This window comes from Macrotis lagotis, chromosome 5 (genome assembly GCF_037893015.1).
Source record: "Macrotis lagotis isolate mMagLag1 chromosome 5, bilby.v1.9.chrom.fasta, whole genome shotgun sequence".
Taxonomy (NCBI): domain Eukaryota; kingdom Metazoa; phylum Chordata; class Mammalia; order Peramelemorphia; family Peramelidae; genus Macrotis; species Macrotis lagotis.
The window spans coordinates 91,768,483-91,912,661 of record NC_133662.1 but is presented as its reverse complement, the minus strand read 5'-3'; the positions used below and the strand labels follow the sequence as shown (position 1 = coordinate 91,912,661).

The following is a 144,179-nucleotide window of genomic DNA, read 5'->3' as shown; positions in this document are numbered from 1 at the left end:
ATCATGAGAATTTTGACTTACTGTATGTCTGACCTAAACTTATTTTCTGCTCTTTAGGCAAACCTGGGGAACCTTTGCTTCTGGGAATGCATCTTATTAATATTATACTTAGGATAGATACCCAATCAGCATAGTGAAATTCAGCACTCCTGTACTCAAGAGATTTACAAGTCTTACCCTTCCTGCTAGCTGAGATTTCAGGAACTCTCCACCATGTTCAGCATCAGGAGTATTTATGACAACTAAAATAGGGTTCTCATTTAGTTTAAAATGTAGCATTTGAGACTTCTATACATCTATGTAAGTTTGCAGGAGACTGAAATTAAGATACCCATGGGTTCACAAGAGACAAAAGTAAAGAAAAGAGCCAATAATAAAATCCCTGAGCTCATTTATCTATACCCAAATAACCAATCAAAAAAACTAGAAATTTTAAAAGAAGGGGGGCAAATTTGGTCTTAGAGTTATCACTGAGATTAGTGAGGTGATTCTTCAAATATGGCTCTTGATGGGCATAATTTATTTTTAAAATGAGATAGATAAAAAAACTAGAGTTGAGACAGCATTGTGAATTAATAAATTATATTCTTTTATAGAAATCCAGGAACCAGAAGAATAAGAATTGGAAGAGAGCTTTTGGATGAAGGTCAATAGAAGGAGGGAAAATCATTACATCACTGAAGTATACTATAGACCATCTAGAGAAAAAGAGGAAATAGATGAGGAAATTGGGGGAAAGATTACAAGTCTGATAAAGAAGCATAATACAATATTGGTGAAAGAATCACTGCCTAAAGCAGAGTAGCAAATATCTATTTGACTTTCCTTAATGAGTTCAATATTTAAAAATGCGGAGGAACAAAGAAGGGGAAATTCAATTTTCAATCTGATTGCCATTAGCTCAAAGGAACTGGTGGCTGTATTTCAACTGGATACTTTAGGAGGCAAGAAACTGCCATGGTGCTACATATACCTTGAGAACTGTAATGAAGATTTCAAGAGGTTAAGATGAAGAAGCTTGATCCATTAGACTAAAATTCTGCCAGGAAAGTCAGTCCCAAAATAATAGGGAGGTTTAAGAATGAGATTCTAAAGACACAAAGGGAAACAACCTCATTGAAGAGGGGAAAGTGAGAAGACTCTGAAGAAATATTTGTGTTTGCTGAGGGAATCACAAATCAACCTGTTCTCAAAAGGAAATGTGCAGAAAATTTAATAAGACAATAAAGGTGAATAAAAATGAGGAACATTTCTGTAAAATTATAACAGAAGTACTAAAAGTAGAGTGAATTGAGACTGATGAACGAAGGCAATGCCATCAGTGTCTTTAAATATAATTGGAGGAAAAGGAAGATCAGAGGAGCATGGTACTCCTACTTGATATGAAAAATAATTGAAAATATAGTAAAAGCCAAATAGTAATTGATCATATAGGAATAGAATTGGTTACCTATCAAAAATAAGAATTAATCACATGTGCAAAATTCTAATTTTGTTTTTTTCCCCTCTGCCAAGGAATTACTTTTGCATTGAAAAGAAGAAAATCCATGAGTAACAGAGAATTGGTATCAAAAGTAAGGATAGAAGGATGGAACATTTAGATGCCCTTAATGAAGTCAATGTATCTGGAATAGAAAGATTATTTCCTTGGGAAAAAGAATTTGTTTATATGATTTCTGAAACATGATCAGTAATATTGAAAAAGAATGGAAAATTGAAGAGGTACCAAAAGTTTGGAAAATAGTGTATGTCATCATAGTTTCTGTTTTAAAAGGAAAGAGAACATAGCAGCAATGAATTTTGACTTCAATTTCTGAGAAAATTTAAGAATATATAGAGGGATGTTTAGCATACATCTTAAAAAAGGCACAGTTTTATCAAGAACAGACTATGACTTTATTTCTCTTTTTTGTCAGATACCAAATTGATAGACTAGAGGATGAGTGTACTTAGATTTAATAAAGCATTTGACAAAGTATCTCATGAATCTTACAGAAAAGATGATTGTTCATTCTTCATTTTCAGAGAAGACTATTGATACCATGAGAGTGATGTCTTGACTTGTGAAAATTAGATTCAAATGAGACCGAGTTGCACAGCCTAATTCTCTCTTCTAGTCATCAAAGTCCAGTGTGGTAGGACAAAAGCAAAGATTGCTGGTGATAGCCCAAGACAACCTTGCCATCTTTGATATATATGACAAAGCTCTGTGAGTACTCCACTGTACCTGCTTCAGCTGCCATCAGAATACATTGTTCTCATCTGTCAGTTCTATTGGAAGAAGCCTTCACATACTTGGAATAGTTATCCTCAACTCACTGTTGGATTTGAGGTTTGATGGTTACTCTCAGCTTAGTCTGCTGAAAAAATTTGTGGCCATTGTGAATGCTAGTTTCTTGGAGTCACAGATGAGAGTTGAGTGAAAGTTGAATGAAAGCCCTCAATCCAGTGGTGCTAGATCTCTCTCAACATTCCCTCACATACATCCCTACATAGAAGATAGACAAGTATCACACAATAACATAGATGGATTAAAACTGATTGAATGAAAAGAATAAAAAAGCAGCTTCTAATGGTTTAGTGCCATCATGACAAAAGTTCTCTAGGGGAGAAACCCCAGGGACTTATGATTGACCATATAATAATGAATATTTATATCATTGATTTGGATAAAGGCATAGATGAGCTACTCATCATATTTGAAGATGACACTAAATTGTAAAGAATATCTAATGTTCTGGAAGACAGAATCAAAATTCAAAAAGATCTTAATAAGTTGAACTTTGGGCTGAATACAATAAGAATAAAGGGTAGTTAGGTTGTGCAGTGGATAGAGGACAGGAGTTCAAATCCAAACTCAGTCACTTGATTCTTTCTAGCTGTGTGACCTTGGGCAAGACACACATCCAAGGTCATCTCCAATTATCCTGATTCATATCTAGCCACTGGACCCAGACGGCTCTGAAAGAGAAAGTAATCTGGTGCCTTTGCACAGCATCCCCCTTACTCAAATACAATTCACATGCTTGTTATGTCATCACTTCCCTAATGCTGTTGTCTTTGAAAATGAAGGACAAATGTAATTTTATAATAAAAATCAATTCAAAAAGGATAATTAAAATTCTTAAAAACCCTTAAAAATCAACTTCACAAATACAAGAAGAGAGAATCATCGGGTTTTTTTCTGTTTTTATGAAAAAGAAGTAAGAAGTTTTCTTGTGCTGCATATTTGCTAAGCAATGTGATATGGAAACCAAAAAAAAGCTAATGCCAGTTTGAATATCATTGAAAGAGGAATAGTTTCTAGGAATAAACAGGTGTTCCATCTGTATTCTTTACTGATTCGACTGCTTATGGAGTATTATGTTCAGTTCAGGGTGTCATATTTAGGATGAACATTGATAAGCTGGAGGGCATTCATTGGAGGGAGACCAGTATGGTAAAGGTCTTTGAGATCATTCCATATGATGAATGCTTGAAGAAATTGTACATTTAATATGAAGATCAGAAGACTTAGAGAGGATATGATTGCTCTTTTGAAGTATTTTAAGGGCTGTCACATTGAAGAAGAATTAGATTTGTCCTATTTGGCCCTAGAGAATAGAGCCATAAATGATAGGTGGAAATTAAAAAGAGGAAAATTTAGACTTGATATCAAGAAAAGCTTTCTGACCATTGGAGCTTGTTCAGTTGTACAATGGGCTATTTGAGAGGTGGCAGACTCCCTCCCATTCCAGGTAACTAAGCAGAGAGTAGATGACCACTTGTCATCCATGTTATAATGCAGATTCCTTTTTAGTATTAGTTGGACTTGGACTTGATAACTGCTGAGGCCCTTTTCAAATCTCCAATTTTATGATTTGGAACTAAGAATAGTGCATCTTTATTTTCAAATACTTGTTAGTTTATTTACTATAATAAAGGTCACTTACATATGCAGCAGAAAATAGATACTCTCTTTGGTTTGTTCAGTCTGTCCTAGTGGTAAATATTCATTAATTTCAGATTTTCTATGCTCCAATAGAATGCAAACTTCTCAAGGATAGTAACTATTTTGCTTAGGTTCTTATAGGTCTGATACCTACTATAGTGCTTGGCATATCTTAAGTACTTAATAAAATTATTTTGAATTGAATATTCAAAAATTAACCTCACCTGAAATAAGAGTATGTTGTATTGAAAATACCACAGCTTAGTCAGAAAATAAAAGTATGGTAGTACTGAGGAAATACATCAACAACATGTACTCCTAAATATTCATGAACCAAGAAAGTCAATGTATTGCATTCCAAACTTCCAGCAAAGGCACCCATTCCATTATGAGGAGGGTAGCAATATGTTGGGAGCCAGGGTCTCTAAGCAGTTTGACACAGTTGGGGCAAGAAGACTCAAGGCGGTCACACTGCCTGATGGAACAACATTTCCTTCTTCAATACATACATATATATATATATATATATATATATATATATATATATATGTATATGTATATGGATTCCCTGTATACCAATATTTGTAGGTCTAATATTTATTGCAGAACTTACTCATCCTAATGGTGGAATGAGTATAAAGGAAGGATTCCAGAGAAATTCCTTGAATAAAACAGATTGTGAACTCTGTCCAAATTTAACAGGATTGTCTCTCCCTGAGGCATACAAAAGGCTTCAACATTATGAAATCTTTGGAAAATACAGCACTGGGAGTTCCAGGGAGACATCAGAATATATACAGGGAACACAGATACAAGATGGGTTAGGTAGAATTCCAGGGAAATTAACAGTTTTGCCCCCCCTTACCACACACAGGAATATATGATAAAGATGGTGAAAGAATAGTTAGTATAGGTGACCAATATGTGAACTCTAACAGCCTTAGTTTATTGGGAAAGAATAAAAAGTCATAGAAACCATGGCATCTACCAACAAGGCCTGAAAGGAAAATTGGTTATTGAAGAAGTCAGCGGAAGGGTGGACAAACATAACTTCCCTCACTATAGGTTGGCAAGGGAGTGTATCGATAAACATTACATACGCAGCACAAAAACATAAAAGGATTCCATTAAATGAATTATATCAAAGATTATTATCAGGAAACTTCTGCTTAATTAATAACTTCACTATGCAGCAACAAACTAAGCAACAGACAGGTTGAGGTCATCATGGTCTGAGCAAGAACAAGAAAATTAACTACATCATTGATAATCAAACTTGTAACCACATGAATTATATGATCGATAATGAAAATTGTAAACTTTTGTAACCAAGAAGATAATTTTGGCTTACTTGCTTGATGCTTAAAATAAATCTGAGCAGCAGAGAGTTAGTCAACCTGCTCCTGCCTTTAACCCCTGTGTTGACTCAATCCATTTCACCAACTCTATCCCTCCTGTCAGGTTCCAAGGACCCCGCTGAAGGCTTGACTCCCACATCAATAGAGTTGGGAAAGATGTAGGGTTATGAAATATATTTTCATGAACATTTAGGAACAAATTCATACAAACTGAAAGTAAATTTGAAGGACACTGCCATCAAAAAAATATTTTGCATAAAAATCCTCTTGAAATGCTCCTAATCTGAAGGAGAACCAAGTTTACTGGAAGCACTTTTGATAGTGTAGAGAATTTCTTGAAATTATCTAACCAGTTCTTTTTCCTCAGCAAGAACCTTGGCATCTAAATGGAGAAGGACCAGCTGTTGGGAATATTTTTATAAATCTCAGGAAAGTCACTCTCATCCTTCACAGAATCAAATGTGTTCCTTTGGCAAATTTGAGATGCCACTACAGTGAATATGGGATCTCAAACTGTGAAAATGGCTCATGACTTTGTGAAGATTATGTGACTATAGTCACTTATTTCTTTTATTCTTTCTTTTTTCTTTTTTTAAATTTTTAATTAATTAATTAATTTGTCTTCATCCATATGCACATGTATATTATTAAGTCACAAAATTTCTTTCCACCATCCCTTCTCACCCCGCTCTGCTCAGCAGTGAACAGTCAGGTTAGCAATGTAAAGCATATTTTTTGGATAAATGTGTTTACATATTAGTCATTTTTGATATGGGGAATTAGGATTAAGGGAAAGAGATATATGAGATAATTTTTATAAAATGTTCATTGGATTCTGAAGGATTTTTTGTTTTGTTTTGTTTTTGTTTTGTTTGTTTTTCTTCCTCTGGATGGAGATTACATTGTCCATAGTTGGTCTAATATGGTATCCTAGCTCTCTGAATTGCTGAGAGGAGGTCATTTACTTCTTTGTTTCAGTAAGGTGATAGGCTGGAGTTACTTTTGATTTTCTCCAGTCAAATACAAAAATGACACAGTAAAGTAACTCTCTAAAAGGGAAATCCATTATTATTGAGACAGAGAATTTAAATTTTCTAAGATGAAGACTGCTTCTTTTTAGTCTTTCTATCCTCAGGGCCATACATCTATTGTTGCTGTTACTGTTCAGTCATTTCAGATTGTATGTGACCTCATCTGGAATTTTCTTGGCAAAAATATGAGAGTGGTTTGCCATGTCAGTCCCCAATTCATTTTACAAATGAGGAACTGAAGCAAACAAGGTTCTGTGACTTGTCTACACTAGTAAGGGTCTGTGTCTAGATTTGAACTCAGGAAGACGAGTCTTCTTGAACTCTATCAACTGTGCCACCTACCTGCCATAGGTAGTCAGTATAATACACATAAGTTGAATGTAATAGAATTGGTTGCAAGACACATAGTATATACAAGAGAGGAGTGATAGCTTCTAAATTCAATGCTATAGATTCCTATGAAGCTTGGCTAATGTGTTAGTTCCTGTACAATATCCAATACCCGAGTGGCTCTCTGAGAGAGATATTCAAGCTGTACTGAGAGGGAGTTACTTTAAAACAAGCAAGCAAGGCTTTGAGCTTCATGCTGTTTCTTTATAGCTGTGGCTATGCATGCTAGCACTGGAAGGCTGAAGCTAAGGTTTTTACCCCATTGGGCACAGATGTGTAAATGAGGGGATTGTTTGCTTATCTGCAGCTTGTGTGCTTTCAGTCCCTGGATAACATGCTTTCTGCACCCTGGCGATTCAGCACCACAGACAGTGTTTGGCAGCTGGCTGCAAATACCATACAGCTTTAGTGATTCATTTTTGCAGCAAGCCTAAGCAGTGACAGATAGTGGTTATTCTTTCCCAGGGATACATTCTCCAAAACAGCAACCTATGGTTTTGGCTAAGGAAGATAGATCCCACACTTGATGTGCAAAAAGATATGCCTATGAGGTAATGATTCTAATTTATTTAACTAACAAAATAAAAAGCCTATGTATTCGCTTTGTCTTGGTCATGGTCTACACCTTTGAGTATAATTGATCAACCTGATATAGGTGGTTTAAGTAAATGATACTTTTAATAAAAAACATCTGTTAACCCCCACATAAAAGTAAAAGGCAATCCATAAAGTGATTTTAAAAAATAAGAAGCTTGGGAAAAAAGTAAAAGAAGATAAAATTTACCTTCAGAGAAATTAAAAAACATTTGGCAAAGGGAAAGCCCTTGTTCAGGAACTCTTCTAACAAAATCGTAAAACTAGGGTTTTTTTCATATATTCTTCTTTCCCAAAGGGTCTATATCTGCATGCCAAATCAGTCACCTCAGTGCAAAGGTTTCCTCCATAGTTGTTTTTTTTTTTTTTTTGGTCCTGGTAGTCCCAGTTAGTGTTATGGGAATTTGAGAGGTTAACTCAATCTCCCCAATTCCACCAGTATTCTGACTCAACCTTATTTCTTTTGGCATTCATAATCATTCAGGTTACTGACAAGGAGCTACATTAAGAAAATCAGCAAGACTTTGAGCTCCTTGTAATTTCTTTGGCAGCCAGGGTCATAAAGCATCAACTTCATGGCACAATCTCACCTATTCCGTACACAATTAGTTAAGGCTCACCCAGAGTTGCTTCTAGTTCAAATAGTGCAGATAATCCTCATCTGTCTCTAAGCCTGCCTAGAGCTGACTGCTTCCCACACTTCTGTCCAGTCAGATGATTAAGCTCTATAAACTATGGTTCTACTTCCCCTTCCATGATTTCACTGATGAGTTAAGATATGATGCCTCTGACTATCCCTTGCTAGAACTGCTTTCCCCATCATCCTGCTATTGCCAATGCTATCCAAACTACATTTTTTTGGATAAATGTCACTGACCTTTTCAACACCTGGGCTCCAGACTGAGGACAGGACACCAATATTCCTTTACTGTCTACATTTTATTCAAAGAAAGGCACTTTCACCATGTCTCATTGTTTTCCCCATTTTCCCTTATTTGTGATGTCACATCTGTTCACTTAAAAGACAAAGGATTCAAATAAATGATCCCTTTAACAAAAACATCCAGCAAACTCCAGGTAATAGGTAATCAGTCATAAGGTGGTTAAAATTAAGCTTAGGAAAAAACAAAAGCAGGTAGAAGCTGCTAGTAATTGGCAAAGGAGTTCCCCGGGGTATCAGTGATTCTTCTACTAAAGTCCAGAAGTTGTGCATATTCTTCTTTGCCCAAAGTGCATTAAGTTGAGTACCATAGCAAATCACTGTGGGGGGGTGGAGGTAGGGGGTCAAAGTTAACTTAAACTGCCCCATATCTGCTCTATAGTTTCTTTTCTCACAATAGCTAAGGTTGTTTCAACATTACACAGTAGGGAATAACAAGTAACACAAAGTACAGTACATAATTTGGAGCCACTATACTTTATTGACCAGTGAAGTGACATGATCAGATCTATAAATTAAGAATATCAATTTGGTAGCCATTTGGAAGATGGATTGGAGTAGCAAAACACTTGAGCAAAGGTATGAGTTGGATTACCCAGGAAAGAGGTAATGAAGTCCTGAACTACAGTGGTAGTTTTGTGAGAGGACGGAAGAGATTAGATATGAGGTGTTGTTGAGGTAATCATATTCATCTTAAGATATATTGATCCACAAGGCACATTGGATAATAAAGAAATAATATTATTTAATATATGACTCATGAATTCATAGAAACAATTAAAAACATTTTGATATTTACTCTTGTTCTGTTTTAATATCTGTGCTATAGTTAATAAAATACTTAGGAGAAAAAGCCCAAGAATTATGCAAATAAGAAAGTACCTACTTCAGTTTTATTCAAATGAGTAACCAAACTTTTATTATTCTGTAACAAGTTTATGTTCTAAATTTTCCCCAAATTTGATATTTACTGTGTTAAAAAAAATGACCTTATGCTCTTAACCTTCTAAAATAAAACCTGAACTTTGTTATTATTGCTTAACAAAATTCCAGTCAGAAAAAAACTAAAAAATGATAGTTGTGCCAGTAGTTAAATAGTTATTTCTTCTGCAACATCTTTGACAAAGTGTTGATCCAGCTCCTCTTAAATGTTCAGGGCCTGGGAAGTAGCTACTTTATGGGATACTTCCCTCTTTATTACTCAGAAGACATGATGGAAATTGTCATGGAATCTGGGGAAATGGGGAGACAAAGAAAGAGAGGGAGTAAATGAAGGCAGTTTACAAAGCATTTTAGATAAATGATTTTATTTGAGTCTTTAAATTATTCTTTTCCCTAAGTAATGTGAAAAGTATGCATAATGTTATTTGGGCTTAGTTACTTAATTAACACTTTTTGATTAACAACTGATTGAGTAGTGGCAAAAGAAACAGATATGGAATAAGATGTCTTGCCTCCATAGATTAAGCACATAGCTTAACATTTTTTCTAAAAAATCATTCATTCATGGCTTTGAATTCTAGTTTTTCTTTACTTATTAGCTGGTGACTTTGGTAATAATTTAATCTTCTATCATAATTCCCCCATCTTTAAAATAAGGGGGTTAGATTAGATTATCTCTAAGGTCCTTTCCAATTAAAACTGAAGCATTAATATCCCTATTTTTATAGTTGGGGAAACTAAGGCTCAAGATTAATGAGATTAAATGATTCATTTCAAGTCCCATGATTAGCAAATGGCATAAGCAGCTATTAAGTCCACATATTCTGACTATGAATCTAATTTCTTTCCACTAATAATAAGAATTACTCTTCAAGTAAAGTTGAAAAGTTGTTTGATTTTAAAATAAAGTACTTTATCCCCCACCTCCACCCCCCCAGTATATCAACTTCTGGAAGTGAGTAAAGTAAGCCTTTTTTGGAAACATCATTGAGTCTTTTAGGTCACTAACATGCTGCATTAATCATTTAACAAAAAGTACCCTAGTGGGCTGGAAATGTTAATATATCTTTCTCAGAGCAGTAGCCTACCTCTAAGAGTGTTGCTGTGAAAGAATCTGACAGTCCTCATTGTAGAAGTAACCTTTCTGCACAGGGGATTGAGTGAATTTGAGCACTCTTAGAAGCTATAAATTTTGATCTAACCTCTAAATATCATGTGCCTCCTAACTTAAGAAAGCTTACGGTGAAAATTTATGCTGTCATTATGGACAAATAGAATCATGGACTGGGACAGTTGGGAAGATATTTTAGGGATCATCTTGTTCCAGGGTCTGTGAACAATATATATATATGTATGTGGACATATACATATATATTGTATGTATACATGGACAAAAATATATTCCTCTCTGATTTTTTTAAATTTTTTCTATCTCTGACTGCTTTTGAGTGAGCTTTTGTTCAAATGATAATAGTTATATAATGTATATATATTATAAATAATTTTATTATATACATTTATAAACACTTTATTATTAGTTTCCTTTGAAATCCTATTTATTTTTCTTTGTGCTTTTAAAAACATTATTCATAGACTTCACCAGGTTACCAGAATTGTCCATGATAGACAAGGTGAAAAACCATGATCTGATTCAAGCTTCTCATTTTATAGAGGGGGAAAACTAAAATCTGGGTTAGTGAAATAATTTGTCTCCAATCATATGGATGGTTTATGGTCAAGTAGAATTCTCTTGGATTTTAAGTTGTTGATCTTTCAATGTTCTCAGCTTTATTTCACCTTTCTTTTTTTGTAAAAAAAAACACAACAAAACAAACACAAAAATATTTTATCTTATATCACCTTTATTTCTAAATATATATCTTTATCCTCCCTTACCAAATGAATTATCACTTCTAACAGAATAATAAAAAGTGAACATCAGCTTATCAAAATAAACTAACACATCAAACAAATTTCTCAGTAAGTGCAATGTTTCATATCCCGTCACAGTGTTACAAAGTCCCTCACCTTTTCAAAGAAGAAAAAGATCAGCTTATTCCATAATTGCACTTGAGTGTTATAATTTTTGTTGTTCAGTCATTTTCAGTCACGTCCAACTTTTCATGATCCCAATGATGTCATTTTCCCCCAAAATCATTTTACAGATGAAGAAACTAAGACAAACAAGATTAAATGACTTGCTCAGGGTCACATAGCTAATAAGTCTCTGAGACCAGTTTTAAACCTCAGGAAAAAGAATTTAAGTGACTCCAGACCCAGAACTCTATCCACTACTCCTCCTGACTACCCTGGTGATATAGTATTGAATAGCAAAGATGGATTGAAGTGAAAGAGAATAGCTCAATGAATATTAATTCATTAATCCTTGCCTTTTCTATTTTTGGTGGAGTTGATGTTTTTAGGGAATATATTCTTCAGGTTGACTTCAGCTAAATCTCAGAAATTTTTATATGTGGTTTTGCAGTATCAGTTTTCCAAATAATTATTTTTCTATGATTTTGGCACATTATTTAGAATTGAGTATTTTTAAATACATTTCTATTTATTAAAAGTATCCATGTATTTTTCTTCCTTCCAGAGAGCCATCCAAATAAAACAAAATTAAAAAAGAAAGAAAAAAGAAATCATCAAAATTTATCATTTGAGGGGGCAGCTAGATGGAGCAGTGGATAAGAGCACTGGCCCTGGAGTCAGGAGTACCTGAGTTCAAGTCCGGCCTCAGACACTTAATAATTACCTAGCTGTGTGGCCTTGGCCAAGCCACTTAACCCCATTGCCTTGAAAAACTAAAAAAAAATTTATCAATTGCATAAAAATACCATAAAATATATGAAGAATTTTATACCCATGGACATCCCACATTTGCATTTGTTTTGGGAGGGGTTCTCATATTTCTTCATCAAGGCTATGCTTATTCTTTTGCAACAGATCAATATCTCTCCTCATCCTTCTTTTTAAAACCAGTACTAAGTAATTTTTGTTATTTTATTTTTTCCAATTGCATGCAAAAATAGTTTTTAACATTCATATTTTTGAATGTCTTTGAATTGCACATTTTTCTACCACCTTCCCTTTCCTCCTCCTTGTCCATGACAGTGAGCAGTCTGATAGAGGTTATACATACATAATTGTGTTTTAACATATTGCTATATTAGTCATGTTATGAAATAAGAATTAAAGATAAAAGAAAAAACTATGAGAAAGAAAAATAATGAAATACATTTTAATAGAAATTTTATTTAATTTTTTTCCAATTACATGAAAAGATGGTTTTCAACATCCAACCATTTGCAAATTTATGAGTTCCACAATTTTTTACTAATCTTTCTTCTCTCCCCCTCCCCCATGGTGGCAAACAATCTGGTAAAAGTTATTATATATGTATAATTGTGTTCAATTCCATTTGAGTCATGTTGCAAAAGAGAAATCAGGACTAAGGGAGGGAAAAAACCATAATAAAGATGGGAGAAAACATAAAAAAAAGTTTGTAAAAAGTGAATATGCTTTGCCCTGTATTCAGACTTCATAGTTTTGTTTTGTTTCCCACCCCATCCCCAATGTGGATGCCATTTTCCTTAACAGATCTCTCAGGCTTGTCCCTGATCACTGAACTACTGAGAAAAGCTTCATCAATCATAGTTGATCATCTCACACTGTTTCAGTTAATGTGAATAATGTTCTCTTGGTTCTGTTCACTTCACTCAGCATCAGCTCATGCAAGTCTTTGCATGCTTCTTAAAGTCCAGCTGCTCATGATTTCTTACAGAACAATAATACTCCATAACATTCATATAACATAACTTGTTCAGTCATTCCCTAATTGAAGAACATCTCAATTTCTAATTCTCTGCCACTACAAAAAAAGAGCTACTATAAATAATTTTGAATATATAAGACTTTTCCCATTTTTAAGGCTCTCTTTAGGATATAGATCAAGTAGTGGTATTGTTGGATCAAAAGATATGCACAATTTTATTGCTCTTTGGGCATGTTCCAAATTGCTCTCCAGATGACTGGATAAGTTCACAATTTCATCAACATGGATTAGTGTCCCAATTTTCCCACATCCTCTCCAACATTGATCATTTTCTTTATTCTGTCATCTTAGCCAATCTCAAAAATGTTAAGTGGTACCTCAGTGTTGTTATAGTTTATACTTCTCTAATCAATGATGATTTGGAGCACTTTTTTCAGATGACTATAAATAGTTTTAATTTATTCATCTGAAAATTGCTTGTTTATATCTTTTGATCATTGAGGAATGATTCAGTTATCTTATATATTTTAGAAATTAGTCCTTTATCAGAAACATTAGCTGTGAAAATTGTTTCCCAGCTTTCTGCATTACTTCCAGTCTTGGCTGCATTGGCTTTATTTGTGTGAAACCTTTTTAATTTAATGAGGTCAAAATAATCTATTTCAAGGGTGGCTAGGTGGCGTAGTGGATAGAGCACTGGCCTTGGAGTCAGGAGTACCTGGGTTCAAATCCGGTCTCAGATACTTAATAATTACCTAACTGTGTGGCCTTGGGCAAGCCACTTAACCCCATTTGCCTTGCAAAAAGCCTTAAAAAATCTATTTCACAATTTATAATGTTCTCTGTCTCTTGTTTGATGATAAATTTCTCCCTTCATCATAGATCTGATAGAGTATTTCTTTTTCTCTTAATTTGTCTATGGTATCACTCTTTATGTGTAAATTGTGTTCACATCTTAACCTTATTTCAGTATAATATATGATATGTGAATCTTTGCCTAGTTTCTGCCACACTATTTTTCGGAAGTTTTGGTCCAATATTGAGTTTTTACCCCAGAAGCTGGATTTATCAAACACTTGATTACTGTAGGTGTTTACTACTGTTTCTTTTGTACCTAATTTAATTCACTGATCAATTTCTCTGTTTCTTAGACAATACCAGACAGTTTTGATAACTGCCATTTTATATTATAGTTTAAGATCTGGTATTGCTAGGCCATCTATCTATGCATTTTTTGTCATAAATTCCCATTGACTTTTGTTACTCCAGATGAATTTTGTTACCATTTTTCTGAGTTCTGAAAATAATTTTTGGTAGTTTGATTGAATATTGGGTAGAATTGTCAGTTTTATTATATTGGCCTGACTGAACCATGAGCAATTTTCCATTTATTTAATCTGATTTTATTGGTGTGAAAAGTATTTTGTAATTGTGTACATATACTTTTTAAGTTTTCCTTGGAAGGTAGATTTTCAAGTATTTTATGTAGTCTATAGTTACTTGAAGTGGAATTTCTCTTTCTATTTCTTGCTCTTGAGATTTATTGATCTTATATAGAAATGCTGATGATTTATATGGGTTTATTTTATAGCCTACTTTTTTAAGGTTAATTGTTTCAAGTAGCTTTTTGGTTGATTTTCTAAGGCTCTCTAATATTTTCATCATATTTGCAAAAGAATGAAAGTTTTGCTCCCTCATTGCCTATTCTAATTCCTTCAATTTCTTTTTCTTCTCTTGTTGCTAAAGCTAACATTTCTAATACAATATTGACTGGTAGTGGTGATAAGGGACATATTTCTTTCATCCCTGATCTTATTTGAATTGCTGCTAGTTTATACTCACTACATATAATGCTTGCTGATGGTTTGAGATACATACAGCTCATTATTTTAAAGAAAACTCCATTTATCCCTACCCTCTCTACTGTTTTAAATAGAAATGGGTGTTGTATTTTGTCAAAGGCATGTTTAGCATTTACTGATAATCATATGATTTCTATTAATTTTTTACTGATATAGTCAATTATATTATTTTCCTAATATTGAACCATCCCTGCCTATCTGATAAAAATCCTAATGCTGTATTATCTTAGTAATAACTTCATATAATCTCTGATAAAATTTTATTTATTTATTTTTTGCATTAACATCATTAGGGAGATTGATCTATACATTCCTTTGTCTGATTTGACTCTTCCTGGTTCAGGTATCAGCACCATATTGGTGACATAGAAGGAATTTGTCAGAACTCCTATTCCTCAAAACAGTTCTATATAGAATTGGAATAAATTGTTCCTTAAATGTTGGTAGAATTCACTTGCAAATCCAGCTGGACCTGGAGATTTTTTCTTAGGGAGTTTATTGATAGTTTCTGTGATTTCTTTTTTGAAATGGGGTTATTTAAGTATTTTATTTTCTATTCTGTTAATCTAGTAGCTTATATTTTTTTATAAATATTTATACATTTCATTTAGATTGTCAAATTTATTGGTATACAGTTGGTCAAAATAGCTCTAAATTATCACTTTAATTTTCTCCTCACTGGTGGTGAATTCATCCTTTACATTTTTGATACTGGTAATTTGATTTTCTTCTTTCTATTTTTAAACCGATGAACTAAAGGTTTATATATTTTATTCCTTTTTTTCATAAAACAAACTCTTATTTTGATTTATTACTTCAATGATTTTCTTACTTTTAATTTTGTTGATTTTTCTTTGATTTTTAGAATTTCTAATTTAGTATTTAATTGGGAATTTTTAAGTTGTTATTTTTTCTGTTTTTTTTAAGTTACATGTCCAGTTTATTGAATTGTTCTTTCTCCATTTTAGTAATATAAGCATTTAGAGATATAAAATTTCTCCTAAAAACTGTTTTGGATCTATCACACATGTTTTGGTATGATATCTCATCATTGATTATTTCTATGATTTGTGATTTGATCCACTCATTCATTAAAATTGGGTTACTTAATTTTTAGTTTATCTTTCCATAGCTCCTTATTATATGTAATTCTTTTTGCATTATGATCTTAAAAGGATGAATTTAATATTTCTGCCTTTGTAATTTTGATTGTAGATTTTATATGTTGTAAAATGTGGTCAATTTTTATGCAGGTGCCATGTATTGATGAGAAAAGGTCTGTTCCTTGCTATTCCCTTTCAATTTTCTCCAGAGATCTATCATATCTTACTTTTCAAAATTTCTATTTATTTTCTTAGCTTTCTCTTTGTTTATTTTGTGGTTATATTTACCTAATTCTGAGAGGAGGTAGGGGTTCCCAGTTAGTATAGTTTTGCTGTCTGTGTCTCTCTATAATTAATTTAGCTTCTTCTCTAAGAATTTGGATGCTACAACACTAGGTACATAGTTATTTAATCATGATATTACTTAATTGCCTTATGGTACCTTTTTAAAAAATTAATATTTTATTTTTACAAATATGTGGTTTTTTCACCATCTATCCACATGCATATGTATAATTTTAAGTGACAAAATTTGCTTTCTCCCTGCCTTTCCACCCCCTTTCCCACAGTGGCAAACAGTCAGGTGAATATTTTACATATACATTTGTGTTGAACATGTTTACAGATTAATCATTTTCAGTGTGAGGCACTAGGATTAAGGGAAAGAAATACATAAGAGAAACTTTTTAAAAAGAAAAATTAGTGTTCATCAGATTCTGAAGGGGTTTTTTTTGGCTTTGTTTTTATTTTTGTTTTTATTTTTCCAGATAAGGATAGCATTGTTCATACCCAGTCTAATAGGATTGTCCTAGCTCTCTGAACTGCTGAGAGGAGTTGTATCCAATCCTGGATGATCAACTCACACTGTTGTTGTTAATGTGTAGAATGTCCTCTTGGTTCTGCTCCCCTCTCTAGGCATCAGATCCCGTAATTCAATCCATATTTCTCTAGAGTCCAACCATTTATGATTCTTATACAACAATAGTATTCCATAACATTCATATATCATAACTTGTTCAACCATTCCCCATTTGATGGGCATCTCCTCAATTTCTAAATTCTTTGCCACTACAAAAAGAGTTGTTATGAATATTTTGGAACATGTGGAACTTTTTCCATTTTTAATTATTTCTTCTGGCTATAGACCTAGTATCGGAATTGCTAGGTCAAAGGATATGAATAGTTTTATTGCTCTTTGGGCATAGTTCCACATTGCTCTCCAGAATGGCTGGATCAGTTCACAACTCCACCAGTAATGCATTGAAATATCAACCCTAGAGGCAGCAGTGAATAGAGCACCAGAGCACCGGCCCTGGAGTCAGGAGTACCTGAGTTCAAATCTGGCCTCAGACACTTAATAATTACCTATCTATGTGGCCTTGGGCAAGCCACTTAACCCCATTGCCTGGCAAAAAAATAGTACCAACCCTTCCACAATCTCCCCATTATTTTCCCTATTTTGTCATCTTTGTTAAATTGATAGGTGTAAGGTGATACCTCCTAGTTGTTTTAATTTGCATTTTTCTAATCAGTAATGATTTGGAGCATTTTTTCCATATGGTTTTACATATATATATATGTATATATATACATATATATATATATATATATATAGCTTAGTTTCTTTATTTGAAAAATGTCTATTCATACTCTTTGACCATCTATCTATTGGGGAATGACATAACCATATTAATTTGACACAATTTTTAATATATTTTAGAAGTGAGACCTTTATCACAACTCCTAGCTGTGAAAAATGTTTCCCAGCTTTCTATTTTCCTTCTAATTTTAGCAGCATTGATTTGATTAGTTCAAAAACTTTTTAATTTAATATTGTCAAAATCATCCATTTTGCAATTTACAATAAACTCTATTTTTTGCTTGGTCATAAATTCCTCCACTTTCCATAGATCTGATAGAGTATTTCTTGGTTTATTAATTTATCTATGGTGTCATAATACATATATATATATACATATACATATATATATATATATATATATATATATTACCTTTTTTGACCTTATTTTGGCATGGGGTGTGAGAATGTGAGAAGTAGGTCTATACCTAGTATTTTGCAAATATTTTCCAGTGTTCCAAATAATTTTTGTCAAATAATGAGTTCTTATGCCAGCAGCCAATGTCTTTGGGTTTGTCAAACAGAAGATTTCTATAGTCATTGACTACTGCTTCTTTTGAGCCTGTCCTAATCCACTGATCCATTACTCTATTTCTTTACAAGAACCAAGCAGTTTTGATGACTGCTACTTTATAGTATAGTTTTAGATTTGGTAAAGCTAGGTCACCTTCCTTTATATTTTTTTTTCCTATCAGTTCCATTGCTATTCTTGAACTTTTGTTGCTCCAGATGAGTTACTATTTTTCCCAGCTTGATAAAATAATTATTTGGTAGTTTGATTAACATGGCCCTGAATAAGTAATTTAATTTGGGTAGAATTGTCATGGTTAGTTCAATCTAACCATGAGCAATTGACATTTTTCCAATTGTTTGGATCTCACTTTATTTGGGTGAGAAATATTTTGTAATTGTGGTCATACAATTTCTGGATTTGCCTTGTGAGGTAGATTCCCAAGTATTTAATGTTGTCTACAGTTACTTTAAGTGGAATTTTCTTTCTGTCTCTTGCTTTTGGGTTTTGTTGTTTTATAAAGAAATACTGATGATTTGTGTGGGTTTATTTTGTATCCTGCTACTTTGCTGAATTTGTCAATAGTTTCAAGAGTTTTTAGATGATTTTCTTGGATTCTTTAAGTATACAATCATATCATCTTCAAAGAGTGAAAGTTATGCTTCTTCATTTCCAGTTCTGATTCCCTCAGAATTTTTCTTCTCATTGCTAAAGTTAACATCTCTAATATTGTATTGAATTGTAATGGTGATATTTGGCATCCTTGTATCATGCTGATATTGGAAATGCCCTTAGTTTATCCCAGTTACATATAATGTTTGTTCATTATTTTAGATACTGCTTATTATTTTAAGGAAAACTGAATTTAGTCTCATACTTTCTAATATTTTAATAGGAATGGATGTTGTATTTTATCAAAGGCTTTTTCAGCATCTATTGAGATAATCATAAGATTTCTGTTGGTTTTGCTATTTATATGTTCAATCATTTTGAATATTTTTTAATATTAAACCATCCCTACCAATCTGGAATAAATCCTACCTGATTATGGTGTATTATCCTAATAATAACTTGCTTTAATCCTCGTGTAAAAATTTTATTTAAGATTTTTGCATCAGTGTTCATTAGGGAAATTGGTCTATAATTTCCTTTGTTTGTTTTGGTTCTTCTTGGTTTAGATGTCAGCACCTATTAGCATCATAAAAGGAATTTGGCAGAACTCTGTCTTCTCCTGTTTTTAATAGTTCATGTAGAATGATTGCTCCTTAAGTGTTGGTAGAATTCACTTGTAAATCCATCTGGACTTGAAAACTTTTTCTTGGAGAAATTATTAATAGCATCTTCGATTTCTTTTTCTGAAATGGGATTATTTAAGTACTGCATATTTTCTTCTGTTAGTCTAGACAGTTTGTATTTTTGTAAATATTCATCCATTTCACTCAGGTTATCAAATTTATCAGCATACAGTTGGCCAAAATTGCTCTAACGTATTGCTAAAATTTCTTCCTCCTTGATGGTTAATTCACTCTTTTCATTTTTAATACTGGTAATTTAGTTTCATCTTTCCTTTTTTAAAATCAGATTAACCAAAGTTTTGTCTATTTTATTGGTTTTTTCATAGAACCAATTCTTTGTTTAATTAGATCAATGGTTTTCTTGCTATCAAGTTTAATCATCTCTCCCTTGATTTTCAGAATTTTTAATTTTCTATATAATTGTGAATTTAATTTGTTCTTTTTCTAGTTTCTTCAGTTGTATACCCAATTCATTGATTTCTTCTTTCCCCTTTTTATTCATATAAGCATTTAGAGATATAAAATTTACCTTCAAAATTGCCTTGTCTTGGGGGGTGGCTAGGTGGCACAGTGGATAGAGCATTGGCCTTGGAGTCAGGAGTACCTGAGTTCAAATCTGGCCTCAGACACTTAATAATTACCTAGCCATGTGGCCTTGGGCAAGCCACTTAACCCCATTGCCTTGAAAAAAAATCTAAAAAGAAGAACAAACAAAAAAAACTTGCATCCCATAAATTTTGAGGTCTCATTATCATTTTCTTGGATATAATTATTGATAATTTCTATGATTTACTGTTTGATCCACTCATTTAAAATTAAATTATTATGTTTCCAATTAATTTTTCGTTTATCTTTCTATGACCTTTATTAGAAGTATTTTTTTATTACATCATGATTTGAGCAGTATGCATTTATTATTTCTGCCTTTCTGCATTTGATTTTTTTTATGCCCTACTACATGGTCAGTTTTAGTATAGGTGTCATGTACTGCCAAGAAAAAGATATATTCTTTTCTACCCCCATTAAGTCTTCTCCAAAGGTCAGCCATAGCTATCATATTTTGCCATGTATAGTCTCTCTCACATATAAAATACACCTTAATTTGGGGGCATGAAATTTGAAAAAAAACTATTACATAAAATTATTGAACTCGTTTTATTCATCTTAAAATTCATACAAATTCTCATCATTGACAAAATTCCCATCCATTAGCTTATCCTTATCTGAGTTTAATGATGAATGTCTTAGGAGAGGCTCTGACTGTACTCTGGTCTGTGGTTGACCACAAGCACTCCCTGGGCAAGTCTGATACATGGTTCCGTGCTTAGTCCATTCCATTTCATGAAACTGAACCAATTGTGTACTCCTTTGAAATCATTAACTTCATTTTCATCAGCAATTTGTCTTGCCTCTTGCTGAATCATCTTTGTGGATAAAGGAATTCCAATTGCCCTTTGCTCTTCAATCTATATCTTCAATTCCCTCTCTAAATCAGGCCATATGGCTGACTTACTTGTCATGGCCTTCTGCTGTGGCATTATCAGTAGGGTTCCTTCTTCCTGTAGCCAGTCTCAGATTGTTTTCCTAGTTGGAGGAGGACCAAACTTACGTTCAGCAGCATAATTTCCATTCACTTTTGCAAACTGGATCACTTTTAATTTGAATTCAGCACTGTATGAAAATTTTTTCTAAGCCATTCCTGGGAAGAACATGGCAAAATGTAACCTAATTTACTGATAAAAAAATGCAAAACAATGAGTGCAAAGACAAGTATGAAAAAGCAGGAAATGCAAGTTAAAAAAAATCTACAACAATGAGCACAAAAACAAGCATGAAAAAAATGGGAAAAGAAAGTTAAAAAATCTACATGCATTGTATAAGACACTCCCAGTTTTTAGAACCCAAATTTCTCAAAAGAAAATGCATCTTATACATGGGGAAATATGATAAGTTTTCTAAGATTTTATTCACCTTCTAAACTTCTCTCTTGTTTATTTTGTGGTTAGATTTTTCTAGTTCTGAGAGGGAAGTTGAGATCCCCCATTATTAAAGGTTTGCTGTCAATGTCTCCTTTTAATTCACTCAGGTTTTCCTCTAGGAATTCGGCTGCTATACCTTTAGGTGCATACATATTTAAAATGATAGAGCTTCATTACCTATGTTGTTTTTTCAGATTTAGTTTTCTTCTTTATTCTTTTTTATGAGGTCATTTTTTTACTTTTGATTATCTGAGATTAGGATCACTTCCCCTGATTTTTTTTTACTTCATCTGAAGCATAATATAATTTGTTCCGTGCTTTTACTTTTATATTGTGTGTATCTCTCTGCTTATTGTTGGATTCTAGTTTTTAATCCATTCTGCTATCCACTTTTGTTTTATGGGAGAGTTCATCTCATTCACATTTACAGTTAAGGTTACTAATTCTTTGTTTCACTCTATGCTATCTTTCCTTGTTTATATTTTTCTCTTTCCTTGCTGCTTATTCCTTCTCACCAAAATTTTACTCCCTTTCCCCTTTAACTTATAAATTTAACCCTCAGTTTATTTTCATTTATAGTTTTGTGTTCCCATTTATCAGGCCCTTCTTTCCTTTTCTTTCATCCCCCCTTCCCTGTAGAGAAAGATAGATTTTTTTAAAACCCAAGTGGGAATGTATTTTATTCCTTCTCTGGATTAAATCTATTGAATAGAATGTAGTCAGTGTTCACACTCTCCCTTCTTTCCCTCTAAAATAATAGATCTTTGTGCCTATTACCTGTTGTTATTTATCAATCAAGTACTATTAATCAGATATCAATAATAGCTTGATTAATTGATTGCTTGATAAGCTCAAAGTGCTATCGATCAAAGTGCAATCACAGATTGATTGTTTGATAAGGAGCATTACCTCAAAGTCAGTAAGTAGCCTCCTCTCTTCTGTCTCATTAGAAATACTCTTTTCAAGATTCTTGAATTACATCAAATTGTAATCATTTTTTTTACCTTATCCCATTTTCAAGTATCCTCCAAGGATACATAATCCTCATGAGTCTAAGTATCATTCAAAGCCAAATCATTTCATGAACATTTGTACCCTCACACTTTCTCCCTTTAGCTCCTCAACTGTTTAATTCCTTGTTAACTAAAGTATGGATTAAATCCAATCCTTCTAGGTAGGTTCTCACCCTCTGCTCCTAAAATCATTTCTAATTTAGTTAAAAATTGAATCTCAAAGTGCTCTAAGTATTGGGATATTCTGAAGGTCTCTCTTAAGAACATTATAATTGATTATAAGGTATGAGAGACATTGCCTCAGGATCACCCAGCATATGATCCCCTCATCAGAGAAAGTACTAAGCTTTGTGAGAAAAACTGAAATAAAGTAAATCAAAGGAAACTGAGACACTTAAGTTTAGAGTAAACACCCTTGCTTTTCATAAGAGTTTTTTGTCTCAAAGATAGTGACATCATCTTGGTCCTCTTCAATGGAGAGAGACAAGTACCAATCATACTCTAAGTCCAATCTCTTCAATTAAAGTCAACCCATTAACTATCCTAAGAGAAATACAATTCTCAAGTGTTATATCTTCCCTTATAGGGTTGTATAAAATTTGATGGTCTTCACTAAAATTTGTTTTGTTTTATTTTTTCTTTCCTTTTCATTTACCTTTTCATGCATCTCTTGAGTAGTTTATTTGGTGACTGAATTTTCTGTTGAGTCCTGGTCTTTTTATCATGAAATATTGGAAGTCCTCTATGAACATCCATCTTTTCCCCTGACAGTATATGCTGAATTTTTCAGGATAGTAAATTCTTGGATGTAATCAAAGGCCCTTTGCCTTCCAATATTTGGTATTCCAGGTCCTTCAATGTCAAGACAGGTAAGTCCTGTGTAAGTCTGATTGTGCTTCCTTTGTATTTAAATTGCTTCCTTTTTACTGCTTGCTGCTTCTCCTTTATTTGAGAATTCTGGAATTTGGCTGTAAAAGTCCTTGGAATTTTTATCCTGGGATATCTTTCTGGAGGAACTCTATGCATTCTTTCAATGGCTATTTTTCTTCTTGTTCTGGCAGATTTGGGCAGTTTTCCCTGAAAACTGGAAGCTGTTTTCCAGGTTCTTTTTGTTGTTGTTGTTGTTGTTATTCTAGGCTTTCTGGTAGTCTGCTAATTCAAAAATTTTCTCTCCTGGATCTTTTTTCCAGGTTGTTTGTTTTTCCTAAATGGTACTTTACATTTTCTTCATTTTTTTTCAGTCTTTTTATTTTGTTTGATGGAATCTTGTAGTCTTGTAGATTCATTAGTTTCTATTTCTTCAATTCTAGTTCTTTTAGGGTTTTCTTTTCTTCAATTAACATTTGTGCTGATTTTTCCAGTTGGTCATTAAGAGTTACATTGTTCTTTCAGTTGGTTATTTTTACTTTTAAAGGAGTTAATTTCTTTGGTCAATTGTTCATAATTTTTCTTCATGACTCTCATTTCTTTTTCCCCTGTTTCTCTTCTTCCTTTCTTCTTTTGTTTCTAAATTCTTTTTTAAGCATTTTGATGAGCTTTTGGATTTGAGTCCAATTTATAGATTCCTTTGAGACTACCCCTATTGGTAATTACCCCTATGGGTAATTTTTTTGCTGTTTTCTTCTTCAGAGGTAGCATTGTTATCATCTTTGTCTGCATAATAACTTTAGATAGAGTGCTCCTTTAACTTTTTTGTTCATCTTGAAATGTCTGAGCTCTAATCCTGGGATATAGGGAGTATAGACCCAAGCTTTTTCTTCTGGATCTGGGATCTGCTCCCTGACTTATTAGATAAGATGTTGCCTAAACAGTCTAGGCCTTGCCTTTGCAGAGTTTATTTCTTCCTTCATGTCAGGTTCTGACTGTGTGGTGGATTGTTCCCAATCCAGACCTATCTTTTGCTCCAGTCTTCCCAGGGTTCAGACTTTGTTTTTGATTGGAACTCTTCCTGCTGGCTCCCTATTAAGCTTCTGGGACCTTTGCTGTTGTCAACTGTCAGGATCTGGAATGCACTGAGGCTAAAATACTCCCACTTCCCTGGGCTTTAATTTTCTAATCCCCCAATGAGACAAACCTTCACTGAGGATCCTCTACAATGTCAATCATTGAAAACTTCTTTGGATCTAATCTTTTTCTTGGTGGGATCCACAGCTTTATGTTTGTGTAGAGGCTTCATTTAGCTTTGTGCAGGGGGAAAAGCTCTAGGAGGATGTTAGTTTCACTGGGACATCTTGGCTTCACTGCAGAAGTCATTAACTTTTAAGAAGATATGGTTCCCTTTCTTATCCTTTTTAATGAGATCTATTTTTGCTTTTGCTTTGTCTGAGATCAGAATTCCTGTCCCTGCTTTTTCTTAACTTCTGCTGAAGCATAATGTAGTCTGCTCCAGCCCTTTACCTCTACCCTGTGTGCATTTCTATGCTTCATATATGTTTCTTGTAAAGTAAATGTTGTAGGATTCTGGTTTTTAATTCATTTAACTATCTGCTTCTATTTTATGGGACAGTTTATCACATTAATATTTACAGTTATGATTATAAATCTGTAGTTCTCTCCTTGCTATCTTCCCCCATTTATACTTTTTCCCCCTTTTCTCTTATATATACTCACCAGTGTTTTGCTTCTGACTGCTGCCTCTGGATCAGCCCTTTTTTTCTGCCAACCCTTTTCCTTTTCTTCTCCCTTTCCTCTTTAAATTTACTTTTTCTTTTACTTTCACTCTCCCTTTTATCCTTTTCTTTCCCCTTCTCCTCCTACTTCCCTTTAGGGTAGGATACATTTTTAAGCCCAATTGGGAATGCATAGTATACCCTCTTTATCCTAAATCTGTTGAGAGTAAGATTTACTCAGTGCTTTTACACTCCCTTTTTTCCATCTACTATAATAGGTATGCCAAAATATATTCCTTATATCTGTCCTGAGAGAAGTACAATTCTCCAGCAGTAATTATTTGATTTATTGACTTATTGATCAATTCATAAGTAATATTACCTCATAGTCAGTTCATAACCACAGTCTCTGTCCAAGTACATTCTCATTTGTCCTATTAGAAATATCCTTCTTAAGAGTCATAAACAACATCAAAATACAGTCAATTTATAATACCCCTTCTTTCCAAATGCTCTGTTTAGAAATAAAATCCTCATAGACTAAAATATCACATAAAACAAAATAAATCCTGATCTATTTATTCCTCTAAGTGTAGTCCCTTTAATTGTAGTTAAAATGTCAAGTAAAGCAAACTTCATGATCTCTTTATGTCCAGACCCTTCAAGTACACTCCCTCCCTCTATCCCAAATAGAAATACAATCCTGTAAGCAAGTCACTTCACAATCCATTGATTCCCACATCTTCTAAGTACAATCCCTCCAACTATATTCAACCCCCACACCCCATGAGCTAAAGTATCAGTTAAAGCAACATCACTTTCATGGTAAATCTATACCCACAACCTCTCTCTATGTTTTTTTTTTTTACCTAAGAGAAATACTATTCTCCAGAGTTAAAAGTATTGTCTAGCTGTGTAAGTATGTATCCTGGCTAATATTAACTAATCTCTTGAGTCTTATATTTGAAGATCAAATTTTATCTTCACTTCTGGTCTTTTTATCAGAAAATCTTGAAATTCTTATATTTCATTGAAAGTCCATCTTTTCCCCTGAGAAAATATGATGAATTTTGTAGGGTAGTTGTTCTTGGTTGTAATCCAAAGTCCTTAGCTTTCTAGAATGTCATATTCCAGAATCTCCTTTAATGTTGAAGCAAATAAGTCCTATATAATCCTGAGTGAGTTTCATTGGTATTTAAATAGCTTCTTTTTTGGATGCTTATAATATTTTCTATAACTCAGTATTCTGAAATTTGGCTACAATATTCATTGAAGATTTTATTCTGAGATCTCTTTCTGGAGGTTATTGATGGATTCTTTCTAGTTCTATTTTCTCTTCTTCTAGTATATTAATATATAATATAATAATATAATATAATAAAATGTTCCATCATAAATTTCCCGGGAGATATTTTCTAGGTTTTTTTCAGGGAGACAAATAATTCATAAATTATCTCTTTTTGATCAATATTCCAGGTTGATTGTTTTCCCTGAGATACATTTCATTTTCTTCTTACTTTTTCAGTCATTTGATTTTGTCTGATGGGATCTTGATGTCTCACAGAATCACTAGTTTTCATATATCCAATTCTAATTTTTCAGGTTTTATTTTTCTGTTAGGTTTTATGGCTCTTTTTCTACTTGGACAGTTTTACTTTTTGATGAGTTAATTCTTTTTCCAGTTTTTACTTTTTTTAAAGGTTTTTTTTACAAGGCAATGGGGTTAAATGGCTTGTCCAAGGTCACATAGCTAGGTAATTATTAAGTGTCTGTGACTGGATTTGAACTTAGATACTCTTGACTCCAGAGCTGGTGGTCTATCCACTGTACCACCTAGCTGCCTCCAGTTTTTACTTTCAAAGGAGTTAATTTCTTCAGTCAATTTTTCATAATTCCCCTGCATGGGTTCTCATTTTTTTATCTATTTTTCTTCTTCCTCTATTCTTTAGTTTTTAAAATTCTTTTAGAGCTCTTCCAAGAAGTATTTCTGAATTTGATACCAATTCATAATCTCCTTTGAGGTTTCATATATAGGCATTTTGTCACTGCTTTCCTCTTCTGAGATGGCATTTTCATTGTCCCTTTCAGAATAGTAGTTTTCTATGGTTAGGGGTTTTTTTTTGCTCATTTTGATATTTGAGCTCTACTTCTGAGGTACAGGGTTTAAGTCCCAAGCTTTTTGTTCTGGGGCAAGTTTCTAATCTCTGGTTTATTTCTTGAAAAGGTATTGCCTTTATTCTAAGGTATTGCCCACAAAGCTGTTTTCCACCTTGGGTTAACCCAATTCAGTCCCATCTGTTGTCTCAGAGTTTGAACTTTGTCTTCTGATCTGGGGTTGGGACCCTCACTACTGGCTGCTGCCATGTTGAGTTTTTGAGCCTTGACTTGAGCTATGCTATGGTCACAAGTCTCCCGCTGACTTCCCAGCTCTCCCACCTATGTGGGGCTATACTTCTCTTTAACCATAAGAGACAGACCTTTACTGAAATTACTCCATGATATCCTGAGTTGAGAACTTGACTCTCTTTTTGTTGTTGTTGTTGGTGGTGGTTCTGTAGCTTTAAGGTCTGTGTAGAAACTTCATTTAAAGTTGTTTCCGGAGTTTCCTAGATCTTTGTCACTCTTGACTTCAGTCTGAAGTCCAAAAGAAGTTGTAAAAAGTGAACATAGTATGATTTGCTCTGTATTCAGACTCCATAATTTTTTTCTTTGGATGTGAATGGCAATTTCCATCACAAGTCTTTTAGAATTGCCCTTGATCACTGAACTGCTGAGTTGATCACAGTTGGCCATTTCACAAAATTGCTGTTCTCCTAGTTTTGTTCTCTGCACTTAGCATCAGCTCATGCATATCTTTCCAGGCTATAATGAAGTCTGCCTGCTCTTTATTAAAGTAGTACTTTATCACATTTATATAGTATAGTTTGTTTAATCATTCCCCCATTGATGAGCATCCCCTCAATTTCTAATTCTTTGTCACTTCAAAAAGAGCTGTTATAAGTATTTTTTAAAATGTGGGTCTTTTCCCCTTTTTTATGCTGTCTTTGGGATATAGACCTAGCATTATAGTGATGGATCAAATTGTAGGCACAGTTTTTTGCCCTTTGGACATAGTTCCAAATTGATCAGGTAATTTTCCTTCTTTTGTCCTTTTAGCCAGTTCTATGAATTTTAATTTTATTATGTTTTAATTTGCACTTCATTTATATCATTTTTCATGACTATAGAAAGCTTTAATTTCTTCATCTGAAAACTGCTTTTTTTTAATCCTTTTATCATTTATCAATTGCAGAATGGCTTGTAATCTTATAAATTTGGTTTAGTTCTCTCTATATTTTTAGAAATGTGTCCTTTATCAGAAATACCAGCTATGAAAATTGTTTACCATCATTCTGTATTTTTTTTAATCTTGCTTGTACTGGTTTTATTTGTGCAAAGCCTTTTTAATTTAATGTAATAAAAAATTAACCATTTTTGAAATATATAATGTTCCATATCTCTAGCTTGGCCCCATTTCCTCTACTTTCCATTGATCTGATAAATAAATTATTCCTTGCTCTCCTAATTAACTTATGGTATCATGCTTTATGTCTAGATCCTGTATCCATTTTGACATTATCTTGGTTTCAGGTGTGAAATGTTTGTCTATGCCTAGTTTCTTAAATAATATTTTCTAGTTTTCATAGCAGTTTTTGTCCAATAGTGAGTTTTTAACAAATAATACCTCACTGAATATTTTTATTACTGTATATTTTGCACCTAATCTATTCCACTGATTCATTATTCTATTTCTTAGTCAGTACCAGACAGTTTTGATGACTGCCACTCTATAATATAATTTAGATCTGGTAAGGCTAGGCATTTATCTTTGCATTGTTTTTTCATTAATTCCCTTGATATTCTTGACATTTGATTCTTCCAGATGAATTTTGTTACTATTTTTCTAGTTCTGTAAAATAACTTTTCAGTAATTTGATTGATATGGCATTTAATAAGTAGCTTAATTTAGATAAAATTGTCATTTTTATTGTATTAGCTTGGCCTATGGATGAGCAATTGACATTTCCCAATTTTTTGGATATGACTATTTGTGTGAAGTATTCCTATAGATTTTGGATTTGGCTTGGGAGGTAGATTCCCAAGTATTTTGAAGTAGTTGTTTGGTTTATTTTCTAGGATTCTCTAAGTATATCATCTTATCATCTGCATCACCATCTTTCTCAATCTACCCTTCCATCAACCTCCATTTCTTTTCTTTTTCCTTTCCTCTTCCCTTCTTTGTGCCTTTCCTTCCCCTTCCCTCCTGCCCCCATATCCCCTATTATGGGAGGCTAAGTTTCTAAACCCAATTGGGAATGCATGTTATTCCCTTCTTTGAACTAGATTGTTTGGAGTAAGATTTATTCAAACCCTAACTCCTCCCTTTTCCCCCTCTATTATAATGTGTTATTATTCCCTCTTTATTCATGTTATTTATCCTCTTCTGTCCTAATAGTCTCCTACTAGAATAATCCTTTTTTTCATATCTTAATTACTTTTTACCTGTCTTATACCCATATGTTCTGTCTAATTATACTCCTTTCAACTTTTCTAATAGAAATATAATTCTTGAATTACAAGTATCATCACATAATAATGAACTTATACCTGCACCCTCAATCTAAATATACTCCTTTCCACTGTCCTACTAGAAATACAATTCTCAGTAGTATAAGCATCATCACATCCTAATCTATACCCACACGCTCTTAGTATATTTCTTCCAACTATCCTAAAAGAAATTAGGTTTTCAAGTGTTACAAGTATTATCTTCCTGAATAGGAATATAAACAGTTTAGTCTTAGTTAACTTTTTTAAATTTCCAATTACTTTTATGCATTTCTTAAGTCATGTATTTCAAGATCAAATTTTTAGTTCATTTCAGGTCTTTTTATCAGGTAAATTTGAAAGTCCTCTATATTGTTGACTATTCATCTTTTTCCTCTGAAAAAAATATGCTAAATCAGGGTAATTGATTCTTGGTCATAATGTAAGGTCCTTTGTTCTCTGAAATATCATATTCCATGCTCTCTGATCCTTTAAGCTAATAAATCCTACATAATCCTGAGTGTGCTTCCTTGGCATTTAAATTGATTCTCTTTAGCCCTTGCAGTATTTTCTCCTTTAGCTCAGAATTCTCGAATTTGGCTACAATATTCCTTAGAGTTTTTATTTTGGGAATCTCTTTTTGAGGGGATCAGTGACTTCTTTCAAGGACTACTTTGTCTTCTTCTTCTAAGATATTAGGACAGTTTTCCTTCATAATTTCCTGAAAGATATTGTCCAGATCGAAGATATCTCTCTTAGATTTATTTTACAGGTTGGTCATTTTCCCAAGAAGTATTTTACATTTTCTTCTATTTTTCCAGTCTTTTGGTTTTGCTTGATGAATTCTTGATGTTGCATAGAACCATTAGTTTTCACTTGTCAAATTTTATTTTTAAGGCTTTGTTTTCTTCAGTTAACTCTTGTATCTCTTTTTCCAGGTGGTTAATTGTACTTTTTTTATTTGGTTTTTGCTAGGTAATGGGGTTAAGTGACTTGCTCAAGGTCACACAATGGAGTAAGTAGTAAATGTCTGAGACCGTATTTGAACTCAGGTCCTCCTGACTCCAGGACCAGTGCTCCACCCCTGTACCACATAGCTGCCTGGTCAATTTTTTTTAAAGGTTTTTGTTTTCTTCAGTCATTTTTTCATAAGTTTCTTTTCTTTTTTTCAATTTTTCTTTTTCTTCTCTTCTTTGGTTTTTGAAATCCTTTTTGAGCTGTTCAAAGAAGACTTTTTGGATGAGATAAAATCATAATCCCCTTTGAGGCTTCACAGGGAGGCACTTTGTCCCTTCTTTCCTCTTCTAATATGGTGTTTTCATCTTCCCTGACAGTATAGTAACTTTCTTTGATTAGGGTGCTTTTTGTTTTTGTGCTCATTTTGAAAGTTGAGCTCTACTCCTGGGACTCAGGAGGTATAATTGCAAGCTTTTTATGCTGGGGTCTTGGGAGTTTTCCATACTGGGGTCTCAGGTCCTTATGGTTTGCTCAGTTTAAGAATAGCCCAACCCAGGCCTGCCTATTGCACCAGAATTTGGGGCCTCTAAATTTACCTTCTGCACTGACTTGGGGCTTTCACTGCTGTCTTGCTGTTCTGTTGTTCTGATGATCCAGGACCTATATGTTTTAGATTGTGAGCTGTGCTATGGCAAATAATTTTTTGCAGGTTTTTCAATTCCCTGAAATTCCTCCAAGATGTCTTCAGCTGAAAAATGTTTTTTTCATTCTGACATTTTGTGGGTTTTATCACTTTATGATCTGTTTGGAGGTATCATTTAAAGTATTTTCAGGAAAAACTGAGAGTTTTGTAGCTTCTCCCCTTGGCACTGCCCAAGAATAGTAGCAAATATAGTTTTAATAATACCTGCTTTTGTAATGCAGTTTGAGATCTGATACTTTTAGAGTTCTACCATTCCCTCTTTTTTTTCAATATTGGCCTTAAAAATTCTTGAACTTTTGCTTCTAGGTCAATTTTTGACTTATTTTATTCAACCTTTTGGCAGTTTGATAGAGCACTGAATAATTAATTTAGGGAAAATTGACATTTCTGTTATATTGTATATTGATGTACCTATGGCAGCTAATGTTTTTCCAATGATTTAGATGCTTTTATTTCTGCAAAGTACATTATAATTAGATTAATATAGTCTTGTTTAAGCATGGTACATATCCTCCCATGTGTCTATAATTATTTGGAATGGAATTCCTCTATCTCTAACCTTTTGGATTTTGTTGGTTATGTATAGAAGCACTGCAATTTATAGGAATTTATCTTATACTCTGCAATTCTATTGAATAATTTCAATTAATTTTAACTGATTCTAGTTGTATCATTTGCTAAAAAGTTATTGTATTCTCTTTGCCTATGCTTATTCCATTAATTTCTTTTCCTTTCTTTAAATTCAGTCTAATTGCTATAGCTAGCATTTCTACAATATTAAACTGTGATAATGGTGAACTTTACCACTGATCTTATTAGACATACCTCTATTTTTTCTCATTATATAATGTTTGCTCATGGATTTAGATACTTCATATATATATATATATATATATATATATATATATATATATATATAGTGTGTGTGTTTATAAATTGCATAAGTTATGATATCCATGATTTTTAGTTTTAAGGGACATGAATGGTGACTTGTCAAGTACTTTTGGCATCTATTGCTATAACATTATGATTTTTATGATTTATATTATAGATAAGGTTTAGATGTTGCTTGCTAGTAACAGATTGTGGGATTTTCTTTGCTTATACAATTTGACATTCACTTTTATTTTATTGTATTGTCTAATCCTTTTACATTTAAAGTTTTTGAATAAGGTTCATATTTTCTTTCCAATGTGTTAACCTGTGTGTTTTCCCAAAATTTTTTGGTTCTTCTTTCTCTTTTAAGGCAATATGCTGGCCCTATAATCATTTTTTTAATCTATCTTAAAGAAAATCTTTTCCTATAGCTTCTTTTTCCCCTTACCTTTAGTCACTTTCCCCCACTTTTATCTCTTCAGGATCTAGTTTGGAGTATTACATTCAACAGCTTTTCTTTCTTCCTTTTATGTAACTATTCAATCCCTCCCTTCTTTTTCTCAGTTAATGAACAGCTCCCTCCCCAACCTTTAACCTTTCAACACAAGATTTTTTTCAAATTTTCTGCATTTTATATATACATATATATTAGATATATTAGATATATAAATATGTGTGTTATATATATATATTTGCCTTTTTGTCATTCTTTTACCTTTCTGCCTAAATATATTCTTTGATTTATACTCTTTATATTTATATATTTTTCAGTTTGGTTGTGCTCCTCCCTCATGTAATGAAAGCTTCTAAAATAACAATTTTGAATTCTATCTTCTAAACAATTTCTGTCTTATTGCCTTCTAAATCTTGATTCCCTTTCCTTTTCTTGTTCTTAATTCTTTGAAACATCAATTACTGAATGTAGCACGTAGTACAGACTCTCCTTGGTAATATTTTGGTATTTAGTAAAATATTCCCATGCATCCTTGTCTATACATTACAATTCTACCCCATGTCTTTTCCATGATCATTTCCTTTTTCCACGTCATGAAGTTTCCTCTTTGGTTCTATACCCTTTCACCTTTCTATATACCAGTTGTCCAAGGATCTCTGACCTGCCTTCTGAGGCAGACTATATTTATTGATGGAGGCACAATAATCTCAAAAGAACTGATACTCCTAGGCATGAAATGTGTGACTCAGACCTCTTATAAGGTTTCCATCTCATATTATATAATATCTTTTCACCTGCCACATGGGAATATTCTTCAGTGAGACTCCTTCCAACTACTGAATATAAGTTGTTTCCTTTTTAATCTGGTTTGCATCACTCCTATTTGTCACCCCTCTCATTCTTTTGTAGTCTCTTCTTGCTGAGGGATTGTCAAGTTATTTTTCTTTTATGGTTGACCATTGATTAGGGTGGATCACAAATTTCCTCTTTTTATCTCTTTCCCCTTTTATGTGTCTTTCTAATCTTTAGTCCCACAAAAATAAAGATAACAATGATATAAATATTTGGTAGTCTGTTGTAAGATTTATAATCTATGGTCTTTCAGGCCTGTTTCTCTACCACAACTTCCAGTTAAGTTTTATTTTTACCTTCTTTTTCTTGGAGACTGTAAGGAAAAAAATCGCATAATGGTACTTGTGTTATTTTGGTTGTTATTGTGGGATGCATATATACATATATATATATATATATATATATATATATATATATATATATATATATATGAGTTTGCTTTGGAAAGAAGCAGGGCATTTTCTTCATATGAGATGGGATATAGAAAATGGATGAAAGCAACTGAATGATTTCAAGTGAGAAGAGAGAACTCTTGGTAATTATTCTATTTGTTTTGGTGGGGTTTTTTAATTTCTTTTTTGTACAGAAAACTATCAGGCAAGATTCTCATCTGAAAGAGTGAAGACAGGAGAAATAGGAGGAAATGATTTGGGATGAGTTAGTGAATCAATTACAGAACTCTAAAAAGGACTGACATGCCAGTGAGGCACAATTAATGTTACACAATTTTATGGTGGATTATGTAGGGTTTCATGATTTTCTCTAACATTATTTGACAGCCACGAGTAACAATGAAGGCAGCAGGTGGTGTGAATAATCCAAGGTTGGAGCAAGATAGGTAATAGGGTAAAGGAGCAGAAGAGATAGAGAACAGGGTAGACTTAATTTGCTATAACAGGAATCAAGAAAGGGAATGAAGGAGGTACAGAAGGAAGGAAGTACAGAGATGACAGCCTGAGAAAGAACTGAGAGATCCAAAGATTGGAGATCATGGTGAAGCCAAAGAACAGGACGTGGAGAGTAGGAAAGATGACAGACTATGATCAATACAGGAATTCTGGGATTCATGAACTTAGAAGTGGTAATGTATTTGTGTGTAATGGTAAAGTCAGGGGGAGGGCCTCTGGGTATAACTGAGATGAGGTGGAGTAGTTCATGGGGAATGAGGAAATTGAAGAATTGAGTTTTTTTGAGAGTATCATTATGTATACTAAAGTTCTTAGGAAAGATTGCAAGCCAGAGTGGAACTCATTGTAAAAGGAAGGAGAGTGTTCTGGAGGTTTATAGCTAAAAGTCACCAGAACCTAGATTAGGAGATAAATATGGATTGAATGACCTCAAAAAAAAAAGGCCAAATTACAGATTGATAATAGCAGAAATCTGAAGTGGCAAAAATAAGGACTATTCCAATTGTACCACTGACTAGTAAGTTAGGAGGTAGGATATGAATTGAAGTACAACCAGTATTGAAAAGAGATAAATATATGTATGTATGTAAGTTGTTTTTCCTTTATCTTTTGGTATGCAAAAGGGAAATTTTTAAAGATTTGTCTGGAAAAAGGAATAGAGAAGGAACATTTGATCTAAATTTCAATTAACTTTTTCACTGAGTTCTTTGTAATGGGATGAACAGCAGATGAGAACTGGATCTAGATTTAGGAAAGGTTAGTTCAAGCACTGGACTGGCTCTGTCATTTTTTCCTCTGTGACTAGAAGGCCTTCCTGCACTCTAGTTTTGTTTTATAAAATTGAAATGAAACTGGTACTGCCCACTTTTGTTAGGAGACTAAAATGAGATAATAGACATGAAAAAATTTGGAAGTTATTAAGCACTACATAAATGTAAGATGGCAGCATTCTAATTCCTTAATAATAGGTTATAAATACGAAAGATTGTCCTTCCTGGAGGCAACAAAACTGAACCCAGGTGTTAAATCATTTCCAATTTATTTTTTTTCAGATTGAAAAATATCAAGGGAAAGAGATGTAGTAAGAATGATTCATGTAAACACATGACTTCATGATAAGTATAGAACACTAATACAGTAGTATTAGTATAATGTAGCAGGCTGTGAGTGCAGTTATTTCTTGTTCATATGTAACAGTAGTTTTCAATTCAATATTTACTTTCCAAGAATGAAAAAAAACTCCAAGGCATAATTTTCAAAGCAAATTTTATAAATAAAAAATTTAGGTAAAAAATGTTATTTATGGTTGACTTGAGACTTTAAAGTCTAATATTATTATGTCCCCTCTCCTTTTTTAATAAGATTGCTACTCTACCGTATACCTGAGTTTTGTTGGGTTAAATGAGATTTATAGAATGATTGATAATGTTTGACCAAATGATGGTTCTTTATTTTCTAGTTTAATAAAAGAAAAGTACTCTTCTATTTTAGTTCAATTACCTTCAAACTATATTTTGACATGAAATCAGTCTTAGACTGACCCAAAATAATGAAAATACATTTAAAAGTACTGATATGAGGTAAGCTTAATTTATGACTAAAAAAGATAAATTCCTTTTTAAGGGGCGGATAGGTGGTGCAGTGGAAAAAGCACCGGCCCTGGAATCAGGAGTACCTGGGTTCAAATCCGGTCTCAGACACTTAATAATTGCCTAGCTGTGTGGCCTTGGGCAAGCAACTTAACCCCGTTTGCCTTGCAATAACCTAAAAAAAAATCATTTTTAAATGAACATTGTTAAAATGTCGATTTATTGTTTTTTACATTTTTGATCAGGCCAAGGCTTCCTGCTCAGATGAGCTGGAGAAAAGGGTATAGAGTCTTCACTTTAAATTTCAGATGAATGGCAGATGGCTGATCTGAGACTGCTCAGGACTCTTCCTTTAGGAGTGGGAGCCCCAGACATTGCATTCCAAAGCAACCACCTGTGCAGAATTTCCTTCCTTGCCTGGTACAAATAGGGTCCCAAGTGCCTTAGGTTCTTACTGCTGATGGGATTAAACACCCAAGATTGTCTTTTCCCTTCTAAATGTTCCCTTCTTTTGCTTATATTTTACATAATGGAGAACAATCATCAAGATAACATCAATAATTTCTACATTAATGAGAAAGTCACCTTCAAAATTAATTATCCTGTCATAATCAACTGACAATTTCAAACTTTATTTAAAAAAAAGACACATTGGACTGCTACCTGCCAGGTCCCAAGATGACAAACACTCACCCCCCCATCCCCATAAAAATATGCTTCCTTAGGTTTGAAACCTTAAAAGAAATGAAACATTTTCTTTGACATTCTTTACAGTACAATTTCCCTGGGGAAAAGGGAAATTTCAGCTGAGTGCTCTCAGAGAAATCTGGTTTCATAAAATCCAGCCACAAGCAACAATTTAATGAAGAGATCTCTTTTATTTAGCATAGGCAGCCATAAATAAAGAACAAAATTCCACTTGCTCAGTAATTACATAACAAATAAAATATATTGGAAAATATTCTTCATCTTGCAGTTTCAACTCCAGGGTTTATTTTTATTTTTTCTTTTTTGCATTTTCTGAGACATGCATTATATAACATGGCCTTAAAATAAATTCTTAAATATATGAATATTCCATATTATGAACATCATTTTATTTTAGTTGTAGGGTGAAACGCAACGATTTATGCTTTCAGGAATGTAATTGCATTAATGACAATATTATTCCATCTGGATTGCACTGGATACCTCAAAAATATTAAGAAAAATTTTATTGGACACAATAGTTCATTCAACATACCCAGAAATTTAACTGTGAAATATTACATGTTTTCACATATGGGGATTGATTGTGTTTTGAATTTAACAGGCAGTGTAAAAAGTAGTCTATTTGGAGTCAGAAAAACCTGGGTTCATTTAACCTCAATTTCTCATCTTCCGCATTCCTATATGAATTCTGAGGTCCTTTCCAACTCTAAATCTATTTTCTACTTATTTTGAAGACCACATTTTTCCTGTTTTCTAACCTCTGGAAATTTTGAAGTGGTCTTTAACTTAAAGCAACAGTGTTCTAATCCATTCTTCCTTACAGAAGGAAAAAAAACCCAACACATCAAGTAACAAACATATATATCATAATTCTAAGAGAATTTCCCTCCTTATTTTGACAATGGCACATCTTATGCAGTCTAATGATAAAAAATATTTCAGTGTGATCACTTCTCAATGGGCCTTGACTTTTAATTTACACAGAGAAGAATAAGATATATAATATAGTTTTAAAAATAAAATTGGATCATTCAAAGTACGAATAAACCAATTTTATTTGATTTCTGTAAGCCGGGCTACAAAAACTATCTGATTTTTAATCCTTAAAAATATATCGGTCATCAATGTCCTAATTTCAAATAACACTGATAAAAATGTGAATAAATAGGGGCAGCTAGGTGGTGCAGTGAATAGAGCATAGGCCCTGGAGTCAAGAGGACCTGAGTTCAAATCTGACCTCAGACACTTAACCCCACTGCCTTGCAAAAAAACAAAACAAAAAATTAGAATAAATAATAAATTATTACTGTTTTTAATCATGGGCCCTAATAAGCACTCTTCTTTACAAACTAGAGTATAAAATAATCAATAGCACTATTAGATTCCTTTGTCTTTAAGGAAAATAATTCACCTAAGCAATTAAAACAAAGTCAAACCTAGAACTGCAAGGACATTAACTTAAGTTTAAACTCCATAAAATTTAGATGAAATCACTGATATATATATAACAAGATGTATATTACCTTATTTTCTTTTGATATATATATATATATATATGTGTGTGTGTGTATGTGTATATACATATATATATGTATATATATGTATATATATATATATATATATATATATATATGCATGCAGTTGCTGATACCTTTAGTTAAGTTTATCAATTTAGTATTATAACTGCTGGGAAATATGACCCAAAGGTGATGGTTTAAGTTGACATATTATTCTTCTAATATGAGGTACCCTTTAATCTGAATTGGGATCATCAAAGTGGAATCATCAGTACAGGAATGAGTTTTATAGGTTGTAGAGGAATAAGGACCAGTTTGTAGACTTAGTAAATTGGACCAGACTTGTAAAGAAAGGACATGGTAAAGGATTTGCAAGGCATTTAATATGGTTTATTATAAGTCAGTTTGTCAGATCTAACGGACTGATAAAGCTTATCAACAGAGATTAAAAATCAAAGGTTCCAGTTACTAAAAATATATATTTTCTAAATGATCAATATGATAAAATAATTGTGCACACTTATTATGCCTGTCAATATTTGCATATTTAGGTAAGAAGAATACATTAAAAAATACCTGCTGTGACTCCTTAGTTATTAATCACAAATCAAAAGTAAAACTGTATATTAAAAATAGCATCCCATATCTCTTAAGTATAATAACACTTATGCCCTGCATTGTTAGTAGGATAAAAATAAATTCATATAATAAATTAGTTTATCTATACATTGAAATTCATATTACATAAACAAACTAAATCTTTTTAAAGCATCTAAGACATAAGTGGTTCCAATAGATTTCAAAGTTATTTTAAAGGGACTAGTAAACATTGTCTGCTTATACCAGAAAATTATCTATAGTAGAAAAGTCCATGTGTTAATATAAAGTTACTACCATTAGTGCTATTATAGTCCATACTTTAGACTTATTATGCTAATTTACTATTTTTTATTAAAAGCTAATCTAATGAGTTTAAATTAATGAAGTAAATTTCTTTATCCTATTTATGTATCTTAAAAAATCATAAACTATATTGTCTGAAAAGTATGCTGCAGAAAGTACCTGAGAAATGGTTTACAAACTTTCATAAGAATCAAAGAAACATCACTTGGGACAAAATGCTCTCTAAAACTTCTAAGAAGGAAGAATATGTTGAATTCAAGAGAAATTTCAATTTAAAATTGGAACCAATTCAGAGTGCTATTGTTGGTTCTTTTGAAGAATAATTTTCACTAAAGCTCAGAGCATTTCATAAAATAATTATCTGTCAGAGTTCCAATGGTTATTTCAACAATGATCAATATTGGGAGCAGCTATTTTAATAAATCCAATTAAAGATTGATAGATATTACCATATAACATTTGGCAGACAGACATTATCACCTTCTCTTCTGCTCCCATAGCACTTTGTAATTCTCTTATGTTCTGACATTGGTACTACAGTAATGATTTATTATATGTATCTCACAAAGCATCTAGCACAGGACCTCTCACATAGTAGGAGTTGGAAAAATGTTCACCGATTGAAGAAATAAAAGTAACAGCTATATGACTGGAGGATCAACTGCCTATCATGGTTCATCTGCTGATTTGATAGGTGATAGTGATACAATAGAAAAAACTCTGCATATGAAGTAAGAGGACCTGGATTCAAATCATATTTGTCACTTATTACCTGCTGTGTGACCTTGGACAAATCATTTATTCTTTCCTGGCCTCAAGTTTCCTCATCCATAAAATGAGGAGTTAGCCTAGATAATCTCGAATATTCCTTGTAGCTCTAAATTCATCATCTTATGATTTAAGAATTTTATATTTTGGGAAGAAAATAATGAAATCATTTGCTTACCTTAATCACTTGAGGGTATTTTGTCACACCAAATCATCAACATCATAACTGAGAACAGTAACAATTTGGTGCGGGCCTAATTATCTTTAGGGAAATGACAAATTCTCAAACTACAAATGAGTTTATGTAAAAAATAATCTGACACAGTTTCAAGGTTATGAAACCTATGTATTGTTTTATTTTAGTGTATTGTTTAAAAATGAAATCCACTTTTGTTATTTAATGAAAGAGAATCTTTCCCCTAAAAGGTGCTATATTCTCTGAAAAGCCTCTAAGTGGACAATTTCTTTTTAGGAGAAACCTAAAATTCTGGTCACCTTAAGATATATTATTTACTTAATCCTGTTTCTGAGCCCAAACCCTTATCAGATGAAATCTTTTGTGATTTCAAAATAAAACATTGCTTTGGTTTATTTTCTGAACAGTTCTAATTATTTGTAAAAAATAAAAATATGTATTTAGAATTATTTTAGGTAAATGGCTTAGTAGAAAAATATTCTTGTTCATTTCTCATTAACTTATCATTAAAAATCCTAGAGAAGACTAAGAAAATAGATAGAGGTAGCCTTAATCTAAGTGTTACATGCTTTGAAAACCAAACCCCAGTAAAAATGAAAGATACTCAGAGAACAGATAGGATGAAAATGTGTTAATTAAAATGAATTTCATGGATTCTTAATAAGAATTTTAAAAACTGTAGTGACACTGTGGGAAAAAACACTGAATTAAAGAATTAGAAAACTTCCATCTAATATAGGTTTTGCTACTAACTACCTACATTACCTTGAATAAGACACAGTCAGTGTTTCATCATCTGTAAAATGAGGGGAATGGACTAGGTAGTTTCAAAGGTCCCTTTAAAAACTTAAATTCTATGACTCATTTTAGCATAATTCTAAAAGTCAGAACATGGCTGCAGCTCAGGATTTTTCAAACTAAGTTACAAACAAACAAACAAGGACTTATCTAATGGAAACAAAAGACTAAAGAATCTAAAAAAGTGCTCTACCTTGTGCTTTACACAAGTTAGCATAAGGCAAAAGTGATACTAAGTTTTAGGGTTTTTTTTCTTTCCCTGCTCTTACTTTGAGAAAGGTTATGATTTTTGTATGGGGGGGGTCCCCCCCGCTTCCTTTGCTTTAAATAACAGTATAGTGCTCTTATTCACAAGTGAAACTAAGAATTACACCAGAAAGTGAAGGGGATACTAGGTACTGTGTATAATTCATTAATTTGTGTTACTATGACCCATATAAGGTACAGAAAAAGACAGAAAATCTACAATATCCCTACAATCTCTGTTTTTAGACCTATTTCATAAATATTTATTAGTTTATAATGATTCTTCTGTGGAAAGTTGAGTATTATTTAATCATAAATCTTGTATTATTTTTACCATTAAAACTTCACCTCTTTAACAAGGTTTTAAAAATTCTTTTCATATGAATATAAAATCCTATTCACTCCCATGCCTTGTCATGGTTTGAAGATTTTATCACTGAAGCACAAAGTGTGGTGGGTCTTTCCAAACCAGCAGGGTTTCTAGTATAGAAGGTTTTCATCTGGTTGGTCATAGGGTAATTTGATTTTCAATCATCATATCTCTTTAAGACTACGTAACTTCTGAATTTTACAATAGGATTATGATTTGTATGATAATAGAATATGCCAATGACAAAGTTATACATATGTAGAAATACTGGAGTAAAAAACAAATGTTTCATAATTTCAAAAAAGTGTGAAAACTCCTATGCTAGTTGCTATGATATTTTAGAAACCTAATTGAAATGCCACAAAGTGCTACATAGAAGATGGTACAATATGGAAGAGTTAAGGCTTCTTCCAAATATGAAATGCATTTATACATATACACATATGCATACACACACACATATTTATTATACATAGGACCAATAGCAAATATTATTTTCTAGAAAGGGAAAACAATAGTAGGGTTAAAAATAGAGAACTTTAGATCTGCAACTAGATCACAGAGTTGAAGTCCTTTTTGTAGACAGGTAAACAGGTCAGACAATTAAGTGAGACTTGACTGATGTCAAAGTCAATGGAAGTACAAGGACCTAGAACCATTATCTTCAGTCTCTCTATTACTACCTCTCTTTAGCTGACACTTTATTTCCTATTTCCAAGTGTGCTATACTGGCTGCACTGAATTTTTAAAATGTCATTGAAATAAGATTTCTAAAAAATAAATAAATATGCTTACTTAATAATTTAAATTTAATTTAATAATTTTAACAAAAAATCTCAATTTAATAATAATTTATAAATGGAAATGCTGGTGGGAAGTTCTACTTAATTTCTTTTGAAACTCCTTTTTTGTTTGAACCATGATAATCAAAAACTTAAAAAAAATCATTCCTTTGTTAAGCAAAATAAAGCAAATATTCTTGAAACCCTCTTTGTTGATTGAGAAACCTGCCCTGATTCAAGATTATACAGTCAATTTTCAACATTCATGGGCTTAACTTTCATGATTTCAAAATTTCTATGATTCTATTGGTAACCTGATTTTCACTTTTGGTAACCACACACATTCACAGTTTTGTGCAGAGAACAATATGAGAGGCATAGAGTATGCAGGTTTGTGGAGTGGCTGGTATCCTGGTAGGAGCTTCACTGGTGTTGTTCATGCTACTGATATTAAGAACTCCCCTTAATTTTGTGCATATTTTCATTATTTGTTTTTAAAATTTAAGTTTTATATTGCTATTTTGCCCCCAAAGTGTAGAGGCAGGTCCATTGAGCTCTAAAGTCCAAGTGTTAGTCAGTGATGTGTCTTAGCAGAAAAAATAAAAATGTTAGATAAACTTTGTTCCAGAATGTTGAGTTTGGTGTTAATGAATCAAAGAACCATTTATATCTGCAAAAAAGAGAAACACCATCTGACACAGTAGAAAGTTAAGGTTTAATTTCAAAAATGTTTTAGTTTTAAGAACTGTGTTTACCATACATATTTACAGTACTGTAGAATTCATGTGCTTTGAGAAGTGAATATTGTAAGAAATAAATTTTTTAAAATTAAAATGTTATTGCAAAAAAGATCATAAAATTCTAAAGAATTACTACTGAGAAAAATGTTTTCCATATTATGAATTTTATTTTGTATACCTCATTTTTGGCATTATTTCAAGTTTACTGTGGTAGGAAAAAAGCACATCTTATAGGAATGAATGCTTGTTATAAATTGTTGAATGCAGAAAAACATATTTTCAACAACATCTAGTTTTGGTGGTTGTGGCAAACTAATACCCTATTTTCCATAGTTCAATGGATAGACATTTGTGTTTTTGACTTTCATTTTGTTTTCTAGGAATGTCACGCCTGTGAAAGTTGAGAATTGACTGTATCATTTTGAACATATATATATATATATATATATATGTATATGAAGAGTGTACAGCTTTGCAGAATATAAGGATAAATTAAACTTATATTGATAATCTTAAAGTAAATTTTGAAAATTAATACACAATTTCAATTTGGGTATGGCTTTTTTGAGGAGAGGGATCAAAGTGATTTCTTTCTCCTAAAGATGGAATTCATAAAGCAATTTCATTTAATTGACAGTTATGGTTAATTAGGAGATACAGTGGTACTTTAAAACTATGAACTATAAAAGTGGATAACAACACTTATATTACCTACTTCACAGGACTTTGTGAGGATAAAATGAATAAATTATGTAAAGCACTTTGCAAATGAAAAAGAATTAGAAAAATATTGGTTATCATCATTATTATTGCTACCATTACTATGTCCTTGCAATTTATATATAATTTAGTATTTTTTCTGGAGTGATGAAGGCACTAGATATATCCCTTTATAAGGAACATGTACAAATGATTAAACTAGACTACAGTCTCATTGATTTTTCAATTATTTGTGATAACCTCCCTAATATTACTACCGCTCTACAAAACCTGAAAAATCAAGGTCAAGCTATAATGAGGGTCATGGTGTGTTTGCCTTTGCATCAGAATGTGCACTTCTAACTTCTTTTCAATGACAAATATTGATACTCTGGATTGTTTTATTTGATTCTCAACTCTTCTCCCCTAATGACACTCCATATTTAACTATAACTACATTACTATAACAGCGGATTCCATACCTTTTGTCGAATGGGGTTTATAAGTATATCATTTAAAAACTACTTAAAGTTGCCTTGTTATGATGAGTTGTGGTATATAATAAAAGGGTGATAAGGTGAAAGATTAATTTCTTAAATAGCAAATATCTACTATTAAACACCATTAATCTCCATATTTAAGTGTTTTAACTACACTATGAAAGTGCCAAATACTAAATTATAGATATATTTCTATATAGTGAAAGAATTAACATTATAATTGTTTTCATCATAATAAAACAAAACTTGGGCAAAAGTAAAGTTGTCAAAATAAAATTAAGCCAAATTCTTCATTCATGTTTTTAAATAATGTTATACAGCATGGGACATTTATACAATGGGGCATTTCCTAAAAACAAATTAAAAATTAGAAATAAAATAAAATTTTATATAGATATATATGTACATAAACAATAACTACAGGTAGTACTCAAGTTTTCATGAAGTAGATGTGGAAAAAAAAGAAATCTTACATTCAAATTAATTTAAAATTTCATTGCTGAATTCAATTCAATGATAATTGGTTCTTTGAAAAACCTAAGGAAAAGGAATAATAAAACATGAAATATACCACAGTCTATGAAAAAATGACTTTTTGCACTGAATAGTTTTAAAAATCATATCTCTCTCTCTCTCCCTCTCTCTCTCTCTCTCTCTCTCTCTATATATATATATATACAAATGCACATATATAAATTTACACATATGATAGAGATGAACTTGTATATTTTATATAACTAATCATTTTATCTCTAAAATTCAGGATATTAAGGAGCTCAAACAAAGCCTTTTGTGGAAAAGAAAAGGCATTTATAACTTGCAGAGCATACAGCATAGCATAGGTGCTTAGAAAATAGCGAAATGATTACATACATTGAGCTCTGCAGAAAGGGTCCTTTATCTTTAACAATGATTTAGCAATACTAACTTAAGGCATAGTTCATGCATATGTTATGTCTTACTGAGATTTTTTGCTGTTTTTGATTCCAGGAACCAATAGCATCAATTCTTATGAAAGCATGAAGTTATCTAGGTGAATCACTGGAGGGAAAAGGCTTTCAAAACTGAAGAAGGAAAACACATATTTTAGCAATCTTTCTATAGTACCTTGCTTTTCTAACACAGTGGTTTCTGCTATAGACAAACCAAAACTAGTTCCTGTGTCCAGGAAGCAAGTAGCTAGATGATAATTACTTTCTGCACAATGACCTATACAATAAAAAAATTAAACTGTCATAAAAGCTGAATTTCAATTCCAGTCTTAAATGATAAAAACTATGCTAATACTGTACATAAGTATTGAACAAATTTTCTTAGAGGTTAGTTAAATCTCATTTACAGAATACAAAAATGTGCACAGCTTACTTCAAATACTTTCAAATTACAACCTACAAAAGGTTGACAATAACAATATTGCTATTTCAACCCTTTATAAAAGACTGTATTCATTCTAATAAACATATAAGAATAATACATGTTGACTTAAAAAATTTTTCTGTACACCAGACAAAATACAATTATATATATTGGACTGTTTTGATGATGGGTACATTTTGGAGTAAATATATTAAAATGAACATTGGATTCACTTCACACAAGTCACTGTTCCTTTCCCTTCTTGTATTTTTCAGACCATTTCCGAGTGATTTCCAGATAAATACCTGGTTTGTGAGGCTGGTAATCAAGGTAAGCTGTGTGCTCAGTTCTCTTGGGAATTGCTTTTTCAATCTGAGTCCCTTCATGCCACTCGTTAAAGGAAGTGATGGAAATAGCATCAGGTTGCACCTGAAGCGCTGCACTGAAAGCAGTTTCAAAGTACTTTCCATTGACTCGGTTTCTTGTGTTGTGGTTATTCCAGGGTCGGATGTTGGTATCTATGTATCCTGGTCCCACACTGGGGATAAACAGCAAGCTGTTACTATCACAAAAGGCTTTTAGGCCTGCCCAGTTGTGATGAGATGAGCCATAAGAAAAGCCATTTGTGGCAAAATACGTGTAAATTCCATCAAAACCACTTCTTTGGATATCTTGTTTGTGTCTTTCTTCTACAAGAAGAGCAATAAACAATCCATCATAAGGAGTATTACGAATACTCAGGGGCCCTGAAGCAGTTAAAAGATTGGCCCAGGTTTCTGGTTTTGTGAAATAGGAATCATACACATAAAACACGGGCAAGACTCTGCCAGTCTTGGTCTTATACTTATAAAAAGCTGGATGGCTTCCATATCTAGAAAACAAACACAGACAGTACTAATGTAAATAGTCAGAAATAGAAAAGTATTTTTTTTGTTTCAACCTTAAGATTATCAGTGCATTTTAAAGACAATATTCACATCTTTCAGTAAAAAGCTGTTACGCTATTGTATTCCAAATTTTTCACAAAGTGAAAATAAGATCTCACATATATCAATAAACAACAAATTATACATAAACAATCATTAGGAAAATATGGAAACAAAATTGTTCATATTATTAAATACTCTACTAGGTGATTAGGTTCTTTGTAAGAGCATGATGATGAATCTCTTATATTTTCTTATAATTTGAGCAGAAATAAAAATCTCCTTTCAACTACACTTTGAGTGATTTCAAATGACTTTACTATAAATTCTTCAACTTGAACTATAACAGGCATCATACCATATGGTGATGCACTTTTAAAAAAGGTAGAATTGTTAATAATACAATAATCTGAAGACAAAAATGTTAAAAATGTTCTTCCAAAAGGAGAAATCTAAATAAGTTGTTAAATAAATTAAATAATAAAGACACCTGTGGTTTTCTTGCATTCTGTTTTTGTTGTCATTCAGTTGTTTCAGTCATGTCCAACTCCAATTGGGATTTTCTTGGTAGTTATTCAGATTTTTTAATATCTCCTTCTCTAGCTCATCTTCCAGATGAGAAACTGAGACAAACAAGATTAAACGACCTGCCTAGGATCACATAGCTTCTAACTATGTGAGACTAGATCTGACTTCAGATCCAGAACTCTATATCCACTTGTGCTACCTTGCTGTTCTATTCCTTGCATTTATGCTGTAATTGAATGTTTTGGTCCTTCTGAAATGTTTCACTTTGTTATTTGTAAAATGGTTCACAAATTAAATGAATAGTCATCTAAATAGCAAATAATTTTGCTGTAGACTGTAACTTCAAATACTACCTTGTTATAGTATAGAGAAGATAAAAGAGCAAACAATAGCAATAATTTTGAAGAAACTCACTTGTCTATAATATACTTGATATTTTTGTGCATACTGTGATCATCTCTATTCTTATATGGTTCAATGTGGAAAGTAACCTGAAATAAAAGAATTAGAATATTAGGGAGGGAAAATGAAATTTTACAATTAAGTCCAGATTAACTCAAAGTCTATCTGGTATCAAGTATAAACTAATTTTTTAGTCATAGCTTTCGATGAACTATTATTGAACATGATGAATGTCAAATACATCATTAACTACATGAATTACAGCATTATATTAGCAGAAGGTTAACTTTGTTATGCTAATACATAAAATCTGGATCTTTATAGGGGAAATTTGTTCTACTTTGAAAAGTTTCAATTACAGAAACCTTCCACAGAAAGTTTATTTCCTACATTGAAAACAAGAAACAAGACCAACATAAAAAATATGTAGGCCTACAACTTAAGCTAAAGTGCCATGGTTAGACTATCAATTGTATAACGTAAGGTATACCAATACATAAAGTATTTTCCTAGTTCCGAAGTTTCCAATATCACTACATTTTAAATGTCTAAATTATATTAGGAAAAATTCTGTGAGGCAGTTTTCAGTAACCTGAGGCTACTGTAAATAATACAGCATGAAAAGAAACTGGAAACAAAAAAAATTGCTCTATACAGCGACTTTTAGATTATTTAAATAAACAAAAGTTTTTTTTTCATTTACCTCCCAATAAAAACTGATTTCAGCTGGGAAAACTTTTCATATTCCATTTCTGTCTAACAAGCAAAAGTAAATGCTTTCTGAGATATTTCTCTGAAGAGAAATCAAGTCATGAAAATAGAATGCAAAGATGTTTACTTTCATTTAAAATTTTATAGATACATCACTAATAATAAAAATACTTAAGTCAATCTAATATACTATATTTCACCATTTTGAATTTTAGGTCTCAGGCTCTATGAAAAAATGTCTCCTGTAAATTTCAGATCATTCTAATGTAAAACTTTTCTATTTTCAATTGCCCAATTAAAGTAAACAATGTTTTACATTAGTCAGTACTACTAGTTTTCACAGAAATAATTTTAAAGTTATATAGCATTTAATGAAAATAACATGGCACACAGTTTATGAATGAAACATAGTTAAATTATAAAACAAAGAATTCTTTTTTTGCTCATCATGAACCAAGGTCAGATGGCACTAGCTAGGACTGTTAAGTTCCCCAGTTGCTATATTTTTTTAACTTTAACAAAGAGGTAGATTATATTTGACAAGGGGGACAGCTAAAAACCTTAAATTTTTTCCATCAGAATTAATTCAATATTTTTTGTGTATGATGATATTAATAGTAAAAAATAGCAAAATTAATTGTATTTACATTGAGCTTTATTTCAAGACTCTATAACTTGCAAGGGACCTTAGAAATGATACAGTCCATGAAGTTATTCTTTTGGGAAAAAAAATAAAAATGCTTAACAAAGCACCAGCTTGCAAGCTGTGAATCTAGGGGCATGAGTGATAGGGGAGAAAGAATCTAAATTTTTCCCACTACCTTGGACTGGGAGAGGGGGCACTTCTATAATCCAATCTAGGACTGTGGGAAGAGGTGGAAAATAGGTAGTCCTTTCTAAAGCAGTTTAAGGAGACAAGGCCTGAATCCGACTCTATCCATATTACAATATTGAAAAAAAAAGAATGTGAAAATTCAATGATCTAACAGGAAATAAGACAAATATAAAGACTAAAATATTAGTGCATGTGAGAGAACTTCAAAAAATTACCCAAAGCAAAACGAATTAACTTTCCCACCAAACTCTCCCCCTTCTTATCTTTCCTATTACTGTCACCTAGGTTCTTAATCACAGATTTAAGTTCCTAAAATTCTTTCTAATACCTTCCTGTATGAAGTTATTTGCATCTAATCTCTTCATTAGACTTATCATTTCCTGGAAAGCAGGAACTGTTTATTTTGTTTCTTTGAATCTCTGGTGCCCACAACATAATAGGTAATTGTTAGTAGTTTACTTCTTAACTTAACCAGTTGTATTCTTTTAAAGTTTTGTGTTTATGTGTGTGTGGGGGGGGGATTAAAAAAAGATAGCTTGGAATTTCAATGATGCTCTATTTCATTTTCTTTCTTTTTTGTTATTCATATATTATATAGAAACAGAAGTAAAAGGCAGGTCCATCTCCCCTCAAACCCTCAATCAACCTTACCATTCATTTCATATACTCCTAATCATAAACTGCTAAATGTTACTTTAAAACAACCCAAAAACCCAATCAATAACTTATTCTGAGCAGAAGTTTAGGCTATCATACTTTCCATGACAGCATTCTTACAAATGCATAAAAATTACTCTATACATCTCTTGCCTGGTACCAAGCCCCTTCTCTCTCCTCAGTCCCCAATTCTAGCTCATTCTTAGCTCCTACTTCAATGAGCATGTTAAGGTCATCCAACTTGTCAAAGAACAGTGAATTTAGAGGTAGAAAATCTGGCTAAATTCTAAATTGATTATTTACCAATTGTTTATCCTCTGGAAAATTTCACTTAAATTTTCTAGGTCTCAGTTTCTTCATTTCATTTTTTTTTTCATTTCTTCATTTTGAGATGATAAACTCCCAAGTTTCTTTCTAAATCCTTGAATGGACTTATCTTCTTAATGAACTCAATTTCTTCTCTTTCCCTCCAAATTCAGAGGAAGAGATTACTATCTATTTGGTAAAGTTGAACCAGAAATCAAATTAATATCTGCCATCATTCATTCTCCTCTGTTTCTCATGTTCTTGGAAGTTAAGAGTATTATCTTCCTATGTAGGAATGTAAATAATTTAACTTGTTGAGTCTCTTAGGACTTCTCTTTTATGTTTAACTTTTTATGCTTCTCTTGAATCTTGTGTTTGAAAGTCAAATTTTCTATTGCAGTTCTTATCCTTTCATCAGGAAGATTTGAATGTTTTCTATTTCAATAAGTCACCTCCTCTCCCCTCCCCACCCATTCCCAACCCCACTGAACCATGATCACTTTTGCTGTGTAGGTTATTTTTGGTTGCAATCATAGCTCCTTAGCCAAAATAATCATATTCCAAGCTCTATCTGTGGAAGCTGCTAAATCTTATGAGATCCTGACTGTGACTCCATGTTATCTTAATTATTTCTTTGATTCCTTGCTACATTTTTCTCCTTGACCTGGGAGCTCTTGAATTTGCCTAAAATATTTCTGAGAATTTTCATTTTGGAATTTCTTTCAGAAAGTGATTAGTGGATCCTTTCAATAGCTATTTTATCCTCAAGATCTAAAAATAAGGCAATATTCCATTATAATTTCTCAGAATATGATTTTGAGGCATTTTTCAAAATTGTGGCTTTCAGATAGTCTAACAATTCTTTAATGATATCTCCTTGATCATTTTTCAGTTCAGTTGTTTTTCTGGTGAAATATTTCACATTGCTTTTTATTTTTTTCATTCTTTTGATTTTTTTTCTTGCTTCTTAGTGTCTTATGGAGTCAATAGCTTCTACTTCATCCATTCTAATTTTTAAGGAATTAGATTCCTCAGTGAGTTCCTGTATCTTTTTTTTTCCCATTTAGGCAATCCTGCTTTTTAAGTAGTTCTTTTCTTCAGTGAATTTTTGAGTCTCTTTTGTCATTATGCCAATTCGGATTTTTCTTTCTTTAAGGTGCTAGTTTCAATTTTTTTTGGTGGTTTTTTTTTTTTTTAGGTTTTTGGCAAGGCAAATAGGGTTAAGTGGCTTGCCCAAGGGCACACAGCTAGGTATTTATTAAGTGTCTGAGACCGGATTTAAACCCAGGTACTACTGACTCCAAGGCCAGTGCTTTATCCACTACGCCACCTAGCCACCCCTTTTTGTGCTTTTTAAAAATCAAACTCAATTCTTTTTTCATTCATTTTCTTATAAAGCTCTCATTTATTTTCCCATTTTTTTTCTACTTTTCTTTCTTTCTTTTAAATCTTCCAGAAATTCTTTTTGGGCTTAGGTTGGATCAGATTTTTTTTTTTTCTGAGGTTTTGCTTATGGTTATTTTCAAACTGTCTTCTTCGGAGTTTGAATCTTGGTATTTTTTACCACCATGGTAGCTTGTTTTTTCTTATTTAATATTTTATTTTTTCCAAATTATATGTTTACAAAATCAATTTTAGCAATCTTTTTTCTCTTCAAATTTTGAGTTCCAAATTGTCTCCCTGACCCCCCCCTTCTTCCCTTATTGATAAGGCAAGTAATTTAACATAGGTTATACATTGTCATGAAAAACATATTTCCATATAAGTCATTCTATGAAAGAAAACACTGATTAAAAAAACACACAAGAAAAATAAAGAAAAAGTATCTTTGAACTTCATTCAGACTCTACTAGTGCTTTGTCTGGATATGGATAGCATCTTTCATTATAAATACTATAGAATTGTCTGGGATCATTATATTCCTGAAAATAGCTAAATTATTCATGATATATAATACAATATTGCTATTAGTGTATATTATATTCTCCCGATTCTGCTCGTTTCACTTTGAATCCAGTTCAAGAATGAATGTTTTTTGTGGCCAATTTTTTTTTCTGTTCTTGCTTACTCATTTCTCCTGTCTAGTTTTTGTCATAAAAACTTCTCATTTTATTTTTTATGATCCACCTCTATCCCCTGTATCCCTTTCTCTGGCCATAATTATACAAAATATGTCCTGTTCCCTTTTTTTTTTCAAAACGGTCTTTCATACTTAAGTCTAGGTATATATTTAAAGTTGATAGTAGTAGTTGGAATAACACATTAAAATAAAATCTAATTTCTGAGAAACACTAAATTTCCTAGAATGTTTTTGTTAAAGCAGTAATTCCTTACTCCAGAAGAAATTGTTTTTGTAGCTCCTAGGAGGTGCGATGGATAGTGTGCTAGATAAAATCAGAAAGATGTGAATTTATATCCTACCTCAGGCATCTAACTAGATGTGCAATTCCAAGAAAGTCATTTAATCCATGAACCTCAGTTTTCTCATTTATAAAAAAAAAAGGGTTGAACATGATAGCCTTTAAGGTTCCTTCTAGACTATTATTCTTGCTGCTCTGAGTTCCTGATAAGCTAATATATTCCATTGTTTTATATTTTATTTTGAGGTCTTGTGATAACATTCTCCCATCACCCTCATTAGAGCTTTTTCTATTATTCACTTTGAGATTCTTAATGTTTTGTGACTCCAAGAGAAAACTTGAATTTTGACAGTTTTTTCTTTTTTTAATAAACTCTTGGATGAAAAATACCATAAGATATTTTAATTTGGATACTGATTTCTTTATGGATATGGTATAACCAGGAATGCTAAATATGATTAAAATTCTTTATCTTTATTTCTTTAAAAGAATATATAGCATCATTCATAGATATTCAAAGTATGTCTTGAAAAGCTGAATCCTATATATGTCATGCTTTTATATATCTTATTTTGCTAAGCTTTCTTAGAAATACTATTGTATAATAGTTGCTAAGTTTTAGTAATACTATAGTATAATAGTAATATAATAGTAAAAGAAAGACTGCCAATATTTATGGGTTTATTTAAAAGTGTACATTGGGGGAAAAGCAGGGTCTAGTCCTATGATTTCATCAGTAATAGGAAATACCAAATGAGAATACCACTTACACCATGGCAAATCAGCAACTATTCTGCAAATTCTAGACACATATCTTACCAGGATCAAAGCTGTATTAGAGCCAGATCAACCTGGTTTCTGAGATTGTTAAATGAAATCATACTGACATGTGAGTTTTTATACTTCAGAAGTAAGCTCTATAAATCAAGACTTAACCCTTATGATGTTGAAAGAAATAATGCAGATTAAATGTAAAAGAGTTTCAAGTGCATTTGTTTTTTAAAACCTCAGAAGAGCCTGTGGTTAAACATTTACCAGTACTTCCCTGCCTGGAAAACTGAAAGATTACTGATTAACTCTGGTAGTATGTGTTTAGTAGAGGTAGCTAGTGAACTCTGGTCCTCCTGACTTTGAGGCTAGCTATCAATCCACTATATCATGCTACCTCTATAGCTAATATCCTACTATACCATTTCAATTTTTTTCCAGGCTGAATTGCAAGCTAAATAACCAGTCATATCATCTATAAATAGATTCATTATGTCTTCTCTTTGCTTGTTTATTCCCATAAATTTTTTATGTTATCATATTAGTACATTGCTCCCTTTGAAAACTACATTAAAGGGCCAGCTAGGTGGCACAGTGGATAGAGCACTGGTCTTGGAGTCAGGAGTACCTGAGTTCAAATCCAGCCTCAGACACTTAACAATTACCTAGCTGTGTGGCCTTAGGCAAGCCACTTAATCCCATTTGCCTTGCCAAAAAAAAACAAAAAACAAAAAACAAAAAGAAAAACTACATTAAAAACATTTCTTAAATATATCAAATAGTCATGATGACAATGAAAATCCTTACTTCTGGTCCTTTTGATAAAAACTTACAGTTTTCAATGAGTATAAATAATGGTAACTTTTGATTTTAGCCACTATTAATAACCAGTATTTATATAAGACTGTTAAGTTTTGAAAAGGCAATCTAGAGACAGCTAGGTAGTAAAATGGATACATAGCTGGGCCAGGAATCAGGAAGAATGAATTCAAAATCCATTGTGTGTCCCTGACTAAGAGTTACTTAATCTTTGCCTAAGTTTCCTCAACTATGAAAAATAAGAATAATAATAGCACCTACCTCACTGGGCTGTTACAAAGATCAAATGAAATATCTGCAAAGCACTTAGAATATTTGGCACACAGTAGGAGCATAATACTTGCTTCTTTCTTCACTTACAAATATTATTTCATTTATCCTCACAAAAACCTGGGGTGAGAGATACTATTATTCTCATTTTAGGGATGAAGAAACTGAGGCAGTTAAAGGTTAATGACTTGTCTGGAGTTACACATCTAGTAAATATCTGGGCAAGATTTAAAAGTCAGCTCTTCCTAACTTCAGGTCCAATGCTCTGGGTCACCAGCCGGATACTATTTTTCTTAATGTGGAAACATTATCCATTAATTCCTGTACTTTTTTCATATATTTAACATGAACAGAGCTGTTTTTCTTAAAGGCTATTTCTTAGTTAGCAATAGTCATTTGAATTCTACTTTTTTTATGAATATGGTTCATAATTATCATGAATTTGGGGCTAGAAGGATCATCTGAGCTCATTTAGATGATCCTTTGAGGTCATTTCCTCCTCAGCTGAAGAAATCTGAGACAAGAGAAGTGAAGTGATTAGTCCTATAATAAGTAGCAAACTATAAAACTGAACTTTGAACCCCATCCTCATTTTAAAAAAAACCTCAAACAAAAAGTGTTCTTTTCAATACATGAAACTAGTTTACACAATGTTGAATTGCTCCAACATGAGTAATATAAATCCAACTTGTTTTTCTGATACACTAATATAAAATAATGAAAATAGTAAAGAATAATCTTCATCAAAGATACTGGTCTACAGTTTTCTTTCTCCACTTTCTCTTCATTTAGGTATCAGGATCACATTTGTTCCATAAAAGGGATTTGTTAAAGCACATTCAATCTCTATTTCTGAAAATAAAGCATGTGATATTGTTAATTGTTTTTGATATAGGATAGAATTCACTTATAAATCCATATAGGCCTGAGTTTTAGTTTTAGTTTTTCACTTTTGTAGTTCATTTATTGTATATTTAATCTATTTCTCAGATTCAATTGCTTAAACTTTTTTTCTGATTCTGTTAAATATGGATATTTTGCAATTCTGTAATTATTTATCCTTCTCATTTAATTCTATAGGATTTATAATTGAGTACCATATCCCACTTTTATAAGTCTATTTAAGTCTATAACTTCTTTTCTACAAAGATAAATGTCTTGAGATTATGATCTCCATTCATGCTTCTTTGGATTCTGCTAAGACATTTTTGATTCTATTCTAACTTCAAATTTACTGTGTTAATCTCTTATCCATTATTTTATATTTTTCAAGTCATTCTTTGTTAGGCTTTTTTTTTCTCTTTCCCTCAAATCCTATTCTAATGTTTATTCTCTTTGTCTCCCTGAACATCCATCATATTCTTTATGAGGAAAAAGAACTGGGACAAAGAAAGGGAATGATTTCAATACTAACACTTCAACAATACTAACACTTCAACAAGTAACTTACTCAAATAATTCAATGCTCAATGTCTGATCTTAATCCTAAAATCTTGCACTCTTCACAGATACCAATATTAGATCATTGATTATTGTATTTTCCTCTTCTTCCTTTTAACTGATCTTTGTAATCATTAATACCCTGGTAATTATTTTTTCTTTCTTATTCTTATGATTATCATTTGTTCACTTCTATAATCACTCTTAAACCCCTCTCATTCCACAACCACTTTGCTGTTCATTATATTTCTAAACTATTTTTTGTTTTGCTTATAATCTTTCATGTTTCCTCTCCTCTCCTAAAACAGTAAGTTCCTGAGTCTTCCTCCTTATTCCTTTTTCCTAGTGTTTTCCTTCACACCCTATTTTCTGTTTTTAAAATACACATACGAGCCCAAAATTTGTCTTTCTTTCTTCTGCTATTGCCTCTTGAAAATGACCTAAGAGATTTAAGCACTTGATTATCACTTAGCCCTTTCAAGTTGTTCAAACATATTTACCTTTCTAGACTTTCCCTTGCATGTGTTTCTGTTTTAAAGAGTCTCCTCAACTGTGTTTTCCTAAGAGAAATATATGGGAGTCAGTAATTTGAATAAAAGTTCCTTTTAGTCTCTGGAATTATGCTTATTTTGCTTATTAAATTATTTTTGGTAATAGTCTTTCTCTTTAGACACTGGCATTACAATTTTTTCTTACCTTTCTTTTATTTGCTGCATTTTCCCGACTGAGTTTCTCTTTACTTTGGGCTCTGTTTTTTCCTGGCTACTTCCAATACTTTGAAATTTGCTTTGGAAGCTCTGTAATTTTGGAATGAAATTTCTTGGTGTGTTACTTTTGAATTCTTTCAAAGGGTAACCTGGGAATTATGTTTGTTATTACTTTACCCTTCAGATACACACTCTGCCCTATAGCCCAGTATGTAGCAAATATGTTAGTTTCTCAAGGTTCAACAAGGGACTAAAGCTTACTGTTCAAATCTGAAATCTTCACTTTAGTTACTAGTTGTATTGCTATTCTGTAAAAGATTTATGGAATGTCAGACTTTAAGATCAAATTGAATGATCTTTTCTCAAATCTTAACCCTTCTCTGTATCACTTTTCATTGATGATCACCGACTCTTTATTAGAAACTTGCAATTTTGGATTTTCACAATTTAGATAATGCTCTCTCTGGATTCTCCCATCTCTTTGTCCATTCCTTTGTAACCTGTTTGTTCGATGTCACATCCATTAACCATGGATGGTCCTCTAAAAGCTGTCCTTGGATATCTTTTTTTTTTTACACTATACCATTTCATTTTATGATCTCATCAGCACTCATGGATTTAAATTATCTGAAGATGATCCCCAAATTTATACATTCAACCCTAGTCTTACTACTGATCTAGAATTCAATCACCAATAGGTTCTTGGACATCTTGAACTGGATATTAATTCGAAGTGTTCAAAACTAAACTTTTTCCCAAAACTATTATCTTGTTGGAACTGTTGAGGGTATGGTCATCCTTTCAGTTATCCAAGATCTTAAACTGGGTTTCATACTTGACTCCTTACTCTCATTAACCCCATAAATTCAATTTATTCTCAAATCTTCTCTTTCTTTATAATCACAATTCTAGTTCAAGACCCTCATCCCCTTCTCACCATATCTTATTCAAAAGGTCATTTTATAACTGGTATCCTTGCCTCAAAGCCTTACTCTAACTCTTCTTCTACTGCCAAGGGGATTTTTCTAAAGTATAGATGTAACCATGTTATCCCCTTCATCAATGGGCTCCTATTATCTTCTTTGTTAAATAAAACCTCCTTTGCTTGATATTTAACATTTTTCAAGACTTTTTTTTACATTTAATACTGCTCAATGTACTCTTGGATTTATTTACTACTTACAGCTCCTTGACCATAATATTAGATCTTCTGCCTCCGTACCTTTATATTAAATGTATTACATGATTGAAATGAGGGCAAAGGCCTTCAGTCCTTGGTTCAAGTCTTATCTTCTACAGGAGGCTTCTCCATTCCCTCCAATTTTTTGGCTCTGAACCATTTAGAGACACTGGTGTATGGAGACCAAGACAGAGAATATGATCTGGAATGGGATGAATAAATCTAGGATCCTATTCTTTCAAGTCCTTACCTAATGCTCCAAAATCCTATTTGGGTCAGCTAAGTTGGAATCTGTTGTTCTCACAGATCATCTCCTCAACAAATGAGAAGCAACACCATACTAAACATGATCCCCCATTTCAGTCTGTAAATACTATGCAAGGTCATACCAAAGTACTAGACTGGGATGCTGAAGAAGCTCCTTCTCACTGGTAGTCTCTTCTTCTTTAACCTTTCCCCACTTCTAACAGAAAATCCTTTCCTTCAAAGTTATTTGATTATTTATTCTCCCCTTCCATCTCAACTGTAAATTCCATAAAAGCAAGACTTGTATCACATCTATGCTTACATATCTGATCTTTCATATGGAATGGCTTATTATTTACTGAAAATGAATTTGTGCTCAAAGGTTTAAAGTAACATCCATTTACATGTCCAAGAAAAACTATACTTAGGCTATCAGAGGCATTCAAAAATGAGAAACTGGGTAAGTGGCTCAGCAATGAAGAGATTATGGGGTCTCCAAATGAACTAGGTTAAATAAATGGAAGTGGACCCCAAAAAGCTGCTAAAACTATCAGTGGAAAAGTATCTAAAGAAATTACCAATACTTTTCCCTTCCCCTTTTCGTTCTCCAGTACTGCAATTGTAAATTGAACTTAGAAAGAAGGGAGAAGCCAAGTTTATGAGTTTGGAAAGGATAAGAGCAGGCAGCAACAAAGAGAGATCTACCAGCCTTTCCAGACAGCCATATAAGCATAAATAGGAACAGATTTAGTGAAAGCTATATTATAGCAAGGTTGTAAAGTTTATGTAAATATCATAGCACAAAGCTAATCCATTTATGCTAACAACTCCAGAGTCCAAATATCTATTTAATGTTTTCAGCAACCTGGCAATATGATTATTATGTAGTCATTTTAACTAACCAATGACAACTTACAAAATAAAAGAGAAAAAATTATTTTAAAAATTCATATGTCATTTTTCCATACCACATTTAACGTTAAATCAGAACTAACACTTTATATGTATCTTCTAAGTTAAATTTTTTAAAACTGAATTTTGGAGTAAACTTTAAGCATATCTGGTCCTAAACATCCATTTATATTCTTGATGTTAGAGAAAAATGTTACAGCATATAGGACCAAATATCAATGACATATGTGGACATGGTTAAGGAAAATAGGGAGAAATAATAATTTTAAGGGATCCAGACTTTTTTCAACCTGGCCACAAGACTAGTATAGCTAAATACCTGGCAAAGAATTCTCTGTCCTAGGAGCAAGGGTTCTTAAGTTTATTTGTGTCATTTTCCTTTCTATCATTTACTTTGGGGAAGCCTACGAACTTCTTAGAATGTTTTAAACACATAAAATATTATATATATATAGAGAGAGAGCTATAGATATAGATATATAGATAGATATATAGATATAAATAATTACAAAGAAAATTAACTAAGGAACTGTAGTTACATATTTATATACATGTTTAAAATTAACACATGCTCCAATACATATACACATGTGTTTATATAAATGTATGTGTGTGGTGTGTGTGTGTACATATGTGTGTGTGTGTGTGTGTGTGTGTGTGTGTGTGTGTATATATATATAATGTAGATTATGTGTGTGTGTATGTGTATGTACACATAAATTGTAACTTAAGAATCTCTATCCTAGAGCAACTTCTGGACTTTCAAATATTAGTAATGTGTGTGTATAACTCATCAAGTTAGTTATATATACATCATCTGAGTCAAAATGATCCAAACTAGAAATATAATTTTCCCCCATTCCTTATAAGAGTTATTTTTCTTTTGATTCTTAAAGGTCACAAAATCTTAAGGAACTCACAAACACGATTTTGATGGTTCAAAGAGAAAAATAAGAACAAAACATTTAAGATCAATTACTTTCTGCTTCTGATTCCCCTAAGTTTAGTGGTTTCAGTACTGTCCAACTCTTTGTGACCACATTTGGGCTTTTCTTGTCAAAGATACTAGCATAATTTTCCAGTTCCTTCTCCAAGTTATGTTATAGATAAGGAACTGAGACCAATAGAGTGAAGTAACTTGCCTAGTGTCTGAGGCCAGATTTGATCTCGCAAAGATGAGTTTAGCTGACTCCAGATCTGGCATTCTATCCACTGGTTTTATTTAGCTACCCTTCAATCCCCATAACAAAACTAAATTTTCCTTATACATTCATTATTCATTTTATTGTTAAAATGTTTGGGATTATTCAGAAGGACATAAAAATGTTAAATTTATTTGAAAAATATTAATAATATCAAATACATGTTAAAAACCCCCAAGAGATGTGAAATTCTTATATTTGCATCAAAAAGATATTAAGTCACATATTAAGAATCTAATTGAAATGACTACATAATTTAGCTATTTCATTGACTATAATTATCATTTTGTTTACTTAAAATAATTATTTATCTAAATCTTGGTGAAAATACCTTTAGACTATATTTATGAGCATTATCCAAAAGAGCTGGCACCAATTCATCCGTAGATTCCCCATTATTATCAGCTAAACCACGTGGGTACCAAGATAGGGCTACCACACCTAAGAGATAAAGGAAAAAAAAAAGACAGAGAAAAAGATGACTGTAGGTAGTACATAAATTGAAAGTGGTCATTCCTTTTAATACTTTAATAATAAACATTCAAGAAGAAATTTTGAAAGCAGTATTAGAAGATCAGTTTTCACCTAGAATATGACTGTATTAGAAGGTGGTGTTATAGATCTACATATTAAACCTCATTTATTAAAATTTAATTAGCTATAAATGTAGGTTGAATTACTTACTATATTTAAAACTTTCGTATAATCAAGCCTCACTCTCTTTTCAACAACATTTAGTGAATACACTTTAGATAAAAAGACTTTTTAAAAAACATGGTAAGACCCCAAAAGAGACAGAAGCAATTCCTTTCCCTGAAGGAATCTGTCATACAAAGGAAAAAAAGAACAAACACAAGTTACAGAAATGTTAAATTTCTTCAAGAATTAACTCCATTTTTCCAAGAGCCTAAACTTGGCAGACTAATTTTTTCCCCAAAAAGATCTTTACAGATGTATACTAAGTATATTTATTTTTACTTTGAATTCCTTCAATTTTCATTAAGCAAGTCTATAGAACATGAAAATAATAATGATAACAATAGCTAACATTTATATAGCACTTCTGGGCCAGAAGGTATACTAAGAATTTTACAACTATTATCTCATTTGATCATTACAATAACCTTGGGAGATAGGTATCATTGTTATCATCCCCATTGTACAAATAAGGAAACTGAGGCAAACAGATCAAGTGATTTACCAATGGCCATATAGTATGAGGTGATATTTGAACTTAGGTGTGTTTGACTCCAAGTTCAATTCTCTCTACCACACCACTCAGCTGCCCACCAGATGAATGCCTGCACATATGAGCTTATCCATTTTCAAGGGTCAACTGGCATTCAATAAGGGCTCATCTTCTGAGAAGCACTGTCCTCAGCACTGAAGAAACAAAGACAGGTAAAAACACTGTCCCTACCCTCAGGGACAAGACTATAAAGAGTAACTTGGAAGGCAACGTCAGAAAGAGGGCCCAGGGGTGAGGTTGAAGAAGGGTTTGGGGGTGGAAAACAGGAGAAGGCTTCCAAAAAAGGTGGGATCTGAGTTGAGTCCTGAAGGAAATCAGGAAAGACTAGCATATTTGAAAGACTGAATAAAAAGTAGGAAGTTATAAAGTTATAAAGAAAAGGACAACAAGCATATGCTGGATCCTATTGTACATGGAGAGGAGTAAAACATGAGAAGACTGAAAAGGTAGGAAACAGTCAAGTTGTAAATGTCTTTAAATACCAATCAGTGGATTTTCATATTTTAACCTGGAACTAATAGGGAATCATTGGGTTTATTGAAAATGGGTAGAAGTAGATGATAGACCTGTATTTCAGGAAAATCACTTGTCAGCTGAGTGAGGGATGGGTATCAATGTGGAGAAACCTGAGGCAGAGTGATCAATGAGAAGATTATTAGAATAGCATAGGTAAGAGGGATTGAAGGCATATCCCAGGGTTTGTGAATGGTGAGAAAAGGCTCATTGTGCAGAGTCAAGGATGATATTAAAGTTAATGGCCTGGGTTGAATGACTAGGAATAGTAAAATTAGGATAGGATATTTAGATCTGGAATATCTTCTGTATAGAGATGATAACTAAAGTCTTCAGAGCTGATGAAATCATTGAGATAGTACAGAGTGAAAAGAGAAGGTAAGGCACAAGAAAGACCTTCAGGGAGTACTAATTCTTTGTGGATGTGGCTTGGATAAATATCCAACAAAGAACACTGATAATGAACTATCAGACAAGTTGTAAGTAGGAAGATCCTGGGAGACTCAAGAGAACAGTGTCAAGAAAACCTAGAGAGGAGAAAGAATCTAGGAGAAGATGGTGATTGCCATGGTCAAGACTACATAGAAGTAAGGACAAAAAATAAAAACTGAGAAAAGATCATAAGAAGCTCAGCTTAGTCTGAAATAAGATACTATCTCTCTGACCTAATAGGTATCACAATAGATGTCCTCTTATGACTCCATTCAGACTAGAAAAGTAATTAGCCAAAAATTGTATATAAAAACAAAATAAATAAACGATCTGCTTCACAAGTCGGTAATCTCTGCCTGAATAGTTACCAGATATAATTGTTATATAATTCCAGAATTATATAATTTTTTAAAAAAAATAACATTTAAGTCCAGTGGGTGATCCTGTGTATGTAAGAACTAATTATTGAGTTGGTTCCTAAGGAATTCAATATCATTCATCACTCTGGGCCTAGTTAAGTGAGGTTTCTACTCAGATCAAACTCATGCTGTTAGGAGTCCATCATATATAGCCAGTACTAGGGGCCTTCCCTTGCTGAAAGTAGCACAAACTCAACCCATCTGGTTTTTCTGTTGCTTCACTAACATACTTTTTATTTGTAGGCTATGGTTTTTATTATCACCATGGTGTTCCCAATCCCCAGAATTTAGACCTTCCAGAGTTTACAATTAACTATTTTATTGTTTCAATGCTAATTTACCATCAATTTCAGGAAAACATGTTTATCTTTCTTTATGGATTTTAAAGCTTAATTTGGGAAAAAAAAGTTCATCTTCCATTATTTTTTAGGGGATGGGACATATGTAAACAATGATCTGGATGTTATTAATCTACTCTGGATCCCAAAGGATTATCTATAAATATGCCTAATGGAAAAATTGCTTTGATATTCAAAAGTTATTTAGAAATACAAGTTTATCTTCATTTAGTTAAAGATGTAGAGTATATTCCTTGGAGATCTATAAGTAAATATATTTTTGTGAACAACTGGTAAATGATTAGATTTATTTGGTACCCCAAAGTACATGTAACTATACATTTAAAACTGGCATTATTATTATTATTACTCTTAATATTATGATTATTTTAAAGAATATATTATAATATATGATATAATATTATGATTGTTTTAAATAAAATATTTTATTTTGGCTTTCTTGGTATAATATACAATTGCAAAATAAGGAAACCAAAATCCTTCAAGAAATTGACAAGGAATATTTCTTCCTAGATGCATACTCTGAATGAACTATTCTTGCCAGATGTCAAGTAAAATGGAAATCTTTTCTGGCAGCAATGCTGTCAAGGTTTACTTGTGTTGCTAAAATATCATAGCACACAATCCCAAGAGACTTGGGAATGAGAACTAGGATTTGAATCTTCCATTTCAGCAGCTTAAACTTCCTAAACACTGTTTTCTGAAGTATAAATAATAGCCCAATGATAGTAGAACAAGGTACAGTAAGAAGAGAAAGTTTTCTAGATTTTTTATGGGAACCCAGAAAAGTATGGCTAGAGAAAATAATAGATGATTATGTAAGAAGTGAGAAAAGGGGAGGCGGAGCCAAGATGATGATATGAAGGGATCAAGTCTTAGGAGCTCTCTGATAAAAACTCATAAGCTAAGGACTCTAACTAAACGTTCAAGGGACAGAACCCACAAAGGGACCCAGAGAGGCAATTCTCCTACTCAAGGTAACCTGGAAAAGAGCAGAAAGGCTCTGCTCCCCGGGGTCAGAGGGGCGGCCCGCCAGAGGGGTGGCCTGCCAGAACCAAAGAACTTCAGCCTCCCGGAGGCAGCCCCAGGCCGCTGGGAGCCGGGCTCACAGCAGCGGGGGAGTCTCCTGAGCTGCACCCCAGGGAGCACCGGCACAAAGTAGGGGAACAGCGGGGACCTCTGCCAGAGCCAGCACATAGAGCCCAGCCCTCAGGGCACACAGGGAGCAGCTTGATCTTTCTGCAGCCAGACCCAGAAACTGAAGCAGGCGGAGCTGTTAAGCAGGAGCCCCCAGGGCATGAGCCCATGGAGCTGAGGGAGGGGAGTGAAGAGAGACTTCAGAGCTTTGTCCTCTGCCCCTGGAACAGGACTCTGGGGCTCTTACCATATTAAGATCCTGATCTCAGTCGAGGCCCCCCCATAGAACAGCAGCCCCCCCACCTCAGCCCCGTGGCATAGGGTGGGGCGCTTATGGTCATTCACAGACCAGGAGGGAGGACAGAGCCTCACACACTGAGACCCTTGAAGGAGTGTCCCAAAAGCTCAGGAAGCACCCCCCAAAAACAGGCTTAGGCTGGGAAAATGAGCAAGCAAAGAAACAAGAGGAAGACCATTGAGAAATATTTTGCAAATGAGCCCAAGAAGGATCAAAATACTCAGTCTGAAGATGAGGAAGCACAAGCTCCTGCATCTAAAGACTCCAAGAAAAACAGAAATTAGGCTCAGGCTATGATAGAGCTCAAAAAAGACTTTGAAAATCAAATGAGAGAGTTGGAAGAAAAACTGGGAAAAAAAGGAGAGAGATGCAGGAAAAACATGAAAATGAAGTCAGCAGCTTAGCTAAGGAAATCCAAAAAAATGCTGAAGAAAATAGCATGCTAAAAACCAGATTAGGTCAAATGGATAAAACAGGTCAAAAAGTTATTGAGGAGAAAAATGCTTTAAAAAGCAAAACTGGCCAGATAGAAAAAGAGATAAGAAAACTCTCTGAGGAGAACAAATCCTTCAGACAAAGAATAGAATTCAGGGAGATTGATGAATTTACCAGAAATCAGGAATCAATACTTCAAAACCATAAACATGAAAAATCAGAAGAAAATGTGAAATATCTCATTGAAAAAACAACTGATATGGAAAACAGACTTAGGAAAGATAATTTGAAAATTATTGCAATACCTAAAAGTCATGATCAGGAAAAAGAGCCTTGACATCATTTTCAAAGAATTACTACAGGAAAATTGCCCTGATATTCTAGAAGCAGAGGGAAAAATAGAAATGGAGAGAATCCACCGATCCCCCTGAGAAAGAGATCCCAAAAAACCAACCCCTAGGAATATTATAGCCAAGTTCCAGAACTCCCAAGTCAAAGAGAAAATATTACAAGCAGCCAGAAGGACACAATTCAAATATCGTGGAGCTGCAGTCAGGATCACACAGGACTTAGCAGCAACTACATTGGAATCTCGTAGGGCTTGGAATACAATATACCGTAAGGCAAAAGAGCTTAGAATGCAGCCAAGAATGAACTACCCAGCAAGGCTGAATGTCCTCTTCCAGGGAAAAAGATGGACTTTCAATGAACCAGGGGAATTTCAAATGTTCCTTTTGGAATGGCCAGAGCTGAACAGAAGGTTTGATCTTCAGATACAGGACTCAGGTGAAGCATGGAGATTGGAGGAGAGGGGGGAAATATGAGGGACTTAATGAGGATGAACTGCATGTATAGAAAAATGATACTGATAATATTCATATGAACCTTCTCAGTTAATAGAGCAGGTATAGGGAGCTTTGACAGTTGAAGCACAGGAGAAAGCTGAATTCGAAGATAAAATATGGTGTAAAAATGGAGTCAATAGAAAAAAAGGGAAATGTAATGGGAGAAAGAAAAAGGAGAGGGGGAATAGTCCAAGATATTTCACATAATAACATTTTTTTTATTACAATGAGCTATTGCAATGATATGGAAGGGGGGAGGCAAGGGGGAATGAGGGAACCTTTGCTCTCATCAGAGATAGCTAGGAAAGGAAACAGTAAATATACTCAATGGGGTATAGGCATCTGGATTAAGAAGGAGGGGGGAGCAGGGGGAAGGGGTGGGGATGTGAATAAAGGAGGAGAGGATGGACCATGGGGGAGAGCGGTCAGATATAACACATTTTCTTTTTTACTTCTTGCAAGGGGCTGGGATTGGAAGGCCTGCCCAGGACCATAGGGCCAGGTGGATTCTGGGCCTAAGGGGTGGTATGGGGGCTCAGGGCTTCTTGGCCCCAGGACCAGGGATCTGTCTGCTGCGCCACTCAGAGACCCTACAGCAGAGTCACAGTGAAAGAAGAGAGAAAATATAGTACATGGTAGTGGAGAAATAAGAAAGGAGGGAGTTGCGATCAGCAAGTAACTTTTGTGATGGACTTATCATAAAGAATGAGATCCACCCATGACAGAGTTATTGGTGTTGGAACAAAGACTCAAGCACATTTTTTGTTATTATTATTTGGGGGAGGGTGTGGGGCAAGTGGGGCTGGGTGGCCTGCCTGGGGCCACATAGCAGGGTGATCTTTGGGTGTCTGGGGCCGGATTCGGACCCAGGTGCTCCTGGCTCAAGGGCCAATACTCTGTCTGCCACCCAGCCACCTCTACTATTATTACTATTTTATTTTATTTTGGGTCTTTTTTTTTCTTCTTTTTGGTTTTTGCAGGGCAGTGGGAATCGGGTGGCTTGCAAGTCACATGGCTGGGTGAATATTGGGTTTATGAAGTTGGATATGAACTCGGGTGCTTGTGGCTTCAGGGCTGGTGCTTCGTCCATTGCGCCACCTGGCCATACCTACAATTATTACTATTTTTTTTATTTTAATTTTTTTTCTCTCCCCTTTACTTTTTTCGCCCAAGCAAGTCTATATTCATGGGGGGGAGGGGTATTTTGTTTACTTGTAAACAAGAATATTTTATTAATGTAAAAAACATTTGTACAAAATGAGAATAAAAAATAAATTAAAAAAAATAGAAGTGAGAAAAGGACAGTGGACAGTTTCATAGAAATTTGGGAAGACTTGTGTGAACTGATGAAGGATAAAGTAAGCAGAACCAGGAGAACAATTTATACAATAACCACATTTGTAAAGAAATGAACTTTGAAAGACAAGAATAGCAAATGATGTGAACACAAAGATTTCAAAGGAAAAAAAACATAAGCTATCTACAAACTTAGGGAATTATTAACAGTTAGAGAAATGAAAATTTACTAAATTACTAACAAAGAAATGAAAATTAAAGCAACTCTGAGATTCCATCTGACATATGAGATCAACAAAAGATGGCAAGATGAGAAATGACAAATGTTGGAGTCATAGTAAATCAGATACACTAGTGCACTATTTGTGGAGTTGTCAACTTGTTCAGTTATTCTGGAAAGCAATGTGAAATGGTGTCCCAAAGTTATTAAACAATGCGTTCTCTTGGATCCACTACAGCATCTACCACTATTGATCTATATTCCAAAGAAATTAAAGAAAAAAGAAACAAAACTATTTGTACAAATATATAATAGCTTTTTGTTGAAGTCAAAGATTAGCAATAAATGGAGTGCCTGGGGATGGCTAAACAAATTGATATTTATATATGAATCTAATTGGATATTACTGTGCCATATATGATACGAACAGTTTCATAGGAAATTGGCAAGGCCAATCAACTGATCGATATTAAAACAAGCAGAACCAGAATATCATTTCATAAATAACATCATAAAGAGAAATAATCCTGAAAGGCTTTAGAACTTCAGTCAATGCCTTGATAAAAGTATATAAAAGAATGAAGCTGAAACACACTATTCTCTACCATTCAGAGAGGCGATAAATATAAAATGCAGAATCATTCATTTCTGGACTTGGGAAATTGTTTTGCTAGTCTATGAACACACATATTTTTCATCCCTTCTCTCCCTTCAAATAGAGAGCGGGGATGGTAGGAGGGGTCAAACTAATAAAAGCAAAAATAGTGAGGGTTTGAGTTAGAGAGACTAGTAGATAATGATAAACTTTTCTCCAAAAAGAGAAGAAATGAAATAAATAAGCATCAATAAAATATTTAAATATACACAGAAGAAAACCAAAAGATGTTCAAAATAGGACAAAAACATGATTTATGTAATTTTATATATATATATAATCCTCTTTTCTGTTCTTTTTTGCATATTATATAATTTTTTTGATGTTTATTAACTTCAAAATAAAATTCATATCAATCAGTTATTTTTAAAAAGACTTAAGAACTGTGATCAGTGTAAATGATAACTACAAAGACTCAATGAAGAAAAAACATGGTACCTATTACTCCTTACAGAGAGGTGATGGGAGTCAAGATTCAAAATAAAATATTTATTTTTAGGCATGGCCAATGTGAGATTTTATTTTGCTTCATTAAGCATAATTTGTTAACAATTTTAGGGTTTTTCCCCCAATGGGGAGGGGAGACTAAAGGGAAACAGTGGAAAGAAAAAAGTACACAATAGAAGGTCAGAAGAATCATAGATTAACAAACCTATTTGGAAAATTACATACTTAATTTTAAGAAGTGGATCCATTTTAAAAGATAAACAAAACCTTTTCTTGATCACTGAAAAATTATACACACTCACATGTAGTGTGTGACTATACTATCAAGCTTTCCCTTGCTATAAATGTTTATGTTAGTAACTTTAATATCCTAAAGGTGTCCATGGCTTCAAATCATATTATATTGCTACCTAGTAAGAATCTGAATTGCAAGCCTGGAAGGGTGAATTGGGAGATGTCTGAGTAAAAATGAATAGGTTGCAACATTTTCAATTAGTTACATAAAAGGAAGTAGTTTAAAGAATGTTCTCAGAAAGACAGGTGGCTAGTATCAATTTTTAATCAATCTATCCATCTTTCTATCTCTTTAACCGATGCATACATGATTATAAGAGAAAGCAACCTTATAATCATGAGACTTTAATGTTCATCTTACAAAGCAGGACAAAAAGACAGATAAACAAAAATGGAAATATTGAATTGAACCACCTGTTGGAGATATAGAGCTGAAGTACTTAAGTCATTTTCTGATTAGGAATATTAAAGACTACATATACATTTCCTTTATTTAAAAAAAGTAATATAAATGAAATGAAAGTGCTTGAGAGGAAAGAAGTGGAAAGGAAATGAAAACAATGGAGGAAAGATTTGAAGAGAATCATAGTTTAGCACAAAAGATACAAAACTTTTTCCTAGCAACAGATTCTCTAAATATTAGAATGGACCAAATAGAAACTAATGACTCCATGAAATTATAAGAAATATTAAAACAGGGGCAGTTAGGTGGTGCAGATTGGGGCTGCTAGGTGGCTCAGATTACCTAGCTGTGTGGCCTTGGGCAAGTCACTTAACCCCATTGCCTTGCAAAAACTAAATATATATATATATATATATATATATATGTATATATATATATATATATACATACACACATATATATATATATTAAAATAAAGTCAAAAGATTGAAAAAAGCATAATAAAATGTAAGGCATGTCATATAAAAAACAACTAAGAAAAGTGATCAAGAAGAGATCATTTAAGAATCATTACACTATCTGAAAATTATGATTTAAAAAAAGTTTGACTTGCATATTACAAGAAATCATGAAAGAAAACTTTATATATATATATATATATATACGTATAAATATATATATTAGAATAAGGTGACAAATTGTAAATATATTATAAATATAAAGAATTCACTGTTTACCTTCTAGAACAGAGGTTGCAAACTATGAGGGACCAAGGCTAACCTAATGCATATTTTGTACAGTCCAAGAGTTAAGAATTTTTTTTTGTTTTTAAATACAACTAAACTTGATTTTAAAGTGTAAAAACAATTCTCAAATTTTGGACTGTACAAAAACAGAACCAGGCACAGGGCCAGATTTGGCTTGTAGGATGCAGTTTGCTCACTGTCAAGTGCATGACAAATACAATAGTATAACCAAGGAGAAGAGTTAAGGAGTAAATACTCAGGGAAATTGAAACATAATGATGTGAATGACAATAGGGCATCATTATAAAATTTCTGAGATGTAGCTAAAGTAGCACTCTTAAGAAACAGTGATAGAAACATATACTAAAAGTAAAAAGAGGGATTATTAAGAATATGCAATTAAGAACAACAGAAATCAACACATATACCCAAAATAGGAATAGAGAAGAAATTTAGATTAAAAGACTATACAGAATTGTTCAATAAAATTGAGAGCTAATTCTTTGGAAAGATTAGAGGGAAAAAACCAACCCAAACATGAATTAAAAAAAAAACTTAAAGGAAAAATAAGTACTCTACAGAATATATTTAAAAATTGAGAAAGAAAACCCTTAGCAAACTTCTCTTTTATGGGATAAGTATAGATCAATAGCTAAACCAGGGAAGGAACACACAAAAAACAGAACTATAGATCAATATTTCTAATGAATATTGAAGAAAAAATTTCAGATGAAATCCTAAGATTTCTGAAATATAGCTAAAATATTCATTATAATAAATCTGAATTTTTACTAGGATACAAGAAAGGTTCAAAATGAGAAAAACAATTAAGATAGTAAATCTATTAAGAAAAAATGCCTAGAACCGCATTATTATATAAAAAAATGCAGAAAAAAGTATTTTAAAGGAAAACACAGCTTTATTCTTAAAAAACACTTTAAAAAAGAATATTTAGGGGTGGCTAGGTGGCATAGTGGATAAAGCACCAGTCTTGGAGTCAGGAGCACCTGGGTTCAAATCCGGTCTCAGACACTTAATAATTACCTAGCTGTGTGGCCTTGGGCAAGCCACTTAACCCCATTATCTTGCACAGTCCTAAAAAAAAAAAGTATATTTAGAGAACCATTTTTGATGTTAAGAAGCATACTATCTGAGGCCCCAAACCAGCATTATTTTAAATGGAGGAAACACCATTAGCTTCATTTCCCTACCAGTATTTGATAGAGTTCTAGAAATTTTAGTGATAGCAAAATAACAAGAGAAATCAAAGCATGAACAGAGATAAACAGATGATGAAATTATTACTTTTTGCATATTTTATAGTTTACTTAAAAAGTCCTAGAAAAATCATAAAAAAAATTCATATATATTCATATATATATATATATATAATTACAAACCTTTTTTTTAAAGAAATGAAGATAAATCTTTGGAAGAGAAGTCATTGCTCAAGATTGGGAAATATAAAAAATGACAATACTATCTAAATTAAATTATAGATTTAGTGTTCTGCAAATCAAATGAGAAAAGGGAATACTTTAAAGAGTTAAAATATAATAACAAAATTCAGTTGAAGCTAAAAAAAATGAGAGGAAATAAGAATTAGAAAGATGGAAGAATAGTATTACCAAAGTTGCAAAATATAAAATAAACCCATTTTAATACATCTTCAGCATTTCAATATATTACCAATAATATTCAGTAGAAAGTAATATAGAAAAATTCCATTTAAAATAACTGCTAATAATATAAAATATTTGGGAGTATACCTGTGCCAAGACAAACTCAGGAACTGTACAAACAATTACAAAACCTTTTCATACAAATAAAGTCTGACCTAAGCAACTGGAAAAATATTGAATGCTCATGAGTAGACTAAGTCTACATAATAAAAATGAAAATTCTACATAAATTACTTTCTTCATCTGAAGAAAAAATCAATAAGAACAAGGGAATAAAAGAATAAAAATGTAAAGGAAGGTAGCTTACCATGACTTACCAGATCTCATACTGTATTACAAAGAGATAATTTTCAAAACAAACTGTTATTAGCTAAGAAATAGTGTGATGGCTCTGTTGGGAAAGATTAGGTACACATTAGACAATCCAAAGATCCAAACTTTGAGGACAAATATTATTTGACAAAAACTGTTGGGAAAACTGGAAAGCAATTTGGTATAGACAAACATCTCATCCTATTCACCAAGGTCAAATAGGTACAGATTATAAGTAAATTAAGGAAGCATAGAAAAATTTACTAGTAGGATATAGGGAAAAGTGAAGGATCTGTGACCAAAATAAGAAATAGAGAGGATTATAGGATATAAAATGGATAAAGGACTATAATATTATGCATAATTTACCAAGCTACTAGAGTCTGTATTCCAAAGAGATGAAAGAAAAAGTAAAAAGATGTATATGTACAAGAATATTTATAGCAACTTATCTTTGTGGTAGCAGAGAATCTAAATTGAGGGGATGCCTATCAATAGGAAATGGCTGAACAAGTTGAGTTATATGATTGTGATGGCATACTATTATGCTATAACTATAATAAGTGAGCAAAATGGGTTTCAGAAAAACACGGGAGGACTTATGTGAACTGATGTAAAGTGAAGAGAGAAGATCATGAAGAACAGTGTATACATTAATAGAAGTATCATAAGATGATCAACTATGAATTATTTCACTATTCTGATTAAGACAAAGATCCAAAATAATTCTGATGGGCTTATGATGAAAAATGCTCTCTAATCCCGGAATCTGAATGTAAAATGAAGCATAAATTTTTATTTTAATTTTCTTGTTTTTTAACAATATAGCTAATATTGTTAAATATGTTTTAAATGATTTTGCCTGCATAACTGATATTACTTTTTTCCTTCCCAATGAAAGTAGAAAGAGTAGAGAAGAGGGAAAGAATTTGGAGTTCAAAATTTAACAACAAAGAAGGTTAACAATAAATACATACTTTTAAAGTAAAGGGGGGGGGGGAGTAATGATCTGGGAGAAAATATTAAAAGATAAACAGGCAAAGACCAGTTAAAATCTGCATTTTTAGAGAAATTGCCCACATCAAAAAGAGAACTTGTTCATTGCTTTTATATGGACATTTAGAAAAGCAATGATCACTAAGAAAAGTCAGTAAGATTTTATTAAGAATACATGTGATCAGGGGTGGCTAGGTGGCGCAGTGGATAGAGCACTGCCCTGGAGTCAGAAGTACCTGAGTTCAAATCCGGCCTCAGGCACTTAATAATTACCTAGCTGTGTGGCCTTGAGCAAGCCACTTAACCCCATTTACTCTGCAAAAACCTTAAAAAAAAAATAGATGTGATCAAAGGGAAGCAAAATTCCTTGGGTCTGACTCTTCTGGCCTATAAAACAAGGAGGTTGAATTAAATTACCTTTAAATTCTCTTTCAACTCTAGTTCTAGGATTCCCAAATAGTTGCATGTTAAAATTTGAGATTCCTACATTCTTCATCTCTCTCTCTCTCTGTTCCTCTGGTTTTATTATGAATTGGTGACTGAAAACTAAGATTTTATTTCTAGATAACTGCATAAGGGTATGCATGAACTATGGTACCATTTTTATCCCACCCAGTGATAGCATATATTCAGCCTCTTTCTTGAATTCTTATACTGTATGATTAACTACTTGTTGAACCAGTCCTGGATTCCCTATATTAGCATCTCATCTCAACAGTTAAAATCAGAACTAATCTTCTCCCCTAAATTTGTCCCTCCTTTAAATTTGACAGCACCACCAGATCCCCCCCCCCCATTTCTTTGCACCATTTCACCACCCATAGCCAATCAGTAACCAAGATTTACGCATTCACTTTCCACAGTATCCTGAACATCCATCCCCTTCTCATTTCTCAGGTACCAACCTACTTCATGACTTTACCACATCTTTTGAAAACAGTAGCAATCTTATAAAGGATATCCGTTCTTCCTCTACACTAGGAGCATCCCTCTGTAAATCATTTCCTGTTAATCCTGTTTGCTTATAGTGTATTTATCATTTGTATATAGTTGTTTGACAAAGCATTAGACTCTTGAGTTCCTCGAGAGCAAGGTCTGGTTTTCTAGGGAGTCTTTTTGGCTTTATTGATTTATGCCAATCCCCTGATAAGAAACCTTCAACCACCTAGGAGACAAGAAGGGATGAAAGGATGGGCCTGGAATCAGGAGGCCCTGAATAGAATGTGGTCCTAATAAGCAAGCCACCTCACCTCTATTTACCTCAGTTTGCTCAACTCTAAAATAAGAATCAACAGTAAGGAACCTGTAGGACTGTTGTAAGCATCACGAGATCTGTAAAGCACTTAGCCCAGCACCTGCTCTGGACATATTTATGTTTCCCTTTCTCCTCTCCTCAATGACACCAGAAAAAGATACCAAGTCACAGGAGTCTTATAGAAGGAATATCAGAGGCTCTCTTGCCCAATTCATTCTTTTTTATAAATGAGAACGAAGGCCAAGGAAGGTCTGGTGACTTGCCTAAGGTTCCACAGGTAATGGGGAGGAGGGATTTGAACTCAAGTCTTTCTAACTTTCAGACCAAATGTGATTTCCACATTCAGACTAGCGTTTAACCTGGCTCTAAGAAGTGGAAGGTTGTGACTGGCATCATTAGAAACTACTCTTCATCTCAAGGCCACTTAAATTATCAAAGTTGTTGATTTCTTTTTGGTTATTTTTTGTGAGTAAAATACACTTCACTGGCTTTTCAATTTTTTCCCAGGGTCTTTCTAATTGAGATGTTTTCAAAATTTACCTCTGAGTCCATTCATAACTTTTTCCAGTACAGATTTCTTTCTCCTGACTTCCTTATGACATATTAAATGCCATTGCCACATCTTCACATGGCACATCAGGAATTAAAACACAGAAAGTTCAAATGTAGTTCCACTATTATTAGTACTCCAAGTATAATAACTTAATGCTTATTGATCAATTGATTTCTAATTTTATTTTACATCAATCATTTTTACATAAGTTATACTCTGGATGAAATGGACTCCTATTAATAATAGCTTAGTAGGGAGCAGCTAGGTGGCATCCCTGGAGTCAGGAGGATCGGAGTTCAAATCCAAGCTCAGACACTTAATAATTGCTTAGCTGTGTGACCTTGGGCAAGTCACTTAACCCCATTGCCTTAAATTAATAAAAAATATTTTTTTAAAATAATAATAACTTAGTAGCTATTACCTATACTTATTCCCATGTCTTAGAATCCTTACTTTCACTCCAGGATCAATTATGTTGTTAACTCCATTGTGAATCATTTTAAGATACTTTTTGTTATTAATTTTTCCCTCTCATTATATTTATGTATGTATATATTTTATCTTGCCAATAGAATATAAAATCCTTAAAATCAGGGTATGTATTGGATTTTTTTTTAATCTCCAGGGTCTAGCACATGTGTCTTGCACTTTTATGGAGGGATTGGAGAGGGAAGAGAAGTATTATCCTAGTCCTAATATATATGGAACTCCTAATATGGAAATTTCCTCCACTAATGCAGATTGACCAGTGATTTGAAATTTACAGTTTTAAAAGAGTAAGACCATGTGACTCATTCATTATCACCCAGTTAGCCTTAAGATTTGGACCTAGATTTTCCTGATGCTAAAGTTGGCCCTCTATATTACTATTTTGTTGCCTCCAACGTTATACTTAGTAGATGCATAATAAATATTTGTTTAATGGAATTTAATAGCAGGCTTTAAATAATGAATAAATCTCTGAATAGTCTACTATGTATGAAAAAATATGTAGCTATAATGGGGGCATACTTCATTTATTTTAAGCATTGACTTTACCATAGAAATTATCTCTTTTAATTTCCCACACAATAGTAGCCCAATCCAGTCACAAAAATTAATGGCAATCAGGCTATAGAATAGATGCCAGAGTAAGAGCACAGCTAAAGTCCTATGTTCAGTTCTGGTTTTCACATTTACAGAAGATGACAACAGTGGTGTGCTCAGCAGGACAGTAAGGAGAATGATAGTGGGACTAGAAACAATGTCATTAGAAGGTTCAGTTGAAAGAACTGGGGATATTTATCTGGAGAAGACAAAACTTAGTGGGGACATACTTTCTTCAAGTATTTCAAAGGTTATAAGGTCATATGCCATATGGAAGTTAGGATTAGATTTGTTAAACTTCAATCCAAAGTTTAGAAAAAGGAGAGAAGATGCAGAAGCAGAGATTTTGATTAACTTTCTTAACAATAAAGCCTGGTTCAGGAAACAGTCCTATCACTGGAGTTTAAGCATAGGTTTAATGACCATTTGTTGGGCATATTGTAAAACTTACATTTGCCAGTAAATTAAAGAACCTTTAAAATACCTAGCCAACTCTGAGAAACTATGACTCAGCAACATCCCTGATGTCTTTTCTTTAATATGACCTCTTCCTGAATTATTTCCTACTACCTTTTGTCACACATGTCATTCTCAAAATTGAAATCTTATCACCTCTATTCTCCCCGGATTGTTCTACTTCTTTCGCCTTTGTTCATTTTCTTCCATAGATTGAAATGTACTGTGCTTTTCCTTTTTTCTACTTTTTTCCCTTCCTTCCCTTGCACCGATAGTGAAATCCTTTTTATTCCTGAAGGTCCAATTCAAATAATTTCTTCATGAGGCTTTTTCTGATCATACAGTAAAGAGCACTGACTGATGTCAAAGGACCTAGGTTAATATTGCCTCTGATCCTTATTGCCAGCGTGACTCTGGAAAAGCTCAGTTTCCTCATCTCTAAAATGAGGGAGCTAGATTAGACATTGAAGTGCTTTCTAGTTATAAATCTATGTTATATTTATCTACAATACTATAATTCATTCCTTCCTCCCTTCTCAAACCTCACATAGTATTTGGGTTACTCTTTTTATTATGCATTTATAAAAATAATCTTAATACAAATGATGCCTATTAAGTGCCCCTACAAGGCTATCAACTTTCTGAAGAATTCCTCTCCTCTAAAACTCTGTATACAGTAGGCACTTCACAGATATTTAATCCAAAGTTACAAATTCTAATACTAAGGAAGTTCTCCACTCCAAAAAAAAAAAATCAATGAAAACAAGTGGAGTTCTCAATTTGAATATTCAGTAGTTTTTGTGTAGATATACTAGTGCTCTAAGATGCTGCTAAAAGAAATACCACCTCTTTAAAAACAAAAACAAATATAGATATCAAAAATCTAAAAAAAATATATATTCACAAAGGAATTCAAAGAAAATCATTCTAAATATAATACAAGATCACATAACATTATAAGTCTGAATTATAGATGGAAGATAACTAAGAGGCCATTCTAATCAGCTACATCTATGAATATGAAACTTCCCTTTGACATTCCCTGAGGATTATCCAGAGTGGACTTATATACCACCTCCTTTTAGATATATTAGTTAGAAGGCTTGTTTCACATTCAGAGCTGAAATATGCCTCTGCAAATCCTACCCATTATTTTTAGTTCTGCATTCTAAAACCAACTGTCTGTATGACAATCCTTTGTCATTAAGTGTTTCTTAAGCCTTATCTTTTCCAGGTCCAACATCCTTAGACCGTCAACAAATCCTGATATACCAAAGTGGATTGTTCTCCCTTGGACATCCTCACATCTATCAATGATGGGAAAAATAAGCATTTCTTCAGTTCCTTTTTTATAATAGCCTATTTAATGTTTTTACAATGTTCAAAATTTTTCACTAAAATGAATAAATTCTTATGAAATCTGTAATTATTCTGTCTATATTCCTATAAAACTTTTATTTGGTCTGAGACAGAGAAATGGCTTTTTCTAGACCTTACACAATCTATTTTAATTGTATTCACTTGCTAATTAGCTCCCTTGGCTACTTTACAATTCTACTGAAATTTACTGATTTGCTATTGTACTCAAGTGCTGTAAAATTTTCTTAGATCACAGGAGTTAGAACAACTGCCTGGCATAAAATTTCTAGGGGAAAAATAGAAGGGAGTTTTAGGGCTAAGGTAACATATTCCTAGCTTCTCTAATTTTAATATAATTAGAGATTGGAGATATATAACAATACTCTATAGTATTATAGGATTACACACTTAGGAGTCAATTTAGCCCTAGAGGTCATTTTATCCTTCTTCCCAAGGAGGTTAAACTTTACTAATGAAAAACAACGTTGACTATGTTTTTATCACTTCTTAACCAACAAATCAGTCAAATATTTACTGAATGCAATTAACTATGCTAGGTGATCTGAAAGACAGGGGAAAAAACCCATTAATCATACTGCTTACTATCAAAGGGTTTATACTGCTGTTGAAGGTTGAAATTTATCTATTCAAAAGTTAACAAATATTTAAATGCCTATTATGTTCAAGATTCTGTTCTAAGCTCTGGAGATACAGACTTAAAAAGAAGCAATCAATCTCTTTCTACTCTAGAAATTTTAGTTCCACTGGGAGATGGAATATTTATACATATAAATAAATGTATAGCAATTAGAAGAAGGAATATTAATAACTGGGGACATCAAGTAAATTTTCACACAGGAGGAGGATGGGGTGGCAGGACCACTGAAATCAGAGAAAAGAACAAAGGATGACTTTTTTAGAAGACTGTAGAAAGGAAGAATTTAGAAAGAAATATGGCCATGGAAGGAATGTTGTTTTGAATCTCTTACCCCTGGCATGTAGTAGATATATAATAAATATTTATGGATTGTCAGCTTGATTTATAGAAACCTTAAAGACCATCAGACCTATAAAGGGAAACTAGGCTGCTCAAAGATTCACTGGTAGTAATAGAACTAGGATTCAAACTCAAGTCCTTTGATACCAAGTCAAATTCTATACAAGTCTACCTTAGTATTTTTTAGACAATTTTGATATAGTGCTCTGGGGCCTATGGTACCCTTCTGGATATGATCTACTTCTTACTAGTTCATTTCATTGATGACAATTCCTCCAATGTGTGACTCAACAAAAATCCCTTGAATATTAACCTTTTTTCTAAACCACAGAATGTTTTAAAATTAGGAGATTGGCTTAAGATAATTAAAATCTGGAGTTAGAATTTAAGGTCATTAAGTCTAAGAGCACTTTTTTCCTTTGGTATCTCAGTCTTTGTGAAGGAAACTATGGGTTTTGTGAAAATTTCATGGAGTTGATAATGATCCATAAAAGCAGGCACAATAAATCTAAAGTTGGCCACGGGCTGTTAAGCCTCTCTTCTTACTTCCTTTTCTCTCTTCTTCATCTTTCCCAACTCACCTAATCAATTACAATGCTCAAAGATTTCAAAAAAGCAATTCTTGGAGCAGAAGAAAAAATTTACTAAACAATTACTGACTGAGAAGTCCTGGGAAACATGAAATACTAGAAAAGTGTCCTTGATACACACAAGAGACGGGGCCCATTATTCCAAGAAAGCAAATATATACCTAAACAGCTACTCGAGGACAATCTCAAATGGCAGACTTGAACACTTAAAACATCCCCATCTCCAGTCCCTCAAAAGATATAAAGAAGAATCTTAAATATATGCTTGAATATGTAAATTTTTACATGGGCTTTCTTTTCTCTTCTTGATATAAACAATGATTAACAACAAAATCACTATTTAGACAAGTGTTTGCTGTTAAATGGTACGAAGTAAAATGAGTAGAAGAAATTGGGCAATATTTATTTTTGTTTACCCTATGAACTAAAATAATATGAATTAGGGTAACAATGTGGCATCTAAGCAAAGCTCTCCAGGAATTTAAGGCCAAAATCAGAACTGTAAATATAAATTTGTGAGTCATCTAGAGATGATCATCTAGGATAGAAGGTTGGGAATGCCTATGCTTAGCAGGCTGACAACAAATGATCAAATAGCAAAGAAAAATAAGACGTGTTCATAAATTCAGGAGGACAATAGGGAGAGAGGGCAAAATAAAAGTTTCCAAGAAGCATAAGGAATGAAAAATAATTGGATTTACTAATTAAGAAATCTGTTAAAAAAAAAAGAAAGAAAAAGAAAAGAAATCTGTAGCAGGAGAGAACAGATTCATTAGAATAAAAGTTGTAAGCAGATAGTCAGGGACGAAGAAATAAGTGAGGAGAAAGAAAGTAGAAATAGGGAGAATATAATTGAATTAGTATATGACAATGAAAAGGAAGAAAGATCCCAAATAATACAGCTTGAGGGGATAGCTAAACAATTACTCCAAAGACTTTCATTATGTGGTAGAAATGTTAATATATGTTTTTAATGAGACTAGGAAGCTTTGCAAAGCTTAAAGAACTCAATGATCTCCCAAATTCCACCAGGGAGATATAAATCTTTATAGAATAAAAAAAACCTCACACTCTTAGGAAATGTAATGTAAATGATAAATTTAAAGGGGCAATAGTTAATAGGCCCAGTGGAGTATAAGCTAAAGATGGCCAAAAAAAATGAATCAATATTATTCAGTTTATTCTCTCTCTCCCTCTCCATAAAGTCATTATACTACAAAGGTCATAGAACAATGAAAAAATATTAATCTCAGAGTTTACCTAATCCAGCAGGGAAACTGCCCCACTGCCCAACTTGAGCAAATACAGTCACTGCTTGAAGACCTCTAAAAACAATGAGTAATTCCATTTGTAATTATTTCTAATAATTTTAAAGCATTTCCTCATACCAAATTAAAATCTACCTTTTTGCAATATCTATCCATTGTCCCCAGCTCTATTTTCTGTCACAAAATAAAATAAGCCTAATTCCTTTCCAAAATGGAAGCCTCTCAGATAACTGAAGACAGCTACCATACTCTTAATTCTACCCAATCATCCCCACAAGACTCATTTGCTCCAGGTTAAAGGATCTTATTCCTTCAACCGACAATTATTTCAAGTGGTTTTGAATTTTTTCTGCACCATACCTCATCTGATATAGAAATTGTACAATATAAAGTAATGCCAGATATTTCAAATGGTAGGATTATGACTGTCAAATACATAAAATAAGGGATGTTAATTGAGAGAAAGGGAATATCATTGTGGGTTGGAAAGGCATTCACAGAGCTGAGGGATGAGCTGGGCTCTAGAGATGGCTAAAATGATAAAGAAAAAGAGAAAAGGCATATGGAGATAAAGCATGTAACTCTGCTATAGTAGTAGAAGCAACAGGGTAGTAGAGAGAAAGAAGATTGATTCTGAAATGAGAAGATACAAGATGAAGATGTGGCTTGGACCATTCCCCAATTGACAAATGGTCAAAGTATTTGCAAAGACAAATTTATAGATGAGGAAATCAAAGCAATCCATAGTCATATGAAAAATTGCTCTAAATCACTACTTATTAGAGAAATCCAAATTAAAGCATCTCTGAGGTACCACCCCACACCTCTCAGACTGGCCATTATGACCAGAAAGGACAATGATCAATGTTGGAAGGGATGTGGGAAATATAGGACATTAATACATTGTTGGTGAAGCTGTGAACTCATCCAACCTTTCTGTAGAACAATTTGGAATTATGCCCAAAGGGCAACAAAAACGTGCATACCCTTTGATCCAGCAATACCACTACTGGGTCTATACCCTGAAGAGATTATGAAAAAGATAAAAACATCATTTGTACAAAAATATTCATAGCAGCCCAGTTTGTGGTGACAAACAGTTGGAAATTAAGTAAATGTCCATCAATTAGGGAATGGCTTAATAAACTGTGGTATATGTATGTGATGGAATATTATTATTCTATTAGAAACCAGGAGGGACAGGAATTCGGGGAAGCCTTGAAGGATTTGCATGAACTGATGCTGAGTGAGATGAGCAGAACCAGAAGAACATTGTATACCCTAACAGCAACATGGGGGTGAAGACCAACTTTGATGGAATTTCTCATTCCATTAGTACAACAATCAGGCACAATTTGGGGGTATCTGTGATGGAGAATACTATCTGTATCCAGAGAAAGAATTGTGGAGTTTGAACAAAGACCAAAGACTATTACCTTTAATATAAAAACAAAAGTTATCATCTTATGTAATTTTGCTATCTCTTACATTTTATTTTTCTTCCTTAAGGATATGATTTCTCTCTCATCACATTCAAATTATTTCAGTGTACACCATGGAAACAATGTAGAGACTAACAGACTGTCTTCTGTGAGGGGTGGGGGAAGGAATCAAGACTGGAGAAAAATTGTAAAATTCAAAATAAATAAAATCTTTCTTTTATTAAAAAAAAGATGTGGCTTAGAACTATACAATTAGTATGGTCTTCAGCAAATCATATCAATTCTCTGGGTGATGGTGATGGTGATGATGATGATGATGATATTTATACAGTGCTTACTTTGTGCCAGGCATTGTGCTAAGCACTTTATAATTATCATCTCATTTAATCTTCACAATAATCCTGTGAGGTAGATGCTATTCACATTTTAATTTTACAGATTAGAAAACTAAAGCAAATAGAGATTAAGTCACACAGCTAGTAAATGATTGGGGTCACATGTGAAAGCAGCTCATTCTGACTTCAGACCCAGTGTTCTTTCTATCTTTCCAGTCTTGTATCACACTCACCCTTCACAGAGTTGTTTTGTGATGAAAGCAGTTTTCAAACCTTCATGCATTATATAAATGTGAATTAGCAGTAAGGGACCTGAAATATACACAAATGGATACAATGAAAATTCATGACATTTTAATCTATAAATCTATATTATAATCTATAAATCAGCCTCCTCTGAGTTTGATTTACATGAGAAAATCTTTTCTGAAAATTTGCAAGAGGACTTCACCCTGGATTTGTGATGACCCCACCAAATAAAAGGACCTAGGCTAACCAACCAATCACAAATATCTAAGTTGCAAAGTCACTGATTCCCTTTGGCTATTTTCATTTCTCTCCAATTATTCTCTCCTTTACCTACCCCATATTATTCTCCAAGACTTAGTCTCCTTCTCTACCTTCTTTTACTAATATATATATTAATATTATAGGCTCTACCCACCTACCCCCCATACACTGTAGACTTAGTACTGTCCCAATCCTGTTTAAGCCTGGGTAAATTTTTCACTAGTAGTAGTAGAAATAGAGCTAATGGCTTATGCAAGGCTAATGAAATCAACTACTAAGTATCCATGAAATGACATTTTCACATTTTTATGACTTGCTGGTGTCACTGAGTAGGAAGTGTATCTAACCTATATTTCTATACAATGTTTCATTAATATTCAATAAATAATAGTAATGATATATAATATATGTATATATATATATATATATATATATATATGTTGATATAACATTCTTATTCTTCTATGGGTCTCATAGTGTATAACGGTAAAGATGAGAAAAAGAATGATAGTCCACTTTTTTTACTCCCAAGTAATATTTATGAGAATGATAATTAGGCTGATGATAATTATAAAGATATTAAAGACCCACAGATTTAGATTTTCCAAGAAAAGAATTTTCCTCAGTTTACCTGATTATACTTACCCAATTCACATACTAAATAAAAATATCAAAGTTAATCTAAATACTTTTATATTTCAAAAGGTGGAAGAAACTGCTAATTTGGACCTAATTCTGACTAGTAACAAAATCCTTGGGAGGAAATGGATTTCACTTTCTTAAGAATGTATAATGGTTAAAATGAGGAGAGGCAGTAATAATAGGACAGACACCTTCTCTTTTGAGAAAGCAAATGTCAGAATTCAGAGAAAGGATGTGCCCTCAAACAGGCTCACAAGAACAGTTCAAGAGGAATGGGATTCCTTTTAGAACGATATCCTGATTATGATATGGATGGAAAAGATTCTGACAAAGAAAAATGGGGACTAAATAAAATTATACAGATAGAAAGAATCCATCAACCAGCTCAGATTTAAAAAACAAAAGATGCTTACAAAGGTAAGCAAAGAAGATAGAAAAGAATGATATGCTTCTGTAAAAATGTCTGGACAACCAAAGCTCAGGCTTATAATGAAAAGATCAAAAAGTCTTTTAAAAGCTAGATTAGGTTGAAGAGAAAGATCACAAGGATAAGATAATGGTTTGGCACTGAGAGAGATAGTGTTAATCAAGGACAAAGAGAAAATACAATTATTCAACTTTGTGTCTTCAATTCAATTTAACAAACAGTGAGAATATACTCTGTACAAAGTACTATACTAAGCTGTCAAGTGCTGAGGATATAAAAATAGATGACATGGCTTATTCTGAAAAAGAATTTATAGGGGTGGCTAGGTGGTGTACTGGATAAAGCACCGGCCTTGGAGTCAGGAGTACCTGGGTTCAAATCTGGTCTCAGACACTTAATAATTACCTTAGCTGTGTGGCCTTGGGCAAGCCACTTAACCCCATTTGCCTTGCAAAAAACCTAAAAAAAAAAAATTTATAATCTAATGAAGGAAAGGACAATTGTACAAAACAGTACAAATGAAAAATTTTCCCTGACAAGAAGAATGATATGCAGATAGCAATACAGGTAATAAAGATGGTAACAGGGAATTAAAGGGGCAGCTAGGTGGTACAGTAGATAGAGCATGGGCCCTGGAGTCAGGAGTATTTGAGTTCAAATCTGGCCTCAGACACTTAATAATGACCTAGCTGTGTGGTCTTGGGCAAGCCACTTAACCCCATTGCCTTGCAAAAAAAAAAAACCTGAAAAAGAAAAAGAAAAACAGGGAATTAAAACCTAAGATAAGAAGAGTGGATTCCCAAGGACAGAAGAATGAGTGTATAGTGAGGAAGTTGAAGCAGTAATTGCAAATGAGTTTAGCAGTAAAAGACAGAATAAATATAGTAGTTTAAGGGATTATCAGGGACAAATGAAAGCCAGTGTTAGGCCTTTTTAAAGCTAGGGAATATCTGAGTATAATATATGAAAGCAGAGGTAATGAGATAAAAGAAAGAATATGAATGATTGGACAAGTTTATAGAAAATAAATGATGGGATAATAAGAGTCAAATGTAGAAAATCAAAGGTCATGAGAAAAAGCAAGATATAAACAAAAATATGGAGAGGTTTTAAGATACAAGGTACAAAAAATGAAGAAGCTTATGACAGGTGCCCTCAACTTTCTCAGTAAAAGCAGATGAGGTAATCTGTACGGGATGATAGAATGATGTTGGAAGCCTGATGTGAAGAAAATCACTGTAATAAATATTGAAACCAAAGAAAAAGAGACTATCATTTCAAAAGAGAGGGCACAGTTGATGTTAGGATGTCCCACTGGACATACCTGGAAAATTTGAATCCGTGACGTGGATTTTAAAAAAAAGATGCATATGAAGGTAAGCAAAGATATCCACTTGAATCCCAAGGAACTGAAGATATTTATCTTTAAGAATGTGACATGGGAGGAGCAGATAGGTGGCACAGTGGATAGAGCACCTACCATGGAGTCAGGAGGAACTGAGTTCAAATCCGACCTCAGATGCTTAATAATTACTTAGCTGTGTGACCTTGGGCAAGTCACTTAACACCATTTGCCTTGCCAAAGGTGGGGGGGTGAAGAATATGATATGGGGTAGGTATGATCATCACTGTTCTCAAGTATTTGAAAGATTGTCATATGAAAGAAAAACCAGACATCTTATATTTGCTTCTGAGCAATACATAAATTTGATAGAGAAAGATTTGGGGGAGTATTAGGAAAATCCCCATATCCATTAGTTTACTCCAGAAATGGACTGAATTATCTTGGAAAGTTTTAAGTTCCTTATCTCTGGGAGCCTTTATTAAGTGAAGGCAAGATGACTACATCTAGGTTTTATAAAGAGATGGTTGTTCAGACATAGCTTGGACTATAGCCCACTGTTATCTTTCAACTCTGAGCTTCTTACTTCCATTTTTAATTCTCACATTCTGCCTAGAATTGTAGTTTCCCTAAGTTTTATATCTTCTGTTTGACTATAATCTCCTTAGAGGCCATATTTTATTTATCTTTTTATCTCACTCACCACATTGCTCTTATAGATAGATATTCAAGAAGCATATGCTGCATGAATGAATGGAGAAAATTAATCAAAAAATTATTCACAAGTGAATGCAAAAGAAATCCCTGTGTGGCATTTAAAACCCCTCACAACAGGATCATGCTGGGTATGAGAAATAGAAGGACAAAGAATAAGATAATCCCTATTCATTATGAGTTTACATTCTAATGAGGTAGACAACAAGTCTAAATTATACACAGCCTTATACAGAAGAAATATAAAAAATATTAAACATAAGGTAGTTAGAGAGGGAAGTAACAGTTTGGGGAAATAGGAAAGTTTTGATGCAGAGGATAGGGTCAACATGTACCTTCAAAGGAAGAGATGGGCCCATTTTATGAAGAAGAGGTATGGAAGGAATATGAAACAGCCTGAATCAAAAATACAGAGACGGAAGATGGCGTGTAAGTGAGGAAAAAGAAAAAGGTCAGTTTGACTAGACATTAAAGAGCAAGAGTAACTGAGCAATGCCTTTAAAAAAGGAGTATTGAAAGAGGAGTACATGTTTTATCCGAGAAGCAATAGGAAGCCAGAGTTGAGCAAGTAGACGAATTATATAGTCAGATAAGTACTTAAGGAAAATTATTTTGGCAGCAGTCTGTAGGATGGACTGGAGAGGACAGAGACCTCAGGAAGTTCAATTGCAATATCATATTATATAGACCTTTAAAGGCCTGAACCAAGGTGACAGCTATATGAGTAGACTGATCTGAAAGATGGTATAGAAAATAAGATTTAGAAACTGACTGTTCTTTAGTCTCACTATGTGCTTCCTATGCTCTGGCCCAGTCAGTTTAGTCCTTTTACTATTTTAAACAGTACTCTTTTTTCTTTTCCATTTCTCATTGTACTGCTATGCCCCATCATGCCTGAAATGTACTTCCTACCACATCTCTTGAAATGCCTTAATTCCTACATAGTTCAACTTGTGTTACCCTCCAATATGAACCTGATCTATTCCTCATCTCATTATCATCTTGTATCTATTCTGCATATCTATTATATATGCAAATATATATGTATATGTGTATGGATATGTATACTTACACACACACACATACACCTTCTAATATGCTAAAAGTTCCCCAGAGGAGCTCTTAATACTTGATTAGGCAACCGAATGTATGACTACACTGGACTAGGAGATAGGTGAATATTTTAAAGTTGTTTGCAAAGCAGCAATGAGACATTTAGCTATAAAATTCCCCATTCCCAAGTAATATTTCTCTCAGAAATTCTTTCTGAAAAGCTGGAGAATTTAGCCCTATCAACGCCTAGCACACAAAATTTTGGATGAAAAGCTCCTGGAAGGAATAGCTTCAAATGCATTCTCCTGATGCTGAAAGAAATATCAACATCCAAAGGAGGATAGAAGAGCCTCAGGCTCTTCTGCCAGCTCCTTGGGAAACCCCAGTTGATGCTGCCTTCTATCATACACTAACCTGGGGCACCTCAGGAAATTTAAAACAAGAAGACCAAGAGCCAGAAAGAAAGCACAAGTAACAAAATGGAAAGGGTTTTACACTAAACTGAGAGGCAGAAGTGTATCTCACCCAAGGAATACATAAATAAATATAAGCTTATTATAAATGCAATTATTCCACAGGAGAACTTTAAGGACAGCATCAAATTAGGTGACATTTAATAAGTGACATTTAAACTTGAAAATGTAGTTCATCTAATTATATTTTCCATTTCTACCACTTCATTTCATGGTTTTCAAAGTCACCAGGTCTAGAAATTAGAATTCTGACCTTTTGAAAGAAGGGATATGATGATTTTAGCAAGTAATACAAAGCTGATTTCTAGTTCAAGTTTTTGAAAGTAGTAACTACGATGGGCAAAAGAAATGAAGAGGAAAAGTTAAAATAATTTTAATTGTAGAGTAGAAATATTAAAATATTTCTAATTAAATAGAAAATCATATCTTACTGATAACCCTAAAATAATAACATGACACAACAGATGTAATATATGTTTCTCTCTCCATGATAATTAAGGGACCTCAAAATTACTGTCTAATAGCAAGGCTACAATACAAAGGTTAGCAAATTAGACTTGTAGCAAGGAAAAGTAGAGGTAAAATTCTACTTCTAACACCTATATTACCTGTGTGGCTATGAGCAAGTCATTTCAGGTAAGCCTCAGTCTCCTAATAGAGGAAGTTGGAATTAATAACCTGAAAAGTCTAATTCAAAACATATAAGAAAGAAATAATTAAGACACTAGGAGTGGAAAGAATCTGCAGGGATTATTTTAGCCCTTAACAGTCAAGCAGATAAAATATAACCTTCATCTTAAAGATGAGGCATGTTACACCTCCATATTAAAGAGAGGTTAAAGGGCTTGCTCAGGGTCACATTAAGTGGTAGAACGAGCTAGGAAAGAGCTATTATTTTGGTAAGACAATTATTGAATTTAAAGTCACTGCAATTTTAAATGATTTATTTTAAGCAAGTTCAATGTAACATTTATGTATATTTTATTCACCAAACTTTGGCTAGAAATATACCTGATTATGAAATGAAATGAACACACAGAGTTCCCAAGTTTGAAAGCAAGAAATTAAAAGATGCTCTTTGAAATGAAAGCTGTGGCAAATCTGAATAGCAGACTAAAAACACAGACATCATCTTGCTAATAAAGGTCTTTATAGTCAAAACTTTAGTATGTCCAGTAGCAATGTATGACTTTGTAAGTTGGACTATTAGCAAGGCTGAGTGTTGCAGAATCAAAACTTGTGCTGGAAAAGACTTGTGAGAGTCTCTTGGACTGCACATAAGTCAAATCAGTCAATATTTAAATTAATTCAGGCTACTCATTTAGAAGATCAGTATTAAAGCTGAAGCTTTAATACTGTTGGCCATATAACTGAGAAGATGAGACTCATTGGCAAAGACTCTGATGTTGGAAGGCAAAAGGAAAACAGGGCAGTAGAAGATGAGATAGACAGATAATATTATGGACACAATGAACATGAACCTGCACAGATTTTGCTATGATGGGTAGGACAGCAGGGTTTGACATGGTATAGTTCAGGGGGTAATGGACACATTTGAATAATAATAGCCACCACCATTTGGATCTTGGTGACTTCATAGCTCTCCATTTTACTGTAGCAAGGCAGGTTCCAATGGCTTAGAATGATGTGGCCTTGGTTTAGAGAAGTAAGGGAAAACAGCAGCAGTAGAAAAATTCCTCCAAGGTAGGTAGGGTCTAGAAATATCTGGCTGAAAATGAAATAAATTAAAATAAAAAGCAAGGTATTTAAGCAAGATTAGTCAAAGAGCTGAAAGGAATGGTATTGGGACTGAAAATAGTCAATCTCAGAAGTTGAATAAAAACCAAGATCTAGGGTCAAGCTTAAAGGTTCAAAATCCAGTTAGACTACATAGATCAATTGACAGTAAATCGTCAAAACATTTTAGATGCTTGGAATGTCGTTTTTTTTCTTTTTTTTTAATGTGGTCCCAGAGTGGACAGACCCATCCTTTGTCTTTCTCTAAATTAAATTCTGTTAGTTAGATTTCACAGTCCTTGCTACTGCTATCACTGCTGCCCATAATCATATGAGTAAGAAACAGGATTTCTATTAGAATATATTAGAATAAATATAACCATGGAAAGCAGTAGCAACAGACAAGCTGGTAAAAAATCTTGAGCCCCTGGGAAAGGAAAAGAGGCATTATAAAGATTATATAGTTTCAGGTATCTTTAAAGACCTAATTTAAACTACTATAACCTCATATTTGATCTGCTAGAAATCCCCCATTCATAATTCATGAACTAATTAACCATTTTTAATGTTTCTTTTTCATGAAACCAATTAATATTAGGTGAGGTACACTTGCATTTTGACAGTACTTCTAAATGATTTAGTGGAGAAAGCCAATCAGCATATAACATCAAAGCAAATAAATAAGATATATTATATCAAATCAAATCAAATCCTAATCAGCATAACAATTATGTTGGAGATAAATCATGAGGGACTAGGAAATGGTTAAGATAGAAACAACTGTGCTGTAGATGAAATTTGAGTATACTATGTTCATATGCTTTGAAAAAAATTCAGCTGTCAATTATCATTATTTAAAAGCAAGAGATCTGGCCCAATGAATATATAAAAATCTAAATTTTCCACATCCAAAATATCAAAATATAAGATTATCCTTCTAGAAAAAATGCACAATCTAGTTGTATAGAGAAGCAAGTATAGACCAGGAGTTTTCTGAATCATTTTCTCAACAGTGTTCACAGTCACAAGATTGGTTAGGTTTTTTTAAAAAGATTCTCCTCCATAAATTATTCCAAACATCAAACATCTCATGTTTTCCTCCTTTCCCATATATGCCCCCCCCCCAAAAGAAACCTATCATAAAGTAATGTGGGCTTACAGAAAAGAACCTAGGGTCATTAAAACATTATCACAGGGGCAGGGGAGGGGGGTGACAAAATGGGAGAAGAGAAGCCCGGAACTTCCCTGAGTTCTTTCCAGTTTCCCTTGGAAATATTAATCAATCCTCTAAATGGATTCTGGATTAAATCCACAAAAAAGAGTGGACCAATTTTCCAACATGAGATATCTTGGATGGATTTCTCATTTGGGTGATTGGAGAGCATGGCCCAGTGCATGTGGACAGAAACTAGTGGGAGGCTCTCAGCTACAATAAGGATCAGCAACCAAGACCCCCCCAGGTCCCAGATCAGCAGGCCAAATGAGAGGCCTCCAGGAACAGCATAGAAGGTGCCAGAACCCAGCACAGCCATGTGACTAGGTTGGTAACCCCAAGCACAGTGGGTAAGCTGCTAGTATCAGAGGTCACAGCACAGGGAAAGTCAGGGAGCAGGCCTCTGACCTCCAGGCCAAAAAGGTAGGGACAGTGCCCTGCTGCAGCCCAGGAACAAAGCTCAACTTTAAAAACCACGAACTAAGTTAAAAATGAGTAAGAAACAGAAAAAATGCCTAAACAGAGAAAGCTGCTATTGTGATGAGGATCAAAACACCATCTTAGAAGAGGAAATTATACAAGAGGCCTACATGTAAGCTTGAAAGAGGAATATAAATTGGTCTCACGCCCAAAAAGTCTTCTTGGAAGATCTCAAATAGGATTCTTATTTTTATTTGTTTTTGGCTTTTGCAAGGCAATAGGGTTAAGTGACTTGCCCAAGAACACACAGCTAAGCAATGATTAAGTGTCCGAGGCCGGATTTAAACTCAGGTCCTCCTGACTCCAGGGCCAGTGCTCTATCCACTGCACCACTTAGCTACCCCTTCAAATAGGATTTTAAAAATCAAGTAGAAAAATTGAGGAAAGCAATGAGAGGTATGCAACAGAAAGTCAAAATCTTGGAAAAAGAAGCACACAAACTGACAGAAGAAAGTAACTCCTTCAAAAATACAATTAATCAAATGGACAAAGAAAACAATCTTTAAAAAATAGAACCGGGCAAATAGGAAAAAGAAATGAAGTTCTTTAAAAACAGAATTGGTCAAATGGAAAAGGCGATACAAAAGTCAACTGATGAAAATAATTCTGTAACAATTAGAAATGAGAATATAATAATAGACTAATGGAAAGAGTAGGTACAGGGGCGGCTAGGTGGCGCAGTAGATAGAGCACCAACCCTGGAGTCAGGAGTATTTGAGTTCAAATCTGGCCTCAGACACTTAATAATTACCTAGCTGTGTGGCCTTGGGCAAGCCACTTAACCCCATTGCCTTGCAAAAACCTAAGAAAAAAAAAAAAGAGTAGGTACAAAAGAAACAGAAGTAAATGACTACAGTAATCTACTGATTGATGAACCCAAAGTTACTAGGTTCTGGCATAAGAACTCACTATTCAACAAAAACTGCTAGGAAAACTGGTATGGCAAAAACTAGGCACAGACCCACATCTCACACCTTATACCAAAATAAGGTCAAAATGGGTATTTAGACAAAAAGGGTGACACCATAGACCAATTAAGGAACAAGAAATATTCTTACCTATGGAGAGGGGAGAAATTTATAATAAAACAAGAAATAGAACATTATAAATTGTAAAACAGATGATTTTAACTATATTAAAAAAGTTTTTGCATTAATAAAACCAATGAAGTCAAGATAAGAAGGAACACACAAAGCTGAAAAAGAATTTTTATAGTTAGTGTTACTGACAAAGGATTAATTTCTAAAATATATAGAGAATGGAATCAAATTTATAAGATCACAAGTCAGTCCCCAAATGACAAATGGTCAAAAGATTATGAACAAGTAGTTTTCAGATAATAAATTAATTAAAACTATTCATAGTCATTTGAAAAATGCTCCAACTTATTATGGATGAGGGAAATGTAAATTAAAACAACTATCAGACTGGGTAATATGACAAAAGAGGGAAAATGATAATTGTAGGAGATGTGGAAAAACTGGGACACTAATGCACTGTTGTAGTGGAGTTATGAACTGATCCAATCATTCTGAAAAGCAATTGAGAACTACCTAAAGGGAAGTAAAACTGCCTACCTTTCGATCCAACAACACTCCTAGGTCTGTATCCAAAAGAGATCACAAAAAAAAAAGGAAAAAGATCTATATATACAAAAATAACAATGAGCAGGTAGATTTCAGAAAAACCTGGAAAGACTAACATAAATTGATTCTTACTGAAGTGAGCAGAACCTCAGAGAGAATTATACACATTAACAGCAACCTTGGGTCATGATCAATTATGACAGACTTAGCTCCTCTCAGAAATTTGGTGAATAAAGACAATTCTAAAAATGTAATGGAAAATGTCATCCACATCCAGAGAAAAAACTAGTCTGAAAGTAGACTAAAGCCAGCACTATTTTCACTGTTTAAAATGTTTTATGTTTTTGTCTTTCTCGTGTATTTTTCCCTTTTACCTCATTCTTTTTTAACAACTAATATGAAAATGTTAAATATGATTATACATATATAACCCATATCAGATTACTCACTGTCATCAGGAGGAATGAGGGAAGGGAAGGAGGCAAAAATATGTAGATCTTCAAATCTTCCCCAAAAAATGAATGTTGAAAATTAGCTTTACATATAATTGGAAAAAACAAATTAAAAAAATAAATTGCATCACTTAACTTCATTAAGATATTAAGGAAGTGAGAAATTTTTAAAAGAAAAAGAGAAATAAATTTAGATATAAGGTAATTGTACCATGACAATCATCGAAAATAGTCACTTTAAGAAAATAAGAGCATTCAAACTGAAAAAAGTGTGTGTGGTAGCTTGTGGACATTAATGTATGTCTTCTAGGGCTAGAAGGCTTGAATATAATAAATCCACTATGTTTGAAACCCATCAGGATCAGAATTTTATCTGTTTATGTTATCCTATTTCCCCTCCCATAAGCTATGGGTAACTATAGGTTTGAAATAGACAAATTCCTTCCTCTTGTTTCTAGCTACTTGATTAGAGGCAACAAAGAGAGATAAAGGCTCATGATTAAATAAAAGGGAAAATTACTTTTTTGTGGAAGCTGTTTTTTTTTTTTTTAGGTTTTTGCAAGGCAAATGATGTTAAATGGCTTACCCAAGGCCACACAGCCAGGTAATTATTAAGTGTCTGAGACCAGATTTGAACCCAGGTATTCCTGACTCCAGGACCGGTGCTTTATCCACTGCACCACCTAGCCGCTCCTGGAAGCTATTTTTCTAAAGATTTTTTATATCCATAATATTATTTCGTTTTAGAATGATAAATGTTTGTGATAAAAGGTTAAAAATATTTATGACAGACCATTATTATACAGCTATCTAGCCATAATTTCTCTAAACTTTAATCCAATGATGAGATTTGGATGGAATTACATTATCAGATTATAAGAGTTTGCACTCAAGTAGTTGTAAAGAACAACCCATGAGATGCATTTCTGTTTCTACATAATAATGCTATTTTTATGTCAGCCTATGATAACTTAAAAGATTTGTATTACTTATTCCCTAACACAAGGTTTGGAGTTCAGACTCCTTATTATCATGATGTATAGAAATTTCATCCTGATATCTTTCATTTTTGACAGTAATAATTACATGATAGTGAATAGAGGCATTCAAGTTCCAATATTAAGCCACATGCATTAGGATATTCAAAGGATTTTAACAGTATGAGATCCTCTCAAAAGGGAGAGGAACCCGCTGTCCTTTTCATCAGAAGAATAAAATAGGATTTATCCAGATATATTGCTTTCACCTCCTGGAGCTGCTGTTATCTGTGGAAATGAGATGGAATTAGTATTAGCAGTACTATGTCCCATGTATTGAAATGGCTAAGCCTGGGCATTAGGGGCATGAGGCACAGTGGCAATGGTGAGTAAGATAGAGGAAAGCAGAGTTCTTTGCATACCTTTTAAAAACCATAATTCACATTGTAGAGAACTCAAGCTTAATTCGTTGCTTCTACCTGCCCCCCCCAACACACACAAAAATTCAGTTAATTATCTTCATTTTCTAAACATCCTAGCTGTCCTGACTCTTGCCTACTACATTTTGAGTATTGAATGTGAGGATTCTGTCATCACCTATTCATGCACCCCCAAGCTGGTTAAATCAGAACGAGTGTATAAACTTCCCAGGAATTGCCTACCTTTATCTTGTTAAACTCCATATTGTGTTCATAAAGTTCATAATTCCAAAGAGATATATTTAAGAAATGTTCATAATCATAAAATATTAAACTGGTGACATTACAATACTATAAAAGATTTTTAGGATAATCCAACACTTAAGTAGGCTGGCTCTGCCTAGAAAGTGGTTATAGTTTCTCATAACTTAGTCCCAATTTTACTTTGGGAGTCCCAGATTCCTTAAGAGTTCCAAGTTGGTTTTTTTCCTCAATTTAATCAATCATTTAAAGTAAGATAAATTCCTAAATTTTATCTTAGAAATTTTTGAAGTAAAAATTAAAATTTCCATAGCAGTCAAATTAAAGAATAAGTATTTACAAAAAGATTTTCAATAAGGTTCCTTTTAAAAACATCTAATGCATTCAAAAAAGAATACTTGAAGCAATCTGAATTGGAACAACTCAAATTCACATTAGAAAACTTTTTTTTTCTTGGTCACTGTCAAATTTCTATACAAAATGTTTTACTAGACCAAATTTAAAAGGGGCAGCATTAGCTAATTTGACTCCTACTCTTTCCTAAGATACTATTAAATAATTTTTGAACCACAAAAATGAAAAGAGAAGAAAAAAATGGAAAAAGAAACAAGAGTTTGTACAATTAACAACACTGCTGAAAGATAGCTTTCCCTGAGTTTTGAGAAAACTGACTAAAAGCTAAGATTTCAATTTGAGTTAGGCTCATAGCAACAAATAGTAAAATGGGCTTTCCTCACAAAAGACCTGAGAGGTGGAAAGTGGAAGTATTATCCCTCCTTAAGATATCAGAGGATCAAGAATATAGGGTTGAGAGGGTAGTTCAAAATCATCTAGTCTATAACCTCTGAATTTTACAGATAAAGAGAGTCAGAATCAAGTAAAAGAAGTAATCTGTCTAAGGTGAGATAGATGACTGTACTGGGTTTTGACCTGGCTCCTTACTCTAACTCCAAATTCATTAAGTAACACAATGATTTTCCCAATGTTACCATCAGAACTGGGATTAAAACCCAGGTTTCCTGTATCTAGGTCCAGAAAATCTTTCTAATACCTCATAGTTGCCTTTAGGCACAAAGATACCTTATAAACCAGAATCTTATTACTTGAGATCTAAGGTCTAATTATAAATTTACTGATACAACCAAATCAAAATAACAAAAAGAAAGCCATTACCAATTGAAGCCAAGCGCATTTGCCTCATATGAGTCTCTATGATGTAAGGGTCTCTGGAGCTGTAAGTTCCCAACTCAGGGTAAAAGTTGGATCCAATGTCATCTGGAGGAATGTGGTTGCCCTCTGGATAATTTTTAGCAATTTTGGGATCCCAGTGTGGTAAAATGGGATGATTCCAATGTAAATATTTACCATCAAATTGTGGATTACCATACCAACTATAGTAAAATACATGAAAATTATAATTAGGGGATGGAAGATCTTCCATGTTCATTTCAGACACCACAGGAATTTTTAGGCTATTAGCAGCGTCAATCTTTATATTCTTGCTGTTTGTTATACTATCATCACTGGCACTATTTGGCATGTCAGGCTTAGTTTCAAAAGGGGCTTTGCGTTGTCGAAGTTCTGGTAGAAGGTCAAGTCCAAATGGATCCCCAAAAACAGCTCTATCAGGTCGCAGAGTTTTCAAAGCCATCATCAGAGAGCAAATAAACAAAATAAAAAGTGACAAAATGATGCATGTTCTTCTTCGAAACCTTGCCATGATGACATTATTTTAGAATCCAAAGTGACAAATGTCTAGCTGCAATTAAAAAACAAAAAAATTAGCAAACTATTAAATATGCTTTCCTATATAATTCAAATTTTAAAAGCATATATATATATATATATACACATATATTTTTAATACATGGAATTAAGGTCAGAAAAAAGATCGTGCAAATACTCATTTTAAGTATCAATTTTGATGAAGGTCTGAGATTTATACCTAAATATTAATTGTAAAACTAGTCTATGATTGTCAGTTTCATTTAAATGCTAATCAAATTTAGTCAAGATAAAGTCAAGTCTATTTAACTTTTTAAATATAAACTACTACTAAGACAGGAGAAATCCTATTATCTATATGTGCTAAAATTTCCCAAGTATTTAACAGGAAGATCAAATAATTAATTAACAGAAACTCCCTATAGGTTAATTAAGTTTATATTCAAAACCTACATCAAAAGGGATTACTCCATTTCTTTTTTTCTAAAGAGTCTTTACATCTTTAAATGATGTGATTACACAGAATATGACCAAGGGGAAAGGTCTTTCATAGGAAGAGAAACAAAAGGTGAAAGGTATTAAATTTCTGGTTCTCACTATCTAGTATTGAAGTCTCAAAGAAAAACATTCCTAAGAAATAGGTTAATCCAGAGGGAAAAAGTTAGCTTAAAGCAAAACCGTTTTGGAACTTGCAATTTTGTTTCTGCAGTAGAGGTTTACAAAAAGTATACTCATTCATGGGCTATATATGTTCTAAATTAAGAGAGAAATTAATAATTTGATTAGAAGCCTTAAGCCCTATTTGTTTAGAAAATTTACACAGATGAACAACTAATATAAAGTACAGACTTTGCAATTAATCTCCCTAAATCTCCACAAAATTTCTCAGCATTATCCAGTGTCTGTCTCTGTCACTCTCACTCAGCAGTCTCAAAGAAAAACTAATTACATTTCATGCCACCACCTCCATGACTTTATTAAACCTTATTCCTAAAAGAACCTTCAGATTTTTATATACTCATTCTTCCCAGTTGTTGGAAAATGTGTAGCATTTTTCCCAGTTGAAAAAAAATTCAATTGTTTGGGCTATACAATCTAAATACTATTCCATCTTTCTCTTCTTAGGAAAAAGCTATACAAATCCAGTGCTATGACTTGTTCCCCAACTTCTGCCCTAGTGTTTGGTTTCCATGCCATCAGTCCAGAGACTCTACTCTCACCAAAATCATTCATTATATTTCCTTAGAGTCAAATCAAACAGTTTATTTCAGTTCTTATCCCCTTAATCTCTTAGCATATATTAGTGACCACCTTCTTTTGTGCCTCCTTTGAATTCTGCTATACCACATCCTCTTCATTTTCTTACCACTTTTGTAATATTCATTTGCTGTTCATTCTTTTTTCAACCTATTATTATTATTTTCAACCTATTCTTACCCCTTCTTTCACTGTTGCTTAGCAATCTTACTTGCTACTACTGTTCCAACTATTAATTTTCTAAGTACCTTAAATGTAATTATGTCCAAAAGCAAGCTTATTATTCTTCCCAAAAAAAATATATATTCTTTCTGTAACCTCACTATTTCTGTCAGGAGAACCACCATTTACTCAGGATCCCATATTATAAATTTTGGTGTTATCCAGAACTCCTTCCTTTCTTCTCATCTGTCATGTGAAGTTAAATAATAAATCCTGTTGGTTCTACCTTCAAATTACCACCGCCCTAATATAAGATCTTATTACTACCTGTCTGAAAAATTACAATAGCTTCTTTTTTAAGTTAGTATTTCAATTACAATAGTTTCTTAACAGGTCTTCATACCTTCACTCGCTCTGTCGTCCTTTCCTAATAACATGTTAAGATATATTTATATATTCCTTAGGTACATAGTTGGTCATAACTATATGATCTAGAAATTCCGCCCTACTCACAGTTCCCTATATGTACTCTGCACTTTTCCATGGATACTTATGACATTCCCTGTGTTGTTCCTAATGTTCTCTGTTGAAATCTTGTTTAAAAATTTAATTAGGGGTGGCTAGGTGGCACAGTGGATAAAGCTCCGGCCCTGGAGTCAGGAGTACCTGGGTTCAAATCCGATCTCAGACACTTAATAATTACCTAGCTGTGTGGCCTTGGGCAAGCCACTTAACCCCATTTGCCTTGCAAAAACCTAAAAAAAAATGTAATTAATAAGCACCTGATTAGCAAGCATTTATTAAAACTCTGTAGATCTGGCAAGGGAAGGGAATACTGTCATAAAGAGAGGAATAAGTTGAGATTAGAGGGTTTGGAGATGAAGAGAATAGGAAATAAAAGAGGTCTTGGGTAGAATGGTCTTAGGAAAGTAAGAGGCAAGATCATGATGTGAGACAGAGAGGTAAAGAAAAGTGTGAGAGGCTTGAGGAAGGAAATAAAGTTTTGGAATAGCTTCTAAGGAGAGAGGGATATGGAAACAGGAAAGAAGTTCAATAACAAGACTACATAAGGTACCAAGTCAGTACAGTAATGAGATTTTTTCTACTTTCTTTTATCAGAGGAGATATATGATAGAAGCAACACAGAAATGTTTTAACAAGAGAAGAAGAGCCATAGGAAAGAGGCAAAGGATTTGAAAATAGAAAAACAGAAGAGCTGAAGTTGATTACTAGAAGGTCAAGAGAAAAGTAAAGTTAGGGTCTCAGAGAGCACTACAGGATGGAGAGGTTTAAGGTCTCAATGAAGGTGAAGAATTGGAAGGTTGAAGCACTGAGAAAGATAGAATAAGGGGCTGTTGCAAAAGGGGCTCAAGGGGTGTTGCAAAAGGTCCTGGTCAAGTCTCAGTCTACTTCTCCTTTGACGTGGCTGATAGGAAGGGGCAGGGTGATAGGAAGGTGGGCTAATAGAATAATTTATAGTTTGAAAAAGATATTCTCTCATTTGATGTTCACAATATTCCTATGAAGTAGGTGTCATATTGAAAAGGGGAAACAGATTCAATGAGGTTACTTATTATGATCATATGCTAGGTAAGGCTCAAAATCATAATTCAAATTCAAGTATTTCCAGGTGAAAACTATTTCTGCTAAGTTCTTTTAGGGACTTATATAAATAGATCTTCCTCCAGTAGGTCTTTTATGATTTTCCAATCAATTAAAACAACATTTCCCCTCAGATCATACATCAGAAAAGAGCTGTACTTCTCCAATGTGCTCTTCATGTTACTGAAAGAAAAAGAAGTTCTGGAAAAACTAATCAACATGTTTTCTGTGTTTGAAAAAAACACAGAAGCTCCACAGTTCATGGGTATCACAGCTCTGCCATGAAGGAAGGGAGCTACATCTTGTCATTTCTTTTTCAGAGCTAAATTTGAAGTACATAGAGATGAGTTTCTTTTCTTTTCTTTTCTTTTCTTTTATTGTATTCCTTGTGCCTCATTTCCCTGGTTCTACTCATTTCATTCTGCTTCAATATATGTTTTCTTCCTATGCATTTCAAATATGTTTCTTCTATCACAGAAAGTCATTTACAATTAAAGTACCAAATTTGTTTAGCTATTATTTCCCAATTAATGAGCACCTGGTTTGTTTCCTATTTCTTAGTTACCAAAAAATAAGACTTCTAGGAATAGTCTGATGTATAAAAATATTTAAAGTAGAAAACTTTTGGTAACAAAAAACAGGAAAACACAAACGGGTATTCACTGATTAAGTAATAATAGAACAATGCAATGGACTATTATTGTATCATAGGAAATACAAATATAGGGGCGGATAGGTGGCATAGTGGATAAAGCACCAGCCCTGGAGTCAGGAGTACCTAGGTTCAAATCCAGTCTCAGACACTTAATAATTACCTAGCTGTGTGACCTTGGGCAAGCCACTTAACCCCATTTGCCCTGCAAAAACCTAAAAAAATAAAATACAAATATGAAGAGTTCAGATAAACTTGGGAAGAATATGAAGTGATACAAGGAAAAAACAGAACAACTAATCAATGATAATAAAATGTTAAAGTTAACCTAATAAAATTTCAGAATTCTGGTAATACAGTGACTAATTGTGACCTTAGAAGAGTAAATAAAGGATACCTATTTATTCCCAGCAGACAAGTAATGAACAATAAGAGTAAAAAATAATGTATATATATATATATATATATATATATATTTAGACATTTATTTTACTTGATTGTACTATTTTTTGGAGAGGCAGTTCTACTGAGTGAAGAGGGGGGTCATTAAAAAGATACAATAATGCAAAAAGAAAGAGTAATAAAAATTTAAAAGGACGACAATCATCAACATCACCACCCACCACCACAGCAACCAGAAAAGGAAATGGGACAATAGGATCATATGCATAAGAAATCTTATAGAAAATAAAAATAATTTAAAGTATCAAGGAAGGCATTATTCCTCATTTCGTCATTCATCTATACTCTCACATTTTCTACCACTATCTTATTTTTGGTCTCATTTCCTTAAGTTCATCTTAAGTGTAATTAAAATATGTAGTTCGTAGGTAAGTTTGTGGATTTCATTACATCACTGTAGTAGTTCAATGATTCGGGAAAAAGGTCTATTACCTCTACTAGTAATAGGAAAGGTTTACTACTACTATTAATAGAGCTTATTTAATTCTCTTGCCTAAGGATCTTATTGTACAGAATATCCACAAAAGTCTTATTGCAGCTCTAAGCTTTATTAGCTTAAAACTATTAGAAGGGGGTGGGGGCAGGATTGGAACAGGACACAGCAGTAAGGAAAATAAAAATAAGAGATTAGGAAGAGTTTTCTCCTAAATGACTAATAGCAAATTTAGTAAAGGAATTGGGGCAGAAATAGAAAAAAATTAATGAGATTAGTGAAGGAATTGGGGTGGGGGGGGAACAGAAAAAGTCACAGCTGTAATAGGGGGTAGAAGATGAAGAATGATGTTCACAGTCCCCAAGGAATACTGGAGAAGCAGCTTGCCCAGGCCATGGTCTGCTCTTCCTTCTATGTAGCTGGTAGGAGAGGCCACATCTGCTATTGGTTCTTGGTTCCTCAGCTTCTCCAGACTGCAGATAGTTTTTTCATTGGCCTAAACCTTCATCTTTCTTTTTACTTTTCAGTGTCTGTGCTCACAGGATTTTTAGGAGTTTAATCTTTAATAGCTTAAAACTTCACAAAAGACTTTTGAAGGATTCTTTATATATGAGACAACTAGGTGGAACAGTAGCAAGAGTACTAGGCCTAGAATCATAAAGGTCTTCACATCTGACCACAGACATTAGTTCTATGACCCTGGTCAAATCATTTGGATAAATCACTTAATCTGCTCACCTCAGTTTCTTCAACTATAATAGAACCTACTGAAAAAGATTTTGTGAGGATAAAATGAGGTAATATTTTAAAGTGTTTGGTACAGTGCTATACAAATACTTCTTCCCTTCCCTTCCTTCCTATAGAGGTATATTTTCAATCACTCCAAAATGCATGTCTATGTTTGGGATCCCCTCACTTTCATCACTGAGGTAATTATTTATAAGTGAAGAAATTATAAATACAACTTAAAAACTATTCTGAGCAGGTAAAAATGCTAATATTTTATCACTAATAAAGCTCATGCCAATAATCATGTGAGAAATGAACATACTCGTCTTTACAATCTGAGAGCTGCAAGCACAGACTTATCTTCTCAGAATCAATCAGTATTTTCTTCTTTCCTTCTTCAAAGGCTTCTAAAAAAAACAGAACACAGAGCATTTGTATTAAATGTTTTCTTAAGATCTATAGTTCCTCTCTGTCCATAAATACAAAGTATTAAAAGCATTTACATCTATGGCATTTAGTTTATAAATCATTTATTGAGTGTATACTATATACCCAACACTGTAAAGTACTAAAAGAGTGATACTAAAAACCATGCAAAACAAGGTTCCTGGCTTCTAAGAGCTGGTTGCTGTTCAGTTGTATCCAACTTTCATGATCCCACACACTTAGGGTTTTCTTGGCAAAGATACTTCAGTGGTCTGCCATTTCTTTCTCCAGCTCATTTGACAGAAGAGGAATCTAAGTGCTTAGAAGAGTTACTATATATGCACAAAATAATTTGATAATTAAAAACATTACAGACCAAAGTACACTATAATTTATATAGAAGTAGAGAAAAGAGATAAACAACAGTCAGTGTAGTTGAAGTTGAGATGATCCTTGAAGGATGGACAGGCACTGGGGATTAAAGAGGACATTCCAGGTAGAAGGTAGAAAAGAACACAAGCAAAGGCATAAGTGCAACAATGTTTATGAGTCAGGAAGAGAAGATGCTAACACAAATGAAAGAATGGCATTATAGAGGAGAACACAGGATTCAATAACAGGAGAATAGGTAAAGGTACATAGTCTAGAAAGTGAGTTGGATAAATTCTTATTGCTACAGTAGGCAACGTCAGCCATTATGTCAAAATAAATAGTATAAGCAATAAAAAGTTAAGTTTCCACATCTGTACATCTATTCATGAGCTAGACAGGATCAGGATGATGTAAGAGTTAACTTCTCATAACTGCTTAGAGAAACATTTAATCAGATCAGACAAGGTCAAATAAAGAAGTTAAGTTTGCAGTTAGAAAAGAATGAAGAGGGGCAGCTAGGTGGCACAGTAATAGAGCACCAGCCCTGGAATCAGGAATACCTGAGTTCAAATCCGACCTCAGACACTTAATAATTACCTAGCTGTGTGGCCTTGGACAAGCCACTTAACCCCACTGCTTTAAAAAAACTAGAAAAAAAACCCTAAAAAAATGAATGAAGACAGCAAAAAGGGGGAGGGGAATAAAGGAGAAACTGGTCTTAATTTAGCAATGACCTAAGAAGGAACTGCACCTGGTTAATAACGTTTATACATACGACTTTGCATACCCCTCATTAAATTAAGTTTCATTTATATGAGAGGAAAAAGGAATATATTAAAAAATAGGTGTATCAGGAAGATACCCAGAAGACAGTTAGACCAATCTAACTCTTGAAAGGGAGGGGCTGAAGGAATTGTATCACACTAATCTCATAAAAGCCTTTCCACTTCTGTACCAGGACTCTCACCCCCTTTGAGGAGTGGAGCCCATTTCTGGCCAGAATCGTAGGATTTCTCTAAGTTCTTGCTACAATAAACTGCTGATACGTAACTATGTCAAGCATGTTTCTAACAATAGCTAACTTTGTAATTAAGTTGAATAGGTTGGATAAAGGAATAGTGGATTCAAGTGACTTTCTAATAATCAAAATTTTATTGGATTCTGACATCCAATACGTTCCGTTATACTAATCCATTTTATGGGAAAGTTCATTGCATTTACACGCAATTAAAAACTTAAGTATTTCCCTCAATATTGTTCTCTTATTTCCTCTCTTTGAAAGTAGTTTGTCAATATCAGTGATCTATTTGAAGCATCCTGTTTCCACTTCCCTTTATCTCTTCCCTTCTTACCATGAACCCAATTACAGGTTTTTACTATTTCTTTTAAATTTCATCATTTATGGAGTTTGCTTTTCTTATGAGCAATCCCCTTCAATCCACCTTTTTTCTTATTCCTTCTCCTCCCTCTTCTCCCAGAGGAAATTTAGTTGTACCAAATTTTGTGTATGTTGTGCATGCATGTATGTATATGTATGTGTATTGTGTTTTGAGCTTAGTGAATCTACTTTACATGATTATTTCCTCCTTGTTGGTATAGTTTTTATTTACATATTCTGATTATGAAATAGCAAGCCCTCTCTTTCCCATTTTCCATTGTATATTCATTTTTCCTTACCTTGTTTATTGGTTTTTATGTTGATCAAAACTTAACAAAACCATCCCTATTTCTACTATCTTACTGAATTTTCTCCATGGCCCTTGATGCCATTCAAACTTAGGTCTTCCTGACTCCAAAGCAGCTAGGTAGCACAGTATATACAGTGCCAGACCTAGGGGCTGGAAGACTCAACTTCCTTAATTCAAATCTGATTTTGGATACTTACTAGCTTTGTGATCTTGAGGAAGTCACTAAACCTTGTTTGCCTCAGTTTCCTCATCTGTAAAAATGAGCTATAGAAGTAAATGACAAAACACTGGCATATATATGCCAAGAAAGCCCAAAATGGGACCACCAAGAGTCCAACACAACTAAAAATCACTGAACATCAACAACTTCTGGACTCCAGGCCCAGCACCCTATCCATTGAACCATTAAGCACCTAATAAGGACCAGGCAATGTGCTAAGTGCTGGGGATACAAAGAAAGGCAAAAGACAGGACCTGCTCTCAAGGAGCTCAGTAATAGGGTCAATGTCAAAGAACTATTTAATAATAACATTATAGTTAGGATAATTTGAGCTAATCTAGAGGGAAGGCTCAGAACTAAGGGGAATGAGGAAAGGTTTCTTACAGGATTTTTCCTGGGATATAAAAGAAACTAGGGAAGCCTAGATTCAGAGATGAGACAGGAATGAATTCCTGGCATATAGACAGGAAGAATGCACTGAGCTAGGAGATATAGTTTTTAGAGGAAGTAGTAGCCAACAGGACAATGTCTCTGCATCCCAAGATACAAGGGGGAATGTGAGAATATTGGAAAAGAGTGTGTGTGTGTGTGTGGGGGGGGGTCACTGTGTGTGTGTGTGTGTGTGTGTGTGTGTGTGTGTGTGTGTGTGTGTGTGTGTGTCTGGAGAGAGAAAGGTCATAAAGGTTTTTGAAAGAGCAACACAATTCTGGGGGAAGAGCAGGGTTGACATTCATTTTAGTAAGCTCACTTTCAGACCTGAATGGAAGATGGGCTGAAATGAGGAGAGATTTGTGGCCGGAAGGACAAACAGCAGGCTAACCGCAATGGTCCAGGTTTGAGGTAATGAGGATCTGCAGAAAGAATGATAAGCATTAGAGGAGAATTTTTTTCTCCTCTTTGTGTTTGTGAGAGACATTATGAACGTAAAACTGACAGGGCTTAGGTACACACTGGATATAGGAGGTGAGAGGGAGGAATCAAGGACAATATCTAGGCTGCAAGCTGAGTGATAAGGGAGAATGATGATATCCTCAACAGTAACAGGGAAATTAAAAAGGGGAGGATATTTAGGGGGAAAGATAATGAGTTCAGTTTTAGATATGCTGAGCTTAATATCTATGAGACATTAAATTCAAGATTTTTAATAGACAGAGATATGAGACTGGAGGTCATAGAGAGATTGGGGCTGGATCGGTAAATGGGAATCATCAGTTTATAGATACCTGAATCCATGAGAGCTGATGAGATCACCAAATGAGAATGGATAGAGGAAGAGACAATGACTCAGAATGGAGTCTTATGGGATACTCATAGTCAGAAGATAGGACCAAGTTGACATGGAATTTTCTTTGGGTTTGCCCACTTAACCAGACCCAAATTCACCTATTATCATCATGCAATTGATTGGGGTCATTCACAAATATTGGATACTGTAATGTGTTTACTACTGTTCTGAAATCCATTGCCAAATTTATTTTCAGTTTTCCTTTTCTTCTTATCTCAGGTAAAAGCCCTCTTCATCAGATTAGTAATTATCTAAATGATTTTTAAACTATTCTTTATTAACAGACTCCATCCCTAGACATGAGTTCATAGACATCCTATATTAAAAAGGCATGGCCAAGAAATTAAAATTTTTTTGTCAGATATTTTCTCAACCAGTTGCTGTTTACTTCTCAAATTTCTCTTCTGAATTTACTATCTTCAAGCAGCATCTTGAAAATACTTCATAACAGGCAGCTAGGTGGCGCAGTTGATAGAGCACCAGCCCTGGAGCCAGGAGTACCTGAGTTCAAATGTGACCTCAGACACTTAATAATTACCTAGCTGTGTGACCTTGGGCAAGCCACTTAACCCCATTTACCTTGTCAAAAAAAAAATACTTCATAATTACTAGCAATCTTTTCTAAATTCCTGGCAGTTTCATTTTCCCAGCATGGCCTTGAAAGAGAATCCTTATTTACCCCCTAAATTAGATTCCCTTAAAACTTCTAATGAAGTTTAGATGAGGGGGTTTCTATTATATTTCTTATTCAGTCATCTTATACCACAGATTCATTTTCAAAAACTAGAATGAGAAGATCCTCCTCAGGCTTTACTGCAAAGATTAAATGGTAATGTCTGACCTCTTTATTTCTTCTTTGAAGTCTTTAAATTAAAAAAGAGTTCAAAAAAGTTCAAAACTTTTCAAATAGCGCTAGAACTGTGATCACTATGTATTTAGAGTAATTATTCAAATTTATTTTTATATGCCAAACCTGAGTCTATAAGTGGGGTCTGTAACTGTTAATTCCACATTGAGAAAGATGTGGTACATGAAGAGTTGCTATGGAAGGGAAGAAGTGGCTTATTATATTTATTTACCTACTCCCACACTTTACCCAGAAATTGAGATAGGACCTTACTTACAGCATCCAATTTAAAAGTATTTAGTATCATGAATAACATGTATTTTATTAATATGAATTGGTTTTGTTCAAACTCTCCCTCAATTATGCCATAAGACATGCAGGCATAAAAATACCAATTATGCTAAATCTTGATTCTTTTATTTAGATAAAAGATATGAAACACTACAAGTTTTTCCATCTTAATGCTTAACTCTCTCCTTTTTTTTTGGCAAGGCAATGGGTTAAGTGACTTGCCCAAGGTCACACAGCTAAGTATTAGGTGTCTGAGATCACATTTGAACTCAGGTCCTCTTGTCTCCAGGGCTGGTGCTCTTATCCATTCCATCTCCTAGTTGTCTCACTCCTGCATTTTCTACATTACAGTGAAGTCAGTGAATAATATGTGCTTTAACTTTTAAATAATGTTTTTCTTTAAGTACAATAATGATTAAAGAGATCCTTTAATTTTTTTAATTAATTAAAACCACATTATAATATTACCTAAAGCTACTGTGATGTTAGTACAGCAGACATGCCTGATGCAGTGGACACTTTAGTGTTCTTATTTATTTGGGAATTATATTTAAAATGCACATTAAATCAAAAAAATGGCTTTTTTTCTTGTTTGGTGAGAACAAAACAAAAATACTTTTCATTCTAATGACAACCTCTGAAAAGATTACCATCATCAAATATTTATAGCCCTTATACTTCCTGTACTTTAAAAAAAAACATTATTTTGTTGAAATCAGCTCACACGAACACTAAAGACCACTACTATTTCTTTTTAAACAATCTCTCCTTCCCTGACTTCTAAAACATAATACTCACTATTCTCCTTTGTGAGAAATGATTCTTTCTCTCTGGTAAAAATAACTAATTATTGCATTATTTTTTTTCCTACTCCCACATTCAGAAGCCAACCAGTATAGGAAATCTTTTTAAAAGACTTATCCAGTTAGACTTACTGAGATTTAATCAAAGACAGTAAAAGAAATTCTAATTTTAGACTAATGGATACATTCCTGCTCATTGTGTTTGCTCAGACAGGTCTAGGAAAAGTTGCTTCTCCCTTTTGTCAGACAGGTCATATGAAATTTCTAATTCTCTTTGACCAAGATTTGGGTGATTCAAGTCATGTTGTTCAAGATCCTTATTGTAATCCTCTCATTGTAATATTCATTTTCCCATTAATTGTTAACCAATCAGAGTTGATTTTAGAGCAGAAGCCTGACAGCCAAATTATCATCCATTTATTAATAAACATGCTGCCCTTATTAACAAAATGATTAAAAATTATTTCTCTAAAACATGTTAAATTCTACACCTCCTTTCTCTCTTTCACTACTCCTTCACTACACTTATTACGGGCTCAGCTCTGCATTCTTTCCTTAAATGTGGGCATCATTCAGTCAAAGCTCTGACGTTGGTCCTCTTTCCTTTACTCTCTATATTTTTCCCCTCATCCTCTTCTTTAGCTTCATTTATGACTTCTTCCATCTTCTTTAGAAGTCAATACTTGAAACCTAAATATGACTTTATGTTTATCCCTATTAATTTAGTCTTTTAAAAACCAAACATAAATGGCAAACTCAAAACTCAAAAACTCAAAAAGTGGCAAACAAAAACAAACTAATGGGAAGCTACCTGAGGTAGTGGGAGAGAGAGAGAGGAGAGAAGAAAAATGCAAGATGGCCAGATCAGACAACTAACTGGAATGTGAAATGGTATATGTTGAGGCATGCTAGATAATAGGGTAATTGAATCTGTATGTGCTCACTCACAGGGAAACTTTGCTGCCTGCAGAAGAAAATGTTCTTCTTGCTCCCTCCACCTATCTCCTAGTCTGGTCTAACTTCAGAAATAGAAGAAAAAAGCTATTCTAACAATTCTCCCAATAGTTCCCTGTAAATGAACTGCCTAACACACATGGAAATCATCACATTGAGTCAGAACCTCTGGTGATGTTAGTAACCTTGAGTTACTCATTAGATAATGATTTATCTAATGGGCTTCGTTAGTCAGGAAGACTCATCTTACTATGTTCCTCAGCAAGTCACTCAACCCTATTTGCCTCAGTTTCCTCATCTGTAAAATGAGATGAAGAAGGAAATAGCAAACTACTCCAGTATCATTGCCCAAAATACACAAAAATAGGGACATGAGAAGCTGGACACATCTGAAAATGACTCAAAAAAAGAAAAAGTCATAAGGCAGCTAAGTAGCACAGTAAAGCACTGGGCCTAGATGGACAAATCACTGTACTCTCTCTGCCTCAGTTTAACAGTTATAAAATGGGACTGTAGTACTCAATCATAACAGCATTTACCTCCCAGGGTTTTTATAAGGATCAAATAAGATAATAATAATAATAAAGCATTTAGAATGTTGTCTGACAGATACTAGATATTTAATAAATTTATTTCACCCTCTCCTCTTTCTCCTCCTTCCTTCCTGTCTCAATGATCTTTAACCCAGGTGGTTCTACAGGAGAGAATGAGGCTAGTGTCTTTGCATAATACTTGTCCTCACTTCAATTCAATTCATATGCATGTCATAGCATGACCTCCCTGATGTCAAGGTCTTCTTTGAGAAGGAAAGGCAAACACAATCCAGGTCTGTCATTATTCAAACTTCATTCCCTATCCCACTATCTCTTTCCTGCTCCCCTTCAATCCAATTTCCACAATAATGCATTCTAAAAACAACCCAACCCCTTCCACTGAGATCAGTGGAATATATGCTCAGTAGGCAACAAATATGCATCTTAAATCTTCTCTTTTTTAACTCCTTTTAAATTCTGGCTGACATTGAGACCTGACTTCCTCCTGACATTAGCTAACCACCCTTTCCAGCACTGGCTGTACTTTCACTCATTTCCCCCAAGCCATGTAGGAAATGCATTGAAAAAAAAATTGTAAAATTGGATTCACTAACAAATTATGTCATATAATCTTAAATGGGCCTTCACAGTAACAAGACAATCCTTTTAGACCTCTCATTAACTCACTATCTCATTCACCAAAATGTTTTTTTCATCCCCCCTCATCATCTCAACTGAAAAGTCTGTTTCATATGACTTCTTGAATAGTAAGTGGATCATTGAATAAATCATAGAAAGAATAAATAGCAATGTAATGTAAAAAATTACGACAACAATAAGGCAGTATGCTAAAATTTATGGGATGTATTATCTAAAAGTAAGCTGGGGAAACATTTCTCTCTGAAAACATAGAATGAATCAGCTACGAGACTTGGTGAACAGAGTACTGGAATTAGTATCTGGAAAACCTGACTTCAAATCCTACCTCAACTACTTCCTTGCTGTGTGATTCTGAGATGATGATGAATTTCCTCATCTGTAAAATAGGGATAATAACTCCAGGTCACATAATAGTACCTTACCTCATAGTGTTGTGAGGATTTGGCAAGCATATATCTGGCATTCTAATAATGTGTCCAACTCATGATAGTTGCACTCTCTCTAGTAATGTTGGAATGCTAGGCAGTTTAGCTCAAGAAAGTATCTCAGTATCTGGTATCTTCTTCTCCCAGGTGATTTTCAGAATCTTCCTAAGGCACTCTAAATGGAAGCAATTCAGTTTCCTGACACGACACTGGTAGACTGTCCAGGTTTCACAGGCATATAGCAATGAGGTCAACACAATGGCTCTCTAAACCTTCAGCCTCCCAAATACTGAGCTAGTTCTGGCAATGCAAGTGCCAATGTCATTTTCAAGGTGTACCTCCTTGGAAATGACACAGTAATTGATGTGATCAGTGGCTCCCCATATGAATGATGCGGAGCTGGCTGATGGAGTACCTGTGTTTTCTGTTAATTGTTAATCCAAAATTAGCACAAACAGTAGAGATTCTATCCATCCTTTGCATCTCAGCTTCAGAGGCTGCATTGAGTGCACAATCATCTGCAAATAGAAGATCATGCACTATACTCCCTCCATTTTGGTCTTGGCTTCTAGCCTTTTCTAGTTAAAAAAAATTTCCATCATTGCAGTAGCTGATCTTGAGGTCATATTCATCCTCACTGAAGGCATTTGATAACATGCTGAAAATATCATGCTAAAAAGTATGGTAGCAAGGACACATTTTTGTTTTACTCCATTGATGACTAGGAAATCTCAAGAACACTGTCCACTCTCCAGAACCCAGGTATGCATGCCATCATGAAATTGATGTACAACTGATGAAATTCTCTGGACAACCAAATTTTGATATAATTTTCCATAAACCCTTGTGATGGATGATATCAAAGGCCTTACAGATGTTGTATACAGACCTCTGTTTTGTTCCTGGAATTTTTCCTGGAGTTGTCGGGTGGCAAACACCATATCGATTGTTCTGCTACCCTTTCTGAAGTCACCAGCTCTCAGGAAGGTGACCAACGTCCAGGTAAAGTAGCAGTCTATTGAAAAGAATTCTGGCAAGAATCTTACTAGCAATGACTAAATGAGAAATACCCGCTGTGCATGACAGTCTTTTCCCTTTACCTTTATAGAGATAGATAATGGAGGCATCCTTGAATTCTTGGGATTAACCTCTCCATGCCATATAACCTGGCAAATTTCAGTCAGTTTTTGGATGAGCAATGGACCCTCCACATTGTAGAATCAGCACCAGGTGCTTTACTACTTGAAAGGATCCTAATGACATTTAAAACCTCTTCAGTTGGAACTAGGGATTGATTGACTTCAACTTGAGGTAAGCTGTCTGCATTGATTGATGATGGTCTGTTAAGAACACTATGGGGGTAGCTAGGTGGTTCAGTGGATAGAGCACCGGCCCTGGAGTAAGGAATACCTGAGTTCAAATCCGGCCTCAGACACTTAATAATTGCCTAGCTGTGTGGCCTTGGGCAAGCCACTTAACCCCATTTGCCTTGCAAAAAAAATAAAAAAAATAGAACACTATGGAAATGTTTAGCCCATCTCTCTAGGATCAAGTCCCTATCATTAATCAATGTGGATCCATCAGCACTGACTAGTTGAGGTGTGCCATATGTCTTTTGGCCTATAAATAGCTTTCAGGGTATCATAAAAGAATTTTACTTTGTTTCTGTCTCCATAAAATTGAATTTCTTTTGCCTTCTTACTGAATCATCTTTCTAAGCTTCACTTGGACTTTACTTTTAATGGAATTAAAGCTGCCTTCTCAGAAGTGGATGAACTATTCTGCTATTAAACCCTGCAGAGTTCTCATTTTTTATTTATCAGTTTCTGTATTTCCCCATCATTTTCATCAAACCATTCTTGGTATTTGGGATTGTTTGGCCCTGCTGTACAACAGACATCTGAAAACTGCCTCTCCTTTTCTGCTCCACTGTCACTAACTATGTGCTGGCTCAGTTTTCCCTCCAAGTTAGAAAGAAACTGTCCCTGCTTAGAGAGACAATCTAAACTCTTGACACTAAGTCTTTTAGTATTCATTTCGCTTTGGGGCCACTGCTTTGGTTGAAAATGAATATTTAGTTTAGAGAGAATGAGACTGTGATCAGTCCAGTACTCTGCACCATGCATTGCCTTTGTCTGTCACTCTCACATCCTGTCTGTCTCTTCATCATATAGTACAATAGATGCCATTTTTTCCTACTAGGGTATGTATGTATATATATATATATATATATATATATATATATATATATATATATATCCAGAAAGTTTTATTGCATTTGGGTAAATAGAAGACAGAGTTTGAGATGAGGTCATGAGACACATAATTCTTCAGTAGAAGGTAACCATTGGGGCAGCTAAATAATACAATGGATAGAACAACAGCCCCGGAGTCAGGACAGTTTAAATACGGCCTCAGACAATTAAATATTGTCTAGCTGTGTGACTTTGGGCAAGTCACTTAATCCCATTGCCTTAAATAAAAAAAAATAGCAATAATTGACAATAATAATGTGCTTTCAAAAAAAGTGGTGACTATTGTTGCTGCTGTTTTCAACTCCATTCTTCCCAAGACTCCCTGCTATGTCTTTCTTTAACTTCATCAAGTGTTCATCATGGTGGGAGCGTAGGTACTGATAATGGTGGCATGGCATTTTCCTGGAAGTGGCAATGTCATTGTCATGAGCCTGTCATTCACTCCTTTTGGTAAGCATTCAAGAATGTTGACTAGATTAGTTTTGATTGCAAAATCTACCCCATCTTCACCAAATTCCCTTTCACTGTGACCACTCCAGAAAAAACATGTTTCCAGCTCCAACTTCAGTAAGCTGGCCTTCATTTGCCAGCTTTGTTTCACTCAGGGTTGCTATTTGGATACCATCCCTACTGAGTTTTCTAGCAACAAGAGCTGTTTGTTTTTCAGGTCTATTGAATCTTGTGTTATCTATGAGTGTATGCATGTTCCATGCACTGATGGTGAGTGGAACCTTGATTCCTTTTGTGTCCTTTTGTGTCTTGACTGCACTGTGGGATTCCCTGCCTGTCCTGGTAATGTTGGGTAAGCAGATAATTTTTAGGACACCTTTTCTAGCCCCATCATCGAATCAGGAGGTGAGCAGTGCCATTCTTAAAAGGGCTGCTCAGTCACCCGGTGGCTACCGAGTCCCACTGCTGCTTTGAGTGGAGAAATAATCCTATGACCTGCGCTGACTGTGTGCAGGTTTGTAACTCCAGCTCTCAATGTCTCTGCACCTTCTGCTTCATCACTTGCCTGTCAACACAGGACTTTGAGGAATGGTTATGAGTGATGTCTTTTGTACATAAAATGGATTTAAGTGAGGTAGAGCTGCACAAATTCAATAGCTTCACTCTCTCCTACAATGTCATCATGATCCACCTTAGCAAGACAGAGTCAAGACAAATGGTGATGGAAATGCAGTAGATGACCCTGACATCCTCAGTGTCTAACCAAGCTCCAAGCTCTCCACAGCACCTGCTTCAGCTGGCTTCATGGCCATTGGAATGAATTGTTCTCTTCTGCCCATTCCACCAGTGGAAGGCTTCACATGTTTGGGGCAGACACCCCCCATTATTCACTGATGAGTTTGAGACTCCCTGGGTTAACCTCAAACTGGTTTAGCCTGCCTGCCAAAATGGTTTATTGGGGTTTGGCTGCTCTGCATGCTACAGCTTCTTGGAGCCACAGGTGAGAGTTAAGTGGACATGAAAGGTGGAATGCAGCTTCGAAGAGAGCCAGGAAGCCCTCACACCAAGACACTAGTCTTCCCTGAACATGCCCTCCACCCAGGGCCTAGGTATAGGAAAGCCTTGGAGCACATGCTATCATCTCTGACCACTTGGTAAAATTTCCTTCTCTTCCTTCCATTTTTTCTTCAAGCTTTTTCCTCATTATGCAAACTATTCTACTTTCTTTTACACACTCTATTTTTTTTGTAGGTTTTTGCTAGGCAATGGGGTTATGTGGCTTGCCCAAGGCCACACAGCTAGGTAATTATTAAGTGTCTGAGACCGGATTTGAACCCAGGTACTCCTGACTCCAAGGCTGGTGCTTTATCCACTGCGCCACCTAGCTGCCCCCTACACACTCTATTTTCAAAGGTATTTTGATTTGTAGTACAAAGTACAAAGTTACAAAGTGGATTTTATATTTACTCCCCTTTAAGTTGACATAGTGCTGGTGAGAGAGGGTCAGAAAACTGACTAGAGCAAAGCTGGTTCAACATTCCTCCTCTCATAATGAGAAGGGGAGGGAGTAAGAAATTGGCTCCCTTCAGGGGACCTGTACTAAGGTTACAACAGTGAAAATATTGCATCCCAAACACTAGACCATGAGATCTCCCCAGACTCCCACCTCGAGAATGAGGAGTGAAAAAAGAAATTCCAAGAGGAAATGTGGTTTACATATCTTGTGACAGAGAAGCCTGAGGGTTGTTAGCCTGATTTTTACATTAACCATTAAATTAAGTTACAACACTTTCATAGGCACACACACAGAACCGTTAGTAGAATCTTAATAGCTTACAGAACAAACAAAGCATCTTCAAGTTATCTTCCTAAGACAAGTTTCTCTTGTAGGAATTGGACAATTAAAATTCAGATAAGGTTTTCTCTGACTCTAAATTAAAAAAAAAACAGTCAAGCAAGTATAGGCAACTCTTTGGAGGGAGAGACTGCTAGAAGGAAAGGAAGCTAGCTGATGAGAAGAACTTTTGGTTTAAGAAAAACTTAATAGTAAGAATTAAGAGAACAGGCTTTTCCCTCCCTAGGTGACATTTGCAGGGAAATAATCCATTGGCACCTTCCTAGTTTGAAAAAAAAAAACCAGAAAGGAGATTGTTTGTTACCTAGAAGGGTTTCTGTTATAAATGGCTCAAGAATACTTAGTCCAGAGTGATTAAAATGGTTTTTAATTAAAATATCTTAACAAAATGGCACACCTCTCAAGGTGGGAGAGAGGGGGTTTGGAAATCCCAAAATGCAAGGTCTTTTTATGTACTTTGAAAGGTCCTGTTCCTGCCTCATCATGCCAATCATAGAGTGGGAACACAATCTAAATTTGATACATTAGTTCCCATACATTTCTCTCACCCTACTCATTATATTAATGAGAAATAGTAGCTAGATCTCTTTGAGCATGTTTGGAAAAAGTGAAGACTAGGATAACTTAAAAACAGGTGGGGCAATCTCATCAGTTTTTGATCAGATAGACTCTACCTGCCTATAAGGCAACAATTTAGGCAGAGTCCAGTCTTTGTAATGTAAACTAACAGACCTCCCTTCATATTCTTGTGGAACCCAAACACCCATATATATTCATCACAGTTTCTTTGGGGAAAAAAAAAAACAAGCTCTTGTCATCCCTGATTTGCATTTATTAAACTTCTCTAAGCCTAGGTAGAGAAGTCTGCTGTAAAATTTAGGAATTCTCAAAGTGTGGCATAATCTTTTGAGGAGATCCATTAGGACAAAAAAATAATACTAACATTTAATTTCTAAATATTAAATATCTAGCTATAACCCACATAAGTAAAATCTGTTTTAGGATTCCTTAGTAATCTTTTATAAATAAAAGATATTATTTATTTTGAATTTTACAATTTTTCCCCTAATTACTCTTTACATTGTTTCCATGGTATACACTGATCTAAGTTGAATGTGTTGAGAGAGAAATCATATCCTTAAGGAAGAAACATAAGTATAAGAGATAGCAAGATCAGACAATAAGATATCAGTTTTTTTCTAAATTAAAGTTAATAGTCCTGGGTCTTTGTTCAAACTCCACAGTTCTTTCTCTGGATACAGATAGTATTCTCCATTGCAGACAACCCCAAATTGTCCATGATTGTTGCAGTGATGGAATCAGTGAGTCCATCAAGGTTGATCAACACCCCCCATGTTGCAATTAGGGTGTACAGTGTTTTTCTGGTTTTGTTCATCTCACTCAGCATCAGTTCATACAAATCGCTCCAGGCTTCCCTGAATTCCCATCCCTCCTGATTTCTAATAGACAATAATAGACAATGTTCCATGACATACATATACCACAGTTTATTAAGCCATTCCCCAACTGAAGGACATTTACTTGATTTCCAATTCTTTGCCACCACAAGCAGGGCTGCTATGAATATTTTTGTACAAGTGAAGTTTTTACTCTTTTTTTCATAATCTCTTTAGGGTATATCCCCAGCAGTGGTATTGCTGGATCAAAGGGTATGCACATTTTTTGTTGCCCTTTGGGTGCAATTCCAATTTGCTCTCCAGAAAGGTTGGATGAGTTCACAATGCATTAGTATCCCAGATTTACCACATCCCTTCCAACACTGATCATTGTCCTTTCTGGTCATATTGGCCAGTATGAAAGGTGTTAAGTAGTACCTCAGAGATGTTTTAATTTGTATTTCTCTATAGAGATTTAGACCAATTTCTCATAAGACTATGAATCACTTTGATTTCCTCATCTACAAATTGTCTTTCCATATCCTTTGACCATTTGTCAATTGGGGAATGGATTGTTTGTTTTTGAAAATTTTACTCAGTTCTCTGTATATTTTAGAAATGAGTCCTTTGTCAGAAATAGTAGTTGTAAAAATTGTTTTTCAATTTACTACACTTCTTTTGACCTTGGTTACTGTGGTTTTGTCTGTGCAAAAGCTTTTTAATTGGGGCAAGTAGGTGGCACAGTGGATAAAACACCAGCCCTGGAGTCAGGAGTACCTGGGTTCAATTCTGGTCTCAGACACTAAAATAATTACCTAGCTGTGTGGCCTTGGGCAAATCACTTAATCCTGTTTGCCTTGCAAAAACCTAAAAACAAACAAACAAAAAAACCCAAAAGCAAAAAAAAACCTTTTTAATTTCATATAATCAAAATTATCTACTTTGTTTTTAATCATGGTCTCCATCTCTTCCTTGCTATTCCCTTTCCATAGTTCTGACAGGTATACTACTTTTTGATCTTCTAGTTTGCTTATAATATTGTTTTTTATGTCTAAATCCTGTATCCATTTTGATTGGTGTAGGGTGTGAAGTGTTGGTCTAATCCAAGTTTCTTCCATACTAACTTTCAATTTTCCCAACAGTTTTTATTCCAATAGCTGGATTCTTCAGGTTTATCAAGCAGCAGATTACTATAATCTTTTCCTGATATTGCACCTAGTCTATTCCACTGGTCCTCCACTCTATTTTTTAGCCAATACCAGTTTTAGATCTGGTAAGGCTAAATGTCCTTCTTTTGTACTTTTTTTCATTGAATCCCTGGAAATTCTTGACTTTTTATTTCTCCATATGAATTTACTTCCAATTTTTCCTTACTCATTAAAGTAATTTTTTGGAATTCTGATTGGTAGGGCACTAAACAAGTAGTTTGTTTTGGTAGAATTTTTCATTTTTATTATATTAGCTTGACCTATCCATGAGCAGTTGATGTATGCCCAGTTATTTAAATCTGATTTTATTTGTGTGAGAAGTGTTTTGTAATTGTTTTCAAAACACTTTTGAATTTACCTTGGCAGGTAGACTCCCTGGTATTTTTTATTGCCCAAGGTTCTTTGAATGGGATTTCTCTTTCCAGCTCTTTCTACTGTATCTTGCTCCATATATAGAAATGTTGTGGATTTATGAGGGCTTATTTTATATATCTATGAATTTGCTAAAGTTGCTAAATATTTTTAGTAGTTTTTAAGATGAATTTTTGGTGTTCTCTAGGTATACCATCATGTCATCTGCAAAAAGTGAGAGTTTTGTCTCCTACTTTCCAATTCTAATTCTTTCAATTTCTTTTTCTTCTCTTATTGCTGAAGCTAACATTTTCAATACACTATTGAATAGTAGGGGTGATAATGGGCATCCTTGTTTCACTCCTGATCTTATTGGGAATGCCTCAAGCCTAGCCCCATTGCACATAATGCTTATTGATGGTTTCAGATATATACTGCTTATTATTCTAAGGAACCGTCCATTTATTCCTATACTTTCAGCATCTATTGATATAATCATATAATTTCTTATAGGTTTGTTGTTGATATAATTAATTATACCAACAATTTTCCTAATATTGAACCAGCCCTGCATTCCTGGTATAAATCCTACTTGGTCATAATGTATTATCCTAGTGATAACTTGCTGTAATCATTTTGCTAAGATTTTACTTAAGATTTTTGCATCTATATTCATCAGGGAGATAGATCTACAATTTTCTTTCTCTGTTTTTACTCTTCCTGGTTTAGTTATCAGAACCATATTGGTGTCATAGAAAGATTTAGGGAGAGTTCCATCTTCACCTGTTTTCCCAAAGGGTTTATATAGAATTGGAACCAGTTGATCCTTGAATGTTTGATAGAATTCATTTGTGAATCCATCTGGCCCTGGAGATTATTTCTTAGGAGTTCAATAATGGCTTGTGGAATTTCTTTTTTTCTGAGATGGGTTTATTTAGGTATTTAATCTCTTCTTCATTTAACCTGGGCAACTTATATTTTTGTAAATATTTGTCCATTTCACTTAGATTACCAAATTTATTGGCATTGAGTTGGGTAAAATAATTCAGAATTATTACTTTAATTTCCTCCTCATTGGTGGTGAGTTCACCTTTTTCATTCATGATACTAGCAATTTGGTTTTCTTCTTTCTTTATTTTAATGAAATTGACCAGAGGTTTATTAATTTTATTGGTCTTTTTCATAAAACCAACTCTTGGTTTTATTTATTATTTCATTAGTTTTCTTGCTTTCAATTTTATTAATTTCTCCTTTAGTTTTTAGAATTTCTAATTTGGTATTTAATTGGGGGGGTTAATTTGTTCTTTCTCTAATTTTTTTTGTTGCATTTTTAGTTCATTGACTTCCTCTTTCTCTAATTTATTCATGTAAGCATTTAAAGATATAATACATCCCCTGTCAGTTGCCTTGAGTAAATCCCATAGGTTTTGGTATATTGCTTCATTATTGTCATTATCTAGGATGAAATAATTCTTTCTATAATTTGTTGTTTGATACACTTATTCTTTAAAATGAGGTTATTTGGTTTCCAATTAGTTTTGGGTCTACATCTCCCTGGGCCAATACTGCATATGATTTTTATTGCATTATGATCTAAGAAAGATGGATTCACTATTTCTGCCTTTCTGCAATTGATCATTAGATTTTTATGCCCTAGTACATGGCCAATTATAAGTGCCAGGTACTTCAGAAAAAAAGTATATTCCTTTCTATCCCCATTCAATTTCCTCCATAAGTCTATCATATCTAGGTTTTTCTAACAATCTATTTACCTCCTTAACTTCCTTCTTGTTTATTTTATGATTAGATTTATATAAATATGAGAGTGTGATGCTGAGATCTCCCACTAGTAGAGTTTTGCTGCTATGTCTTCCTGTAACTCCTTCAAGTTAACTATGAATTTGGATGCTATACCATTGGGTGCATACATATTTAGTATTGAAATTACTCTATTGTTTATGGTACCTTTTAGGAGGATATAGTTTCCTTCCCTATCTCTTTTAACACCATCTATTTTTTGCAGCTGCTTTGTCTGAGATAAGGATTGCTACCCCTGCTTTTTTCAATTCAGCTGAAGCAAAATATATTTTGCTCCAACCATCTACCTTTACTCTATAGGTATCTCTCTACTTCAAATGGATTTCTTGTAAGCAACATATTATAGGATTCTATTTTTTAATCTGCTTTGTTATTCATTTACCTTTTAAGGGAGTATTCATCCCATTCACATTCAAAGTTATAATTACCAACTCTTTATTGCCCTCCATGCTATCTTTCCTCTGTTTGTATTCTCCCCATTTTTACATTTTATCCATATTCCTCAGTATTTTGTTTCTGAAAACCATTACCTTCAGTGTGTTTGACCTCCTTTCTTTCCCCTTTCCCTTTGCCCCTTCTTCCTTCCCTTCCTTTTGTTAGCTTCCCCCTTTTCCTCCCCCCTTCCCTTTTCCCCTTCTAATACTTGAAAGGCAAGATAAGTTTCTTAACTTAACTGAGTATGTATATGTTAACTTTAAACCAAATCTGATTGGAGTAAGATTCAGGTGGTTCTCACCTCCTTCCTTCTTCCCCCCATTGCAATAGGTCCTTTGTACCTCTTAATGTAATGAGATTTACCCCCTCTAATCTCCTCCATCCTCCAGTGTCCTTACTATACATCTTTTAAAGGATGTATTGTTTTTAAACAATTCTTTCTGAGTCACAGAAAAGTCATGAGTATCCTTCACTTCTGGCTAAGTATATTCTTTCTAATAGAGTTACAATTCTTGAGAGTTATTAGAGTCTTCCTCCCAGGTAGGGATAAGATAGCTAGTCTCTTCTTATTGGAAAGCAATTTCACAGATAAGTCATGAGTGTCTATCACTTCTGGGTAAGTATATTCTCTCTAATAGAGTTACAATTCTCAGGAGTTATGAGAATCTTTCTCTCAGGTGGGAATATAACCAGTTTCATCTTATTGGATAGCAGTTTTTTTCTTTACCCCCCCTTTTAAAAAAATCCTTTTCATATGCATCTTGTGTCTCCTGTTTGATGTTCAAATTTTCTACTTAGCTCTGGTCTTTTCATCAGGAAATGTTGGAAGTCTCTCATTTCTTTAAATGTCCATCTTTTCCCCTGGGAAAAAAGACTCAGTTTTGCCAGATAGTGGATTTTTGACTGCCTTCTAAGCTCCCTTGCTCTTCAGAATATCTCATTCCAGGCCCTTCAATCCTTTAATGTTGATGCATCCAGGTCCTGCATAATCCTTACTGTGGCTCCTTGGTATTTAAATTGTTTATTTCTGGCTGCTTGCAGGATTTTCTCTTTTATCTGATAGTTCTGGAATTTGGCCATAATATTTCTTGGTATTTTCATTTTGAACTCACTTTCTGGAGGGGAGCAATGTATTCTTTCAATAACTATTTTGCCCTCTGGTTCCATGATATCAGGGCAATTTTCCAGTGCTAAATCCTGTAATATTAAGTCCAGGCTTTTTTTTTTTCTCTTCAATGTTTTCAGGAAGACCAATAATTCTTAGATTTTTCTCTCCTCGTTCAATTCTCAAGGTCAGTGGTTTTGGATGAACAATAAATATGTTCTTCTATTCTTTTGATCTTTTGTTTTTGTTTAATGGTATCTTGTTGTCTCATGAAGTCATTAGTTTGCACAGATTCCACTTTTTTTTCAGAGAGGAATTTTCTTCATTTACCTTTTACAACTCCTTTTCCAGTTGGTCAATTCTATTTTTGAAGGAGTTTTCCATTTGCCCAAGTATAGTTTTGAATGAATTATTTTCTTTTTGCACTTATCCAATTGAGGATCTGAGAGAATCATTCTTATTTTGGATTTGTCCAATTGTATTTTCCAAGGATTTGTTTTCTTGTTGTGGGATGTTAATTTTCTCTTGCAATGTGTTAATTTTCTCTTGAGTTTCTTTTTTCAATTTTTCTAATTGACTTTTAAATTCCTTCCTGATTTCTTCAGGAAGGCTGGAGATTAAGTCATATTCTCAGAAGTTCTAAATCTCTTTGGGTTAGAATCTGTGACTTCAAAGTAATTCTCAATGGGGCCTCCTTTCACTCGCCTTTCTTCATTTTCCTAGGATCTTGTGTTGGAGGAGGGGCTGGCTATCAGAGGTTTGCTTTGCATACCCTAGAGGCTTTGTTCACTTGGTTTAGTAGCTCCAAGTAGGCTGGCCAGTAGGTGGTGCTAGAGGGTTTTTCACTTTGCTTAGTAACTCCAAGTGGACTGGCCAATAGTGGGTACTGCTTGCTTTCTCTGGAGTGTTTAAGACTCTCTCCCTAGGCCAGGATGGATTGAGTAGCTACAACAGGGTCTGAATTGTCCTTGAACAATGGGCTGGGCCCTGGGGGAGGTAGTTAATCTCCCTGTCAGTTGAGAGAGCTCTGCTGCCCATACCTGAGCACCTGAGCCTGAAGGCATAGAGGGGCTGTTTGTTACTGGGAAGAGGGCTTTAGCTGAAAATATGGAGCTGAGGCCCCCCTACCCCAGTTGATGTCTAGCCATGCTCTGTAACTCTCTGTGCTGGAACTCGCTCTCTAGCCCATTTGGGACTCACCAGACCTCTGCTCCCCCAGCCAAAGGTTCTGCAGCTAAATTTGATCCTCGGACTGACTACCACTCACCAAAGCCTCTGTGGCTAAGGCTGCTCTTTTGGCTTCACCCCTCTGCTACCCTTGAACTAGCTGTCTGCCCTCTGCTCCTGGTTCATCCACAGCCCCTTGAGGTGGATATTTTTCTCCTAGCTTCTTTTTCTGGGTTTTGTTGATTGAATTTCTGTTAAGAGGTTTCTTTCATGTTATTTTTGAGGGGAAACCAGGAGACCTTAGCTCAGTGCCTGTCTTCTCTCTGCCATCTTGGCCAGAAGTCTCCTTAATAATTTTTAAAGGTGTAAAATGGTCTTGAAACCAAAAATTTTGATAACTATTGATGAAATGAATAGAGAGAACCCTTAAATCCCCCTGGTAGAGGACAGAAGATGGAAGATCTGGGTTGATCAATCAATCAATCAATCAATCAATCATTCAATCAATCAAAACACAGAGAAAGATAATAGAAGCATTCTAACAATGCTGAAAAAAAAATCTTAGGTAGGTTCAGGTTTGCTAACTACAAAATAATTTGCAGGTTTAAAAATTTCTCATCATCCTCAAGATAGACCAGGCAAAGGGAACCTAAGTGGTCTGAGACCCAGTTGTTTGGATATTCTGCTTTGGCTACTAGAATGCCTGTCATGAATAGCAGAAGTGTCCTGGTCTGTCTGTGTGTGATTCTTCTCAGGCTCTTACAGGTGGTGACCTAACTCGTGACCCCAGACCACTTGCTATCTGCATCTGGAGTGGGAGAGGAGAAAAGTATCTACTCTTCTAAGAATCAAGAAAAACTTCTGACTAAGAAGCATCCTCCTCAGTGAGATCAGTTGCTACTTTGGTTGTCTAGTAACCAAAGGGACCACCCATTACTCTGGAGTTTACCTAGGTCTCCAGAGGGCTTGTACTCTGGATTGTCAGACTTCCTTGGACCAGACTCAGGGGCTTACCTCAGTTGAGAAGAGAGTCCAATCTTCACATGGTTTCCTCATAAGGGTCATCAAAAATGTTGGGGTTTGTACTTTCAAAATATTGGGATTTGGTGTAAGATATCTGAGAAAGAATTCAAAAGACAAGGGTTCTCTTTCAGGTAAGTTGACATTTTATTGAGCATTGTGATGGCATAGTGGGCTGACAACTGGGAGATTCCAAAGAGGGATCTTGTTTTCTCATTTATAAAGGGAAAGAAGGAAGAACACAGAGGATAAAATGATCTCAGATTAATCTGTTTGAAGAGGGTCAGGATGTAAGAAGTTGGAACCACTAAGGGACAGTTAGAAAGGATGGAACTTATAATTATATTATAAGCTTGCTTGTTTTTTTTCTTATTTATTTATTTTTTTAATTTTAGAAAGGTTTTATTTATAAGCTTGCTTGTTAAGAAGGTCTTTTGGATATCAAAGAAGGTCCCAGGTGATGATAATAAAAGATTAAATCTCTAGCTGACCTCACCCAATCCTCATATAAAATGTAAAATTTATAATAAAAAATGTAAAAGGCAACAATATTGGAAAACGGGCAACCAGAAGACAAAAAGGCTTGGGCAAAAGCAGAGATAGGGGCTGCAGAGTCAGTAATTAAGGACTAGCTAGAATTCCTGCTTCTAGGAAGGACTCCAGAAGCACACTCAGAGCAGATCTGAATGTTGAGGGAGCTCTTATTAATTAGGAAACCCATCAATATCACTTACTTTAAAGGCTTGTTGTAAGATAATATTTGTAAACAGTGCTTAGCACAGGGCTTATCACATAGTTGGTGTTATGTAAATGTTTAATTTTCCCCTTTTTCAACTTTATGCCTCTAAAGTTTATGGCTATAAAATAAAAGATTATTCATACAGTGTTTTACAATTTGCAAAGCACTATATTCACAAGCATTATATATAATATACATATATATATACAATTTCATTTGCTTAGTATCTTGTTTGCTGAAGAAAATCAGCTGTAATACTTGCTTTTTATAATGCTTTCATTGAGTTTTGTACTCAATGTCTGATTCTCATAAAGAACATATAGAAATTAAAATGTATGAGATGCTAGTCACCTTGTTTGTTGCTTTTTTAAAAAAAAACAAAACTTATTCCTGACCTTTTCTATTATTTTAGAATACTGTTATATTATGAATTCTCTATCCCTGAATATCTTTAAAGTTGTAACATTTCTTCCGTTTGTTTTTTGGTTAACTTTGGTAGTTTTTTTCTGTCTTGAGTGACAGTAAAAAATACTTTTATCCATCATAATGTCTTGGTTATTCATAGAAATCCAAAGTTGCATTATAATTACTGATGAGAACAGATGATACTAGTAAGTTTTATTCCATTTTCTCTGAATTTGCTACATTCTTTCTGGTTTCATCCACAAAAAGTTCTTATATATTATGATTTACTTAAGACATACTTCAAATTTCTACTATTTGTTCTTCTGTGAGACTTTCCCACATTAATAAATTTATAACCTTAACCTATATTGTTTTTGACTTCCACATCTCTCTACTTAGAAAGGAGATTGAATGTTTGTTACCTAGAAGGGTTTCTTTGAGGAAAAAAAAAACAGCTCATTGTTGTCCCTTATTCTCTAAGCCTAGGTAGAGAAGTCCTGTGGTAAAACATAGGAATTCTCAGTGTCACATAATCCTTTGAGGGGATTCATCAGGACAAAAAAAAATACAAAACCATAATAAAGCTGACATTTAATTTCTAAATATTAAATACCTAGATATAATCCACACAAGCAAAATCTGTTTTAGGCTTCTTTAATAATTTTTTTAAGGTTTTGGGGTTTTTTTGCAAGGCAAATGGGATTAATTGGCTTGACCAAGGCCACACAGCTAGGAAATTATTAAGTGTCTGAGGCCGGATTTGAACTCAGGTATTCCTTACTCTAGGGTCAGTCGTGCTCTATCCACTGCGCCACCTAGCCGCCCCCCTTAATAATTTTTAAAGGTGTAAAATGGTCTGGAAAACAGTTTGAGAACTACTGGTGAAATGAATGGAGAGAGCCCTTGAATCAAGAAGACCTTTGACATATACTGTCTATGTGTGATTTTGGGCAACAGAATTAGACTCTCAGTGTTCCACTCAAATCACTATGCAACTCTAAGTCACAAAAGAGACACTAATATCCATGAATTGATATTGGATGTTTCCCATTTTGATGAAATTACAGTTTCAGTCAACAAAAAAGTAATAGCTGGGGTGGTTAGGTGGCGTAGTGGATAGAACACTGGCCCTGGAGTTAGGAGGCCCTGAGTTCAAATCCGGCCTCAGACACTTAATAATTACCTAGTTGTTTGACTTAGGGTAAGTCACTTAACCCCATTGCCTTAACTATATAAAATTTTTTTACAAAGGGTAATTGTCTTTGTTCTTGTTTTGATCCATTTTCATTTTTCAGTGTTAACAGCTTGTAAAACAGGTCAGATCAGAATAAGAAAATCTAATTCTGTGATTTTTATTTTATAACATTTCCCCTCTCCTGGTACTCACTTTTACCTCTGTTCTTAACAGTTGGTGTACTGCCTGCACACTGAACTCTGATATCAAAATTTGTATCCAGTTTTTCCTTTTTGCTTAGTTATAGCTACTTTCATTTGTCCATGCACATGTGTGTGGTATTGGGTGCCTTATATCTAATACCTTTATTTTTGAAGAAAATCTTTGATAACTGAATTTAATAATAAGTAATAGAATTCTGTTATACTTTATCCATACTTTAGGGTTGAAGTATTCTGAGAATTAAAGTTAATTTTGATGTGGTTTTAGAAGACCAAATTTATCAAATTCTCCATTAAACTTTCTCTTCTTAATACTCTGCATAGGGATTGATATGTAAAAGTATAAGCTTATTTGCTTTACTATTCATCATGAACCCTGCAAGGTGAAATGAAGAAGTGTTTCAAGGAAATTATTTTTTTCCCTCATCCTTGGGGAAGTATAAAACCAATTTTTCTAGTTTCTTTACTCACCTTTCAAAGGAGAACCTGTGATGCTTGCTTCTACTTAACTGCAATTTCTTTGTGTATTTTGATTTGATTTATAACCAGTATTTTAATAGGACCAGACTTCAGAGTTCCTCCAAGAATGTGTCAAAGTATTAGTAACTTGATAGAGATGTCCCATCAAGTCCCAACATTTAAATTAATACTTGATGAATGTGTGATTCTCAGCATACTTTGTCTCTTCTTGAAAGGCTGCTTCTCTCACTATGGAAGTAGGGTTTGGTCTGAGGATCATTTTTACTGTGATAGTTTTATTATAGATATAATGGTTCAATAAAAACAAATAGCAAAAGTAATAAAGTTAATGTATATGTAATATTACATAAAATGCTCAGTACTGAAAATGGTGTCAAATAAATTAAAAAAACAAAAAGGAAAGAAAATGTTTTAATACTATGTTCTCTTAACTTTGTTTTTTCATTTTTCCCATTTTTCCTCCCTCCCTCCCTCCCTCCCTTTCCTTCCTTCCTTCCTTCCTTCCTTCCTTCCTTCCTTCCTTCCTTCTTTCCTCGCTTCCTTCCTTCTTTCCTTCCCTCTTTCCCTCCTTCCCTCCTTCCCTCCTCTCTTTCTTTCCCTTCTCTTTTTTCTTCCCTTTGCATAATATGTTTATGGATGCAAAATCACTAGATTCTTATAAATGTATGTGCATATACAAATGTATATGTATGTATACATGCATACATATATATGTATGCTTAACAAACTAATTTTATATAAAAACCTTTAATATAAAATAATGTCCTTGTTTGTATTTTTATCATGATCTGTTTGGAATTCAGTTTTGCTCAGTATCATAATGTTTTTTCTACTTTTGTGTTTACTCAGTAGCATGGTAAACTGTAGCTTTGATTTTGAATTAAGTTTTTCTGATTTAAATGTATTTACCATAAGTAGTATATTGTCAGATTCTGTTTCTTAATCCATTCTTTGACCACATTTTGTTTTATTGAAGATTTTAGTTCATTTGTATCATTTCATATTTATTACCTGTCTTCTCTTTAAACATTCTGTCAGAAAAGAGCACATGGATCCTTAGTCTTAATTTTATAATTAAGCAGAACAAATTTACTTTGTCTTTTTATTAATAACTAATACATTGCTTTTATTCAGGCTTCATTTTATAACTCTTGATTCCTAATCCTCCTTCCATTTTCTTTCCTCTTATTTCTCTTTTCTTTTATCCTCTTCTGTTTCTTTAGAAAAATCTATTGCAACTACTACTTAAATAATACCATGAAGATTCTCACATTTCTTTTGAAAAATGCTTTAGTTATTTGAAATACTTAATTATTTTTCCAGGAGACATTTGATATTTTTTATTAATTTTATTTTATTTTTCCCAATTACATGCAAAGATCATTTTCAACATTCATCTCATTTTAAGATTTTAAGTTTCACATTTTTTACATTCTGTCCTTCCCTCGTTCTTGTGCACAGCTGCAAGTAATCTGATATACATTATATATGTATAATCATGTTTAACATATTTCCACATTCATCTTGAGACAGAAGAATCAGAACTAAAGGGGAAAAAACCATGAGAAAAAGAAAATAATATAAAACAAGTTATTGAAAGTGATAAAATAGTATGCTTTAGTCTGCATTCTGACTTCACAGTTTTTTTCTCTGAATGTAAATAGCATTCTTTATTACAAGTTTTTAGAATTGTCCTTGATCATTGAATTGCTGAGAGAAGCTATATCTGTCATAGTTGATCATTATACAATGTTTCTTTTAGACAGTTCATATTTGAATACTTTTATGAAATGGATAGGTCTTTATGCACTTTTCAGACTGCTTCTCAAAGATTTTTTCTTTTTTTCCTATCCTCTTACTGGGTTTGCTTGGTAGATAATTCTGACTTTGTAAACTCTGAATTTTATAAATGTTGTATTTCAGTTCCTTGTCTTTGAAAACTCAATTATGCTATAAATTATTAAGTACCATTCAATCAGAGGTGATTTTTCTATTACTCTGAAAGTTTGTATTAAAATTTCATTGTAGTTTATTTCTATTTGTATTTTTCTAGTTGTTTTCATTAATTCTGGAAAATGTTATTTTCATGAAACACGATATACAAATTCTAGAGTCTTTTCTAAATTATCTGAAATATTAGTAATTCTGACCACTATGCTATAAGTCTTTTAGGTTACTATTTCCTGATTCTGTGTGATTTTTAATAACTTTGATGATTCAATGCTTTTTTTGAGTCAATACTTCTAGATACAAATACATTTTACATTGTAGTTTGCATGCTTGGGGCTGCTTTTTAAGTTTTTCTACTGTTCCCCCAATAATGGTACTTTTTAAAAGTTATGTTTGCTCACTTTTTAAAAGCATTTTAAAATTCTCAAATGTTTAACTTCTTTGATTAAAAAATCAAATTCAGATTTTGTTATTGATTTTTTAACAGTGTCATTCTTTGCTTCATTTAATCTATTTTTTTATTCATTTTAAGATACCCTAGTATGGTTTTTTTCCTGCATCTCTTTTTCTAATGATACTATAGCTTCTATTTATCTCTTCACATCCTTTAATCCAAAATGTCAATCATGAATCAGATTCTGAATATCATGTGTTTCAGGAGTTTTCACAGTCTCTCTCCAATTTCCTGCAAAAATTTAAACATAGGATAGACAAATTTTTGTTTGAGTTTCTGTGTACTTAGCCAGAATAGTTCTTGATGGCAGATACATCATCTACTCAAATCCTTTATTGTTTTGAAGCATTTGCAAGAATTTGTGCCTTTATAGATAATGGTTGCTAAAGGTTTTAGGTAAATTATTTTTATCAATTTAAATAAAAAATTCATTTACACTTATACTTTCAAGTATTTTAATAAAAGTGAGTGTTCTACTTTTTCAGAAGCTTTTTTTCTGAATTTATTGATGCAATTATGATTTTTGTTACTTTTGTTATTGATATAATCAATTATGTTAATAATTTTCTTTATGTTAAACCAATCTTCCTAACAATCTTATGTAACACCATCTTCACATCATGAATTATCAGTTATATTTTACTAGAGAACCACAAACCTAAGCTGGGTAAAATCCCATTTTAGGGGAAAACAGAAAAAAAAATCAAAACAAAAAGAATTCAAAAGAATAAAAACTACAACATTGAACCATGAAATTTATTGTCATAAACATGTAACAAATGTTTTAATTTTTTCTTTAGGAATAATTTGTGTTTGTATTTTCAGAATTTCATGTGTTTTGATAACCTTTCTTTCTTGAACTATCTTTGCTGTTACCTGTTCTTGTCAGCCATGGGATAACCATTGTTAGTTTGAACTTTTTAAAATCTGGTCCTCTATAGTCTAGGATATGCAATTAGGGGCAGCTAGGTGGCACAATGGATAGAGCACTGGTCCTGGAGTCAGGAGTACCTGAGTTCAAATCCAGCCTCAGACACTTAATAATTACCTAGCTGTGTGGCCTTGAGCAAGCCACTTAACCCCATTGCCTTGAAAAAAAAACCCCCCAAAAAAGAAATGCTATTTATATTTCTTTTTCTAGGATGATTAACTTAGTAGGTGTTTTTTTCCCAGTACTGTGCCTTTTATGTAGTAGGTACTCAATAAATATTTGTTGAAACTGAATTAGTACAATTAGTAATTGGACTAACAAATAGTACTACTTCATTATATAAAATTAGGCTTGTAAGTAGAGAATAAATAATTTCCCTATAATTAAGAAACATGTTTCTTATCTGGTGCAACCTGCTTTCAATATTTACATTTTGCATTATTATACTACAATTTGCATTTCCATCCTGAATCACTACAAGAACTTTAAAAAGAATTCATTCGTTCTTTCATTCAACAGACAGGGTTATTGAAATAATCTTGTTGAAAGGACATTGCCTTAAGAGGTGGAATATATGACTGTTTTTGTACCTAACTCACTCGTTTAACTTGAATTTTGACCTCAGTTAAAAGTGAAGTTTTAAATTCATTTCTCTAGGACACAGTTTTCTCCAGTGTAAAATGAACTTGACAGACTAGAGGATCTCTAAAGTATCTTTAAGTTCTAACATTCTATTTACTGACTAAAGGATATTTTTAGATTAATAACAGTGAAATAGGAGGAAGGCAAGTGAAAAGGTCAGTATTTAAAGTTTTGAATTTTGAGACAATTTATGGGCAAATTTATCACAAGGCACATTACTGTGAATAGATTCAACCTTTTTCAATTATGTCTTGAAATTGTCCTATTCCCCATTGAGATACAAATGATTCAGAGACCGATATAAATACTAATAGTTGTGTTTGTGTACAAGTAATCATCCTCAAATCCCAAAGCATTTTGTTCTAATTTTATAAATCACACCTTTTAGGCAAAAATGTTCAAAGCCAATCTACTTCTATATATACTCTTACCCTAAAACTTTGATTTCAATATTTATGACAACTTCAAATAAAATGTTAAAACTTTTATTTCCATTAATTTACAGGAAAATATCAATTTTACAACTTAGTACACTGGCACTTACAAATGTTAAGAAAATTTGCAAGTTGCTGGCCTGTGTTGAAAGGTTCCAGCCATTGACTAACAAAGGATGGGGCTGTTTCTCTTTATTAAACATCAGAAAGCAATTCTCTGTTAACAACTGAGTTATTCAAAGTGGTTCTCCTTAGTGGAGCTGGTGTATGATGCCGCTGTAATCCATCCCTGTCTTCACTTTCTTACTTCTCTACTAACTCACTTGGTAAATTGATTCAGGAACCTGCTTTAAAAGTTTCTTGGTGTCAAATTTCTTTCATGCTCATGGAACCAACCCAGGTCCCATGTTCCTAGATTCTTGTATTTGCCTCTGCTTGACCCTCTACTCTCCTCATTTCTACTGATTGCTCAGTTGTTGAGGTTCTTCATTCATCTTTAGGGATTCAGCTTGAGGGTAGCTAAAGAGCTTGCCCATCCTCCATGCTTTCCTGTTGTGGTACCTGCTACTCTGTGAGACCACATGTAATAGACTGGTTCATCTGATTATGCATTCTTCCACCAACCTCTTCTTTCACTTCTAGAAAATTTAGAAGATCATCCCAATGATCACAAGGAACATAATAAAAACAAAATGAAGACCATGAAAGCCTGTTTGATTTTTTCCTTACAAATTGGCCTGCATTTTCTTTAGTCATAGCAATTAATCAATTATCCTCTGATTATTTTTGAAAAGTTCAAATGGTGATTTTTTAATTTTCCCTCTATTCTTATGGTGTATCTTGCAAAAATAGTTCCTTTGGAGAATCAGTATACTTTATTGAAACTAAAAAAAGCATAAACTTATTCACCAGAATACATAAACAGACTGGACAAATACCTGTGTTTCACTTTTTTTCATAAATTAAATAATCTAGTTCACTTCCTAACCTTTCTAACTACTTCTCTTTAGTTCTTTTTTCTCTTCCCCAGATCATGTATTGGTGTGTGTGTGTGTGTGTGTTCTACAAGTTCTGACCTTGGTATATTCCATTACCAGATAAATCTTTCTATAGTTTAGCTTTGATTGCAGCTCTGTCCTATTAAGAATATCTGTGCATGAATATATAAATCTATGTATTTATATGTATGTGTATGCATGCAATAAATATGTATATGTGCTTGTATATGCATGTTTTGTTTATGTTTACATATACATGGAGTGATTTATATTTGGATTAGTCAGACCTAGTGGTATAGAGAGCCCCTAAGGGGGAAAAATTCCTTTCATTAATAAACCTTATCTTGTGACTTATAATCTTAGAGAATTGTTTGAGGCTTGGAGGGGTTCAGTGATTTGACCTTGACCACTCAATCAGTATATGACAAATAGGCTTGAAGGCCCTTTGTGACTCTAAACTGATCCAACTTATTCTCTTTGTCTCTCTGTCTCTCTCTGTCTCTGTCTCTCTCTGTCTCTAACTCTCTCTTTGTCTCTCTCTCTCTGTCTTTCTGTCTTTGTCTCTCTGTCTCTGTCTCTGTCTCTGCCTCTCTCTCCCCTCAAAGGAGAGGTAGTTTGGCACAGAGCCAAAGTAATTAATACAATGTGAGCCAGAGTCCAGAGATTCAACTTCAACCTGTATCACTTACTACCAGTATAACATTTGACAATTACCTAATGCCTTGGGATCAGTTTTCTTTTCTTTTCTTTTTTTTGCCAGGGCAAGTGGGGTTAAGTGGCTTGCCCAAGGCCACACAGCTAGGTAATTATTAAGTGTCTGAGGCCAAATTTGAACTCAAGTACTCCTGACTCCAGGGTGGGTGCTCTATTCACTGAACCACCTAGCTGCCCTGGGATCAGTTTTCTAATCAGGAAAATGAAGGAATTTGAGTTAGAAAACCTATAAGATCCCTTCTTGCTCTAAATCTATGACATCAAGGCTTTATCCACTATATAAACCACAGAATCTCTCATCTATAATTTGTATGGTAAGTCTAGTTTCATAATCATTAAATGACCTGTCCAAGGTAACAAGTAAAATTCTAGTGCTCTTTTCACTATATAGCTCTTATATTAGGGCTACAATGTAATGTATCCTGACAAAGCATTTACAGAACCAAGTTGAAAGTTAGCAATCAAAACCATCCTCCCTGCTGTTAAGGAATATTGCTTAGGTAAAATGTTATTCCCTAAATTACTTCTCTTGCTCTGTGAATATTAATGCAAAACTGTCTAGATACCTTTCATTTCAAGTATCAACATATCCCATGGGGTTATAAAGTCTTTCTCACATCAGTAATGGTGATTATTTGTTTGGTGATTGCTTGGAAAATAATTTTAGTGGCAGAGAAAACTATAAGCAAGATAAACTAATACAGTATTCATCAAATTGTAAATGGGAAAAATGAAGAATACACAGGAACAGAAAATATGGCTGATATAAATTATTTTATTCTGACTCAGTGAAAAACTTAAAAAAGTGAGAATCTTAGATATAGAATTCCATGTAAGAAATTAGTTTTTATCAGGTCAATTCAAGAGGAAGTATTAGTAGAGCATTTGGAAACTGAATAAGTGATTGATCTATTCCTGTTGATGGTTTCTTCCATTACTCTTGGGTTGTAGCATTTTGTTTTCTCCCTAAATAGGCAAGATTTTTGCTTATTCCATTAATGTAGTATGTTTTGTTAATGAAAATGCTTTCCCAGACTCTAAACACTTTCTTTCATGAATTGACTGAATATAGCAGAACTAAGCAGCTATTGTCTTTTTCCTAAGGTGTTTTTCCTTAGCCTCATTGTAAAACACTTGTGAGGTTAAAGTCTTGGGTTTGAGTTCTGAAGCCAAACCCTACTACTTAAGATAATACATTTTACTTCTTGAGTACTCAGTTTCCTCAACTCTAAAATGGGAGCAAATCTATTAGTATTTATTTCCTTATAGGGTTATTTAAAAGCAGGGGCAGGGAACAATGCAGCCCATGGTCCATTTGGTCTGTGCTGCCACTGCACCTACAGGTAGGAGTTGAAATTCAATAAATATTAGATCTTTTTAGGGGTGAATTAATTAAATGTTTGAGCAAACATAGCAGGTAAATGATGTTATAAATCTTCAAATGGCCCTTGGCAGAAAATAAAAAATTTCTCCTATCCTTATTGTAAAGAAAGCACTTGGCCCATCTTTAAAATGTTATATAAATGTCAGTTTTGCTGCTGTTGCTGCTGCTACTACTACTACTACTACTACTACTACTACTACTACTACTACTACTACTACCATCACTCTCACTACTACTGCCACTACTACTCCTACTACCCCTACTACCACCACCAACCACTACCACTAATACCACTACTATTACTACGGCCACTACTACTATTACTACCACTACTACTGCCACTACCACCATCACTACCACTACTACTTCTAGTAGCAAAAAATAACAATATCATCACCACCACTACTTCTAATAGCAGTGAATTGCCAGGAAACTTCTGGGAAACCATAGTGTTTGGATTCTGGGAGAAGAAAGGTTACAGAGCTGAGTAGACCAACTCAATCACATTAGACCATTATGAGACAGGTTAGCTATACCAAAAATTACAAATGTGCCAGGCTGACGATTTAAGCCTCAAGAGGCAGGTTAGCTTTTACCGTGATGTTGCAAAGGACTCCTGCAAAATCCAGACATCACCAAAAACCCCCACTCACTATCAAATCATTCCAAGAGGTGATACAGTTCCAGAAAAGACAGTGAGGATGTCTTTGCACATTATTCTCCTCACTATCATCTGCATAATGTGCAAGTCATGTCATTATATGCATGACAACATGGTCCTCTTAGAGCATGAAGAACAGCTATTATTAGAAGGAAAATGATTTGCTTTGCAAACATCCCAGATAACAGAAATAAAGATCAACAAATATAGCAACTAAGGGCAAACAAAATAACAAAAAAGAAACCCAAGATAGATTTCTTTCTAAAAGTAACACACACACACACACACACACACACACACACACACACAAAGACAAATGGTGAAATCAGAAGGCAATCAAAATTTTCCCCAGAGGAATAGGTGACATGGATTCAGGGAAGTTCCATTGTAAATAAGGTTACCCTAAAGTAGATTAAGCTAATATAGTAAATTAATAAAGTACTATGTTTTTAATAGCAGAAAGCATATGAGAGATAACTGAAAGAAAATATAAACTGTCTCAAATTTAAATTTGATTAGACTAATCACAATCCAATAAAATGAAGAAAGAATGACAGATTATTTAAGAAAACAGAAATCTAGTCTTTTGTTTAAGAGAAAGACATTATTTTTTAAAAATGTACCAAAAAATGAGGGACTAATTTTTTTACAATACATCAAATGAATAAAAAAAATTGCTATCATACCATCAGACAAAGCAAAATCAAACATTCCTAATATTAAAAGAAAAAAAATGAGAAAAACTTCATTACATCAAAATGATATCAATATTAAGTCAATATCAAAGTTAAACTTAAATGTTAAAATTAAAACTTAAGAAATGTCTTATTACCTAAATTTATCAAGGAAAAAAATTAACTGAATTACCAGAGGACATAGAAAGTAACACAGTAGTGGAAAGAGGGTTCCCATCTCCATTTTAGATAATTCTGACTGAAACATAAGCAAAATAGAAAATATAGAATTGAAAGAATTGCCCCCCCAAACTATAGTTAAAGACTCATGGTATTTTCTAAATGGGTATGATAAAGAATATTTCTCAGAATATTATGGAACTTTTCCAAAATCCATTCATATACTAGGACATAGTGTTATTGCCAACAAGGGGAAAAAAACCTTCTAAAGGATAAACAATTCCTTTACAAACCATAAGAAAATAAAAATAGCAATCAGCTCAGAGAATATAAATGAAAGAAACAGACCCAAATGGAGACATAAAAATAAAATCTTAATCAATTACTTGGCCAAAGGGAAAATTGCAGATAATTTAGACAATTGATAATTTTGTGGAAGAATGTGGTGATGATGAAACAATATACCAAAATTTTATGGATATAAATAAAGCAGTCCTTAGGGGGAAAAATCATATTCTTGCAAATATACATGAACAAAACAGAAGAATAGAAGATTAATGACCTGAATATGCATTTTAAAATTAGAAAGCAAACAAATAAAACAAACTAAAAATTAGAACAAAAGGAGAAATATTAAAAATTAGAGGAGAAATAGATAAATTAGAAACAAAAAGTACAGAATTGATAAGTTAAAAAGGCTGATTTTTAAAGATGATTAAATCAATAAAATTTTAGATAATATGATTAAAATGAAGAGTGCAGAAAAATTCAAAGTCACACATCTAAGCAAGGTGAAGCAACAAAATAGGAAAAAGTTATTAGAATATATACCGTAAACAATTAGACACTTAGAAAACAGAAAAAAATTTAGAGCAATACCTTCAAAAGTATGAAACAACTAATAGAAGATAAAATAGAAAATAAAATTTAAATTGCTCTGTAAGAAACACTGAACAACCAGATTTCAGAAAAACCTGGAAAAATTTGCATGAACTGATGCTAAATGAAGTGAGCAGAACCATGAGAACATTATATACTTTAAGAGCAACATTTTAGTCTGATCAGCTGTGATGGACTTAGCTCTTCTTAGTAATAGAACAATCAAAGACAATTCTAAAAGACTTGTGATAGAGAATGCCATCCACAACCAGAGATCAAAACATCAAAAAAAAATTTTTTTGCTTTTCCTTTTTTTTTTTTGTGGTTTCCTCCTTTTGTTGTGATTCTTCTTTCACAGTGTGGGAGAGAGAAAAATTGGCAAAAATGAATGTTGAGAACCAGCAATTCTAACTCTAGTCTTATATCCAGAAGAAATCATAAAAAAAATGGGGAAAGCCCCACATGTTCCAAAATATTCATAGCAGCTCTTTTGATAGTGGTAAAAACTAGAAATTGAGAAAATACTCATCAATTGGGGAATGACTAAACAAGTTATGGTACATGAATACTATGGAGTATTATTGTTCTATAAGAAACCATAAATGGTCAGAACCTAAACAGGCATGGAATGAACTACAGGATCTGATGCTGAGCAAAGAGAGCAGATCAAGAGTGCAATGAACACATTAACAGCATGTGAGATGATCAACCTGGATAGAAGCAATTCTCAGCAGTTCAGAGAGCTAGGACAACCATATTAGGTCAATTATGGACAATGTTATCCCCATCCAGAGAAAGAAAAACAAAACAAAACAAAAAACAACACTTCAGAATCTGATGAAAGCTTTATAAAAATTATCTCTTATGTATCTCTTTCCCTTAATCCTAATTCTTCATACTGAAAATGACTAATCTCTATACATGTTTATCAAAAATATGTATGTATGATGTTAACCTGACTTTTTGATGCTGAGGGGAGGGGGGTGGGAAGGGAATGTGGAAGGAAATTTTGGATGAAAAAATAAATTAATTATAAAAGAAAAAAATGAATGTTGAAAATTATCTCTACATATAAATGGAAAATAAATAAATCAATGGCACGAAAAAGAAAATATATTTTAAATAGTTATCCAGGGTATTACACATTACTTTTCTTGATAGATTCATAGTAAAATTTTATAAAACTTATAGAAAAAATAATACCAATACAGTGAGAATCATTCTCAAAAATCTAGAAAGTACCATAAATTCTCAAATTCTTTTTAGGAGATAGTCATAATCATATAACAGAAAACAATAAAGTAGAAAGGGTGAACTATAAACCAACAACATTAATGAATATAAATTTTAAAAACTTTAATAAAATCTTGAAATACATATTATAGTGAGTCATCAAAAAATCATTTAACATGACTAAGTTGAGCTTATACCAGAATTCAAGGATCTTTAAACATCAAAAAATTTAACATATTAATATAAAAGCAAAAATATTCCGGTCATATGGTTATCTCAAAAAAGTTTTTTGGCAAAGGACAAAGTTTATTCATTTATACTAAAATCTCTACAGAGTACAAGAATGGAAATACCTTTTATTAAAAAAAAGTATCTATCTGAAATTGAGAGCAGGCACAATATGCAATATACATACTCAATTGAAGCTTTTGCAATGAAAATAGAAATAAGGAAAGGATGTCCACTTTACCATTATTGTTTGGAAAGATAGTGATAACAATGAGACGCTGACAATGATGTGATGATCTGCTAAGGAGATACTGGAAATGAGCAAAAATACTAAAAGAGATTATCAGTAGCTTCAGAAAAGTTGCAAGCTGCAAAGCAAACTCTTAGGAACCAATTGTAGTTGAAGATATTTTAAAAATTAGAGGCAAATATCTCATTTAGCTCTTATAACAACTTAATTTTCAAGATGGTCTGCTAAAGTTATTATTATTCCATTTCTCAAATGAGGGAACTAATGGCTAAAAATTTTCAAAATTATTATAAATATATATTAACATCTAGGGTTCAATCTACCAAAACACAAACATATTTGTAATGATTTAATTATAAAGTGCTCCACAAAGAAATAAAGAACTACTTAATAACAAGAAATATTCAGTGCTCATTTTGGGATCATGTCAATTTAATATAAGTTAATAGTACCAAAATTAATGTATACTTTTACTGATATAGTGAAAAATAATGACAAGATTCATTTGTGCTATAAAAGATCTAGAATATTAAGGGAAATAATAAAAAAGAGGTAAGAATAAGAATTTTCAGAGTCAAAATGCAGTATAAAGCAGAAACAAATTCGAGAAGAGAATATCAAACAATGGAACTTGATAAATTAGAAAAGTTAATTATTTCAGAAATAACTTTTTTAAAGCAAAAATTTATTTTTAGCATTCACTTTCAAAATTGTTCTAAATTCCCACCCTCCTTCTGGTCATCTCCTACCTATTGAGAAAGCAAGCAATATGTTATCAGTTATATATGTGAAGTCATGTGAAACATATTTCCTTAATAGCCAGGTTGCAAAAATAAAAAAAAAAACAAAGAAAGAAACACAAAAAACTGATAAATGTATGCTTCTCAGTTTTTTGGAGGTGAATAGCATTTTTCATCATGGGTCCTTTGGAATTCTCTTGGATTATTACCCTCATCAGAATGGTTCTAAGACTTTCACAGTTGATCATCACTACAATATTGCTTTTTGCTTTGTATTATGTTCTTCTGGTTCTGCTTACTTTAGTTTGTGTCAGTTTATATAAGACTTTCCAGACTTTTCTGCAACCACCCTGCTCATCATTTCTTTCAGCATAATGGAATTCCATAACATTCATATTCTATAATTTGTTTAGTCATTTCTTAATTGATGAACTTCCCCTCAATTTCTGATTCTTTGCCATCTCAAAAAGAATTGCTATAAATACTGGAATACAGAAATAATAGTGATATCAAAAAGAATGCATTGCTTTAGGGGATTCTGCTCTTCTGGGCTCTATTTCCTTGAGAAAATAAATGCTCCTGTGACTTGGGTATAGGTAATGGAATAGCCAAATAGTGCCCTGTCCTTGATCCAGTGCTAGCACAAGGTTTCCCTGGAATCTCTGTCTGACTAGTTGCTAGATTCCCTTACCATTTCTGGCTTGAAGACTTCTGAAGTTACTCCTGCTGCCTGTAAGGATGACTGCAGGTGTTTTCAAGTTGTAGGCTGGAGCCTACTGTGACCAGTGTCACAGACCTTTCCTGCCAAGTTCCTTACTTAATCCTTTGTTGGCTCCACCACTCTGGAAAAAAAATCTGGGAAAACTAAAAATAATCTGGCAGCAATTAGGCTTAGATCAATACCTTATACCATATTTCACAATATCTTCTAAATTGATGTGACCTTAGTATTATAAGATTGTATTATTTTAAATAATCAGAAGAGAAACAGATCATATGTCTCTCACAGCTTTAAGTAGGAGCTGTATTCTTAACCAAAAGGAGAGAGGCAAAAGATAAAACAGATTACTTTGATTACATGAAACTGAAATGTCTGTACAAATAAAATTAATAGAAAGGAAAGGAAGCACTGGGATGGGAAAAAATCTGTGAGTTAGGGAGTGTCTCTGAGTGTGTGTGTGTGTGTGTGTGTGTGTGTGTGTGTGTGTGTGTGTGTGTGTAAACAGGAGTCATTCTCCAAAAGATACATGGCCAAAGGGTGAAAAAAACTTCTCAAAGAAGTACTAACTATTAACAACCATATGAAAGAATGCTGCTAATTGTCAAGGATGATTAAGGCAGCAATATTCAATACTGGATGGTTTGTGGGAATCTAATGCATTTTAAGTGAAGATGAGATGCATTACAACTATTTTGGAAAGCCATTTTGAATTATGCAAATAGAAGTGACTAAAATGTCAATACCTATTGATCCAGAGATTTCATTATGAGACTTAAACCTCAAGAAAACCACTGATATGAAGACAGTCATTAGATATACCAAAAGTTTTGTTGTACTTTTTGTTATATCTAAGAATTGGAAACATAATAAATACCCATTTTTTTTGGAGAATGAATACAAAAAAGCAATAAAAGATCTACATGAACTGAATCAGAATAAAATGTACAGAATGAAGATAATGTTATACATTATAACTGACAGCAAAGTGAACTCCTGAATGGATATGCTGAATTTTAAGCCCAGCTTGGAGGGAATTATTAGCAGGATTGAAACTGGAAAAAAATCACAAGCAGCATGGTCCTTGTAGTTTCTAGAATTTATCCCTCAACTGCTTGGTGTCTTTGCTTTTTTTTTTGAATCAGAATTTCAGGAACAGAAACAAGACATATATCTTCTATTTAAATTTATCCAAGAACAAAAGACCCAGGATTTCTAATAGTCTGAATTGCTTTGCAGTGGCCCTAAGACGTTGGTTTGAGTGGCAATTGCGGATGAAAATAGAGTTTGGATTAATGCAAATTCTTAACCTGGTGACTATGAATTTAAAAAAATAAATAGAACTTTATTTGATGTAATTGAGTTTTTCATATGTATTTTACTTTGTTTTAATGATCTTATTGATGTCTTTTAGTTTTTTAGTATCACCATAATTTTCCAAATTATTTTTCCTCTCCTTCCAGAAATCCATCCCATATAAAAAAGTCTCTTATTAAAGGAAAAAAGAGAAAAATCAGCATAATTGATCAGTACATCCAAAATATCTTAACTACATGCAATATTTGTATCTTTCTATTGACATTAGCTTTGTGACTATGGACAAATCATTTAACCCCTTTTAACTGTTAGTGCCCTCATTTTTAAAATGGAATAATAATACCTATAGCAGACCTTTCCTGTCAACTTCCTAAGTTATCTTGGAAATTAAGTTGTTATAAGAACTGAGATATTTGCAAATAAATAATTAAAATATTTTTCTATGTATTTAAATCATTATATAAATATCAGTTTATATTGGTATAACATGTCAAGAACAACTACCCTTCCTCTATCCCTTTCCAGAACTATCTCCAAGTTGCTCCAGGTTAATGTTAATAACCTGGCCCATCTGCCCCAGAGAAAGATAGTGCTGGACAAAATAACTGAATTGGCCATGGAGTACTGTTATTAACTCCCAATGACTAAGTAGAAGTTACTGATAGTGAGAAGCACGCTAATTGGATCCTAGAGAAGGGAGAGAATAAATAGACCAGGCTTGCCTTAATGCTGTCAAGTATGGGAAATTGAGATGGTCTTAAGTGGTGTAAGTAAAAGGTAATTCCTATAGCTCCTGTAAAGACCCTTCAATTGTGGGGTAAGACTATGGGGCAGAGTATAAAGGAACAGGAAGGACTTTGAAAGATTTGCAGCACTGTCTTCCAAATAATCTTTCCATGTTTTATTCAGCTGTTAGAGGTATTACCATCTCTTCTGGAGGAGCAACTTCAGGAAGCAGCTTTGAAAAGACAATAGAACATATGAATAGAAAAAAGAAAGATGAAAAGAACATAAACCTGTGTTTGTACACATACAGTCACATGTATATGTGTGTAGTCTGGCACATAGTAGACATAATAAATTTTTATTGATTAATTGAACAGGAACTGAGCAAAAAGCATAGAATTAAAGAATTTATTTGGGAGAGATCTCAATAGTCTTCTAGTACAATCCATACCTGTAAAGAATGCCCTTTGTAAGACACTTGATGATAGCCACTCATCCTCTGATTAAAGATAACTATCTCTCAGAGCAGCCTTTCCACTTTTTGGCAGTTGTAATCTTTGAAAAGCTTCCCCTCAAATAAAACCTAGATTTACCTCTGCATTTCCACTCATTGCTCTTGGTTTTGTTTTCTCCGATCATACAACAACAATTATAACTAGCTTTTATATAATACTTTAAAATTTACAAAGTGCTTTATAAATAATGATTCACTTATTTTTCACAGCAACCTGGGAAGTGGTACTTTTTACAGATAGGGAAACTGAGGCTGAAAGTGCTTGGATGTCCAAGTTCTAGCTGTAAGAGATCAGATTTGCATCATCTTCCTGTCTCCAAATCCCATGCACTATCCACTGTGTCACCTACCTGCATAATCATAATATAGCCTTCTGTTTCTTGAAGACAACCATTGCATCTCATCTAATTCTTTTTTTATGTCCTGATATGTTTTTTAAAAGAAAGATTTTATTTGAGTCTTACAATTTCCCCCCCTCATTCTTGCTTCCTTCCCCCCCCCCGAAAGAAGGCATTCTATTAGTGTTTAGATCTGTTCCATGTTATACATTTATCTCAGTTGAATGTGATGACAGAGGAATCATATCCTTAAGGAAGAAAAATAAAGTATGAGATAGTAAAACTTACATAATAATACAATGCTTTTTTTTCTAATTTGACAGTAATAGTCTTTGGTCTTTGTTCAAAGTCCATACTTCTTTCTCTGGATACAGATGGTATTCTCCACTGCAGATAGCTCAAAATTGTCCCTGGTTGTTGCACTGAAGGGATGAGCAAGTCCATCAGGGTTGATCATCATCCCCATTATTGCTATTAGGGTGTACAGTGTTTTTCTGTTTCTGCTCATCTCACTCAGCATCAATTCATGCAAATCCCTCCAGGCTTCCCTGAATTTCCATCCCTCCTGGTTTAAAATAGAACAATAGTGTTCCATGACATACATATATCACAGTTTGTTAAACCATTCCCCAATTGAAGGACATTCACTTAATTTCCAATTTTTTGCCACCACAAAAAGGGCTGCTATAAATATTTTTGTACAAGTGATGTTTTTACCCTTTTTTCATCATCTCTTCAGGGTATAGACCTAGTAGTGGTATTGCTGGGTCAAAGGCTATGGTCATTTTTTTTTTTTGTAATCCCAAATTGCTCTCCAGAAAGGTTGGATGAGTTCACAGCTCCACCAACAATGTATTTGTGTTCCAGATTTCCCTGCATCCCTTCCAACATTGATCATTGTCCTTTCTGGTCATATTGGCCATTTTGTATATCATCTAATTCTTCTCTTATCCAGGCTAAACACCTTCTAGTTCTTAATATGAAAGAGGACAATATAAGATGCTTGCTAGTACTCACACTGACAGTAGACTAATGAAGCTTCTTGAATAAACTGAGAACTGAATAGAAAGAATCAATGAAACAGAACCCAAAACATCAACAATAGAACTATCACACTGGACTAGAGGTGAGGTCAAAAACCAATTCAAGATGGAACCAAATGCCTGACAAGAGTACAGCTCTTATAGAGCGATGGGAAAAGAAATATTAGTATACAATAGGAATTTAGTCTTCCACTGGGACCATATTGTGAGTCATGGAAAAAAGTATGGCTCTCTGAAGTGGGAGAAGATCCAAAAAGGGAGTGAGAACTTTTCCTGATGCTCTATGGATTCAGGTGTAGACTTTACTGCTTTGATTCCACAAATTTGATTCCTTGTTTGATTCCTCACTGAAAGCTTGTAGGAGAGATTGTTGACATCATGGGTATAATGGATCAAGAGAGGGTTTAAAGAGCCCCAAACATAGGTGGATCCTTTGACAGAAGTTTTATATTCTTATTTGTTTCTTTTTCTTGGTTCAAATCTCTTGTCACTGGCACAAAAGTGAAAAACTCATATTGATTGATGTATTGAAAGAGATGTAGTAGCTTTTCCTTCTCGTATTTGTATAATTGTGTGTATATGTATGTGTATGTGTATGTGCATGTGCATGTGCATGTGAATGTGTACATGTATGTATATGCATTTGCATGTGTATATATATATATTTGCATATATACATTTGTATACTGGTCTCTGATCTGGTTTAGTTGACTATTCAAGAAACTTAGGAGAAACTTAACATTAAGTTGATATTTCACCATGTTTTGGTAGAATAGCAGCAATTAAAGTTTGATCTATGTTCAGATAGTTTCTTTGGCTCAGATTTTTTGGAGTTCTTTTCCCATTTCAAAATACTAACCTTTCTTTTTTTGTCATTATTGTTGTTTGTTTGTTTGTTTGTTTTTAAAGATTTAATAGCCTAGCTAAGTGTGGGAGGGTCTCATTACTAGAAGTCAATAGCTGATGATATTGACTGCATCCACTCATGAAAACCATTGCTGTTGCTTCTGTTGTCTTCTTTCTTTTTGAGACTTGTTCTCCCCATCTCACTACAGCGGTTATAACATAGCCATTCACTAGTCAAGCCCAACTGATGATTGTCACAGGATCTTTGTCCTACCCTTGTTTCTAACCTGAAATGAATAACTGTGTTAGGGAACTTGGTGATGCTAAACTTTATGTGCAAATCTCATTGTCTTTAATTCTTTAGAAGTATAGAACTTCCAAACTCAAATGATCAATCCATCAACACCAATAGAAGAAATAACAGAAATGTACCATCACACCCAGATTAAAGACTATTTCCAAAGTATAGAGGAGTTGAGATCTGTATTGGCAGTTACCCAGGTCAAAGGAAGCAGTTATTTGCTCAATGTATCCATGTCTCAATGGTAAATTTTTATCTTCCACTAAATTATCATGCATTTCAAATTAATGACTTTGA

At 33.7% G+C, this 144,179-nt stretch overlaps 1 protein-coding gene across 1 annotated transcript; it reads right to left on the bottom strand.

Annotated features, from left to right (window-relative positions):
• Positions 1-36,765: 36,765 nt before the first annotated feature.
• MANEA (mannosidase endo-alpha) lies at positions 36,766-109,656 on the bottom strand. The gene is made up of 6 exons (XM_074187188.1): positions 104,606-109,656; positions 101,466-101,550; positions 95,295-95,880; positions 60,088-60,197; positions 47,356-47,432; positions 36,766-46,358 (listed from the first exon to the last, which is right to left on the bottom strand). The coding sequence occupies exons 3-6, from the start codon at positions 95,839-95,841 to the stop codon at positions 45,731-45,733; spliced, it is 1,362 nt and encodes a 453-aa protein (XP_074043289.1). The 5' UTR covers positions 95,842-95,880; positions 101,466-101,550; positions 104,606-109,656; the 3' UTR covers positions 36,766-45,730.
• Positions 109,657-144,179: the final 34,523 nt, after the last annotated feature.

Excerpts from the sequence above, each read along its gene's own strand:
- MANEA (XM_074187188.1), bottom strand. The coding sequence starts at position 95,841 with ATGGCAAGGTTTCGAAGAAGAACATGCATCATTTTGTCACTTTTTATT. Across the intron at positions 47,433-60,087 it reads CTCATAAATATAGTCTAAAG|GTTACTTTCCACATTGAACC; the intron begins GTATTTTCACCA and ends CTTTTATTTCAG. Across the intron at positions 46,359-47,355 it reads ATCAAGTATATTATAGACAA|ATATGGAAGCCATCCAGCTT; the intron begins GTGAGTTTCTTC and ends TTTGTTTTCTAG.